Below are 144,179 nucleotides of genomic sequence, written 5' to 3' on the forward strand. Positions count from 1 at the left end.
GATTCTCAAGAAATCTAGATGATATCAGCATAGCCCGCGCGCCCAAGACAACCCCAAGAAAAAGTTCTACAAGTACAAACCTTTGTTCGTCCGATCGGATCGAAAGAGCGTGCTTGTGACCAAGCGACAAGCTTCAAAAGGTCGATCGATGAGGATCGGGCCAAGCTTGGTCGAAGTCCATACAATGACGAAGGTCGATCGGGAGGGAATCTGCGCACACAATGGTCTAGTCAGTCGGACTACAGCCTCCTTCGACTAGACTTGAAGGGGGGACTTGTGATACGGTGATGATGAGGGGCCCCACCCTGCTGCCACGGTGGAGGTTAATGGAGGTTAGAGTCAAGACGGTCAACGAACGGGCGGTCTTAGCCGGTCGGGTGGGGCATATGACGACCAGGGGTTAAGCACCGACCCACCATCTCCGACATGGAATAATTAAACCGATGCTCAAGGGGCGCGAAGAAGCTGAGTCGAGCGGCTCTCCCGCTCGGCGCTACAGTGGACGACACCGACCGAGGACTTTCAACCGAGTGGCTCCCCTGCTCGGCGCAACAATGGCCTTCCGACCGAGCGGTCGTCTCGCTCGGCCCAGCAACGGACAATACTTGGACAGAGACTTTTGGTTGAGCGGCTATCCCACTCGATGTGGCAACAAACGCAAGGATATCGGAATCTTGGCCGAGTGGCTATTCTGTTCGGCCAAACAATAGACACTGCGGGTTGTCCTTTGACATCCTTTTGGGAGCTAGTGTCACTGACGGACGACATGGTTAGATAGAGGATCGTACGGCGAAAGTTTCCACTGCCACTTCAGAGATATACTCAGCCCGTTAAGGTACTATGTCAGGGACACTTTACTGATATGTCTCTTCAGAGAAAGCTTGGGATAGCGTGTCACGGCCCAAAAGAGTCCCTGTCAGAGGAAAATCCGACATCTCCCCTGTACCGGTGATAATCTGAAGCATGTATACATCAACAACAAAATATATCAATCCACTCAGCTGGAATATACACAACCATGCAGTTATATATATATTAAACAACTCACGCGGTTGTACTAAAAATACAACGAAAAGCCCATACAAACCAAAACAACATAATGTGTGTCGGCACGGCTTAAACATAAATACAACACCAAACTTAAGAAAATACTCACATGGCTAAACACCAATACAATGCTAAAATATTAAAGAATATATAAAAGAAAGCAAAAGCGAAGTAAAATCATCTTCTGATGTGACGAGGGACCGGCAGACAAGATGCCTCTAAGCAATTGCTTAATCTTCTACCTGTAATAGGAATAACGCAACGGGGTGAGTTCAACAACTCAGCGGGTATCAATCTAACATGCATAGTAAGAAATAGCTACCAGTAATAATCATGGAGTACAGTCTCCTGACTAATTATAGGAAATGCAAAACTGAAAAAGGGGAGAAGAACTGTACTCACCAGGGCCTCCTATCCTGATATAAGGGTCGTCAGACCAAAATACATAATATATCATGTATTCATGTCAAACATATGAATCCACAAAAATGCAGCATCCAAAGTGCAGCAATCACAAACAATAAATGCAATCCATGCATATGATGCAAAAATGACATGGTCACCCCTGACGCAGTCAGCTATCTCACACACGATGGTGAGACCGAGTGGGTAGGGCTATGACAACTGTGCACTCTGCCATCACTACTCCTGAGTGACCGGGTGGACAGGATGCTATCGGAGTACACCTATCCTCCTACCCCAAACAGAGTGGGAGAGCTCAATGCTCTCATCTCCCTGAGTCAGTCCAGAGGAGGGATCCCTGTCGTGCTACCACGCTGCGTTACGCTACCCATGAGTGGACCAGCGGAACACTGACAGAGCAAACTGCCACACACCCTTCCTGATATACCACTAACTCATGAGTGGTTGTGTGTGCAGATCCATGTAACTGACGATGTGCTCAACAATAATGGAGTCGACAATCGCTCAATATGCAATCATGTAAAATTGTGCATGACACTGAGCATGTAAATCCTGAAAATACCAACCTTCCCATAATGTGTATCAAAAGGAAACCAAGTCCATAATAATGATTTAGGTACACATGCCAGGAAATAAACCTAGGTACACATGTCAAGTAATAAACCTAGGTACACATGTCAGGTAATAAAACTAGGTACATATGTCAAGTAATAAACTTAGATATACATGTCAGGTAATAAACTAATAGCTAGACCTGTATCCGGTAATACATTGTCACTACATAAGTACACATGGCAAGAAACAAGAGAACATAAGCATGAATGCACAATAGATAACAATAAGGGCAAACTACGAGTATCAAGTAGTGGCATACCAAGCAGATATAAACATAACCATTATTACTAGTTATAACCTACTATGCATATCAGAATGACAATATCTAAAGAGAAGTCAAAGGTAACCGCCTTAAAAATAGAGATCATGATAAACAAACACACGTCGAGATGCTCGTCTCGAATCCAAATCCTTCAAATCATATATTATACAATTTAGGTAATCAGATAAGCAACAAGTAATTAGATCTAAATATCCAAACCCTCGGGAAAAATCCTATTCAAATTAATCATTAATTATCCTCAATTAATGATTAGCTTTCATTACTCTTATCCATGAATCCTTAATTATAATCTATTCAAGTATAGATTAATCAACTCAACACAAACTAATCAAACTCCAACATCCCATTATTGCTTATTACCTTAATTAATCAGACATCATAAATCAAGTAAACCAAATTGACCTCAACAACATTCAATTGTCCAAGTTAACAAATGAATCCAATAATTAAACAATCCTAACCATTTTCACCATCCAATTAGGTTTATACATCAATCCAATAATCCTATTAACGATCATACTACCATCTATATCAATTAAACCAAATAATCATCCTGAATCAACTCCAAAACTCACCTAAATCCGTAGCACAACCACTTGACCCGCTGTTGGAAGAGGTTGAAGCCGGAAATAGTGAGCGAAACAAGGAGAAGTCGCTGTCCAACCAAACAAATGCCCCAAAATCAGTATCTAGCATAGACTCAATGCCCAATTCACAGTCTATACATCCTCCATCACATAGATTACATCCTCAAAACATAGAACATAGATAAACAGTATTAGAGTAAGGAAAACTGTTACCTAATTCTTCCTCTTTGATAACGTGATGCCACCCAAAGGTCTGTAGCAGTTGCACAGCGGCCAGGGGTCACCCGGTTGAGTATCCTCGACAATTGGCTGTAGTAGCCACAACATTGATCGCTGCTGTGGACGATCGGTGGTGGTTGTCGGTAGATCAACTAGGCTCAAGAAGGAGAAGATCGTGGCTGATGGAATCAGCAAAGCATGACCACGGAAGCTAGCGGCGCAAGATGGCTTCGTTGCGGGGATGCGAAGAGGGCAGCCAAAACTAGGGCAGAGTGTCGAGCAATCGACCAATCGTCGAGCAATCAGCCAATCGGGCGACTCCAAAGTCGATGAGAAGAAGCTAGCGGCACCGGGATGAAGAGGGATCGGCAGCACAGATCTCTCGGCGATAAGGCGGCATCACCGGTGATCGGGTGGAAGGCGATGTGAAGGCAAGAACAGGGTGTCGGGGGAAGAAGAGGAGATCACAAGAGGGAGAGGTTGCCCTAACTCCCTTCATCGATTCCACCCTCTCGGAGACGGCGATGATCGAGCGAGGCACCACCGTCGGCGGGATCGGGAGAGAGGCCGACGGTCGGTATCGCATGGAAGAAGGAAGGCAACACTACAGCTTCGGGGTCATGAGGGCATCACCGGCCGAGGTGGACTGCACTGACGACGATCGGCTTGAGGAAGAGGAAGAGGGGAGTCGGGGCAGAGAGGGGAGATCGAAGGGGAAGAGACGAAGAGAAAGGGGGAGAGAGGATCGGCGAGCATTTAGGGTAAAAATATATTTATATATTTAGGTTTAAGTTTAATTAAATCCTAAGTCAAATTCTCAATTAACTCTCATTTATGGATATTCCAAATAGACTTTCCGCAAGTTTATAAATACATCCTCTCCAAATAAGTCATACGAACTCTGAAAAATATCCAGAAAATTTCTAAAAATTCCATTTAGGTTATTTGTCCATTAAATTTTATTATTTAATTATTATTTTATTGTCTTATTTTATATAGTGTGCTCATTTTAAGAAGCGTGCACACACGCTACATGTGCCCTATATAAAGGGGGGTCCAGACATCGACGGATGTAGGTTTTTCTAGCGATTTCTACTGTTGCACTACAGTTATCTTTGCTTCTTGCTTCGTCGGAGACTGACTTGAGCGTCGGAGGGACATCGCCGGGGATCCCTTCCCTGGCTCGGCACTGACACTGCTTGTGTTGCAAGAGGGAGCAAAGCCCACCAGAGGTCAGTGATAGCGCCATGTCCCCAACATTCGTCTCTTCGACTTTCAGACAGGATCAGATATATTATAAACTAGAACCTACTTCCCTAGGACATTATTATACTTATTCATTCGACACTAAATTAAAGTAAATATAATAACTAACTTTACCTTTTATTAATCAATAAATATGATACAAAAATATCCTTGTCAATTATCTCATAATTGGTAGTAAGGCTAATACTAACAATCTCCCACTAGAACTAGTGTCAATCACTGAAATATCTAATACCAGTGGCCTAGTGTGACTATCATTCTTCCTCTATGCCAAAGCCTTGGTTAAAGGATTTGCAATGTTAGCATCGGTCAGTACTCTGCATATCCTCACATCTTCTCTATCGATGATCTCTCTAATGAGATGGAATCACCATAGTATGTGTTTGGATCGTTGATGAGAGCGAGATTCTTTAGCCCGTGTAATAACCCCATTGTTATCACAATAGTGGTCTATTGGGTTCAATATACTAGGAACAACATCAAGCTCTATAATAAACTCCCTAATCCAAACAATCTCTTTTGCTACAGCTGAAGTAGCAATGTACTCGGCTTCTGTTGTAGAATCAGTGACTATGTCTTGTTTTGAACTCTTTCAACTCATAGAACCACCATTTAACCAAATACATACCATGACTATGATCTAGAATCATCCTTGTTAGTTTAGAAGTTAGCATCGGTGTAACTCTTTACAACAGACTCTTCATCACCTCTAAAGATCAAGAAATAATCTTGAGTTCTTCTCAAGTGCTTAAGAATATTCTTGACTGCTATCTAGTGACCTTCACCTGGATCTGACTGGTATCTGCTCGTCATTCTTAATACATGCAAGACATCTGGGTGAGTATAAAGTATGTCATGTTAGAGTGTATACTAAAAGTCTAGCTTTTTATATAAATATTTATTTTGAAATAAGAATCACATTGGTCAGATATCTACATTTATATGCTAAGTGTAGTTGGCAGCAGATATGACAGCTTAGTCTTTTAGTATAAGTGGGAGATTGTTAGAGTGTATACTAAAAGTCAAGCTTTTGTAAACATTTATTTATGAAATAAAAGAATCACATTGGTCAAATGTTTACATTTTATTTGTTAAGTGTAGTTGTTCAATTAATTTATATTGTAGATAACATGGTGTGTGGTGTCACACACAGAAGATCATGTTATCAGTTCTTTATAAATTATAAATAATTGCTCACGACTAAGATAGAAAGGAACAAACTGTCGGTAAAGTCGTAGTGTGATTAGGGATTAGTTTATCTTGACTAATAAATTACACTAGTACACTCTAAGTGTATTGAGTATGACCATTTTAGGTAAGTTCTTTTTATACTGACTTGATAAAAGAACTAGACCTTAGTTATTATGGAAGTGTGTGCTCTTAATCCTAATATAATAACAAACACATATATTTAGTATTTATTTCTTTGACTTATCAATGGGTGAGATTTAGCTTGATAAATTAATAAGCCCGATAAGTTGGGAAATGATATTACTTATAGTGTGTGTTGTTGATTATAGAAGGAAACTGTGTCCTAGTAATTTAGGTTGAGAATGACCCCAAGAGGAGCTCATAAGGATTGTCATGTTAAACCCTGCAGGTGGACTTAGTCCGACATGACAATAAGGTTGAGTGGTACTACTCTTGGACTAAGATATTAATTAAGTGAGTTGTCAGTAACTCATTTAATTAGTGGGCATTCGACATCTTAAACACAGGGAAACTACACACTCATAATAAGAAGGAGCCCAAAATATAATTTGGGATTGGTACGGTAGTTCAATAATAATTCTTTAGTGGTATGAATTATTATTGATGAAATTAAGTTGTGTGTTCGGGGCGAACACGGGAAGCTTATTTTCATCGGGAGACCAAAACTAATCCCTCCTCTCGATCCCTATCGTAGCCTCTTGTATATAGAGAATTATACCCACCTATACCCACCTTCTTACCCACTCTTTGGTGGCCGACCAAGTTAGCTTGGAACCCAAGCTAGGGTCGACCAAGATCCAAGGATTTAGCCAAGATTAGTGGTCGGCCCTAGCTTGGAGTCCAAGCTAGGTGTGGCCGGGCACATATAATATAAAAGGGATTTTATTTATAAATTTTTATTATGTGGATAACATGTTTTTAAAAGAGAGTTTAAAATTTAAATCTTTCCTTTTATAGCTTTCTACAAAAGATTAAGAAAAGATTTAAAATCTTTCCTTATTTGTAGATTGAAAGGTAGATTTTAATTTTGAGAAAACTTTCCCTTTTTAACCATGTTAATGATTTAAAAGAGAGTTTAAAAATTAAATATTCTCTTTTATAAGTTTCTACAAAAGATTAAGAAAAGATTTGATATCTTTCCTTATTTGTAGATTGAAAAAAGATTTTAATTTTTAGAGATAATTTTCCTTTTTGGAAATCATCCACATGTTTAAAAGAAGAATTTTAATTTATATTTTTTTTTATAATCCACCATGAATGGAAAAATTATTGGAGAAATTTTTATAAATTTCCGAAAATAAATTAGGAAGTTTTAATTCTTGTGTTAATTAAAACTCTCTTTGTTTTGGAGTTTAAAATGGTCGGCCATCACAATTAAGAAAAGGATTTTAATTTTAATTAATTAATTTTTACTTTTCATGTCAAAAGAATTAAGGAAGTTTTTATTTAAATTTTCTTATTTGCCAAGACCAAGGATTATAAAAGAGGGGTTAGAGGTGCCTTCAAGAGGTGAACTCTATTCTTTTTCTTCCTCTTTTCCTCCTTGGTGTGGCCGGCCCTAGAGGTTCTCCCTCTCCTCTTCTCTTCTTCTTTAGTGGCCAGTTTCATCTTTCTTTTGGAGTTGGTGATGGTGGTCAGATCTAGCTAGGAGAAGGAGAGAAAGGAGGTTTTGTTTCTAGCATCCCTTGGAGCTTGGTGGTGGTGGTCGGACCTCTACTTCTCTTGGAGAATTGATGGTGGCCCAATCTAGCTTGGAGAAGAAGGAGCTTGGTAGTTCTCATCTCAGAAGATCATTGCCCACACAACGTCCGAGATTAGAAGAGGAATGCGGTAGAAGATCAAGAGGTTATTTGCTTACAAAGAAAGGTATAACTAGTAATTGATTTCCGCATCATTCTAGTTTTCTTTGTATAGTTATTTTTGGAAATACCAAACACAAGAGGCATATGATTCTAGAGTTTTCAGATTTGTTTCGAATTTGTATTTCTTTTGTTTTATTTTTCGAATTTGTGATTCGATTGTTCTTTTTGGTTAAACCTAGAGTTATATAAGGAAATTAAATATTAGTTATCCTTAAAAGGCTTTGTCTAGGCGGTGGTGGATGCTCCCATATCCAAGAAGGTCATGTGCCTCACCATGCAGTCCTGGAAGCCAATTTTGGAAATTAATATTTAATTAAATTTATAACATAGGTTGATTTGGATCAATAGTGTTAAGTTCCGCTTGCGATCCAAGTCTAAACCATTAAGAACAGATAAGTTAAATTTGGAATCAATAATGTTAAGTTTCGTTTGCGATGCCTAATTTAACTTCTAAAGAACATAATAGGTTGTTTAGGAAAGGTTCTATTTTGTACAGTGGAACCGGTTCAATCTTCCTAGGACCAACCAACAATTACATATAAAACAGAACTAAAATGATGTATATGCATTCGCAAGTGGCTCTGATGTCACTGTAGGGATCTTATGCATAAAATAACATGTAATGCAACGAAAAAAGGATCCTTCCAGAGATCCTTATGAATACTGTATACTACGTATTCCTATTCTACCAGATAGAATAGTTACTTTTATTGCATGAACCGGTACTCTCGACAACAACTTTGACGGATGTAGATCTCAGCGTGATCAGCACATCCTTGCCTTTACAGTATCCACACAAACACATTCTCCGTCCGTATTATGAACTCATGACTTGGAGAAGAAACAACATGTGTTGTGCTAGCAACTACACAAGGTTGTTTTTGGCCAAGAGAAGAAGAGAAAGAAGAGCAAAAATCAAGAAGATCACCAACGCCCAAAAGGTTACTTCACCTATATAAGGTTACTTCACAAAAGGATTACTTTACCAAAAGGGTTACTTCACCAAAGTTACTTTACCAAAAAGGTTACTTCACCAAAAGGTTACTTTACCAAAAAGGTTACTTCACCTAAAGGTCACTTTTACAAATGGCTTTTGTATTTATCTAATGAATACAAAAAGTTTTTATCTCTTGATCTTCCTTTTGATTAATGATGTATTAATCTCTATTAATATTCATTAATCTTAATGGGTTAGATTTATTATATTAGATTAACTATTAATACAATAAGTTATTAACCCAATAAACTAATGAGTCTAACCTATTACTCAATGAATCTAATCTGAATTCATTCGAGTCTAATTCAATGTGTTTAATTTGAATTAGACTTAACCCTATAAATCATCTTCAAATCAATATGTTCTTTGTGTATGATCTAATAGGCTCTCATAACATTGACAATCTATCTAAAATCATTTTAGATACATAGACAATGGGTGACATCTAACAATACATCATTTCTATCCAAGTAACGAGAATGTCAAGATCTGACATAACATTTCTGTGTCTATTACCTTATATGCCTCAATCATTCTATTCTTGATCAATGAGGCATAGACTATGTCATCCTCTTATCAATCTTTGTGTTTCTTGATCTCTAAGTAGACACACTCAATCAAATAAGCTCAATATCGCATATTGACTCATTTGAGCATGACTATGCATTCTTGTGTCCTACTAATCAAGGGGTCCACAGATATCGCTTCCGTCATATAGAAGAGATAGATCTCATCTACATCACTCATATCCCTCCGCATAACTTATTGCATATCTAGTGATCAACTTTATAATCCACCTTATTACAAGTGGTGTTTGCCGATATCATAGTACACAACTCCTTATGTAGAGGACTGTAGTAACTTCATGTCTAAAGATTATTCATACTAATGGTCACTATGAGAATTTTTATGAAACTCATATAATGATCCATGAAACATTCTCATGGCGGGTCATTCAATACATATTTTCTAATATATACTCATGTGTCAACCTGATATCTCATATCCATGAGTTATAAAATTAAGTCATCCATTGACCTACATACTAGTCTCAATGCATTAATATTATCTTTATATATTAATGTTTAACTATGAATAGTTTAGAGTAGCATTATATATATATATATATATATATATATATATATATATATATACACACACAATATCCCACAATCAATTCAACCAATTGATATGTTATAAACTACAATCTACTACCCTAGGATATTATTATACTTATTCATTCAACACTGAATTAAAGTAAATATAATAACTAACTTTAACTTTTATTAATTAATAAATATGATAGAAAAATATCTTTGTCAATCATCTCATAATTTGTACTATGGATAATACTAACATTTGTTGGGTCACTCCGGAGCTAGGGGTGAATAGCTTATCTTGCTCTCTTACTTGCTTAGTCAATGTTGATTTTACAATGGATAAACTCAAAGAAAACTCTCAATACTAACAAGTAAGATTTACTTAGTATCCATCTCAAGATGAGATGAATAATCCAAGGATTCACGCCCAGTACACTCTCTACTATAAAATACACTCATTCTCGAAAAAAATCCGGAGGTGGAGAAACCTCTACAACTCAAGAACAAGAAATACAACTCAAAACAAGAAGTAAATACACAAGTATAAATGAAAAACCTTCTTGCTTGATCTCTTGTTGCTTGTGAATGCCTCTTGTATGATTGGAAGTGCAACAACACTTCAACCCTAAGCTTCCAAGAACTGGCATAGAAGATGGAGTAAAGAGTTGTTATCGTTTAAACTTGTCATCGCCTTTTGTATATGTGCTTTTAGGGCTTCCAATCAATTGTATCTACTCTCAATCGATTGTCATGTCAAATCCAGTCGTCATAACCTGGCAACGATCATATCCCAATCGATTGACCAATAGATTGAAGAGGCTTCAATTAATCAACTAATCAATTCAAAGTACCTCTGTACTCTCGTAGAAGACCCAGAATCGATTGACCAATCGATTTCGATTGCCTTGCATCATCGCGAGAGAAACTTCCCCATTCGATCAACTGATTTATTGGAAATGCCTGAATCGATTGACTAATCAATTCAGGGCTTTTATGTTTCATGATAAATGACTGTGAATCAATCATCTAATCGATTGGTGTATCCCCAATTGATCAGCTAATCGATTGAGCTATCTTTGTTCGTAGCACTCTCCCAATCGATCGATCGATTGAGGCCTGGTTCAATTAATCACCTGATCGATTGATCGACCCTAACTTGTTAAACTCAAGTCTAGGATTCTCTTGCCTAACATCTGATCAACCATGACTTGTTGGGACTTTCTTGTGCCTAGCATTCAGTCAACCTTGACCTGCTTGGACTTCGTTACCAAGTGTCCGATCAATCCTTTAACCCACTTGGACTTTCTTCCTCGTGCTAAATGTCTGGTCAACCTTGGCTCACTTAGACTTGACGTCTCATACCAAGTGTTTGATTCTTCATGACCCACTTGGACTTCCGAACACCAGATGTCTGGCCAACCTTGATCCACCTGGATTTCCACATGTCTGGCTTCACTCACCAGGACTTCTGTCTGTCTAGTTTTACTTACTATGACTTTCATCTGCTTAGCTTTACTCACTAGAACTTTCCAACTGTCTGACTTCACTCACCAGGACTTCCCATTACCTAACTTCACTCGCTAGCATTTTTCACTTGGCTTCACTTACTAGAATTTTCCTTCTGCCCGACTTCACTCACCGGGACTCCCCACACCAAGTGTCTAATCCTCCATGATCCACTTGAATTTTCATCTTTTGTCAACCTTCCCGTTGGGCTTGTCCTTGCCTAACCTCCAGTTAGAACTTCTAGTCAAGTATCGGGTCAACCTTGGCAACTGGTCAAACTTTAACCATCAATCTCTATATATTGTCAAACATCAAAACTCAAACATCAAGCCTCAAGCTTGAGACAACTCAAGCTTAGTCAACCTGGTCAATCTTAACATAAGAAAATTGCACCAACAACATTGAGTGTTGTCGCTGACCTCCTTGTAAACAGTGTTGGAGGCACCTCCAACAACGTTTATTCGATCCACAGACTTCGATCTTTATTCATGCGAGGGTCCCTCCATCAAGCTCTGAGTCACCTCCAACATGCTCTGAGGCACCTCCAATCATCTCCGAGGCTTCTTCCCTCAGTAAACTTCTATCCTCAAAGTTTATCTGCATGAGGGCGCCTCCATTGAGCTCTGAGGTGCCTCCCCATAGCTCTGAGGTGTCTAAGACATTGTTTATTCGAGGTCAATTTTGTTAGTCCCTTGCGGCCGGCTAGAGGGGGGTGAATAGCCTGAAATCAAAAAATGAACACCTTTCTTAACTTATAGCTTTATCAACATAAACACTTGTATAAAAAAAGAAATAACAAGCTAAGCAAATTAACAAGAGAAATAGGCATAGAAATTTTACTTAGTTTACAATCAGAAGATTGCTAATCCAAGACGTTGAAAGCCCACTAAAGTCTCCTTTGGGCGGAGAAGCCTCTTACAATAGTTAAAGCACTCAATTACAAAGCTAAACTGAAAGTAAAACATAGAACGTTTACAAGTGTTGTATTCAACTACTGGGATCAGGGTTGTATTTATAGCCCCGATCAGGGCGTCTGGAAGGATTCTAGGCGGTTGGACGTGGATAAAGCTTTATCCACATCACAACGGATCGCGTCACAATGGATCTGGATAAAATCTCTGGTCGAGGTGCTTGAAAGGGTTCTAGGAGCCCAGACTGCTTTCGCACAGGGGCACGTCGCCAAGGTGTCTCGACGACCAAGCTGACCCGAGCGCCTGGAGTAGCACCAAGCGCCTGGACTCCAATCAACCTAAAGTTGACTTTTCGTCCAGGTCTTCCGCTCCGCCTCCGGCTCCGCTCACTTGGGCGATTTTGACCATCCAAAATAGGGCTCACCCGAACTCATTTTCCGGCCTTCTCGAGCAACCTTCCGCTCGGGCTTCTCGTCCCTCGAAAACATCGCGTGCCTCCTTCTCACCCGCTAGCGTACTCTTCCGCAGTGCCTCATCCCTCGGATGCACCGAACCCGTCGACTCTCTCCCGTGCCATCTTTCTCGCTATCTGCATCTCTCACTCGATTTCTTGTGCTCCTAAGTTCCTATACACTCAGACACAGAGCATCAAATCATAACAGGATCTAACTTGACATGGTTTATCACATCAAAACTGCCACAGGGTACTTACAATCTTCTTCTTTTTGATATGAGTAACCTTAAGTTAAGTTAGGGTAAACTAAAATCAATTAACAAAAAAATAGCAAGTACATGATTTAAAAAAAAAAAATGTACCCTCCTCCTAGAGTTAATCTCTAAATCTCCTCCTTTGATCACATTAAAAATGGGGTATGCAATGAAAATAACTTGAAATAAAATTAAAACCGAATCTAAGGGATAAAAATAAGGTGATTATCATCCAGGAAAAAAAATCATTAAGTTTAAAGTTTGAGAATCTGGATTTTTATAATTTATAGACTATTTTTGGAAAAAAAAAAAAGTTTTGAAAAACATTTTTAATTATAGAAAAATTCTAAAAAATTTTATAGCGGTAAAATAGATATAATCAAAGCTATAAAAAATTTCACTAAATTATCAAATTGATTTAAGTAGAAATAAAATATTTTCTACACAATGATGTATTTTAAAAAAAATCCTAAAAATAATTTTTAAGCTCGAAAAATCTTTAAAAAATTCTTAGTATAGAAAATAGCTTTGCAACAAAAAAAATTAAAAAAATTCTTTTTTTGAGAATTTTTAATATTAAAAATTTGCATTTGGATAAATAATTCATAGAAAATTCACCAACAATTAAAAAATTTCAAAAATATTTTTTTAGATAGAGAACATGGTAAAGTTTCACAAAAAATAAATTTCGCAAGAATAACCTAATGAAATACTTTTAAAAAATCATAGAAATATAATACAACGGTAAAAAAATTTAAAAAATTTTCTATAGATGAGTAGTGAAATCTTCTTTCTCGAAAAAATTTGGATTGAATTAATTTCTAATAGAAATTATGAAAAATAATTTATTTGATAATTCTGAGCAAGTAATTAAATCAATTAAAAGTATAACATGCATAAAGATTCAATTAAGGCATGATTTTGGAACCCAATATATGTTCCTTTCAATTGGATTAATTAAAAATTTTCTAGGGATATATTTTGGTGATAATTTTCTAACTTGGCCTGATGATATCGGAAGTACTAATTTAGTCTTTTATAGTTCCTAAAATTTTAAGCAGAAAAATTTGAACATGCAAAAGTTTTCAAATTTTGTATTTGTTCTTTAAAATTTTTATTTTCTATTTTTATTTTGTCGAAGTCTTCTAATCGACAAGATGTTGCTAAGGTTAGTTTTAGTTCCTTATTTTCTTTTTTAAGTTTTCTATTTTTAATTTCTAATTTATAGAAATTTTTTGACAATATTTTTATAAACTTAAGTAAGTGGTCAAGAGGTAGAGACCGTACCTGACTTACCTTATTGATTTCTGATGCTCCGCCTATAGAGTTGTTTTCCTCTGACGTTACTCCCCCTTTATCGATGCTTTTGATGTTCATTTCGGAAGAGTTTGTTCATCTTCTTCTTCTTGGTGACTCGTCATTAGCGCAAGTCTAGCGTGGACTTCGATTTTTGACTCTGATGAAGTTTTGTCCCATGTCACCTATAGGTTTTTGTGCTTTTTCTGGGTTGGTCTTTTATCCTTGCTCTTGTCATTATCCTTGTCCTTGCTCTTCAATTTTAAACAGTTGTCTTTCATGTGCCCTTCTTCATTGCAGTGGTAGCATCTTACATTTCTTTTCCTTCTTTTACCCTGCGATATGCACTTGGCTGAAGTTATTAGTTTTAAAGAACTTTTTGAACTTTCTTACCATGAATGCTGCTTCATCATCATCAAGGGACGTTTCAGACACTGGTTCGTCCATTTAGACCCGACCCCGGGCCGGGTCTGACCCGGACCTGGCCCGGGGTCGTAACTGGCTCGAACCGTAATCGGCTCGGCAAGTTGCTGTTGGTGCAACCTTAGGTCAAGGTTGACCTGGTTGACCCGACTCGAGTTGACGTGACTCGAGTTGTATTTTGATGTTTGACCTGGGAAGATTGTCGGTGCAACCTTAGGTCAAGGTTGACCTAGTTGTGTTGCATGTTGATGTTTGACACTCGTGAGAGAGTTCTATTCTTGATGTGGGACAAGAATAGATGTTTGGGAGATTATTGGTGCAACCGTAGGTCAAGGTTGACCTGGTTGACCTGATTCGGGAAAAGTCCAAGTATGGAGACTTGCACGGAAAAGTCCAAGCAGGAGCTTGCGAAAAGTCCAAGTATGGAGACTTGGCACGGAAAAGTCCAAGCAGGAGCTTGCATCGAAAAGTCCAAGTATGGAGACTTAGCACGGAAAAGTCCAAGCAGGAGCTTGCACGCGAAAAGTCCAAGTATGAAGACTTGAGATCGGAAAAGTCCAAGTATGGAGACTTGGCAGGAAAGTCCTAACTGGATGTTAGGCGGTTGGAAAGTCCTAAGTGGCAAGCGGGAAAGTCCTAACTGGGATGTTAGGCGGTGTGGAAAGTCCCGTGAGTGAAGCTGGGAAAGTCTGTGAGTGAAGCCGGTGAGAAAGTCCTAATCGATGTTAGGCGGTGGAAATCCGGTGAGTGAAGCGGTGAAAGTCCCGTGAGTGAAGCCGGGAAAATCCAGATGGATCGGGGATGATCGGACTTCGGTGTTGGAAAGTCCAAGTAGGTCAAAGGATTGACCGGACACTAGGAGTTCTAGCAGTCAAGGGTGACCAGATGCTAGGGATGAAGTACCAATAGGTCAAGGTTGACGGATATGGGTTGGAAGTCTTGGGACTTGGTTTGGGCAAAACCAAGCTCGGATCGATCACCGACCGATCCAGGTGATACCTGTTTGCTCGATCGGCCCGTGACCGATCGATATCAATAGTTGTCGTTCGATCGATCGGTGACCGTCGCCAGCAGAGGCGAAAGAAAGATAGCCGATCGGTCCGCATCGATCAGTTATGTCCTGATCGGTCCGGGACCGATCAGAGACGATGTCGCCGAATGAAAGCCAAGAGTAGGGATCGGTCCGTGGACCGATCCATTCTGAAACGTATCGCTAGCTACTGATCGACCTCTGATCGGTCCGGGACCGATCAGGAGGGCCTGATCGGTCCCTAGACCGATCGGGGTTCCGCTGCGACGCAACGGCTAGTTTCTTCATTGCCTTCTTCGCAGTATAAAGGGTGAGAGCCGCTTTGCCAGTTTTCTTCCTCTTCTCTTACGCTTTCTGGTGCTTGAGTTTTGTTGAGCTCTTCTTCGCAAGCTTCGCGTGAGCTTCCGGCTGGATTCCTGCTGTTGTAGGCATCACTTGAAGTTGCTGCTTCATCCAGCCGACAAGAAGGCAAGCGAGTGCTATTGTATTCATATTGTATTGCTTTTCTTGCTGTTCTTGTACTCTTTGTTTGCTGGTGCAAACGTTTGTGGCGAGGTTTCTCCACCCACAAGGAGTATATTGTATTAGCCGGTTCTCCGGGGACTCATCCACCGACGGATTGACTGGACTCGTCCACCTTACGGACACGCCGAGGAGTAGGAGCCCTAATCTCCGAACCTCGTTACATCCTCGTGTTAAAGTTTGATTTCTTCTCTTTCGTTTCTTTGTATTTTCCGCTGCGCTAACACGTTTTGTAGAAAGAAACGAGAGCGATTTGGGGCGGCTATTCACACCCCCCCTCTCTAGCCGAGTACGAAGGATCCTAACAAGTGGTATCAGAGCGAGGTTCGCTCTTCATCGGATCAACACCCGTGGGAGCAAAGCTAGAGAATGGATCTCTATGGAGAAGACGTCACCATTCCACCCTTCTACGAATGCGGCGACTTCGCGTATTGGAAGGTAAGGATGAAGTATTTTCTTATGACTAACATAATGAATTGGTTTTGTGTACGAGAAGGATTTACTCCTCCGGTGGATAAGGAAGGAAAATCACTTGAGAAGAAGGAGTGGACAAGAGAACAAATTCACAAATCCGAAATCAACGAAGAGGTAACGAAAATAATTGAATTTTCATTGCCTACTAACATCTTGTGTAAGATAGGTTACAACAATGCCAAGGAATTATGGGATAACTTGGCCAAGTACCATGAAGAGAGCTCCACTTCAAGCCATGAAGAGGAGCCTAGTGAGCCAAGTAGCTCACATCATGAAGGGAGCAAATTGGAAGTTGAGGGTTACTCAACATCTAAAGAAGAAGAGGAAGTGAGTTCTTCTTCAAGATCGGAGCACGAAGAAGAAGCTTCTACCTCCGGGAGGGATGAAGAAGAGAGCATCCATTCATCCTCAACCCTAGGTAACTCAAACACTTTAAGTTCAAGTAAATTGCATATAATGTGTTTTGAGTGTAGGGAATTTGGGTACTACAAGAGTAAGTGTCCAAAGAGGGTTAGAAAGACTCCACCGGCGCCAAAAGTCAAGGAAGCCGGAGTCCCGACACGCAAGGGCAAGGAGCACGTGGTGTGTTTCCAATGCAAGCGAAGGGGACACTATAGGAGCCAATGTCCGAGGGGGAGGCAATCTCACAAGGACAAGAGACCGAGCACATCGATAGGGGGAGCTAAGGCAAACCCTAAGGTAATCTCTAAGGTTCATTATTGCAATTCTAATAAAACTCATGCTAGTAGTTTTGTTGCAATTGTTAATAATGATAAGCATGTTAACTTTAGGAACCAATACATGTGCTTAGGAGCTAAACATGTTAGCCTAGGTAAGGATAACACTAGAAATACCAACCCTAGGATTAACGCTTCTAAAGTTAAGGAAAACCTAGGTAGAAATCCCAAGAAAACAAGACACATGCCTAGGAATATCTCAAGAGAAAATGACAAATTAAAACTTGAGGTATTAGAGAGGGAAAATCAAGTCTTGAGGTCAAGAATTGATAATTTAGAAAAGGCTCTTAAAAACATGGAGAAGTCATCTCTAGGGTTTAAGAGTCAAAAACCCAAGTCCAAGGACAAGAAAGGTTTGGGTCACAAACCTAAGTCCCAAATGGTCAAGCCCACTTATCATAATGTTCCATTCGATTATGGAACAAAACCTAGGGCTAGGAAGACCATTGCCAAGGTCACAAGGGGAGTCACCCCTAGAGTTGATCTTGATGAGTCCCAAATGGCCAAGGCTTTAAAGCCTAAGAGGGTCATTAGGAGAGTTGCTAGGGAAGTTATCCCTAGTGAATTTTTAGTGAACCCAATGAGCTCAAATAGGTATTGGGTTCCTAGGAGCATTTTCTCTACCCCATAGATGGGTTAGAGAGTGTCAACTCCAATAAGAAGGGTAGTTAACCCAACTTTGAGGAAATTGACACTCAAGGAGCATTTTTAAGGTTTTTGGGAACCTTTGAAAATGAAATGGAATAATCTTTGTCATTCACTCCTTGGAAGAGTAAGTTGTGCCAAAGTGAGAATATATTAATCTTACTTTAAATTGACACAATTTGGAAAAACCTAGAGAAATATCAAATTGGGATTTTGATATTCTCTTAGGTAATCAAGGCAATCCGGGCCTTAACTTAGAAGTGCTACTCTTGTAGAATTTTAAATGGTATAAATCAAACAAGAGATCAAGAAATGTCAATTTGGGTTTTGACATTTTCTTGGAGCACTTTGGGCAATCTAGGATTAGAATTTAAGTTAGCTAAGTGATTAAGAATACTTAGATAGGTAATCTAGGTATTTTATTTGTGTTAACTTACCATGGTTGTTTGCCATATGCCATGTCATGACATCATATTTAATTTATGATCATTTGAAATGCCATGATAATGCTTAGGTTATTATATGTCATGTGTTAGTTTAGTTTCAAACTTTATGCCATGACATCGTGACATTGGCACATGTTTTTACTTATGATATCATTATATGCCATGTCATCATCTCTTGCATTATAATCAATAAAATTGATTTAAGGACAAACATATAATTTGATATTGAGATCAAATTGATGTTTAGAAAATGCATGAGAACTTAGCCTAAGTTGACCTTAACCCATATCTCACATCAAATTGACTTGAATGTGGTTTGATAAACCTTAGATGTGTGTGAGATATTAGGATCATGAGTTAGGATCAAGGTGCATAGTTTTTGTACCTAGATGAGCCTAATTCAAGAAAAGGAGGATCATAGGGAAAGCTTGTGTACAAGTCATGTACATCTAGCCCTAAGATTATGGTCCTAAATTCAAATGATTTTAAAAGCATTTTAAAATTGATTTGAAAAACCTTGATGAAGCTTTCCTAGTGATAGCATTCATCATTGAACATTGTGATACAAAGTTGAGTTAAACTTGAACTATTTCAAAGTTTTTGAACTTTGTATCAAGATTGAAAAATGGAAACTATTTGTTGATACAGTCTGACCTGGATGTTGTTTTGATGTTGACACTGATTTAAGTTTGAATCAGATATTAAATTAACTCAAATTAATTACTAATCAAGGTTGACTTGGTTAACCTGATTGACCTGATTGGGAAAAGTCCAAGCGAGGAGCTTGGCACGGGAAAGTCCTGGTGAGTGAAGCCAGGCAGTGGGAAAGTCCTAACTGGGATGTTAGGCAGTTGGAAAGTCCTGGTGAGTGAAGCCAGGCAGTGGGAAAGTCCTAACTGGGATGTTAGGCAGTTGGAAAGTCCAGTGAAACCAGGCAATTGGGAAGTCCAAGTGTGGAAGCTTGGCATGTATGGTCGGAGAGGGTTCTCTCTGGACCGTCAGGGGTGAGGGCAGCAAGCTTGGAAGCTTGACTCGAGACTCATAGCTTTGGATCGGTGCAGATCGATCCAAAGGGCCTGATGACGATCGATCGGTCCGCATCGATCCGGCGGCGGCATCAATCTAGCTAATTTGGTCAGCTTGCGATCGAGCCGCAGATCGATCGTGCAACACCGAGCACATCGAGTGTATACCGATCGGTCCGGACCGATCAGAAAACTTCGAGCACATCGAGTGTATCGATCGGTCCGGGACCGATCGATAACACTCGAGCACATCGAGTGGATACCGATCGGTCCGGGACCGATCGATGATCTCGAGCACATCGGTGGATACCGATCGTCCGGGACCGATCGATGATCTCGATGGCGAGTGGATACCGATCGGTCTTACGGACCGATCCAGCTGAGTCCTGATCAGACCGATCAGGCTCGGTGCCGATTCGCGTGAAGGGTGGATCGGTCTTGGGACCGATCGACAGCACCTGATCGGTCACCGGATCGATCAGTGATAAATAGAAGCGTGGATCGGTCTGCTGACCGATCCACAGTATGGCTTGTTTTGCATGCGCTTTCTTATTGTTTCGATTCGCAATTGCTTTTACCTATTTCGCTTCTAACCATCTGCGAAGCTTTCAAGTTACAGTTACAGATTACTTGATGTTGGGTGAATTCAAATTAAGGATCATTAGTAGAAGGCGACGAAAAAGCTTTTGCTGTGTCTCGATGCGACAAACCAGTTTTGGTAGCAACGTCTCGTTTGGCCTTTTGGTCGAAATCAGCTTGACTTGTGCTGATAGGTTCAAGCTCAGAGGTACCAGTGGAAACGAGGATGCCATTGGTGGGAGCTGAGACAATCAGACAAGGAAGAAGCGTGATTGGCGACGTCGTGGACGGTTGCAGGGATTTGCTGCAGGTTTGGCAGAGATCCATTACAGAGCAGAGAGGCATATGAAGGTGGAGAGGAGAGGCTCTCGGGATAATGCTTCTTGTGCTCTTGCTGTGAAAAACACTGTGGAGAAAAACTCTCTGGAAGATTGAAGCAGTGTGCTTGTTCTTCGCTGATTGTGGCTGTGAGCTTCCTTTGATCATTTCACTTGAGCCACTATTGTAAGTCTTGTGCTTAATTTCTTACTGCTGTTAAAGACTTTGTGGAGAGGTTACTCCACCGAGAAGGAGAATCCTTTAGCCGGATAGCTTCCGGGGTGTGATCTACCGAAAGATCAAGAGGATTCGTCCACCTTACGGACACGCCGAGGAGTAGGGGCAAGTTATCCCCAACCTCGTAAATCTAGTTAGTGTGTGGTTTGTTTGTTTTAGTTTCTAAGTCCACTGTGCTAACAAAGTTCTTGAAGAAATTTGTGTTTAGTGTTTTTCAAAGAGGCTATTCACCCCCCTCTAGCCATCTAAGGTCCCAACAAGTGGTATCAGAGCCTGGTGCTCTTCATTTCGGCTTAACAACCCGAAGAGCAAAACAATGGCCATGAAGGAGGGATTTAGCACCAACCGTCCACCTTACTTCGAAGGAGCAGATTTTCAATATTGGAAGGGCCGCATGGAGTACTACCTCAAAACCGACATAGCCATGTGGTTCTCAGTCAAGGAAGGTTTCACACCACCAAAGGATGAAGAAGGTAAGGAACTCGAGTCATCAAAGTGGTCTACCGAACAACTCCGCAAAGCACAAGCCGATGCCAAGGCTATGGTCACCTTGCAATGTGGAATCGCCAAGGACCAACTCGTCAAGGTAGGTCCGTTCTCAAGTGCAAGAGACCTATGGAACAAACTCATCGAGCTCCAAGAGGGAACTCGAGATTCTCGGATTGCCAAGAGGGACCTATTCTTGAATCAGCTCCAAAATCTAACCATGAAGGACAATGAAACGGTGAGTGAACTTCATGGGAGATTCAAGGAGATCATCAATGGTCTCCACTCCGTGGATGAACGGGTAGAAAACCGTGACCTAGTAAGGCACGCTTAAATCTTTTCCTAGGAATGCCTTGTGGTCATCCATGGTAGATGCCTACAAGGTATCCAAGGATCTTTCCATTGTTAAACTAGATGAATTTTTCTGTGAGATGGAACTTCATGAGCTTGCTAACAAAGGTCAAAAAGAGAAGGGTATTGCTTTATTTGCAGGACCAAAGAGCAAGGATGGAAGAAGGAAGAAGGAAAAGAAGAAAGAAAAGGAGATTTCCTCATCCACCTCTTCTTCCGAATCCGATGATGAAAGTGGATCATCATCAAGCGAGATGGCGAACTTCGTAAGGAGGATTATGAGAAGAGGCCGAAGATACAAAGGAAAAGGTAAAACTAATGATCAAAATTTTGATAAATCTAATGTTACATGTTATGAGTGTAGCAAGAAAGGACACATTCGGAGCGAGTGTCCGAAACTAAAGAGGAAGGAGGAACGAGCCAAAAGGAAGGAGGAAAGAGCCAAGAAGAAGAAGGCTCTCAAGGCCACTTGGGATGAGTCCTCATCAAGCTCATCGGAGGAAGAAGAGAAGATGGAAAAGAGCACTCGGCAATTGGCACTCATGGCAAGGGAAGAGTCAGAATCCGAGAGTGATGACTCAAGCGCTTCAACCATGGCTTCATCATCTTCGGATGATGAAGAGGCATTGGTCGAGGGGGAGCATCTATCAACTTGGTTTGTTGATAGTGGATGCTCCAAGCACATGACTGGGAACAAATCACTGTTTACTACCATTCAAAACAAAAGTAGAGGTAATGTGTCTTTTGGTAATAATGGTAGCCTTAAGGTTGTAGGAATTGGAGACATTCATATATCCGAATGTCTTCATATCAAGAATGTCCTTCTAGTCAAGGGGATGACTTTTAATCTCCTAAGTGTCAGTCAATTGTGTGATACGGGTTACACAATTGAATTTCATTCAAGTCAATGTTTGGTTAAACACATTGACACACTTGACACGGTACTAGTAGGCACAAGGGTTGACAATATTTATCAAGTATCATTTAAAAGTGCTACTAATGCTTTGATTAAGTGTTTCATGTCGAAAGAAGAAGAGTCTTGGTTATGGCATAGAAGATTGGCACATGTAAACATGAAGAACATCTGGAAGTTGGCCAACCAAGGATTAGTGTGAGGCATACCAAGCATCAAGTTCCACAAGACCAAACTATGTGATGCATGTCAAAAGGGTAAGCAAACAAAAGCTGTCCATAAAGGTAAAAGCAATGTAAGTACATCTACTGCTTTAGATTTATTGCACATGGACCTATTTGATTGCAGTAGTGTAATATCATTGAATGGAAGTAGATATTGTTTGGTAATCGTTGATGATTTTACTAGATACACATGGACTTTCTTCTTGAAACATAAGGACCAAACTATAGATATTTTTATTTCCTTTTGTAGAAGAACTGAAAATGAAAATCGACAACAATTAAAACCATTAGAAGTGATCATGGTGGGAATTTCAAAATCATAGGGTTTTAGAGTTTTGTCAAGAAAAGGGATATAGGCATGAGTTCTCTACTCCAAGGACCCCACAAAAAAATGGGGTTGTGGAGAGAAAGAACCGAGTCCTACAAGAGGTTGCACGAAGCATGCTTCATGAGTATCACTACCGAGCTACTTATGGGTGAAGCTGTGAATACAACTTGCTATGTGCAAAATCGAGTTTTAATACATAGGTTTTTAGGAAAGACTCCCCATGAACTTTGGTTTGGGAAACCACCTACAATTAAACATCTTAGGGTGTTTGGTTGTAAGGTGTTTATTTTAAATACCAAGGACCATCTTGGGAAGTTCACGGCTAAGGCTGATCAAGGGATACTGGTCGGGTACTCTCTTACCAGCAAAGCCTATCGAATCTACAATGAGAGGACTAAATTGATTGAAGAGTCCTCAGACGTAGCATTTGAAGAAATCCCTAAATCAAATGATCAATCAAGGGATGTAGGAGAAATTCAATCAACTTAGAAATCTAAGTTTGAATGATCAACATTGGTAATCAAGTTGACTCGAAGATGATGAGCAAAGGCAAGAAAGGGCTCAATCTGATCTCTTGCCTGTGCCGAGTGAGACTACTCATGAGGCACCGCCAACTCCAAGGCAATCTAGGATAGTCTCTAGTTATCCACAAGACCAGATTGTGGGAGACATCCAACAAGGGGTTAGGACTAGATCATTCTTCATAAATGAGTCGAATGAGGTTGCTTTGATCTCAGAAATCGAACCTAAACTAGTTGATGAGGCATTGCATGATCCTGATTGGGTCATAGCTATGCAAGATGAGTTAGGTCAATTTGAAAGAAGCCAAGTGTGGGACTTGGTTCCTAGACCTAAGAAGACCACCATTATTGGAACTAAATGGGTCTTCAAAAATAAGTTAAACCAAAATGGAGAGGTAGTAAGAAACAAGGCAAGACTAGTAGCCAAGGGCTATAGTCAAGTTGAAGGCCTCGATTATGATAAGACCTATGCTCCCGTGGCACGATTGGAGTCCATTCGCTCAATGCTAGCTTTTGCTGCACATAGAGGTTTCAAGCTCTATCAAATGGACGTTAAATCGGCCTTCTTAAATGGTTTCATTAAAGAAGAAGTCTACGTTGAACAACCACCGGGTTTGTGAATACCAAGCTCCAAACCACGTGTTCAAGCTCAAGAAAGCTCTTTATGGGCTAAAACAAGCACCTCGAGCTTGGTACGAAAGGTTGTCGACTTATCTATTAGAAAAGGGTTTTGTAAGGGGTCAAATAGACCCAACACTATTTCTTCGTCGAGATGGTGAAAATATTTTTGTAGCCCAAGTATATGTCGATGACATAATTTGTGGCTCAAATAACAAGGGCTATTTAAATGAATTTATCACTCACATGGAAAGTGAGTTTGAAATGAGTCTTGTGGGAGAATTGACATTCTTCCTTGGACTAGAAATCAAACAAACTAGAGATGGCATTTATGTCCATCAAGCAAAATACACTCAAGAGATGCTTAAGAAATTCAAAATGAGTGATTCTAAGGAAGTATCCACTCCTATGGCGACGAGCACTCGCCTTGACAATGATGAGAGTGGAAAACCAGTTGATCTAACGCAATATAGAAGCATGATTGGTAGTCTTCTATATCTCACAGCTAGTAGGCCGGACATACTTTTTGCTGTGGGCATGTGCGCTAGATATCAAGTCTGTGCCAAGGAATCTCATTTAATTGCAGTTAAGAGAATTCTGAGATACCTGAAGGGCACAATTAGAGTAGGTCTATGGTACCCTCGTACGGAGTCTTTTGACTTGATAGGTTATACCGACTCCGATTACGCTGGGTGCAAATTGGATCGGAAAAGCACTAGTGGGGGTTGCCAATTTTTAGGTTCATCATTAGTTAGTTGGTCAAGTCGGAAGCAACATTGTGTTGCTCTCTCCACGACCGAGGCTGAATATATTGCCATGGGAGAGAGTGTATCACAGTTGTTGTGGATGATACACACCCTAGAGGATTATGGACTCTCTTATAAGGGTGTACAAGTGCTATGCGACAACATTAGCACAATCAACCTAACTAAAAATCCAGTCCATCATTCGAGGACCAAACACATTGAAGTGCGTCATCACTTCATAAGAGATCACGTAGCTAGGGGAGACATTGTGCTCACATATGTTGAGTCAAAGTCAAACCTAGCCGATATCTTCACAAAACCCTTTCCGGAGAATGAATTTAGTCATTTAAGGAGGGAGTTGGGAATGTGTTTGGCTCCTTAGGTCATTAGAACTTCACCATGATCAATAAGGACTATTAAAATGACAAGAGTAATTGGGAAACTGATTTGGGCAATTTGGGGACATCTCACACAAACGATAAGGTTTAACAAATTATTTTTGTTTGCTAGAAATGGGGTGAGATGCTAGGAACAACCAATTTATTCAAAATGTACTATGCATCCCTTGAATAAGTAGGTTGAAGAGACATAAATTGAGTATGGGGAAGGTCATTACATAATTCATGTGTATTTGACTCCTAGATCTTACTCATATATTCCAACCAAGGAATCTTGGTTGGACTTTTGTCTAGAAATTATCTAATCATGATTGATGTGTTGATTGATACTTTGGATTGGTATCTTTGATGATAAGATGAGTTGATAATGTAAGAATAGTAATTTAGGATATAGTTTGACAAATTTGAAACTAAACATGACAGGGTTGGATATTTCAGGTTTTGAAACTCTGAAATGTCTGAAACTAACTTGTAACTTAAATAAAAAAAACCTAGAATGTTAGGACTTTCAGAGCTTGCAATTAGGAAATGTTCTTGTTCGTAGATGTTTAAGTTCTGTGTTCTGAATTTGAGAAGTTCTGGATTTTCAGAATTCTCGAGAGAAACGACTGCGAAATCAGTTGCTCGAATTCAGATATCAGAAATCTGAATTATCAGACACTGATCGGTCTCACGACCGATCAGGAGGCTCACTGATCGGTCCAGGGACCGATCAGGAGGTTCTGGCACGCGACAATCACAAATGATCGGTCCAGGGACCGATCAGGAGGATCTCACGCGACGATTCACATCTGATCGGTCCAGGGACCGATCAGGAGAGTCTCAACCTCTTCAACCTCTCTGTTCGATCTCTGATCGGTCCAAGGACCGATCAGCTCTCTATCTCTATGGTTCGCAGGAAGACCCCTGATCGATCCGAGCACCGATCAGAGGGTTTCCTGATCGGTCAAGGGGACCGATCAGACCCTTTTTGTGTGCGTTAAAATCGATCCTGATCGGACAGCCGTCCGATCAGATTACACTGTGCGCTACCCCCTCATTAAATCCTCCTGACCTCCTCTCTTCCCGATCTTCTTCTTTCTCACAACCCTAGCCGACCGACGCCCCGACGCCCCTTTCTTCCTCCCGTATTCTCGACCCATCGTCTTCTAAAAGCCGAAGGTCAAAATGGCACCGAGGTAATCTCTCGATCTCTAATCTCTACTGTTATTGTCTTTGGCAGTTCACGTTATCATGTTTCTTACGGTGACTGTGGTTTGTGTTTGGTGGTTTGCCCATGGCCGGTGCTCTCTCTTTGTTTCCCATTGTCCAAATGGTTAGGAAGAAACCCACTAGTGGTGAGGGTACCTCTAAGGAACCAACCGAGAAATCCAAATCCAAGTCCAAAGCTCCTGCTACCTCCCGACCTCAACCGGCTAGTTCGGGGAGATTCCCCAACCAACAATTTGAAAAATCATTTAAGGAGAGGACTTTCAAATTACTCCCTTGTCGATCTGTTGATAAGAAGTTCATGCAGGAATCTTGTCCCTCTATTTTAGAAACCATTGCCTACTACAAGCTCGATTCTTTGGTTTTTCTAGAAAGGGACATCAACTTTGATCTAGTATCTGAATTCTATAACAACCTTCATCAGACTCCTGATGGTAGTTATAGAACAAGAGTGGCTAAGCAAAACGTTGATCTCAACATAATTGCCTTCTTTGAGTATTTAGGTTGTCGTTTGTGTTCGGGGACGGTGTTCTCCATCTATCCTGTTTTGCCTGAACCCGTACCTCATCCTCTTAATGTCTCTTCTGACTCAATCTATGAGTACTTCTTTGGTCATCCGAGACTGGATGGTTTAGATGAGTTAGATGACGACTTTCCTACATTTGCAGCCCTTAGACTCTCTGCTCCTGACTACATCCTTTTCAAAGTTGTCACACAATGTCTTCTACCTATCACCTCTAAACCGTTGGCAGAAATTCGACCATATCACTGTCTGATGCTTTATGGGTTACGTCGACGTCTAGATTTTGATATTATGTCGAGTGTCTATATGTCTATCATATCCCATAGCGAACCGAGCGGCGACAACATCTATATGCCTTTTGGGCATCTAATTACTGGTTGGCTCGAGTCCATGGGTATTGACGTCTCTAGGGGGAGGATAGTGAAGATGGTCAGGCAGGATTGTCGACTTGGGAAACGTGCGTTTTCCAAGTCCGGAATCCTAAGTCAGGATGGGCCGATTAGGTGGAAGGATGGGAGGGCACTGGGTGAGCTACCACTTCCACGACAGGTTGCTCGTCCTCCTGCTGCTGCTGCATATGGCGAGGAGGATCCAGATCTGCGCTGGCAGATCGCTGAGCTGGAGAGCCGGTTTGACCGCCACGAGGAGATGGTGGCTGCAGAGTTCGATGGCCTGCGCCTCCAGATTGATCAGCGCTTCGATACTCTACAGAGACAGCAGTTGGCGACACATCAGGCATTTCTAGGATGGATGGCCGGCCATCCACCTCCTCAGCACTCCGCGGGCGAGCTACCCTCAGGCAGCAGCATGCCTCTTCAGGATTCCACTCTTCCAGCTGATGTTGCGGATGATCCTCTTGATGAGGATGTTGGCTGACATTCTCTATGTTTTGATTGTTTTGTTGATACTATGTCTTTGATACATTTATCTGAACTGGATGTTAGCTGTGTTTCTTATATTCATGCTATTTATGATGCTTCACTATTCATGATACACTTATGATGTTTCATATGCCATTGTTTTTCATATACCGTTTTTTTTTTTTGTGGATTAAGATTGAGGCGTTATTGGTTAAAAGGGGGAGGTGCTTGTCAGTCTTATTCATTATTTTACACCTTTTCGGTGTTTGACAAAGGGGAGAGAATAATTAAGTTTAGAGACGATTTGACCTCTTTGAATCAATATAAAAAAAAAGAAAAAAAAGAGGAGAAGGTAACTGAGTTATATCCATCTTAGGGGGAGATCTTAATTTCCCTGAAATTATGGATATGAGAGTTTTTCTGATCTAAACTTAAATTGTGTTGTCAAACAACAAAAAGGGGGAGATTGTTGATACAGTCTGACCTGGATGTTGTTTTGATGTTGACACTGATTTAAGTTTGAATCAGATATTAAATTAACTCAGATTAATTACTAATCAAGGTTGACTTGGTTAACCTGATTGACCTGATTGGGAAAAGTCCAAGCGAGGAGCTTGGCACGGGAAAGTCCTGGTGAGTGAAGCCAGGCAAGGGAAAGTCCTAACTGGATGTTAGGCATGGAAAGTGAGTGAAGCCAGGCAGTGGGAAAGTCCTAACTGGGATGTTAGGCGTTGGAAAGTCCCGTGAGTGAAGCCAAGCAAAGTCCCGTGAGTGAAACCAGCAATTGGGAAGTCCAAGTGTGGAAGCTTGGCATGTATGGTCGAGAGGGTTCGCCTCGACCGCTGGGGTGAGGGCAAGCTTGAAGCTTGACTCGAGATCATAGCTTTGATCGGTCGCAGATCGATCCAGGGCATGCAGACGGCCGATCGGTCTCGCAGACCGATCCAAGGGCATGACTACCGACGGCTCAGATCGATCCAGCTGTTCGATCGATCCGCAGATCGATCGAAGCAATGGTACTGATCGACCTCTGATCGGTCCGGGACCGATCAGAAAACTCGAGCACATCGAGTGTATATCGACGGTCGGGGACCGATCGATAACACTCGCAGCACATCGAGGATACCGATCGGTCCGGGACCGATCGATGATCCTCGAGCGCTGAGTGGATACCGATCGGTTTTACGGACCGATCCAGAGTCCTGATCGGTCCACAGATCGATCGGTGCCGATTCGCGTGAAGGGTGGATCGGTCTTGGGACCGATCGGGCAGCACTGATCGGTCACCGGACCGATCAGTAAGTAATAGACGTGGATCGGTCTCGACCGATCCACAGTATGGCTTGTTTTGCATGCGCTTTCTCTTATTGTTTCTGATTCGCAATTGCTTTTACCTATTTCGTTTCTAACCATCTGCTGTAAGCTTTCTCGAAGTTACAGGTTACAGATTACAGATTACTTGATGTTGGGTGAATTCAAATTAAGGATCATTAGTAGAAGGCGACGAAAAAGCTTTTGCTGTGTCTCGCTGCGGACAAACCAGTTTTGGTAGCAACGTCTCGTTTGCGATCTGCTGGCAGCCGTTTGGTCGAAATCAGCTTGACTTGTGCTGATAGGTTCAAGCTCAGAGGTACCAGTGGAAACGAGGATGCCATTGGTGGGAGCTGAGACAATCAGACAAGGAAGAAGCGTGATTGGCGACGTCGTGGACGGTTGCAGGGATTTGCAGGGATTTGCTGCAGGTTTGGCAGAGATCCGTTACAGAGCAGAGAGGCATATGAAGGTGGAGAGGAGAGGCTCTCGGGATAATGCTTCTTGTGCTCTTGCTGTGAAAAACACTGTGGAGAAAAACTCTCTGGAAGATTGAAGCAGTGTGCTTGTTCTTCGCTGATTGTGGCTGTGAGCTTCCTTTGATCATTTCACTTGAGCCACTATTGTAAGTCTTGTGCTTAATTTCTTACTGCTGTTAAAGACTTTGTGGAGAGGTTACTCCACCGAGAAGGAGAATCCTTTAGCCGGATAGCTTCCGGGGTGTGATCTACCGAAAGATCAAGAGGATTCGTCCACCTTACGGACACGCCGAGGAGTAGGGGCAAGTTATCCCCGAACCTCGTAAATCTCTGAGTTAGTATGCTGTGCTTTCTTGTTTTAATTTTCTAATTCCGCTGTGCTAACAAAGTTCTTGAAGAAATTTGTGTTTAGTGTTTTTCAAAGAGGCTATTCACCCCCTCTAGCCATCTAAGGTCCCAACACTATTTTCATAGAAAATTATTTTTCCGTGATAGTATATGGTATGAGGAGTGTATCCTCAAAATTTTACGATTTTTGGAATTTTCTGAAATTTATTAGGAGTTTCTGAATTTCCGGGAAGGGAAATCAGAAATCTCTGATTTCAGAGTGTGGATCGGTCACCGGACCGATCCAGGGAAGTTCTGATCGGTCTGGTGACCGATCAGTGACGATCCAGTGAGATCAGTGAAGCGTGGATCGATCTGGGGGCCGATCAGTGCGTGCCAGTTTCTGATTTTCAGCTGTTGGTCTGAAATTTCAGCTGGAAGTTGGGTTTTGTGGATTTCTAAAGGTTTGAAACTCGCCAAGACATTGTTGGTGCAATGGTCAAGGGGGAGTTGACCTTTAGGGGAAGTTTTACCTAATTGTCAAGGGGGAGTTGACTTTTAGGGGGAGTTTTTACTCCAAAAGACTTTTAAGGATTAGTGATATGGGATTATCACTAAGTTGATTGTTGAGTTTAGTATCAAGGGGGAAATTAAGAGTTTCAAATGAAAGGTATGGGACTTTCATTAGAAGAAACTCTTGACCTTGATACCCTCCTTGTTCTTTTTGATGTGTGTCAAAAAGGGGAGAGTAGTCATTGGAGAATTATTGGAGAACCCAAGTTAGGTTATCGGGTTAACCTAAGCTAGGGAAGAATGTCAAGGAATGTTCAAGGAAGAACATTGGAATTCTTTTTGATGTGTGTCAAAAAGGGGAGAATTATTGGGAACCCAAGTTAGGTTATCGGGTTAACCTAAGTTTGGGGAGAAACGCTCAAGGAGAATATTGAGTTTGGAAAGAATGTTCAAGGAAGAACATTGAAAACCTGAGTTAAGGTTATCGGTTAACCTAACTTGATTATGGTTTTGTCAAACATCAAAAGGGGAGATTGTTGGCAACCTTAGGTCAAGGTCGACTGGTTGACCCGACTCGAGTGACGTGACTCGAGTTGTATTTGATGTTTGACGAGAAGAAGATTTGGTGCAACCTTAGGTCAAGGTTGACCTAGTTGTGTTGCATGTTGATGTTTGACACTGTGAGAGAGTTCTATTCTTGATGTGGGACAAGAATAGATGTTTGGGAGATTATTGGTGCAACCGTAGGTCAAGGTTGACCTGGTTGACCTGATTCGGAAAAGTCCAAGTATGGAGACTTGGCACGAAAAGTCCAAGCAGGGAGATTTCGAAAAGTCCAAGTATGGAGACTTGGCACGAAAAGTCCAAGCAGGAGCTTGGCATCGAAAAGTCCAAGTATGGAGACTTGCACGGAAAAGTCCAAGCAGGAGCTTGGCACGCGAAAAGTCCAAGTATGAAGACTTGGCATCGAAAAGTCCAAGTATGGAGACTTGACATCGAAAGTCCTAACTGGATGTTAGGCATTGGAAAGTCCTGTAAGTGAAGCCAGCTAGGAAAGTCCTAACTGGATGTTAGGCGTGGAAAGTCCCGTGAGTGAAGCTGGGAAAGTCCCGTGAGTGAAGCTGTAAAGGAGAAAGTCCTAATCTGGATGTTAGGCGGTGGAAATCTCGTGAGTGAAGCCGTGAAAGTCCCGTGAGTGAAGCTGTGCAAGGAAAATCCTGGTGAGTGAATCGGACTTCTGGTGTTGAAAGTCCAAGTAGGTCAAAGGGATTGACCGGACACTTGGCGTGGAGTTCTAGCAGTCAGGGAGTGACCAGATGTTAGGGATGAAGTACCAATAGGTCAAGGTTGACCGGATATTGGTTTGAAGTCTTGGGACTTGGTTTGGGCAAAACAAGCTCGGATCGATCACCGCATCGATCCATGATACCTGTTGGTCTCGATCGGTCCGTGACCGATCGATACGGTTTTCTGTTCGATTCGATCGGCCGGTGACCGATCGCCAGCAACAGAGGCGAAAGAAGACAGCCGATCGGTCCACGCATCGATCAAGATGTCCCGATCGGCCGGGACCGATCAGAGACGATGTCGTCGAATGAAAGCCAAGAGTAGGGATCGGCGTGGACCGATCCATTCAGGCCCGATCGGTCCACGCATCGAGTGATACACTGATTCTCACTGTGGATCACGATCGGTCCGGGACCGATCAGTAATCAACAGAATGGAGAGGTAGGAGGGATCGGTCCACTGACCGATCCACCTAGGGCGAATGCTTCTTCTTCTTCTTCCTCTTCTCTTCTGCTACATAGCCGCTGTTCTGGTGCTTGAGTTTTGTTGAGCTCTTCTTCGCAAGCTTCGCGTGAGCTTCCTACTGGATTCCTGCTGTTGTAGGCGTCACTTGAAGTTGCTGCTTCATCCAGCCGACAAGAAGGCAAGCGAGTGCTATTGTATTCATATTGTATTGCTTTTCTTGCTGTTCTTGTACTCTTTGTTTGCTGGTGCAAACGTTTGTGGCGAGGTTTCTCCACCCACAAGGAGTATATTGTATTAGCCGGTTCTCCGGGGACTCATCCACCGATGGATTGACTGGACTCGTCCACCTTACGGACACGCCGAGGAGTAGGAGCCCTAATCTCCGAACCTCGTTACATCCTCGTGTTAAGGTTTGATTTCTTCTCTTTCGTTTCTTTGTATTTTCCGCTGCGCTAACACGTTTTGTAGAAAGAAACGAGAGCGATTTGGGGCGGCTATTCACACCCCCCCCTCTCTAGCCGAGTACGAAGGATCCTAACAGTTGCCGGGCCGGTTCCGGTTCCTTTGGTGAAAACCTTGTGGCTCGTCGGTTCGGGCCGCCGGTTCAACCAATCTTTTTTTTTTTACAATTTGAACCGTCAGTTAACCAACGGTTCCTAGCCATTGGAATCGCTTGTTAACCGGCGGTTCCTAGCTATTGGGGAGGGTGGGGGTTTTTTGGGGTATTTTTTTAGTAATTAGGATCATTTGACCATTTTTTTTATCAATGACTATGATTTAGTGTCTGTTACTATCCAAACTCTATAAATAGAGAGCTCATTTCATTATTTTTACACACATCTTCTCTACTCTTAATCTCAATTTCGTATTCTTTATACGCTTTCATTTCCAATTTTCAATTACAATGGAAGGAGGTCGTGGAGGTGCATCATCTCAAGCTCGGAAGGGAAAGAAAATAATGAATCCGCTAGAGGAGGACCCCAACATTCAATCCACCGATGATGAAATCGAGCACCTTCCAAATCTGACACCCAAAACACAAGGAAGTACCGATGTAATTACTTCTAAAGTTCAGGAACTTCCTCCTCTAAAGTCTTCTATTTTTACTAAACATTTTGAGAAAGTCACTCTTCCGTCGGGAGAAATGCGTGCAAAATGTAAGCACTGCAATGCTTCCTACAAATTCCAAGCTGACGGCGGCTATGGGTCGTTGAAATGACATGTAGAAATGAAGCACCGACAGAATATGGACTCGACCGTTCTCAAACACAATTATCAAGATTTTCTTCAACTAGCGGTAGTATTGATTCTAATTTATTTTTATATTCAGATAATAAATTAAGAGAATCATTAGATAAATTTGTTTTCGTAAAATATCTTTATTTTAGTTTTGGATCTAAATGCGCATTTGAAGATTTTTGTAAAGAATATCTTAATCTATGTGCTAAACGTGTTCATAGGACTACACTTACTCGTACAATTAAAAAAATCGTAAAACAAGGGGAAAAAATTAATTGATGAATTTAGTAAATTAGATAATAAAATTTCTTTATGTTCTGATATTTAGAGTGATCATTGGCAAACACATTCGTATATGGGTGTGACTTACCATTTGATCGATAACTCTTGGAACCTCCAAAAAATATTGTTAGCTTATAGAGTTTTTGATAAATCACATAATGTTGATAACATCGCACAATTATTATGTTTAATTTTAGAAGAATATGACTTAACTTATAAAATATTTTCAATATCATTAGATAATGATAGTTCCAATACCGCTTGTGTTAGGACCGAAAATGTAGCTAGAGGGGGGTGAATAGCTCTTCGCGATCTTGTGCTTGTCGTTGCTTGCTTCTTGTGATGATGTGCAGTAGAAAATATAAGAAACAACACACTATAACGCTAACACGTAGATTTACTTAGTATCCACCTCAAGAAGAGGTAACTAGTCCAAGGATCCACACACTCACGCACCCTCCACTATGAAAACACTCTTTTTCGGTAACTACCGAAGGCGGAGAAGCCCTACAATACTCTCAATACAACAAGAAACAAAGAGAAGCAACTAAAAGGGAAAGCTTACACGGTTTACACAAGAAACCCTAACCCTAGCTTCTTCTTCTTGCTGTAGATCCGCTTCTTGACTTGGAAATGCCTCCAAGAACCTTCAAGATCTGGCGGTGAGAACTCTGTGGAGAAGCTCTGGAATCGCTGTGAAGATCGAAGCTGAACAATGCAAGCATTTTCGAAGAAAGAGCTTGACAACGACTTTAATCTACGCCAACGATCAAATCCCAATCGATCGGATTGCTCCCAATCGATTGGGGAGGCTTTGGATTGATCGACCGATCGATCCAGAGCGCCTCTGTGCTCTTGGGAATCGCCTGGATCGATTAGCTTATCGATTCAGGGCTTATCACGTAAAATCGCAGCTCTCAATCAATCAGTTGATCGATTGGAGGCTCCCAATCGATCGGTCGATCGATTGGGAGGCTTTCTGTGCGATCGGTGATTCTCCCAATCGATCCACTGATTGATTGGAAGGAGGCTTATCGCAAGGACTCGCCCAATCGATCAGCCGATCGATTGAGAATGAGCCAATCGATCGGTTGATCGATCCAGCTCTTATTTTTGCCCAAAAACAAGTCCAAAGTCCCCTAGACCAACATCCGGTCAATCATGACCTATTGGTACATCATGCCTAGCATCTGGTCACCCTTGACCTGCTAGAACTCCCTCACCAAGTGTCCGGTCAATCCCTTTGACCCACTTGGACTTATTTCCACCAGGTGTCCGATCAACCTTAATCCACCTGGATTTCCCGTGTTAAGTATCCGGTCAATCCCTTTGACCTACTTGACTCTCCTTCAAAACTTCCCACATGAACAATCGCACCTGCAATCTCCATGTGTTGTCTACATGTATTGTCAAACATTGAAACCCAAACATCAAGACTCGAGCTTGACCCTATTCAAGCTCAATCAGCCAGGTCAACCTTGACTTAGGGAATATTGCACCAACAATCTCCCCCTTTTTGATGTTTGACAATACCTCTAAGTTAGGCTAATCTCATAGCCTCAACTCTCCTTCATGCCAATGTAAGACTGATGGTTTCCTTCATTCTCCCCCTTTCCTAGAGGGCAAACTCTCTCTTTAGGTAATGAAGGCCTAACTTAACCACACAGCTTGTATAGATGATCTAAAATTTGTTTGTTAACCTATTATTGACGGTTTATTTTTTCATATTCGTTGTGTTTGTCATGTTTTAAATTTATGTGTTCAAGATGAATTAAAAATTTTAAAAAGTTATATTAAACCAATTAGAATTGCAATTTCTTATTTATGATCTTATCCATCTATAATGAAACAATGGGATAGATTTTGTAAAACTAATAGAATGAGACCTAAAAAATTTCCACGTGATATATAAACACGTTGGAATTCGACATACCAATTATAACAAGATTCATTTCAATGTAAAGAATTATTATATTTATTTTTTACACAAAATACTAATACTAATATATATTTATTTTCACAACAATATAATATTTGTAGTAGTATTTATGAAATTTTAAAAGTATTTAATGATGCAATCGAACAACTTTCTGGTGTTTATTATCCCACTGCTCAATTAGTTTTAGAAAAGTTTTCTAATATAGTATTAGTTTTAAATGAACATATTAATAATGAATCTTTATGTCCTTGCATCTTAGCTATGAAAATTAAATGGGAAAAATATTTTTATTTATTCCTTAAATTTATTTAATTGTATTTTTTTTAGATCCTAGATTTAAATTAAAAGTTTTACAAGAAATGTTAACTTTATATTATGACGCTTTAATTTCAATTAAAGATTCTTTTTCTCCTAATCCAGTTAATATTATATATAATGTTAGAATTTATTTATATGATATTTATAATCAATATATGTAAAATATGGAACATAAATTAATGTTTCTAAAATACAACAAACTACTAGTAGTAATTTAAAACTTACAAAAGCACAACTTTTATTAAAAGAATGGACAAAATGTCCACGAGGATCCTCAAGTTCCACACAGGAACTTGAGAATTATTTTATGACTCTTTTGATTTTAATGAAGCAGATAGCGAAAATTTCAATATCTTAAAGTGGTGGTCACAAAAGGCTCAAAGCTTTCCCATCCTCTCCATGATCGCCAAAGAAATTTTAGCTTATCAGTGTCAACTATTATCGTGGAGCAGATGTTCAATGCCAGCGGTAACATATTAGATGAACGACGATCAACTTTGTCTCTCGACTCATTGGAAGCCCAAGCATTACTGGACGATTGGACCAGAGCGGAGAAAAGAATCCAAGGAATGCAACTTTCAGATGACGAAGTTGAAGATTTTGATACTGAATGAACGAATACGACAGGAATGGGAAATGGAAGTGAGTGACAATGTAAAGGATAAAAATGTAAAGAACTACGTGAGCTTTGATTCCCCTATACCCTAAGGGAATACGTAGGCAACTTAAATAAGTGCAAGCCCTTTTTTTTACAATAAATTTTAATTTGTAATTTTAAATTTTTTAACATAATAATCTTGAACCGTGGTGAACCGTGAACCAACGGTTCCGAACCGTGAACCGTAATCGTCTTGGGTGGTTAAGGTTAAGGGTCAACTTACCTAGAACCGTCGAACCGGTGGTTCTGAACCGTCGAGCCGTCAGCTCCGAACCGTGGTTAGGTTTACATCCAATTTTATCCTTAAGGCAATGTTATGCTTGAGCTCCTTCTTCAGATCTGCACATTTAGTTTCATGCACTTCAAGTGTAGAAAATAATTCTTCTAATAAACTTACTTCTAAATCCTTAGAGATGTAATATGGACCTACTAAGGTTGACCATTTGGAAGTCCTAGGAAATGAATTAAGCGTGTATCTTAGCGAATCTCAGTTAGTTACCTATTTTTCGAGATTCGTGAGTCCGGTGATGAGTTCCTTGATACTTGAGTGGAGGTGTCTGACAGTTTCGCCTTCTTCTAGCCGAAGGTTGTTGATTTAGTTCCGAAGCAAGTTCCGTCTCGCGAGTTTTGCCTTCAAGATCCCTTTATGTATGTAGTTCTAAAAATTTCTCCCAGAACTCTTTGGCTGACTCATAGGCTCCGATCTAGTCGACTTCTTGTGGCGGTAAGATGCTCAGCAGATAGAACTCTGCCTTGCCGTTTGTTACGAAGTCAGCTTGATCCTTTTTCATCCATTGATATTCTTCTTTGTCCTTCGGTGCTGCAAAATCATATTTCATAATAATCAATAATTCAAAATCTCTTTTTAAAAATTTCTCCATCTTCCTTTTCCACTTCGTGAATTCCTCCTCAAACTTTGGTGGGTAGATACTCGGTCCGACCATCCCTTATGTTTCGGTCGGCAGTTAATCCTCTTGAAGCAGTTGGGCTCTGATACCACTTGTTAGTCCCTTGCGACTGGCTAGAGGGGGGTGAATAGTCTGAAGAAAAAAAAACTAACATCTTTCTCGACTTATAACTTGATTAATATAAACACATGTATAAAAAAGAAATAACATGCAAATTAACAAGAGAAAGAGGAGATTTTACATCTGAAATCAAAAAAATATTTGCATCTGAATTCCTATTTTCTTGCACTTTCATTACTATTCTTCTTCTACTTTCAAGAGAGAGGTGACTGACTTGAGTATCGGAGGGTCTAGAGGGTCTAGTCAAGGATTCTCATCTCGGTCTTAAGTCACTAACGCTTTATTGATTCGTCTGATTGTATGCAGGATCATTGAGGAGTTTCTTTAGATATCGAGAAATTCATTATCCTTTGACCAACCACCCGTCGAAGTTAGCGCACCATTTTATAGCCTTCAGATATGATCATTATACATCAATATATTTTGAGAATTATTAAATACTTATTTTATAAGGAACAAATTTAATCAGTCACTTAATTTATAAATAATAATAAATAATTAATCATGTAGTTGATATTTATATGAGTATCCGTACAAAAAAAAAAATATATATATATATATATATATATCCATCAGTATTTTACTATAAGGCCGGTACTATATTTTTTTTATCCAATAATATATAATTAAATTTACAAAGCATTGAGGGATCATTTTCTAAAAACAAAACATTTAGAGGGCGCATTTATATATATATATATATATATATATATCCATCAGTATTTTACTATAAGGCCGGTACTATATTTTTTTTATCCAATAATATATAATTAAATTTACAAAGCATTGAGGGATCATTTTCTAAAAACAAAACATTTAGAGGGCGCATTGAACTTTCACCCCAACAAAATTCCTCCTCTGTTTTCTCTTTCACGTTTGGGATCTCAGTTTGTTCCTTCGAGTTCGAATTAGGGTTCACTCTTCGTCTCGCGCTCGCGCTCGGGGCGGCGAAAAGGGATTCGATCGCCATGAAGCTGACGGTGAAGACGCTCAAGGGCACCCACTTCGAAATCCGAGTTCAGCCCAATGATACGGTAGTGTAACCCTTCCGCATGGTTTGTTTTCTCGTTGATTTTTTTTCTGGTTAATGTTTTTCAAAAAATGAAGTCATCTATTTGCCAGTTACCAGCGCTAATGCAGTTTTCTGTCGAGGAATACAGTTCCACATGCATTTGACTTTTCCATTGAGTGGTCGAATCTGGTCTTTTTTGGCTTTCCAAAATCTGGTCTTTGGGATATTAGTTGACTTGAAGTGGTATTTTAAATGCTTTTATTGCTACACTATTATCAATTGCAGCTGTTTTCTGAACTTTGAATTTCTAAAGATTCCAATCGAGTGAACATCCCATGGACAGGTTATAGCCTCTAATAATTATCAAAAGTTCGGTGAGGGCATATACAGTTGCTCATTTGTCTGCCATATTAGAAACATGAAGAATATTTATTTGAAAGTCATTTGGAGTTATGCTGAAACTAGAATAGTGGTTAAGCTTGGTTTCTATTGATTGAATAATTTTGTTTGACTACGTGTTCTAGATCCTATTTAAGGTAGCTTTAATTTTCAGCAGCTTTAATCATCTAGTTGTACTTGGATTGCATATATTAATTCAATTTTGCAGATTATAGCTGTGAAGAAGAACATCGAGCAAGTACAAGGGAAAGATAACTATCCATGGGGACAGCAGTTGCTAATTCACAATGGAAAAGTTTTGAAGGATGAAACCACACTTGAAGAGAACAAAGTTCGGGAAGATGGTTTTCTTGTTGTCATGCTTAGCAAGGTACTCACCTTAATTGTCAGTATTATTCACATGTGTCTGAGCTTCTGCTACTTAATCAGGACACTAGTTTATGCATAATTTGGACTGTAACTATATGTAGCTTGTTGCAGATTCAGAAGAATATATTATACATTTGGCATGATAACATATTACTGAAGTATTTCAAACTTGTTTATATAATTAGTAAAGTCATGCATTAAACTTTTCATGGATTATCTGTGGATATACAATTACCTCATTCATGTAATTCATAGCGGTGAAAGATAATAGCACTAGGATTGTCTGCTTGGGTCATAGTATCCCCCCTCACCTTACACTCTTTTGAGAATTGAGTTTAGTGCAAGCTAGTCCACCTCCTTTTTAGCTATTGTGAGAAAAATTTCCTTTAATAGTTTTCTAGAATCTATTGAACCTTATTAAATTTGGAAAAAAAGCGATTCAAGTCTTATCATTGTAACCATTTTTTTTTTGTTCCACTTCTAACTATGCTTACAGAGATCTAGGTTATGAAATTTGAGAGTGAGGGTCTGACATGGATGTGGAAGTCTTCGACAAGGGTGTGGATCCATGTGTTGTATGAGCATTGATAATTAACGCGGATACAAAGAGAGTAAATGAGAATTATTTCAAAATGATCCTTAATATTTGCTCTACCAGACTACCAGTTTTATTGTTTACCTTTTTAAATTGTGAATCTTGCACTTTTGCTAATTCCTGTCAGAATCTTCAACTTTCTGAGACTAATATACACCTACATAGTACACATGCATGGGTGTGAATGCCATATCATGTGAATTTTAAGTATGTTCCTAATGGCAATATAAGTATTATGCTCTGTATACTGATTCTGAACAAATTCTTATTGTTAAATTTTTGGACAAGTTAGTACATAAGAGGTCGGTAGGTTGCTCACTGTAGGATGCTTGCAAGTGTTCTTTACAAAAAGAAGTTATATAAAAATGAAGTATCCATTGCTTAAATAACTAAACTACAAGTTGTGTGATTTCTTTCTAATATTATTTTGTTTTTCAATTTTTTGTTAAATGTATTATGCTGACACTGCCCAGTTGGACTCAATTGTCTTCACTCAATCTTCATTATAAATTGAAGGATTTGCACTTATATATTCTTGTTTACTGTTCCACATTTTGTTTTTGGTTGTTGTATGGCATGCAAAATTATAGTTGCAATACTATTACCACTTTCAATGCTTTTGCTAAGAATGGTTTTGTAGCTTGGGAGCATGTTGTAGGCAATCAAATGCTTGCGAGCAGTTCTGTCTAGAAATTTCTTCCAAAAAGTTCATTCTGCAGACTAATGGATACTTCTGGTTTGCATACATCACATGTAATGAATGTAAATGGTATAGGCTTATCTCATCTACAAAGTTTGAGAAATTTACTTCTAATCCTGTACATTCTTTTTATAATTTACTGTTTTAGGATATATGTTATCTCGTTTACATGCTCCGCTGAATGTTCTTTTCTTTCCTTTTTGTTTTAAAATTATTTTTGGATGTCTAGTAACACAATTATCCAAGCATAAACTTCCATTTCTGCTGAATGGACTAATTACAATATTTCCTTCTTTTTTTTTCTTTCTTGTTTTTATTGTGTCAACCTCCACATATGTAATGGTTATGTTGATTTCTTATTGTTGTATTTAATGTACTTACTACTTCAAAATCTTTTAGAGTAAAGCTGCAAGCACCAGTGGAGCTTCCCCTGCTCAGGTTTTTTTTTTTTTTACATTACTGTCTCACCACAAAGAGTTAGTGACCACCTTAATCTGATACTTGCGTTGATAGCCATCGGCAACATCTGTAGTCCAGCACCCTGCACTTAAAGATGCTCCCTCACAAGCTCCATCACAAGTGCCATCAGAAGTTCCAGCACAACCCATGTCAGTATTCTTAATTGTACTACTATTCTTCCAATACTCTATGATAACCACCATAGTTTCTCAATTGATACTTGTGCCTTTTTACAATCTTATTTTAGCGTGGCAGATAATTCATCAAATGCACCAGCTAGATCTCAAGGCCCAAATGCAGAGTACATGTTTATTATTGTTATTACTTTTATGCTCCACCATTTGTACATACCAATTCAATTGCATTAGGCATTGAGAATCCCAGAGATAGTCACTGCAGCGTATCTATGTTTGTAATATTTTTTTCCCCTTTTACTTTGAATTCTCTAGATGCACTTAGTGCAAAGATTGTGGCTTAAAGTTGTGTTGCCAATACATGACTCAACATCAGTTTATTGTGCCCTGTCTTTATCCCTTCCTTGTTGAGTCATGTCTCTTGTGGTTTATGTGATACGATATCACTAGTAATATTCAAATAAATTAATTTAGATCTTATAATACATCTTCCATTCAACTCTTCTAATTATAAATTTTATTAATTGCCTTTAAAGACATCCATACACTCTGAACCCATTTTCTCTCTTCTTTTTTTTGTTTGTTGGAGATCTTTGAGGCAAGTATTTTCTATTTAATCTTTTCTATTGCATTTACTATTTATGGAAAATCATGTGCTTCCTTTATTATGTCAACGATGAAGTTATTTTGGTATACTAAACCAGCAAGTTTCTTATATTGTTTGTTTCATTTGGCCATTGATTTGCAAAAAAATCTTTGTTTAGGAATTCAAGTATGTTGTTTTGAATTCCAGTAATGAATTCAAAGTTCTTTAAAAGCCTCCTGATACTAGTAATCAATGTTTAGGAATTGATCTTAGTTAATCCCTTATCTGCTGCTTACCAATTGCCTTCCGCCAAAATGTTTCTTCTGGTGTGGTGATCCCGTAAACATTGTCTTACAATTTAAAGGCATTAGTCAATTAGGTCCTAAAGAGATGATAGGGTCTACACTTGGGGTCAAATAAGGCGCATATTTTCATATTATCAAATATAGTTGGAGCTATGTAATTGATTCATATTATCAATAAGGTTTTTAGAGTTCTCCTTTTCTTATTTAAATGCAAAATAGAAAGTGAACTATGTCACATAAATATACATATAAAAAATGAGGAGATATGACTTGAAATATATTTATTTGATGTGTCAATGTCAGCATAACTTTTTCCTATTGTTATTATGAATATTAGCAATAATTGTTGAATGTGGTCATCAAGTTGATAGACAATTTTGAAATGGATCTTTCTCAATTTTAAATTCTTAACAATTGCATGTTTTTAGTGTATTCTGTTGTATAAAAATCGATGAAGGGAAAAGATCTATATAGCAATCCTTGGGAGTACCATGGCTAGATGGTGCTGATGATTGATATAAAGTTCTCTTTTACGATGAAGGGTTTGAATGGACCATCAAGGCATTAACCAAGCAAATAGAGAAAGAGGGGGATTTTATTTCTTTGCTGTTTTAAAATTCATCAATAGAGCATATGTTAATACATGGTGGCAAAAGGCAATTCACTCGTCCCAGCACCTCTGCTTGCCTGTCCCAGGCCAACGAGCATATAATACATGATTCTATATATGAATGGTCAGGGTCCTGTTCATATGCCTATTTCTGAATTAGGGATCTTAGTTATCTAATTCTTTAGGTTTTCCTTGACACCACTAGTAGATTTCTTTTGTCTGTTGATGTAGAAACTATCATTCTTCAACCCTTTGCACTGCATATATGTACCAGAAAATGCTTCGTCTAATTTGTCTAGAATTCTATGATACTGGAGGTGAATCATGCATAATATTTCTTTTTTCAAATCCAATGTAAATTCCTAAATATATATCTGCAGTCTGTCTGATGCCCAAGCTGCATCAAATTTAGTTGAAGGGAGTAATATGGAACAAACGATTGACCAATTGTTGGAGATGGGCGGTGGCAATTGGGACAGAGAGACAATTTTGCGTGCACTTCGTGCTGCGTACAACAATCCTGAAAGAGCTGTGGAATACCTATATTCTGTATGTGTCGTTCACATGCCATCTGTGCATAACTCGCATTCCACCCAAACAAAACTGATGATATTAACTTATAAATATCTGATGATCCAAACTAAGATAGTCGCTGGTTACATCTTTCAATTCTTGTATAGGGCATTCCAATAACAGCTGAAATTGCACTTCCGGGTGATCATTTCCCTTCATCTGTGGTATCTTCTCAAGGTGCTGATACAGCTGATGTGGCTGCTGCAGGGCCTCTCTTTGGAGTACCAAATTCCTCTCCTTTGAACATGTTCCCTCAGGTTCAATGATCCACCTGATTACTTTTATGTGATGCTTGTTTTGACAGGTGTGGTATGTGAATAAAAGCAGTGTCATTTTTTTTGTGGCAGGGCAATACTAATTCTGAAGGTGGTGCTGGAGGTGGATCTCTTGATTTCCTCAGAAATAACCAACAAGTTTGTCAACTCCTGCTTCATGCTTTAATCATTTTTTTTACAGAGCTAATCATCCTGTACAATTGGAAACAATTTGCTAAGTTTAAATGTAAGAGAGAGGTTTATTGACAGTTCTGAATGGTATATCTCCTAATATACCTGGTTGAAAAAGAATTATAATCTGTACAGAAGTTTCTTCAAAACACATGACTACTAGGTGATAGTAGAAAAATATGAGTTTACAACCTCTGACTGGGAATTGAATGGCTAGTCCTATAACCAGTTTAATTTTTGTTGCCAAAGTATAGGGATCAGTTAGAACTTGTGTGCTTTAGCACTATTAGTTATTGAAACTTTAATTGGAATATGCAGCGTAATTGGGTCCTTAAAAAACTGATAGACTTTGCTAATTGACTAATAGGAGCTTTGTCATTGTATTTTGGAATTAGGAACTTTCCGAACATCCAATTGCTCAGAATCACCGTTTTCTTATTCTAACTTCCTTATTGTTTTTGCAGTTCTTAGAATTTAGAGCAATGGTTCATGCAAGTTTTCTTATTCTAACTTCCTTATTGTTTTTGCAGTTCTTAGAATTTAGAGCAATGGTTCATGCAAATCCACAAATATTGCAGGTTCAGTACTTTCATCTGAGGTAATTTGTTACAACATAGTATGCTTCTTACTAGATCTTTGCTTGCAGCCAATGCTTCAGGAATTAAGCAAACAAAACCCTCAACTGTTGAGATTAATACAGGAGCATCATGAAGAGTTTCTTCAGTTAATGAATGAACCTATTGAAGGTCTTGAAGGGTGAGTCAATGATTTTGCAATTCAAATTTATTGGCATGGTGTTGTTGAGACTAAGAGAAATTTCTTATTTCTAATTCGTGGTTACCTTGCATTGGATGTCATGTAGCATAATTTATAAGTATATAGTGGGTCTCTAGTACATTTAATGTAGGATCTTGGTAAAAGAAACATTAAGCCCTTAAGTGAGAAGCCCATGAATTCAGGTCACAATTTTTTATTTTTTATTTTTTAAAAAAATCAAATTGACAAAACAAGAAAATGTATATTCAGATATTTATTTATCTTTGAGAGAGATTCTATTATTTGATTTGTGCTCCATGCTCATGATCTAGTGCCAGAGAAGAAATAATATAGTAGTGTCTTTATTACATTTTTGTCTTCAGCTTCTCGGGTCTAAGGATTGGATTTTGAGGCTATTCTGAGCTTTCCTATACCTGCATGATTGTTGGTAGCTTGATTAAAATGTTCATATAGCTAGAAGTGCATGATTATAGTTGCAAGCTCATTGTTGTTTCTTTATGTCTCAAATTATTCCCGATATCTTGAAGCTTTTTGAGTCTTTTAATATAAAAAATCTTCAGGGATCTGTTTGATCAACCTGATCAAGATGAGATGCCTCACACCATAAGTGTGACGCCCGAAGAACAGGCGGCCATGGAACGAGTATGCTTTATTTTGTTGCAATTGGACTACCATATTGGCAATACATTATGCATGCTAAATCTATTGCCTAATGCACTTCACAATATTCAGCTTGAAGCATTGGGTTTTGACCGAGCACGAGTTATCGAAGCTTTCCTAGCCTGCGACAGGAATGAGGAATTGGCAGCAAACTATTTACTTGAGCATTATGGAGAAGAAGATTAAGGTACTTTGAGAGTTGTTTTCCCATTTGATCAATGGGCTAAATGATTTCATTCTCATCTGTGGACTCACATTATACACATATCGTCACTCAAAGGAAAACAACCCAAGGTAACTCTTTTGTCGTTTAAGGTAAACAATCAACGCCACCTCTGCTTATTCCAGTTAATCACAACTCAAAAACTACACAATACAACAGCCTAAACATCGTAAAGTATGAAATTAATCATTTAATTATTTCCTTATTAACATGACTACTCAGTATTAGGCGGTGTCAATACAGTTTTGTTCCTGCGGAGTTTCCCTACTATGTAGTTTTGATCTATGTTCTAACAATTGTTAACATTTTCTGATCATGGCTGGCTCTACGCGATCTCTGAGTAATTTTTTATGGGTTTTGTATTAGGGTTTTGGTATGTGCCAAGATAATGATGATCACATGGATTTTTCTGCTAATTCACTCCCATGGAATTTCAAAACAACCTCCATCTGACTATGCTCATGCCGCTTCGCTTGATGATGAATTAATTGATTGCTTGTTAGAGAAATTTGTACTTTGAAGGTGATAGAAATTGTATCAAGTAGGGTAAGTGGCCACCTTATTCATAGATATTCTTTCCAAAAAATTTAACCAGTGGCGATAAACTGATGTTCATCTTCCGCGGATAATGTAAACTTCCCTTCATTCTTCACCTGCATTTTTTCTTTTTTGAAACATGATGTTCTTCCTAAATATTGGGCTGTAATTTAATTGTGATTTAGGTCCACTTGTTTACTGAAAAATAATTCATCCAAATAATGCGCCTTGCACTTGATGAAAAAACATTGGATGAAATTTATCGTTTTACTTGTCGATCAGAATGTGCAAACCTTTCAAGATGTGGTCCGGGCTTCGGAATGTGAATCCTTTACAAGAGATGAAGGTGAGCAATGAAGTCTTCATGATCAGTGCTTCTTCAGAAGGTAAATGACTTTTTTCACTTCATGTTTCCCCATTCCTGCTCATCCTAATCTTCTTTGATCGCCCTCGTTGGTGGTTTTGAATCGTCTATTGATTCAATCGAACTAGTTGAACCAATCGGTCCCATTCTAAGAACATCGCATGTATTATTGCTTCTAGAAATTGAAGTTGACATTCCATCTTAAATTGTGAGAAAAATATTGGATCTAGCTTGTAGTGGATCACAATCATGTAGATAAACATTAGGTAGAAGATCAAATCATAGCCTAATTGCTTCAATTATTGTTATAGCTATTCTTTTCCCATTAAGTGGAATGTGATGGGAGATATTACTACTCTGAAATTTAAAATTATTTAAACACTTTAAAGATATTTTAATGATTTAAAATATGTATAATTTGGAAGGTGGTGCGAAATTTGTCCAATTTAAGTGTTCAAAGTCAATATGTGTTTGACTATTAGGCGGTGGAAAGTTTTTCTAAAGTCTACATAATTAGAAGGGTGTTTTGTTGGGCCATAGTGTGTCCTTGTTGGACGCCACAGCATATACATACACGAATACTCAGGATGGTAAAAAGTAAATATGCTCAAGTCTTAGGATCAATACGAAAGAGGTAAATTATGGACGGTTATTAACCTTTAGAATAATGATTATCACATAAGGGAGATATTTATCTCGGTTTTGTTAAGATTCGAACATCAGATCTCATGGTGGTAACACCTCATATGCTGACTATTAAATTGTCTCGAGGGGACCACACACGAGTACTCAGTCACCTACGCTGGGTGTCTATAATATATACTACAGATTTTAAGGAAGAAGAATTTAGCTATAGAAAATAGTTTTAATTTTTAAATATTATTTTTATTTTTTTAGTGGGGTAAGATTTTAATATTTTTATATTTCTCTAGGGGTACTTATAAAAAAATTCAGGTGAGACAGCTGCCCCATCAAAATTATAAGTGACTCCGTCTTTGGTTGCGCGTGTAATTTAATATATGAACGCATGTAGGTAACGAATTCTACATAAATTGGGTAACGTATAACAAGCTACTGTAATGGACTCCTCGTTATAAAAAAAAATTAATTTAATATCATATTTGATCTTAGTCAAAAAGTCAAAAAAAGTATGCTTTTTAAATTTGTCGACCCAAGGTATTTATAGAAGTTTCTATGTTCATAATGTTGTCAATTCTAAGATGTGAGACTAAAGAGAACTTTATATTTATAATTGATTAATGAGAAAAATTTTTAATAATACGCCGCAGCTGAGTTTTGAACTGTAGACTATTGACTGATTAATGAGAAAAAATTTTCATAATATATTGCAGTTGACTCTTAAACTCCAAATATATGATTGATGTGTCTGGAAAAGAAAAAAGGATATTAACATAATTTTATTTTAGGTTTTATCAAAATTAGTTAGTAAAAGGATAGATATTTAATAAAATAGTAAAATATATATGGATGATATCTTACATTACACACCTCGTGCATATTTAAATTATTTTTTGTTTTTATTTTTTTTATTTAATACTATAATTTATTTTTAAATCCTAAACGTAAAATTTAAATGACGTGCAGCAAGCTAAAATTAAAAAATAAAATAAAATAAAATAATTGCCATCTCAAGTCAGCAACGCTCCCAGGGTCAGTCTACAGGTATAACTAATCAGATTTTTTTCTTTTTTTTTTTTAACTGAGGTGCAATTGATCTAGGAACCTCACTACATGTAGAGAGATTTTTTTTATTTTTTATTTTAACTTCAGGGTTAAACTAATTAAATTTTATCTTTAGTGTTTTGAGATTGTGTTGTAGTGTTAAAGTTAAAAAAAGAATTAAGTGTTCATAGGGTATAGTATATAGTATTTATTGTGCATAGTTTTTTTTTTTATTATTTTTTTAAGCTTTAGACTTAGGATGAATTTAGGATTTGGAGTTTAGAGTTTAGTATTTAGGATATAATATTTAAGGTGCCTATTTTTTTTTAAAAAAAAAAAAAGAAATATTAGGGTTTAAGTTTTAGAATTTAAGGTATAATATTTAGGACGGTAGGATTTAAGGAATTTAGGATTTTTTAAAAAAATAAAAAAAGTTACGCTAAACAATAAAATATATAGAGAGAGAGAGAGAGGGGTTGTCTAGGTTCTCATGGCTTTACTCTTGGGCTCTCCCTAAAATGTCTCATGCCAATGGAGATATCATGCATCCTTTTTAGCCCCATGATTTTTACCAAATCTGTCCAATGTGGGATTTTGATTGAACCCCAATAATCCTCCCCTCAAACGAAGAACCACAATTACTCTTATGGTCCGGGCCTCTCCGCAAGCATCTGGTCACCCTGACCTACTCTGGGCCTCCCCGCAAGCATCCGCACCCGGTCATCTTCACCTACTCCGGATCTCCCCACGAGCATTCGATCGCTTTGACTTGCTTCGAGCCCGAGTATCCAGTCACCCTGACATACTCGTCTCCCTGCGAGCATCTGATTATCCTGACCTGCTCCAGACCTCCCCGCAAGCATCCAGTCATCCTGACCTGCTCTGGGTCTCCTGGTGAGTATCCGCTTCCGATCACTCTTGACATACTCCGGACCTCCCTATGAGCATCCGGTCACCCTGACCTACTGACCTCCCGCAAGTATCCGATCACCTGACCTGTTACAGGTCTCTCCGCAAGCATCTGGCCACCTTGACCTACTCCGGACTCCCCGCGAACATCCTGATCTATTTCGAGCCTCCCTGTGAACATTTAGTCATCCTGACCTGCTCTGGGTCTCCTCGCAAGTATCTGGTCACCCAACCTACTCTGGATCCACCCTCAACTTCGTTTAAGGCCGCCCCACATTGCATCTAGTCTGGACCATGACTTTGATACCATTTGTTGTGACCGAAAGAATATCTACATATCTCCATAATGACATGATATTATCCACTTTGGGTCTAGATCCTCATGACTTTGTTCTTGGGTTTTACCCAAAAGATCTCATATCAATGGAGGTATCATGTATCCTTTTTAACCCCATAATTTTTATCAAATCTTTCCAATGTGAGACTTTGATTGAACTCTAACTCAAGGAAATTGTAAGGGAGGTAAATCATGATCGAGCATCGTCTTTTTAGAGAGGAGGGATTTTATTTTTCAAAGGATTATTTCTCCGAGGATTTGGCCCCTACTTTCATATGACAATTTATCATCCAAGTATCAACTTGATTGACCTGTGAGAACTTTCTGAAATCTACATATTTGAGCAAAAGGTGATATCAAGCATCGTCTTTTTAGAGAGGAGGGATTTTATTCTTTAAAGGATTGTTTCTCCGATGATTTGGCCCCTACTTTCATATGACAATTTATCATCCAAGTATCAACTTGATTGATCTGTGAGGACTTTCTGAAATCTACATATTTGAGCAAAAGGTGATATTACTCACTCCAAGTGATTCAGTATTATCAGCCCCTTAGCAAGATATAGACAGATAAATTACGGGGGATATTTTACCCTAGCACAGTAACCCTTTGCATGAGGAAGTCAAGCATCCAACAGTAATCCTTTACATGGGGAAGCCAGACATTCAACAAAACATTTTGCATTCGCTGGGAGTTGATATCAAGATTTATTAGAGTAAATATCGATGCAAGTACTAACTATGCCAATCCGGGGGTCTTTCTAAAGTCTACATAAAAATGATAAACTAGGTAATACCGAGCCTAGGGTGACCAGTCTGATTCCACGGAAGTTTTCTACTAGCTGTTAGGATAAATCAGGAAGCGCTCATGACGAATAACCCATAAGCCTAATATCTCGTGATTACGTATCTCATTTGAAGAAAAATTTTCTACAAATATACCGTAACTCAGGATTGAACTATGGATGTTTGGATCATCCTTAGGGCCTTTCTAAAGGCTACATTAAAAAAAATCCCAGGGAATTTTTCTGGGGGGTGATAAATTCAGTTAGACTCATTAACTAGTCCTGGGGTGACTAGCTCGGTCTTATGAAATTTTCCTACCGACTTTCAGGATAAATCAGAAAGTACTCGCGGCAGACGGTCAAAAAACTCAGCATCCTTTGATTACACGTCTCATTTAAAGAAAAAAATTCTATAAATACGTCATAACTATGATCAAATTATAACAATTACACCATTGACCCATGGACAAATGACAATAATTGGTAGATGCCAACCTATTTTTTTATAATAAATTGAGTATGTTCCTATTATCTTTAGGGTGGTAGGATTTTGTTTTCCTCATTTATTTGGTCAATATCTATTGTCATATCAACCTTTAACACAAGGAGTTATAGGCCCGGTGCGGTCAATTTGTCGGGTTCAATGTAATGGTAAGAGATGAGATAGGCTCATGTGCAATGAGGGTTTGATTTCTCTTAAAATATATTATACCTCCCGAGAGTTTGAATCACTATTTTGAGCCCTCCGTTAGACTCTATATGCTTTTTGAATTTTTTTAATGGGATCGATCATCATCAAAATTAATTGGGTTCTAAGAGCTACATATCGGAAAGGAGATCATTTGGATCACTTTTTACAGTTCAAAAGATTTTTCCTTTTCATGTATTGATGGAAATATATGATCCCCATCTATTTTATAAATGGGGATCATATATTCCTATCAATACATGCAAAGAAAATATTCTCAGGAATGTAAAAGCGATATAGAGAATTCGGCCTGTACATACCTACCTACCTTACATTATATTTTGGACAGGGATTATTATTGCTAAAATAATATATATTTTAACGAGGGTTGTTGTGCGTTAATATATATATTTTTAGGGTCAAAATAGAATTTTGTTTAACTTTATGGACGTGTGGGGGCCATGTTCTTAAACCCCCTTGGCCAATTGTGTATTACCGAATGTGTCCCTCGATCCTCACGGATAATATGTGGCTCTTCTCCGTTCTTCTCGACGATCGCAGGAAGCCTCCGCCTGGTCTCCGGTCGGAGCTCGCCGCGGATCTGGCAATCGACCCTCGACGTCGGCGAGAAGTTTACCGTCTCCTTCCTTATTTTCCTCATCATTGAATAGGAGTTCTCATTCTTCAGGTACGTTGCCGATCCCGCCTCGAGTTGCGATCTTTCGTTTTTGTTTCGATGCTCGGTGATTTTTTTTTTCCCTAGATGATTGCGCTACTGCGGATCCATTGGGTTTTTCTTGGGAACTTTCTTTTCCGGGTTTGCTTCTTTGCGAGGCGGAAGATCTATGATGCGTTTGCTGTTTTAGAAGTGGCGAAATGAAACCTTGAATGATAGGGTTTCCACATTTCTGCTTCTGATTCTTGTGCTGTGGGATACGGATCTGTGGAAGCCTTTTTCTTCGTTTACGAAGAATTCATGAAAAGGAAGGACTTTCCTGAGCTATTTACAAGACAAATGGTTGAAACACCGGGAGTAGAATCGATTTGATTGCAAGTGGACGAGTCGGGGAAATGATTTCCGCTCATTGCAAGTGGAAATTGCTTTCCCTCAAAATGCACTTTTTTTTATTTTAAATTGTTCACGAGAAACAAACTTTCCCAAGGATACAAATTTCTCTCATGAACTCTAAACAGAACTTTGGAGATGTGATCTTACTTTGAGACACATGAATTCATGGTGGTGTTCATCTTGAGTTTTCTATGAAAGGTCATCTCCAAATTTCCCAACCTATGCATTTATAGCTTGAGATTCAGTGCCCAAACTTGTATAGACTTTAGTGCCAATTTCCATGTTCTATGAACCATTTGATCCTTATCCATACTTAACTTCAGGAAAGGAATGATGTCAGGTTAGATTCATTCAATTCTTTAACTAGTATATTGTTTGATATCTTCTATTACAATTACTCTTTGTATCATGTTTATAGATCAACCTAAATTCATGCATGGTTTGCTTTCTGCCTTCCAATCTGAAATAATATTCTCAAAATAATGATCTCAATGATGCTAAATTAAGTTTGACTAGTCTATGATGCATAATTGCAGTAATTTAAAATATATGGGATGATAAACTAGAACATTGAACGAAGGGGAGCCTTTGCACAACAGTAAAGTTATTGCCGTGTGACCTTGTGGTCACTGGTTCGAGTCGCGAAAATAACCTCTTGCAATGCTCAATAAACTAGATAACACCGAGCCTAGGGCGACCGTTCTGATTCCACGGAAGTTTTCTACTAGCTGCTAGGGTAAATCAGGAAACGCTCATGACGAATAACCCATAAGCCTAATATCTCGTGATTACGTATCCCATTTGAAGAAAAATTTTCTACAAATATACCGTAACTCAGGATTGAACTGCGGATGTCTGGATCATCCTTAGGGCATTTCTAAAGGCTACATTAAAAAAAAAGCCCACGGAATTTTTATGGGAGTGATAAATTCAGTTAGCCTCATTAATTAGTCCTGAGGGTGATCAACCCGGCCCTATGAAATTTTCCTATCGACCTTTAGGGTAAATCAGAAAGTGCTTGCCGTAAACGGCCAAAAGTTCAACATCCTTTGGTTGCACACCTCATTTGAAAAAAAAAAAATCTATAAATATATCATAATTAGGATCAAATTATAACAATTACACCATTGCCCCAGGGTAAGTAGCAATAATTGGTAGATGCCAAACTATTTTTTATAATAAATAGAGTGTGTTCCTATTATCTTTAGGGTGGTAGCATTTTGTTTTCCTCGAATAATGGTTAGTATCTATTGTCATATCGACCTTTAACACAAGGAGTTACAGGCCCGGTGCGGTCAATTTGTCGGGTTCAATGTAATGGTAAGAGATGAGATTGACTCATGTGCAATGATTTTCTCTTAAAATATATCATACGTCCGAGAGTTTGAATCACTATTTTGAGCCCTCCGTTAGACTATATATGTGCTTTTTGAATTTTTTTAATGGGATGGATCACCATTAAAATTAATTGGGTTCTAAGAGCTACATACCTACCTATCTTACATTATATTTTGGACAGGGATTATTATTGATAAAATAATATATATTTTAACCGAGGGTTGTTGTGCGATAATATATATAGTTTAGGGTCAAAATAGAATTTTGGTTAACTTTATGGATGTGTGGGCCATGTTCTTAAACCCCCTTGGCCAATTGCGTATTACCGAATTTGCCCCTCGATCCTCACGGATAATATGTGGCTCTTCTCCGTTCTCCTCGACGATCGCAGGAAGCCTCCGCCTGGTCTCCGGTCGGAGCTCGTCGCGGATCTGGCAATCGACCCTCGAAGTCGGCGAGAAGTTTACCGTCGCCTTCCTTATTTTCCTCATCGTTGAATAGGGGTTCTCATTCTTCAGGTACGTTGCCGATCCCGCCTCGAGTTGCGATCTTTCTTTTTTGTTTCGATTCTCGGTGATTTTTTTTTTCCCTAGATGATTGGGCTACTGCGGATCCATTGGGTTTTTCTTGGGAACTTGCTTTTCCGGGTTCGCTTCTTTGCGAGTCGGAAGATCTATGATGCGTTTGCTGTTTTAGAAGTGGCGAAATGAAACCTTGAATGATAGGGTTTCCACGTTTCTGCTTCTGATTCTTGTGCTGTGGGATACGGATCTGTGGAAGCCTTTTTCTTCGTTTACGAAGAATCCATGAAAAGGAAGGACTTTCCTGAGCTATTTACGAGACAAATGGTTGAAACACCGGGAGTAGAATCGATTTGATTGCAAGTGGACGAGTCGGGGAAATGATTTCCGCTCATTGCAAGTGGAAATTGCTTTCCCTCAAAATGCACTTTTTTTTTTTTAATTTTAAATTGTTCACGAGAAACAAACTTTCCCAAGTATACAAATTTCTCTCATGAACTCTAAACAGAACTTTGGAGATGTGATCTTACTTTGAGACACATTGAATTCATGGTGGTGTTCATCTTGAGTTTTCTATAAAAGGTCATCTCCAAATTTCCCAACCTATGCATTTATAGCTTGAGATGCAGTGCCCAAACTTGTATAGACTTTAGTGCCAATTTCCATGTTCTATGTACCATTTGATCCTTATCCATACTTAACTTCAGGAAAGGAATGATGTCAGCTTAGATTCATTCAATTCTTTAACTAGTATATTGTTTGATATCTTCTGTTACAATTAATCTTTGTATCATGTTTATAGATCAACCTAAATTCATGCATGGTTTGGTTTCTGCCTTCCAATATGAAATAATATTCTCAAAATAATAATCTCTGTGATGCTAAATTAAGTTTGATTAGTCTATGATGCATAATTGCAGTAATTTAAAATATATGGGATTATAAACTAGAACATTGAACGAAGGGGAGCCTTTGCACAACAATAAAGTTATTGTCGTGTGACCTTGTGGTCACTGGTTTGAGTCGCGGAAATAACCTCTTGCAATGCTCAATAAATCTAATGTGGTTCAATCCTTCCTCGGTACTTTATGCACCGAGCTGCTCTTTAAACCAGAACATTGAACACGGATGTCCTTTCCTTTTCTCAGCTCATGAGGTTTTCTGTCATACTGTTGAATGTAAACTCGATAAAATTGCATGCTTTCGTTGGTTCTAAACCTGTTCTGTGATCGGTAGGTAGATATTTTACTTTATCGAAACTGCTTGATGATATCCTCCTCCTTGATCTTTATCTTTTTCTTGGCACATGAGGTTTCCTTTTATAATGTTCGATATAAACTAGATAATGTTGAATGCTTTCTTCTGTTCTTATACCTGTTCAGTAATTGGACAAATGGAACTGTTGGATGATGTAGCTTCATTTAATATCCCATTTTTTTCCTGTGTTTGTTCAGGGCTACAACTAGTTTGCTGAAATCCAAACAGAATGGTTCTCGATACATTGTTGTCGCCTCATCGAAGGGCTCAAAACACTTTGTCTTTGACCTCTCAATCTAAGAAACAGATGTTGGGTCATTATGAGTTGGGCTCTTGGTCTACCCTTTTTGAGCGACACAGGTTCCTCCTAACAATGCTAGCTCTTCTGGCATTCCTATGCACCGTTTACCTCTACTTTGCGATCACATTGGGCGCTGCTGGCACCTGCTCAGCCTTGTCGGGAGCTGAAAAGGCACTTTGCGAAGCAAAGTCTGTGCTCAAGGGGAAACTAAAATTCTTCTGACTGCAAATTGTTTCTGCAGGATGCATTACTAGTTCATGGAGGCAAACTATAAAAACCTGGTCCCGACTCCCGATCCCTTGATTCATAAAACCTTCGAGATACAGTGATACAAGCACGATGGAGATTCGATTGTTTATTGAGATGCCATTTTACCTGTGAAGTATGGTATGATACAGTTGTTGTACCCTATTTGAGACCTGATATATTCATATGACAATTAATTATTCTTACATTACTTGTGTTGAAGAGTAGAAAATAACAAAGGGCCTTCTTCTCCTTCTTGTGGCAAAAGGTACTCGCTCAATTGTTTCTTCTGGTTCTTGCTTCATTGTTGTGGAGCACAAACTGTTTCATTATTTGCATATTGTATTATTGATAATTAGACAATAGACATTCTTTAAAAAATTAGGATATTTGTTATAATACGAAGGAATCTTGACGTAACAGTAAAATTATTAACATATGATTTGAAGGTCATAAATTTGAGTTACAAAAATAGTCTCTTGTAATGTAAGATAAGATTACGTATAATAGATCCTTCTTCAAAATTTACTTTGATGGGAGTTTCGTCCATTAGGCTGTACCATTATATAAAAAAAAAGAGGGAAACAATTCACATGCAAAGAAACATTAGAAAGTTCTTTTATGTACATCACTACCCTTAAAGTGAATCCTATGTTATGTACAATTTTGATCTTCCTTCATTTCTGCGGCGATGGGGCAAAGATCAGGAAGCTGAATGAATCGTGTCAGGTAGCATCGCAATTGTCACTATGAAGTATTCACAACCTATGGGAAGATTATAAGGGTTCAATGCAGCGGCTGGTTCAATTGACTGATGGTTACCGGTTTCGCTGTTGCGTGAAGCCTCTAGTTGATCACCGTGCTGACTTGTGGGAGACAACACTGGCAGTACGACCTGTCGTTCGATATGCACTATCTGTCCGATCATGAATATTGGATTGATGGAGTATTGTTCCTTAAAGAGGGCAACGGACTCTTCGGAGAGGTAGTAGTTGGGGCAGTTTCGGTTGATTGCCTCGTAGTGTCCAGTGAAGTTCAAAACAAATGCAGCAAGCTCGCGAATTTTGAATCGACCAAAAGTAATTCTCTCCTTGTTTGCCTGTGAGTTTACAATTGAAAGAAACATTAGATGGCATAACTAAGTTCACAAAACCAAACCACTCAGTAGTCCAAGAGCTACTAACTAGAATCGATATCGCAATCTTATCCTTGTCGATTTATGTATTCAGAAGCATTTTCGACCCACCTGTTTCTCCAGTTGAAATTTATTGTATAAGTTCGTAAGTTGCTCGTTCTTCTCTTCGAGTTCCCTAGAGAGATTCCCATGCGCAGCTTCTGCTCTTGAACAACGCTCAGAGAGCTCCGCGTGATGGCGAGACAAAAAGGTTACCTTGTCTATCAAAACCTTTATACATACTTGGAACTCCCTGGTAACATCATCTTCATCCTCACTGGCAAAATTGAAAATGGAAGAGAAGAACAAATGTTTAGAGAAGAAATTGAAGATTTCAATGCGAATTAGTAAATAAAAAGAGTTTAGTTGTCCTGAGCAAAAAAAAAATTTAAGTTTACTAATTCAGGGACCATCAAGAAGGAGAGCTTCGACCCAATAGAGTTGTCATGTGACCTTGAAGTCACGGATTTAAATCGTGAAAACAACTTCTTGCAAAAATATATGGTACGATTGTGTATAATTGACCCAATATGGTCTGACCCATCCCTAGGACTTGCACCGACAGGAACTTCGTGTACCGGGTTATCTATCCATTTAGCCAACTCCACCTAGTAGGATAAGACTTGATTTTTGTTATAATTGAGGGACCATCGAACATAGACTAAGGAAAGAATTCAAACAGCAAGGTTGTGAAGTTGAATGGACTATGGAAAATCAGTCTTGAAGATGGCAATTCGATGTGTATCAAACAAGATGTAAAATAACACCGATAAATAAACAAATCACAGACGCAACTCCAGCAAGATAGGAACAGCAAAAAGAAACATATTTCTGAAAGGTTTCTTTCAGCAATGGTAATCGAACTGTAAATTCGGGGAAAAAATGAAAAAAATAAACTCTCAGTGGATACCTGGGGAGAGACAGAGCAAAAGAATGTAATGAATCCGCAAAACTGGCAATGGCACCAGGAGCAGTAACACAGCTGCGAAATCGGTCAAACAAACTATGCATCTTAACAGCTTTTGAGCGCAAAGCGTTGTACTCCAACACCCTTCTGTCGGCGGCACAAAGGTTAGTGCGAGCATCTTCTCTAGCTTCATGCAGGCAATTGTCCAAATGCACACAGTTCATCTTGCAGCAAGTAAAATTTAAAATTTTGTGAGATGTCTCAGATCCATGAATGTACATCAAAAATAACGAACTCACTGCCACTGGATCAAGTATAAATAAAAAATGTGGAAGCATATTTCATTTTCATGAAGTTTTTGTCACAAAATTGATGAGAAACAACATGAAAAAACTAGAAGTTTCAATCTCTGATTAGAACGATACGGTTTTAGTACCTTATTATGCCATGCCAATTTACAACTCTCCTCTTCCTCCTCCACAATTTTTTTTTAACTACATCGGCTGAGTCAAAGTTTCCCTTCATATAACAGGTTCTCTTCCTCCTCTTATTCTTAGATCTAAATCTAATTTTGCCAGATCAAAAACAAAAAAATTTCTTTCCTTTTTCTATCATCTCTATGCTCCCTAACTGTCAGCCAATTTGCTTGTCTAGAAAGATTCCAACTTGAACTCTCTAGGTTGGCGAGAGACCAACTGATTTCCAACCTCCTATTTTTTTTCTTTTCGATTTTGACACAATTCCATCTTGCACAATATGTCACGAGTTCGAATTGCAGAAAAAGCCCCTTACAAAATACAAGGTAAGGGTACAATAGACCCATGTGGTCTGATCCTTCCCCGGAACCCGCACTAGTAGCAAGAGCTTCATGCACCGGGCAGCCCTTTTGAGTTTTGACACAATTCCATCAATGTCTTTCAAAATATAAGCCACTTCTAGAAGGAACTTCACCATTCCAACGACCCTTGAAAAGATGTTCAAGAAATCAGTCAAGATCAGATGAGTTGTCTATCCTGATAGCCTTGTATCCTTCATAGTATCTCGATTTACATTACTTCCTTATCAACAATTACACATAGACATTAAGTAGTTTTGGTTCTTGTAGTTTCCAAGTCAACTTTATGTTGTTTTAGAGGTGTGAGTCCTTCCGCAATATTACAATCAATTCAATGTTAAACCAAGGAGGCTTCTCTTGAAGACTAATTCAATATTGCCAGGAACTTCGAAAGGCAATGGAAAATTTACACAAAATCAGTTTAAAAAGAACCAAAAATCTATTAGAATTTTTTTTTTTTTTTTGGAAGGTAAATACATATAAAGATCCCAAAGATCACAAGACTATTACAACTCTAGATGTCTATGACATGAAAAGCATCATCAGATCTAAACATCATCACAAAACTACCAACATCTAAGAAAAGAAAGACATCATGAAAGCAACTACTTCCCGACCGAGAGCTCTATCACTTGATGTCCACAAAGCGCCAAACACGTATCTAGACCTTAATCTATTAGAATTTGTTGGATGGCTGCAATGATGAGATACTGGTCTAACAATTGTAAAAACCTACAGGGTGTGTGGAGAACTTCGAGAAGACTGATAAGAGAAGCTTATCATAGCTCTAGGATATGAATCTCTTGATATAAACATGTCTGTATATATATAATGCATATATATGCGCTAGATATTCAACAGGAACTATCAACCAATCTAGAAACTAACCTGAGATTCATCAAGTAGGCTTCGATTCATCTCCCGTTCTTTCTTGACAGAGCTGAACTCCTCCATGGTCACTTTGAGTTTGTTTTCCAATTCATCACACTGCTTTGCCTTCTCCACCAGGGCATTTCGTAGGTCCAATACAAGGGCATCTTTGTTTTTTGATTCCATACCTAGCTCGTCAGAAGTTTCACTCAGTAAAATGTTCTCAGCAATCCCAGCACCAATACTGGATGAATCCTTTGCCATGGTCAACTGGGATGTTATCATTTTCACTGTATCAGCAAGAGGATCGACCTGGCTTTCATCCTGAGGTTGCTCTAGCATTGAAGCATCCATTAAATTATGTGCAGATTTAACAGCATGCAGATTAAGCGTGCCAGAAAGATCACTCATATTCTCATCTCCACCTTCAGCTGCTTGACTCGCTTGTGCATAAACATGATCTATCTTTGGATCCAACAAACCAGATGTGCTCGACACTTCGTCCATAGGCATGGTTAACATGTAAGGTATGTGTGCATCCCCTTCTCCAAAAATATCAAACTTATGGTTATCATTCTTGATGGCTGACATATCGGAATCAGAAACGCCTTTACCTGCAAGTTTTTGCCCCTGCAGATACTGATCCGCCAATCTTTGTTCGAGCTCTTTGATCCTTTTTTCGTAAGACAAGCATTGCTCTTGCTTCATATTTAGCATAGACTTAAGATGATTGGAAAAATCATCCTTCAACCGAAGAGCCTCAGCTGTCTTCTCCTTCAGATTATTCAACAAATCATCCTTTGTCAATGCATCTGAATCGTGTCCAGTATCAGCTTTGAGCACACAAATCATAGCGATCACTGAAGCAAGTTCAGCTTTCAATTGTGCGTTCTCCACTTCCATCTTACTAGTTCCAGCAATGCCCACAGATTCACAACCATCAAGAAAATCAACTTTATCCCCACTTTGTAATGAACTTTCTTCAGATTTAGTGATACTGCTGCTGCAACATGTAGCAGATAAACCTTTCTCTGGAGCATGTTTCTGGGGCATAGAGATCAATCCTACTAAGGTCACTGGTGCGAAACGATCTACATCTACCATGTCGATCTCCAGCAAGTTTCCATCAAAAGGTGTTATATGCACGTCACACTGAGTTGGCAAATCGAGCAATCCCATAGTGTTTAATAGATCATTAGGTATGTATTTGCTCCAAGTTTTCAAGAAGGACTCTCGTCGTCTGATCTCGGTTTCCCTCTCTGCTGCGAGCTTTTCTGCCAGCTGTCCAGCCAGGCCCATGTACAACTTCAAGCAAGATTTCCTTCTTACAATCTCGGCAAGGCATGCTCGATAAGCTTGCCCTACACCATTGACAAATTTTACATTTTCAAACTCCCTGTTTTGATGGCCCATTACCTCTTGAAACACATGAAGTTCATTGATCGTGTCTCTGATATCGAACTGAACTGACTTGACCTTCTGCATACTGAGATGAACCAACAAATTCATGTCGTTTTTCTTCGACTTGCACTTATCTAGCAACATTGACACAACATTATCACAATTTTGCATATTTGGAAGGTGATTTCTTTCGTGCACATCATAAATTCGGCCAAGCACTGACACAGCATCGTGCGGGAGAAGCGAGGGAGAAAGCGAGAGGTCTGAATCATCCACAAGTTTCATAGCAATTTCGACATCCTTACTGCACAAGAAGCATACATACAGCCCAACATTATAATTGATTCAACTCAATCTACAATGACATAGGAATAGAAATCTAACCTCAGTGCTTGCATTACGATTTTCTGATCATTGATAATCTTTTGATGATTTCTGATAGCATTCTCCAATTCTCCCCAACTAGCTGAGATCATAGATGAGATTAAGCTCTCAAACCTTCTCTTCAGCTCCACGAAACCCGTCTTCAACTCTGAAACTTTAGTTTCAAAGAGCCGGTGAGAACTAGAGCAACTATCCACACACTTTCTCTGGTCATTCTCCTTCACGAGATCGAGCAAGTGCTTGCGGTTCTTGGATTGCAATCTTGGGTGGAGCCTCAAGGACCTGAGCTTTTCGACATCGCTCTCGAAGTTCGCGAGGAGCTCAGAGTGGCTCTTGTGCTGCTGGGCAAAGCACCTGACGAATTCCGTGTACCGCAATTGCAGCTTCTTGAATGTGTGTTCAAGATTGCCTCGAGCAGTGTCCAATGCCCTCCCCTGCACCTGCTGCTCCCTCAGAAGCCTTCGGCACAGCTCCAACTTCACCTGAGAGCGTCCGAACAAGGCGTTGGCGACCTGGAAGTGGTGCCGGAAGTGGCGCTCGTACGAAACCAACGCCTTCAGGGCGGGGTCCGGCGCATTGTCCAAAGGGTGGGGGTCGTTGGCCGGAGAAGGCGGCGGGGGGACGGCCGGCATGGGGACATCGATAGCTTCCAGGGGAGGCCTGGGGGAGTCGGCGTGGAGCCTGGCCTTGTTGTAGAGAAAGACCTCGCGGTCGTCCTGGGGGAGCTTGTAGTAGGACAAGGTCTGCTGTGCGTCCAGCGAGGTGTTGCGGCAGAGCAGGAGCTGGTCGACCAAGGCGATGCCGCAGAGGGCCTCGATCGAGCGCTGGATGGCCTCGACGGGAGTGGACCCGCCGCACTGGAACTCCAAGCTGTGCCCGTTCTCAGCGACGTGGACCAGGAGCTTCTTCCCGAGGACCACGTCCTCGGCGGCGGCGGCGGTCGACGTTACCATCGACCCGGAGCTCATCTTCCCCGCCCCCAAATCGAAGCCCTAGTCGCCAAAAATCCACTCTTCACCCAAAAAAACAGCCAAAAAAAACCCTTTCCCCCTCAAATCCCCAAGCTCAACACAATCCCCGCCCCAAATTCAAGCAAAGAACCCACAAAATAGCACGAATTGTACCAATCCATAAGATGAACAGGCGCGAATTCGCCGGCGACAACTCGTAACGATCGGAGGCGACCGAGTAAACGAATTTAAAGCGATTTTTACGAGATCACGATAGATTCCCAACAACAGCTGCGGAATTGGATGAAATCAAAACAGCCAATGCAATGATTGCGATCCCTCTCTCCGCGAGGATTTGCTTGCGAAGTTGGATAAAGATTGAGACAGTCTCCGAAGAAATTGTCCGGTTGTTTATAAATAATTGAACGAAACAGCGACGAGACCTTCAGGCGCGATAAAATCATCCACATTAACAATTAACAATTAATGTTATGAAAAGAAATATTAAAATATTAACTTCTTAAAAATATATATATTTATTTTGTATTAAATTATTAAAATATTTTTCCAATCGGAACCTTTACTAAGTAACTCCCGAAATTAAATTAATGCTCTTTTTAAGAATTTCCCTTATAAGTTTTTTATTCTCTAAAAAAAAAACTAAATACTCTTATTTTAAATACTCTTATTAAGTTTTTTCTTACCATTTCTCTAAAAATTTTATAAATACTTTAGACTGATAATATTAAAAAAAATATTTTTCTTGACTTTTTAATTATGATTTGAGCATGGATTTAACATACTCTTATTTTAATTAAATATAATATTTATTTTTAGTAATTTAATTTGTGATATAAAAAATTAAATTAATTTTTTTTATATAGAAAAGTAAGTAGTAGGGATCCTCTGGTCCGCAATTTACGGACCAGAGGATGGTTCACTGTATGAGGACTATTAATTTGGATGGAGTCCACTTTTAAATTAATAGGGTACATCCAAATCAAGGGTCTATAATAGTGGACCATCCCCTATTCCATAAATTACGGACCAGAAAATCTATCCTGGTGAGAATAAATTTATTATTTAATTATTTTTTTAAAAAATAATTATATGTATTTATGTATTATATTAGCTATACGAAGCGCGCAATAACTAGTTTATATTAAAAATTACAATTTATATATGATTTTGAATACATTACTGCAATTTATGAAAAATTTTACTTGATTTTTTTAAAAAAAATACTCAAAATGTATGGGTTAAAGGACGTATTTGTGTTTAAAATATCCCTTCGTCCATTATAATTTCAAATTAAATCGAATTAATTTTTTTTACCCTAATCAACTAAACGATCACAAATCCTTTTATGGTTGTAGGAGTCATAGTCACCCCTCAAACATTCATTCATTATGAATCACTAGGGCCTTAAAGGAGTCAAATCGAACAATTTTTATGAATTTTTAAATTTTATATTTAATAGCATAATTGAGTCAAGTCAAACATAAAATAATTAAGTTGTTAAAATAATTTAAGTGTATTTGATTGTTGCAAAATTTTATAATTTAAAGATTATTAAGTTTAATAATATAAATTTATTTCTTTAATTATCTATTGATGAAAATTTTATTAATGAATATGATTCATATGTGAATATTGTTCACAAACTTTGTTAGAAATATTATTTACGAATATTTTTTAATCATTGTTCATGAATATTAAGAAGCTAAATACATATGTTCTAACTTGTTCATTTAATTTAACGAATTATTCAAACTCATTCATTAATTAATTTCATACTTATCAAATCAGACTTATCTATAAATGTTTGTTCATTTATAGCTTTAAAGATCACAATGAGACTCACGACTGTGAGATCATGATGTGGCTCATAGCCACAAAATCATAACAAAGCTCACGGGTGCAAAATCGTAGGCAAGCTTATACTAAAAAATAAATCACTACGATAGATCTAATGGTGGAGCCAACCCCAATGATCTATCCAGATTGTGGGTCATAAGCGTTGATACTAATGTTGTCATCTCAGATTAGGCCCCTCTTTCAAATGTTATCATACCGAACTAGCCTCTTCCTTCTGTTGTTGATGTCGATATCACCATCCCAGCCTAGCTTTCTCTTTTACTTATTTTTTTTTTCCTTCCTCACTCATAAATCTCCTTCTCATCCTCATTGGGGTCCCGGGCGAGTAGCCATAAATATGATTCCACCCTTGGATGGAGCATATTTTGGCCCCGAGTCTCCACCTGTCACATGCGAATGATTTCATCGTTTATCACATATTTTGACCCCGAGTTTGTGGTCACAAAATCACTTTGCACTGAGCTTATGGTTGTCTCAAATTCATGATAATTTTAAAATATTTTTTTAATTAATTTTTAGCCAAGCAAGTCATGGCCGACATGAGTATGTATGCAGAGGAGAGAAGAGTGTGACTTAATTTTTTTAAAGTTACCATCAGATATTCAATTTAATTAAGTAGAAAGTATTTGAAACAGACTATTTATCAACTCAACATTTTAAAATCAACAATTTATTATGAAAATTTTAATTCGTTGAAACTGATCTAAATTATAAGACAACTAAGAATTTGAGAAGATTCTACCATTTCAACATTAACCCGGGACCACCAGGTGATGTGATTGATTGTGTTCAACTCAAGCCACGACAACGTGAATAAATTGCATTCCGCATATTTCAAGGAACATTTTTCACATGTTTTTCAATAAAGCCGAAGCCGTAACTAACGAAGATAAGAACCTCTGTTTTCATTTTTTTTTTCTATCCCCGTATTTTATTATCGATCGAATAAATCAGATTAAATTTTAAGGATACTTTACACATCATGAAAATATTACACATATATTAAAAATGTCATGATACCTTAAGATTTAATCTGATCCGTCTGATCAATAATGAGATACGAAGATAGAGATAAATGAAAACAGAGGATCTAAACTATAAGTAACAAGAGCATATCATCTGTAAAATACGATTTAGAAGATATATATTAATTAATTGATTTAAATAAATCTTACTTATTTAATAGATGAGATACTTCTAAATCAACTAATCAATTTCTATAATTCATCTTCTAATTTGTAAAGTGCAGACCAAAAACTTCCACCTAGAAAATACCATTCGCCAACTAGACGTGTTGCAATTGACAGTGAGAATGATAATTATTAAAGTACATAATTATTTACTTTAATATTTTTAAATTTATTTATTTATTATTATTATTGATTTTGTTATTTTCGTAGATGTAGATGCATTGTTTTGATTTGATTGATAAATTTGAATTCTGATAAAAATATATATATATATATATTTAAACGGTCAATAAACATATAATTAGACTATATAAAATTATAATAAATACGTATACTAAATAAAAAAAATTAAAAAAATATTTAAATATAAATAATAATACAATAGAAAATAAAATTCAAGGACATAAAATCTTTTATATAATCAACCACTAGGTTAAAAATTAATTATTATTATTATTATTTAAACATTTTATTACAACTCACGTGCTCCTCGATTGTCCTTGTCTATAGTTTAAGGAGAACAAATTTTCTCATCCCTTATTTTTTTTTTTTTGAACTAGGGGATGGATAATTTATAATTACGATCGAATCGTAATCATAATCTGGTCGCAATTGATTGTAATCCCTTTCTGAGTTTACTATCCCTTTCGGAGTATAGTTTGGCTCGATACGGACGGCCGAAGGTCACCCCCACTTGGCGCCGAATAACTTGAACACTTATTCACCACTGGTAGCCTTCGGCCGCCCGCTCCAAACCAAATTATAATCTGGAAAGGACGATGAAATCAAAAAAAGATCATAACTAATTACGACCGGATTACAATCACAATCCAAGTACGAATGATCCATCTGTTAAAAGAAAAATCAGAAGATCTACTCTCCCATTTAAGCCAATCAAGGAATGCACAAACACCGTGCAAGGACCACGCTATGGAGCCCGATACACACAAGTTTTTGAGGTTTGATAAAGGCAGATAAAGACTTGACAAATGCCCTAAAATTCAATTTGTTTTTTTTTCTTCTCCTATAATTTATTTTTCCATGCAATCAGTTATTTGTCAATGTTGTTACATTATTGTCTTGTCATGTTTTACAAAATTAATTTTATTAGATAATGAATAATCACCCATGGTTCAAATTCCACAGAAGATTCAAACTCTCGCAGCATAAGAAAGAGTCGCGCCCTTTAAGAATAACTGTTTTTGAATAATAGTCACTAAAATGAAATCTCACATATTAGAGGATTATTTGTTAAATCCAATCGCCCAACCTGTCAAGTCTAGCTGCCCAAAAACATATGGACTCACCCAATTCAGCTGACCTGATCAGTCAAGCACAAAGTTAGTTGAGCGAATTAAGCGCATCGGACAACCATTCTTGGTAGGCAAAGAATGAATACAAATTCTATCAAACTTGAAATTTCAAAAACATAATTGCGACTAAATAGAGGAATATTATTCTATACAAGATTCATAACAATAATGTTTCAAACGTGCCAACTGACAATAGAATACTTCAACTAGATCGAAGAAACAAGTTTATACTTGAACAAGATCATCAAATCCTCTGCAATCATAGCAAGAATATTTACAGAGAAATCACTTCAAAAGTTCAAAGACGTTATATTTAGCATGATTGATAAAGAACACAACAAGGTCAATTGGAGAACTCTTATGTAGAGACAGATTGAACGCAATCAATACTGGTGTTCTTTGTGGAATACGTTTAACAAAGGTCCAGATAGATTGATTGATTGATTGCTTGCTTGAAATAACTTCAACAACAGTTGCACATGCCACAAATTTAGCTACATCCTGTCCATTCTCGACATACAAATATGTTATCCCAGTAAAGGTCTAAACTCGAAAACTTACAGGTAATGACGGGAGTAATCCTCCTAGAATCTCTAATATCGATCCAGCTAATGTTCGAAGAAACAAAAAAGCCTGCTCCACCTCCTGTGCCCCAACATATCTGCATCCCTGGAACATAAGTTTCAACAAACAGATATTTTTTTTCTCTTTCCATCACAATATTGCAAGTGAGAAGAGAACAATCAGTCATCCGGAAATCAACTGCTGCATGAGAGCCAATCACTTATCATTTCTCCTCCTATCTTTCTCCCTCTCCCTTGTCTTATCACGGTTGTGATGATCATCCCTCTCTTTACCTCCGTTCTTCTCGCGTGGACCTTCTCTCCCAATCTCACTTCCAAATGACCTGTCTTTTTCACGATGCCTTTCTCGGGTTCTATCTTTCCTTTCGGGACTGATACTCCGGCTGCGACGTCGTTTCCTACTTGAATCATAGACATCATCTGATTTCTCTCTCCTTTCAGAGGATCTCCTTTCTGCAGAAAGAATAGTTTTACAGTTACTAGTGTACAAGATAAAACAAGGTAAAACTGTGTAAAAGTTGCAGAACTATTAGATGCACTATACCCTTCAGGAAAATTTTAGTGTTCTGTAAAAGTTTGATGCTACTCTCAATTTGGCTAAAGCGCTTGTGATCTTCTCAAGATGCTCATTATTTTCCAGCTTAAGTTTATCCCTTTACTCTCAAAATCACTAAAATTGAAAATTCTTGGTGAAACCGATAGATTGATATTCTCAATTTTTTTCCTACCAATTAGAGACATGCAGGCATTTTGATTTGACAATGCACAAAGAGGTGGAGGGTTAATCAGAGGTGATGGAACATTAGTCAAAAGAAAGTTTGGTAGTCGAACAAAGAATTTACCTTTTCATAACTGAATAAATATTTAAAATTAAATGACTTTCTAGATAAATTGCTCTAGCACTAAAATATATATACTGTTAAATGTTGGTTACAAGGTATCACACTACAATGATCAACAAAGATCAATAGTATAAACTAGAGAAAAAAAGGTCTACTGTTAGCAAGGAAAAAAGAGAAAAAGACAATTGCTCTCTCCATTGTACACTAAACAAATGGACAAAATGAGTTTAGAGTAAAATTTACAATTCAAAAAGAAAAAAAAATGGAATGAACAATGGAATTTTGTTATCACTTCTGTCCAGGAAAATGATGTAGAAATTAATGGTCCTATTAACCACTCACCGGCGTAAGTTCATATCAAACTAAAGAGCTTAATAGTTTACAGAAAACATTCAGAAAAATATGATCTAGAAGAAAATACAATTTCTTAACCAGCTTACCTGATGAACTTTTCTTGCTTCCTTGATCATCTGTAGTATCAGATAAACCAAATTCGAACTCAAGTTGCCTACGATAAACTGCTACCTTCCTATCTATTTCTTCAGCACTACGGAGACCTCGTTCCTCAAGAGATTCACGGTATTCCACAACGGCAACTTCTAGACGTCGCAATTTCTGTCTGCAAGAAGAAAAAAGAAAGGATGCTATATCATTGGCAATAACATTAATTAATGATTTTAAGATCATTTTTTCTTAACAGAAGCATATACAACAGACCTCTTCTCTTCATTCAAAGAATTGTCAGGGTGAATATGGACCGCCTTGTCTGTGTCCACTTCAGCACCAGACTTGAGAAAATCCCCAGCATTCTCACTCTCAGATGAATAGCCTAAACCCAAATCAGGAGAACTCTTGTCCTCATCGCTACCCCCATCTTCTCGATTCCACTTGGAAGCGAGAACAGGATCAGATTTTGCTTTATGGTCCAGAGCTACTGCTGACTCAGTTGAACCAGAGCCTCTGTCGTGCCGTGTAGTCACTTCCCTGGCAAACGGAAGGATTGTGGGGCTCATTTCTCTATCACTATTAGTTTCTCTTGACCCAGCATTAACATTCCGAATACTTTCATCTCGTATGTTTTTGTAGAACTGGTTTTGCCCATACTTTGTATGATCATCTTGTTCTAAGCCCCTCTCTCTTTCGGCCTCTTCTAAATTCAGCAATCTTGCAACCATCATCTCTCTTCCTCCACATAGAGATAAACCATTATGTCTGCAACGCCTCTCGAGCTCAGGAAGAGGAAGTCCCATTAGTTCTTTCGTTGCTGCTCCCTTCCCCACAGCCAAGGCAGCATCCTGGTTAGACTTACTTCCCTCATATCCTTCTTCCTGATTACCTTGGTTTTCAATCTCTGGTGCATCGCCACATAAAGAGTGAAATGGGAAAACACCTGAATTCCCAGAACGAAGAAAAGTTGCTCTCAATCCATTCAAATACGCATCGGAAAAGAGAAACCAATCAGCCCATACTTGAAGAACCTTCAGAACTCGTTCCTGTTCAGCAAAAGAAAAATGCATGACAATGCAAATAAAAGTTAAGAGGCATAAGTCAGATGGAAAATTATATAGGCATGTATCCAACCCACATCAGCAACAATAACTCGTATGAATCCCAACTACATGGATTCTGCTGTATGGATATTGTTCCTTCATTGAACATGATGCAAAGCTAGATCTCTTATTTAGTAATATTCAAATCTCTCAGCTCACCCTTTTTACATTAACTGGGTTTGCTTTGATCTCCCTTAAGCCCATACAAGTTCAACGCTAATCAATGTATTAAGCCTAACAATAGAATCTATTAACTGTTGAACAGGTTTGTACCATTTTAAGTTATTTTCTCTCATTTACATCTGAGCTTACACCTAATTTTTTAAGGATATTAGTATCTGTGATTGGGGAAAAGCCCAATCAAGACCTTTGTTGTTCAGAAACACCCAAGCATGACTCTCCATTTTAAAAATTCTATAATATGGCTCCAACACAATAAAATGTTTCCAGACCAAGATTCCAACTGAAAATTTGGTGTACATGATTTCCATATAAAAATGTTTTGGTTCATGTACAAGAATTTTTTTTATCCGCACATTTTTCTTGTGTGTGAAATTGGAATTATCTTTTTCATGGCCTTTATGAGCTTTTCAAAGACGAGGCCTTGTTGAATATATTCACATAGTAATATCTGTAGTAGCTTTTTCCCTTTGATTTTTTTTTTCATTTCTAGTAAATCCACACATCCATTTTAGTATTCTAACCCCTTTGTTACATAACTTTTTTTTGTTTTTATTAACGGCCCAGGGCTTGAATCCATAGAGTATGCTGAATCCTACCACATATGCTAAATTATTCGCACCTGTGACACCATGCATAGAGACTAATGTCACATAGGCATCCATGGGCAACTAAAGCATCATGATAAGCATATGTAAACCCACATTATATATTGCTTTGATTAAAAGAAATATTATCACCTTCAAAGCTTCAGCAGTGATTCTTCCAGTAATGCTGCGATATAAGTCATTAAAGCTCTCCATTATATCAGGAAGGTTAGCTTCAAACTTTGTACGATATGCAGAAGCATTCTTAATTGGAGCGCTGCTGTTGTGGAGAATATCAGACACCAGCATAAGCCTTGCAACTTTTGTTGGTACAGGTGTTTCTTTTAAAGTCAATGATTCTGTGAGAACTTCAACTACCTGTGTTTATATACAATATATGTTAATAATTTGGTGCTTTTGATTGCTTATTAAGATATGTATTAGAGAGGATATGTTACCTCTCCAGCAGCATCAGCATTATCCAATGCAAATCCCATAGCTTCTCTAATCTGACTTCTCTCTAAGGTCAAGGCCCGCAGCATATCTTCAAACTCATCTCTTTGAGGATCTGTCAATGCCCGCTCCAAATCGACTCGCTATAAAACAAAAAAAATATTTTATTTCATAGTCCTCACAACATTAATTAAAGGAACACCTGATGAAGCTATCTTCAAACTATGCCACATAGGACTACATAAAAAAATGGAAATTGATTTTATTCCCTTCAAACAAAAAATCTCACTTACCCTGCTTCTTCCAGCTGCAAAAGTTGAAGCAGATTCTTTATCATGTTCAGGACTTCGATTAGCTGGCAAAGAAGGGGGAACCCATCTATGGTAAACAAGCAGCAATTTGTTATGACAGAATGTTAATCCAGACAACTTGGAAAAAGTTGTGAAACTACATAGAACTCAAAAGTAATAAGTAATAGAAATTGGCAAAACAAAGCTCCTCATATGCTCACCTCCCACTGCCAGTAATCATGATAAATGGTTCTGTTCGCCACCGCTGAAGAGTGTCACCCTGCAGTTCCGTAATAGTAGATTGCATTAGACTGAAGTCAATAGGAGTATAGGCCCCATTTTTATTCATGGGTTTGAGACAGTAGGCTCAGGTTTTACGGCTTTCACATATCTAAACAATCTTTTCCAGATAATCACTATCCACTTACAACAGATATTCCACTAATATTGCTTAATATTCACTATCAACATTACAATTTCATATTGTACTACTTTATTTGAAAATGATATTTATACAATAATTTTACAAAGGTTGAATAAATGATTAATGAGGGGCTTTCTTTATCAAGTTGAAGATATTAAAATCCTTAGAAGTTGGAACCACATAAATTTATACAGAATTGGAACAAGATAACACTTTCCCTAATAATTTATTAGTAGTTTTGATTAGGTTACCTCCTCCCAAAGCAAAAAACTGTAGGATAGAACCTAATCTATACACTCTATATCTATACCAAGTAAACATAGAGCAACTTATCTTAGGGTATATTTCTTTACATTATTTTACACTGGCCAACTTCAGCATCATTTTTTGAATAGGATAGCACTTACCACTGAAATTGAAATTATTGGGATATGAACCCATCTATACTTTATCATTCAAGAAAAAAAATATGAATTCACTTTCATATGAAAACAAATGGGGGAAAGTGAATATGTCAAGGAAATGAAAAGAATTCCAGAGGTTGAGGGGTTTTTTTCAGCAAATCTAGTTGAGGATTTGAGAATAATCTACAAGAACACCACCAAGCTAGAAGACTAGTGCAATAATACATTTCCAAATTATTCCATATGCCAAATAGTAAGTTCTCAGGTCTCAGTATGTTTCAGTAATAGTATCAAGCCAGAATGATACATTAAAGTATTGACTAGTTGGTGAACCCTGAGATACTTCAGTGTTACCAACAGTATTGCTTGACACTGAATAAGTGGAGGATAAGAGGAAGGAAATAAATAATAAATAAAACAATGGTCATTAATAAAATCATATATACTAACATAGAATTGCTAAGATTATTAAAAGTCCTGAATAAAATAAGATTATTGATTATATTAATGTTATAGGGTTTATTTGGATTCTCAACTACATCCAAATCAATTTTATCTGAAGGAAGTAGGGGTTGCAATCCCGGCTGATCAAGAAAGGATTTTTGTCTTCCCACTTGATGAGAATGAGAGAAAGAGAGAGGTGGCTCAAGGGAGTGGCAAATTGGGAGTGATAGCAAGGATAAGAGCAAGCTGCAGCGAGGATGAGCAATTCAAACTTGGATTCAAGCAAATGACGACGACTCTCTATCATGCGTATTTACTAGAATTCAAGCTAGAACTTGATAAAAGTATGGTAGATTGGCTGGGTTTTCTAAAAGTAGACAGTCTAAACATTTCAACAGATTCCATCAATTTTCTAATGATATATAAAACAAGAATAAACGCCCTTTGCCAATATGGGTCCAGTCAGTCAATTAGTTTTGATGGCGATGGATGTATGAGTTCCTATGAGTGGTCAAAATGCTAGCGCATGTGAGAAATTAAGCATAGCCTTGAAAGGCGATGAAGACAAGAAAACATCAAGTTAAACCAAAATGGGTATGTTCAAATATCATTGACAAGTTTCATAATTAGACAAATTCAACAAAGACATATATAACCTGACCCAATTAAGCAGTCTGCAGCTTGTTGATATTGCAGCAAAGGGGTGATAACCCTCACCCCAAGACCCCTTCAGTACTGTCCCACGCGATCTGAAAGGGAGGTAAATCACAGGGGCTTTGCCCAGCATAGTGGTCGTTTGCATGAGAGGGGTGTCAAGTGACCAACGAGGCATTACGCGCGCGCGCTAGGGATCAACCCATGACCTATTGCGGCAGCTTGTTGATATTGATTACATTTCAGGTAGAGGACTCACACCAAAGCAATTTTACAAATGGATTCTACCAGATTTTGTTAATCAAGAAAAGAGGACTTCAAAGAAAGTTGTAGAGCAAGTTACTGAAGGATCTCTTATTCCACCAAAAACATACTCATCCAACTACTATGTCGGGATAATTTAGCTAAGTAACATAATCAAAATCTGGGTAGCCAAAGAGTAGGGAAAATATAAACCTGAGCAAAGGAGTAAAGTCTCCAGACATAGTATGTGTGTTCCTTTAATCGAAGATCAAAGAGAAAGTCAAAAAGTGCATTTCCACGGCCCCGCTCCATTACAGCTTGTTCAAAAGCACATCCACCATCAAGAACATACAATGCCATTGTGTCGATCACATGACGAAGGTGATCATCCTCAGGAGTCACAACCACAATGTCTGGAATATTTGGGGTAAGAACCTAGAATGAAAAAAAATATATATATATAATTAACATGGTTTCTTTATGAAGGGAAAACTGATAGTTTTAAGTAAGATAAGCATACTTTGATCCAACAAAAAATATTGCCAGAAAAATAATATTATCTACACATGAAGTGCTAAAACAGACACAGCAGTAATTGGATAAAACAATCTGGAATATAATAGAAATATATCCAGAGGCTGTGAACCTACAAATTAGTATGTGTAAAAACCTTCAAAAGAAGGGCATTTGCCTCCTAGTAAACTACATTTCATCATTTTCATTTATCTGCAGGTCATTCTCCATCATCAATAGTATAATTGTACACTTTCACATCCTTTAAGAATTTAATATGTTTCATCAGAAAGGTAACATAGAGAGTATAGATGGATATGGATATTTTGTTTTACAAAATTTTATTTTTTAAGTAACTTCAAGGCAGATATATGTTCCACCAACCCTGATCAGTCCTTACCTTCTACTTCTATCATAGTGATCTTGGAACAATTAAGAATACTTGAAAACAACAGTCCTGAGTACTTAAGTTGTTTTTTTCTTTTTGACAAGAAGATTATATAGAACCTTCAACTCAAAAACATCTATTAGCATTGAGTTAGATGAGGACAATAAGTCAAAATTTCACACCCATCAGGATCAGAAAATAGCCAGAAATAGTGTTGAAATTAACTGCTATTGCTGTGAAACGATCAAAGTACTTAAAAAACTTCTCAACGATATATTGGTGAAATTTAACTTCTAGAGATCGTGGTTGTATCTGCAGGCTGACTTTTATTGGATGAAAATGGCAGAAGATGATAAGAAGTAATATGAAAATATCAAAGGAAAAAAACTCCACAATGTGAAAGTGAATTTTTTCAAGATATTGTGATTGTAACAGTAAGAAGCCTTGTTGCATGAAAATGACAAAGAAGATGCGTTAGAAGTTTTGCCAGTTAGTCTTTGGGTCTAGATGCAATTAGAATGGATTGCATAGGAAAAGAATTTATGGTGTGTCCTACAAGAATAAGTAATCTCACAGAGATCAGTGTTGCACAGAGAACAAACCTCACAAAGAGGAAATTTATTAAGCAGAGATGAGATAAAATGATGAAATTGAATCTTTTTAAAAATTCAAACCCAAAAAGCCATGAAATAGATCAAATTACATAAGAAAAGAAATCCAATCAGATTAATCTTCTACCAAAATTACCCTACACTTCAAAACAAACCAATTACCAATTTAAGAATTACCTCAAATAGCATAACCTCCTAAACAAGAGAAAGTACCAAACCATTACACATCAAAAACTCAATAAATACATTAAATTCCTTAATTTGCATTACTGAAGATTTAGAAGACTTTCACAATTTAGTGTTAATTTTAATAAACAGAATAAGGGATTGTTTTTAAAATGGAAATTTTATGGCTTGGTTGATCAGTAAGGAACTTTTACAAGCATCTTTAGAGCATTCACGTCAATTTCTCTATAATATCTCTAGAATTTAGGGTAAATCACCCACTTTATTAAATTTAGACAACTATTTTTCACTGCATACTACATCAGGTACCCTAAAATTTCCATTATCTCTATTGTTTTATTGTTTTCTTCTCTCTCTTTCACTTATTTATTATTTTTTCTCTCTCCCTATGTAATATCTACTTTTCATCGCTCAATCCATTCCCTTTATTTTCTCTCTCTCCCAAATTAAATGATATTTTAATATTTAGGGAATGAATTTCATTCCCTAAATTTAGAGAAGTACTATTCATGAAATCTAAATTTAGGGAATGGATGAGGTAGCTTATGCAAAGACTTTTTTTATGTAAAATGTAAAATTTAAGGTAAATTCGAAGCTGATGTGGATGCTCTTAAAAAGTTCAGCTTGAGTAGGAAATGAAGATCCAAATCTAGATTACTCCAGAAATCAAAATTCAGTTAACTCCTGCATTAACTGCAACCATAGTGTTCATAAAGCACTTAAATGACAATGAAAGCAGGATCTGAAACTAAGTTCCTAAAAAAGTGAAATTGTCAGGATAAAGTAATAGGGTAGGTTACCTACCAACTCGGAGCTTTGACTAGTAACTGGTGCACCATCAGGTCCAGATATTATAACAGTGTTGCCCTGACAACGACATAGTTAATGATCAAGAAAGCTGATGCCAGCACAAGATGCAGCTTCCTAACTGGAAGCATTATATATAAATCTTTAAGTAAAACAACCTCCTTATTTCTGATAGCCATGTGACCAGGTGGAGGAGCAGGCAGTGCCTGCGCTGGAAGAGCTACTGATTTACCCCAGCCAATCTTCAATTCATATTCATAAACCACCACTCCTGAATCACATAATTAAAAGAAATGTGAAGGAGAACAAGAAAAAATGTCTTCTACTAATTAAATTTCAGTTTTGTTATGATGAGAATAGGGCATAAATGAGTTCTAATTTTTTTTAAAAAAAAAATCATTATGCAAAATGTCTCAGTTGTAAAAAAAAAATACAATACAAAAAGACCATTACAAAACTGCATTTTCTAATTCAGACTATTTGATATCATATTTTTTAAAAATATTAGTGAAAAAGAATTTTACAATACATTAAGTTTGAAAGAAAGTCGAGTGTCAAAACATGCAGCAGATAAACATGGAAACAACTAGGAACGAAATTTTATTGTTAATGATTAAAGATAGTAAAACCTTGCATTTCATCTTTGGCAGCTTGTCCATCAGCTCTATTCATGAAAGCAACAAAGCCACAATTTCTCTGCCGTCTCCGTTCTTCTTCTGTTCGTGGCCACATTATTTTCACACTGGCAATGGGTCCAAACCTCCCAAATGTTCTCAAAAGAAAGTTCTCGTCCACCTAACAACATAAGCAGAGTGACAACTCTAAAACTCATGAAAATATATGTAATATTACTATTTGAAGACAGAAAAAAGATACCAACCTTGGGAGAGAGATTCCCAACATATAAATTTGTTGTTTGTGGATCTCCATCATCAAATGAACCTGGAAACTTGCCGCTAGGATCAAAATCATCTGGCAACTCATCAAAATGGCTAACAGGCTGCAGAAAATAGTCAACCCAATCAAGCATGATCCCCATATACACAACACAATGTAACATGTAATATGAACTATACAAATATATGTCCAATATTCATAATGAATCCTCCACTAGACCAACGCGCCCTGTAATTATTGCTTTCTTTATATTAATCTTGACCTACACATGTTTGTGATAAATATAGAGGAAAATAGACTGTGCTAGAGTTCTTTTAGCATGAAGCCTGCAGTTAACAGTGGAACAGACCCCTTTCCCTTATTACATTCTTTAAAGCAAATAAGAGAAATTTGGCTGCTTTCCTCTGCCTCCATTTTTCATTCCTCCCACTTCGCATCTCATCATTGCAAATACAGTGTAGAAGACAATTTATGATTCTATAAATAATTCACAAGAAACACAAGAGAATAATTCTCTAGATATTTATCAAAATTCAATAAAATGTTTACAAGATATACTGTTATATATCAAACAACATTATCCAATTTGGCAGACACATGACTACATGAGGGAGTTCCAAAAGGATTTATATTTGGCACGAGTCAGAAAGTTAAGAGAAATTTTTTGGCATAAATAAGCATTGGAATCATTTTGGAATGAGTTTGGTAGGAATTGGATTTGGCTTGTTAGAATTAAGATGAGCAGGTGCCTTCAAACTCGTAGTATTGTGGGAATTCCATTTTCTTTCCATGATGTATTGTGGAGCTAAGTCTCCTGCCATAGTCTCAATCAAGTGTAATGCATCTCCTTGTTGGAGAAGGATGTTGAAGATTAGAACTATTGCAGAAACACAGGTTGGTTGGATCCTGGGCAGAGGGCAATCAAAATTTTGGTATGATGGTTGGTTGGACAGTGGGTCTCTATGGCAGAGTTGTGCTGTGACTGGTTATCCAGACATATTGGTTTCAAATTTTTTGGATGATAAGGAATGGAATTGTGTTAAGCTACAGGGTGTATTGCCTACTGCGATGGTAGAAGAGATTTCTGCAGTTGCAATACAACCTGGTAGCCCAGATAGACTTGTTTGAAAATTATCGCTTGCTGGTAAATTCTCTCTGAAGTCTGCTTGGAATTACATTAGACATGTCCAACAGCCAGCCCCGATTTGGTGTGTGTGCGTTGGAGTAGTCTTTTGATTCCCAAAATTTCAATTGTTGTGTGGCGATTTTTGCAGCGTCGAATTCCTATAGATGTTATTATACAGAAACGAGGTGTTTATTTAGCTTCTGAATGCCAATGTTGTGATTCGGAGGAGTCTTGGGATCATTTATTTTGGAGCAATTGCTAAATTCTCCTTTGGAAAATTAGATGGTGGGTGTCGCATGGTCTCATGGTGGACATATTAGAGAAGTTGTACCTTTGTTAATTATTTGGTTTTTGTGGGTAGCCTGAAATGATGCTAAACATTGTGGTATTAAGCAGGCTGTCCCAAAAATTATCAGGAGCATAATCCAGTATATTTTTTATGGGATGACAACTGGTATCATTAAAAATCAGCATTGGAAAGGATGGGGGTCTGTAGCAGTTTCTTTGGGAATTCCATTACGCTTAGAGACTATTACTACAGTGTCTGTGGTTCATTGGAAAAAGCCAGCCGTTGGGTGGTATAAACTTAACACGAATGGATGTTCTAAAGGAAACCTGGGTTCTTCTTCATTTGGTTTTATCATCCGAGATCATGATGGACATGTTATTAGGGCTAAACATGGAATTATTGGAGTGAGAGCTCAGTTGGTTTTGATTGTTAAAGGTCTGGAGTTATGTGTGGAGAACAACTTCTTTCCTATTTGGTTGGAGTCAGATTCTCTGGTGGCTTTGAATATTATTCAGTCTCCCTTCGTGTGTTGGGAGTTGAGGAATCTGGTTCTTAAAATCAAATATATCATCAGAATTATCAAGTTCGCTACTCACACATTTATAGAGAAGCAAATGCTGTTGCGGACTATCTGCTAATCAGGTGTTTGAATTCTCTGAGGACAGAATTTTGTTTGAGGAGGACATTGATTGTATTCTGTTTGGAATTTGTAAGGTAGATAGCATTTCTCCCACATCAGCAGAATTTTGTTTAGATTGTGTTGCAAATCAGTTTAATTTGGGTACTGGTTTTGAAAAACCATGTAATTGCAATTTGGAATTCTGGTTTACAGTATTCAAGCTGGGAGGTGTGATTTAATTAGTGTTTAGATTGTTTTGTGTGGATTTTTTCTTATCAGTGTATCCCTAATGTAAGTGTTTTGTTTTGAGAATGGATTTGTAGTTTATTTGTTGGTGGAGAGTAGCAACTCCAGATTTGGCAGGGGGAGCTGGTGGATTTATTGCATCACATATTGCTAGGCTTTTGAAGAGTGAAGGTCACAATATATTGCTTCTGATTGGAAGAAGAATGAGCACAGGTCTGAGGATATGTTCTGTTATGGATTCCATCTTGTTGATTTGAGGGTCATGGATAATTGTTGAAGGTCACAAGTGCAGACCATGTTTTATTTTGCTGCTGATGTGGGAGGAATGGGCTTCTTTGTATTGTGTACTGGCTGCTGGAATTTTTGTAAAAGACTGGTTGGTGGCTACTGGATAAGTGTTTTTCTGTGCTGAGATTTCAAATTTTCCATTTGACAACTGTGCATATTGGTTTGGGATTGGTGGACTTATTTTGGAATGAGTTGTTTGCAATTGTGTATACTGACTGGGATTTCAAGTGCCTTGTTTGGTAGTTCTTGAATGGTTTTGAAGATTAGAGGAGGTCTGGTGGTTATCTTGGTTTTGGTTGTGGATGATTATGTGTTGGTGGTTTTATTGTGTGCTATGGTTTTATTGTGTGCTTTCGTCAAATTGAGACTTTGCTGGTGGTGCATTTTTATTGCATTATTCATAGTTTTCTCCATGGAAAAGGTTTTTGGGAAGTCTACTGGATTTCAATTTCTTTTGGTGTTATTGGTATTTCAATGTTCTGGTGGAGCAACTTTTTCCTGGGAATGTTTGTAATTAAGAGCATTGATTTGATGTACAGGATGAGAGCAGAGGAAATATTTTGAGGATGGTGTTTGCTTTGGTTTGGTGGTGCTTTGGTGTTGTGAAGTTTGTGCAAGACATTTGCAGATTTTTTGGGAGCTTGGATCAATTGTGGAGGTTCTTTTGAGGTTTTTGTGTTCCATATGTTAGAATTCTTTTTTGTACCAGGATAGTGGTCTTGTAAATCTTTTGAGTCTTTTTATTTTGACATCTTGGAATGTAAGTATGGAGAGGAGTTGTCTTAGTTTGAATATTCATGTAAATCTTTGGAGTCTTTGTAAAATTGTAGTATGAGGTTAGGTTTGACCCCCCTCATACTATGATTCTCTTTTCATATATGAAATTTCCTTTTGAATTAAAATAAAAAAAAAAACTCATAGTGGCACATCATAATCTTTGAAATTAGGAAAAAAATGCAGTATGTAAAATTTAGTGTCGCTTGAACTTTTAAATAGAATGCTCTTTGATGTAATTCAAATTGAATAAAGGAGAATAAGACCATCAAGTTATCAGCTTATTTCAACTTTGTATGCCCTTTTCCACACTACTATGTAATGATTACCCATCACTCATTTTTGTGGTTCTCTACTCAAACAAACTATCTTTAGGACACTTCGATCTTCTAATTTTCAGTATGTCTGCTTCATCTTTCCCTATTATCCTATGTTGTGCTCTTATTTTTCCCTATTCTATCTCCTCCAGCCTAGCCTTGCTTTTGTCTCTCTGCTTGACCTATACCTAGATTACTGCTTTCTAGAATTACTATTAGCTCAAGAAAAAAATGAGGAAAAAAAAGCTTCTAACGTACAAATGTTTTCCCCCAACTTTTTCTCATTTTACCACAAAGAAAAATGCCAGTGTATTCACTTTGCACTTTCTAGAGAAATATTTCTCATAAGTACTTACAGCAGTAGTATCTGTATGCCGCCCTTCACGCTCTTGATTCCGCTTCTCCCTTAGTTCTTGCTCAAACTTCAGCTCCTCCAAAAACTTATCAATATGACGCGTTTTCCCCTTCTCTTTCTCCCTAGGTTTCTCATCATCCTTCAGAAAATAACAAAGACGACATCAGAGAAACAATAGGCAAATATCAAAATACAACTTGCAAAAGCTAATAAAGCATTGAAGACTAAAGCAACTGCTCAGTTTGGACACCTGGCTCTGGAATGCTAAGTGGAGAGACCAATAATCAAATACTCAATTTGCTACCGTATGAAACTAAAACAGCATGATAACTAATGTCAAAGACTAATTCATAGTGGCATAGAATTAAGATAACACAGAACAAGTTAGTCACATGATTATCTATCTACTTCAGAAAGGAAAGAAAAAGGAGTAAAGCTAGATTATCAATTTAATTGTCCAGCAAAAGAAAACAAGGAATAAAGTTAACTAAATCAGATCAATTTAGCCTGAAAACTTTAACAATGATGCATCAAAATCGCAAGCTAAGCCAATACAAGCATCAAAAATATCTTGTTATCCTTTATTCACCAGCTTTTCTAGAAAAAAAAACATCAAGATTTAAGCAGGAGTATGTCTGTCGCTGAAGAACTAAGTCCGCACAAGCAGTCTATCAATAAGTGAAAGTTTGACATCGCCATTATGCTACTCCACAAATAAAAATATTTGTGATATCCCACTAAAAAATCTTTTTCTTTGTTCAGAACTCCACACATGATGGAATCCAATGAACTAAATGGCAAAATCCAACATGTTAAACATTAAAATTTCCAGTATAATCTCTCTAACCACTTGTTTTTAAGATAATAAGTGAAAGATATGATGTTCCTCACAGAAGCTACAATCTTATCGGTAAAACCAGCATTGTAAAAACTGTCATTATGAAATGGCAAAAGAATTTGGAGATTCATTGTCCTGAAACTATGTCTGCCAACTCATACTAACCTTTTTCTCAAGTTCTCTTCCATGAGATGGAGGTGGCAGAAAAGATGGCACATACCTGTCAAAGAATAATGACATCAAGAATACACTTGATACACAACTATAGGTCACCTTGTACAATGTGATGACAAGAACTTAGCAATGCCACACAATAAACATACATACAATGTCATCCTTTAAAGTTGTAAACACTATAGAACGTAGATAATCATTAGTTTAGAAAGGTTTGTGGCCATGCTCAATTAGTGTTGTATTCATATATTTCTGATATGTCATGAAAAGGAAGCAGTTGAAATCAAAGAGAGGGAGACAAAGTGATGATGGATACCTTTTTCTCTTGTATCTTCTGACGTAACTTTTCACTTATGCTTTTATATTTCTATAAACCTATCTTATTTTTGAATCTTAATGGGATGCTGTTCCCAAAGAACTAAATTATCCTACCTCAAAAACCCACTTAAGATCCTATCAGTAGGATGAGGGCAACCAAGACCAAGACCCAATTGGATAAGTCGCTTACTGTATGTCCAAGGTGGTCCAGTACAACCATATCCATCTGCCATCCTAGACTTGATGCAAAATCGGGTTATGGCCACGTGAATGCAATTAAAGGTCAATGAATGATAACTAAATGAAGACATCAAAGGGTTGAGATGCAAAAGCTAAATGTATTGATTTGAATGCATTATTTGATAATTCTAATATTAGAAAAAGAAAAAAAAATCATTTTAATTTGATTCAGTATAGAAGCTGGACCTACCCTTATTTCCACACAACTAAGGGGCAACAACTCTGACCTTTCTTCCTCTTTTGTACATTTCTTACTCTCTCTCTTTGTCTTCCCCACTTCCTCATCTAGTTTAGTTTCTCAAGCAGATTCAGCATTCAGCAATTCATCTCAGCTTAGTTTTAACTCTCTTCTGTTTGTTGATTACTTTGGTATACATGTTTCAGATGGTTCCACCAAGCTAATGTCTAGTATAGTAGTATGCATGAACATAAACAATTTAGAAGTAAACAATTCTACCTATAACACTGGTGAGTATTTGTGCTTTATGACAGCGACTTTTTTGAGTCCATTGTTGTTGATTGTGAGCCATACCATCTAGGATAAAATTTGATCTAATATATGTTGAATGTAACTCCGCCCATGATGAGGCCGGTCACAAGCCCGGATAAAGGAAGAGAGTTGCGTTAGATTGTTGGCCAATGTTAAAACTATGACAAATGTTTAATGAATGGATCCATTAAACTATTGTGCTAATACTAGATTGTTCCTCGGAAAGAACGCGTTGCAGAATCCAATTGTAATGTCTCGACAAGGACCGTTACATCTCGAGAACTCGGGTGCAGTGCTAAATATGTAAGAGTTCGCGTTGCAAGATCCGACTGTAACGCATCAACAAGGACCGCTACATCTCCATAAGAACTTGAGTGTAGTGTTAAATAAGCAAGAATTCTCACACCATAGGTTGCATAAAAACAAATATGATAGGAAAACTAATAATCTAAAATTTGGAATATGGAATGTAAGAACCCTCACTGGTATATTAATGGAGATAGTAGATACGATGATTAGAAGAAGAATTAGTATTTTGTGTGTACAAGAGACAAAATAGGTAAGTGAGAAAATAAAGGTGATAGATTACTCGGATTTTAAGATATGGTATACAGAAAAGAATAAAATAAGAAATTGAGTGGGTATTGTTGTAGATAGTTCGTTAAAGGATAAAGTTATAGTAGTAGTTAGAAAAAGAGATCAAATTATAACCCTTATAGTGGCGAAAGAAACAATGAATATAATTAGCGTATATGCACTGTAAGTATGATTAGATGAAGCTATCAAATTAAGGTTTTGGGAAGACTTAGATGAAGTATTACAAAACATTTCGCCAAATAAAACGATTTTAATAGAGGTGATCTAAATAGACATGTCGGAGTGAAAAATAAGAAATATGAGAGGGTAATGGATTTGGAACGAGAAATAAAAGGAAACCTATATTAGATTTTACGATAGCACCTTATATTAGCTAATACATTTTTTAAGAAAAGAGAAGAATACTTAGTCACGTTCAAAAGCGAGAATAATAAAACGCAAATTGACTTTCTTATGATTAGGAAGAATGATAAAAAGATTTGTAAAGATTACCTCGCATAAGTTAATAGTATTGGATATACACCTCAAGCATAATATCAATCAAAAAAGAAAATATATACGATTGATAGAATTAAATAGTGAAAATTAAAGGATGAGAAGTAAAATATATTTAAATAGAAGGTAAGAGGTGAATGTTGGGTTGCAAGGTTGCAAACATAGTCCCACATTAAAAACACATAGGAAAGATCATGGGTTTATAAGAGAAAAAGATATCTCCATTGGGATGAGGCCTTTTGAGTAGAGCCCAAAAGCAAAACCATGAGAGCTTAGGCCCAAAGTAAACAATATCATACTATTGTGGAGATATCTAAATTCTTTTCGATCTGTGAAATATATGGTGACTTTAATACGACATGGGATAAGATGCTATCAAAGTTAAAAATAATAGCTAAGAGTATGCTCGATGAGTCAAATAGACATGCACCATTAAATAAGGAATCTTGGTGGTGGAATAAGAAAATACACAAGCAAGTGAAGAACAAACAAACAGCTTATAAGGAATATATATTTATAAGAACGAGAAAAAAATTTAAAAAAAATATACAATAGTGAATAAAGAGACTAAAAAAATAATGAATGAAGCAAACAATAAAACTTTTGAACGATTACATCAAAAATTGAATACAAAAGAAGAGAAAAGAGATTTATAAAATAGTTAAAATGAGAGAAAGGAAGACAAGAAATTTTATCCAAATAAAATATACTAAAGATGAATATAATAAAATACTAGTAAGCAATGGAGAAATAAAAGAACGGTGGGAGAGGTATTTTCATCAACTTTTTAATAAAAATTTAGGTGACCAACTTAACTTAGGTAATTTAAATAGGTTAATAAGTATAGAAATTTAAATTTTTATCGTGGAATTCAAACTTCCGAAGTAGAACAAGTTTTAAATAGAATACGCAATGGAAAAGTCATTGGCCTAGATGATATTCCGATAGAGATATGGAAGTGCATAGGGAAATAAGGTATTAAATGACTTACAAAATTATTTAACATGATATTGAAAATGGAAAAAATATCTAAGGGTAAGTGCTCTAGTTCCCTTATATAAGAATAAGGGGAGACATACAAAATTGTACAAATTATAGGGATATTAAAAATGAGTCATACCATGAAACTTTGGGAAAAAGTAATAAAAAAAATTAAGGAGGCCGCAGTGATCGAAAATCAATTTAGGTTCATGTCTGGAAGGTTAACAATAGAAATTATACATCTTCTTAGACAAAAATATCGGAAGCAAAAATAAGATCTACATATAGTATTAGAAAAAACTTATGATAGAGTCCGAGAAACTATATGGAAAATTCTAGAAAAGAGAGGTGTTAGTATAAAGTACAGAGTAAAGGCTTCAAGTGGACTAACTGAAATATTTCTAATAAAGATAGAGTTACATCAAGAACGTCGAGTGTTTTATGTGATCTAAAATACCTCTAAAACTTAAAGGAAAATTTAACAAAATCGTAGTTAGACCTGCTATGTTATATGGAACTAAATGTTGGGTTATGAAGCACATGAGCAGAAGATGAGAGTTGCAGAGATGAGGATGTTAAGGTGGATATGTGGACATACAAGAACGGACAAAATAAGAAATGAGAGCACGAGAGGGAAAGTCGAAGTTACAGCTATTAAAGGAAAACTGAGACACGTTTAAGATAGTACAGCCATGTACTTAGACGACCAATTAATTATCCAGTTAGGCGATTCTCATAGCCCATGACTAAATTTTATATATGTAGATTGAATGACTATACTAAGATACAATCTTTGTTGAATATCCAGTTTTGATATTTTTTCTAGTATTGAATGCCAAAGAAAACATCAGTGATACACTTTGTTAGTCATAATATCATAAAACGCTAGCACACATATGATTTTAAGTTATTTTTAATATGGATAACATGTGCACCTGCCAACCAAATTTGTAAAGTAAGGCAACAGATAGTGCGCATATGAAAATTTACCAAGTTGATAAATTGACATGTAATCTGGCCAAAACCACCATAACATCCAATGTTAGGTTTTTGACAATCAACAACATTGCGACATAAAAGCATTTTGATTGACATAGCAGCCATGAAATTTGAATAAATGTCAGTTATTAATCATCTAATAATCTATATTTGATCCAATAACATGGACTCAAATCTAGAAATTTGTATCAGGCATTGCAAGTTAAAGCTAGAGCCAACTACTCAAAATATTAAACATTTGCATAGTCGTAGAAATTGGAATTGATACTGGAATTGGGATCAGATGGTCAAAGATTCTAAGTATTTGTTGCATAGGATAGGTAGTATCAGCCAAATCGGATGGAAAAAAAAACTTTTTTTAAAAAAAAATTGAGAAATATAATAAAATTATTTCTTATGCAAGATTATAATAGATGTTCAAAAATTTTAAGACGCATGCATATTATATCTCATTACATTTGCAACTATTAAAATATATGTTTATCAATAGAAATTATTAAATAAAGTTATGTTATGATAAATAATAAAATCATATTTTTGGTATAGAATATAAGTTACTCAATCACACTAGATTGTTAAAATATTCGTGACTAAAATTGTTGTTATATAATATTACCTTTGGTTGGGTGACTTGGGTCCTTAACACAGTAGCATCAATTTTTAGTTGAACATCAATTTTAGGATCATTATTAATTGAAAAGGATTATTGCACTCTCATGATCAACAATACCCTCTCTTGATCCACAATAGTGTCGATCATAAAGTAAACAAGAGAAAGATGAGTGAAGCATTGAGTAAAAAATGATGGCAAGGTTGAATGGGTTATCCTTAATCTTATGTTGAATCTCGAGTTGTGGCAACACTTGGCAACTTGCAAGGTGATGATAATTCAATCTCCTTCCAGTGCGAGTTAAACAAGCAATGATTGAAGGGAAGGCTAGATCACTTAGGCTTTTCAAAATCATATCAATTTTATATTCATTGTCCTTGTCAATTTGTCAAATTTCAATGAATTCCATCAATTTATAACATAATCTAAATCATTTTTTGCTATGTTCCATGAATTTTTTTTTTACACTTCTCCACTATTTTTGTAGATTGGTTTATTCATGGCCATTTACTTCTTGGCCATGTCAAAGTTCATATGTCATATAACAGTTCTCTTTTTCTTCTCGACATGGTATCAGAATGGGATATTCTTAGGTTAAATTTGAAAAAAAAAAAAAAAAAGGACTATCAAGGATTTCATGTTACAATGTGGTCTACAATGTTTTGACCCTCTCAACTAGTTCAAAACAAAAATTTTAAACTATAATATAATGGTTCTATTATTGTAACACATCAATGACTATATGTCCAACAAAATTGTAACTCAAAAAAATAAATCAATAAATAATATTCTTCATACCAAAAAATTGTTTTTAAAAGGAATTACAGAATAGGAATTGAAATATAACAGTGTGCAAAGTTTATTGGAAGGTAGAGAATTATAATTCAAAGTGATAATGTAAATTAGTCTATTCCGTCATTAACTATAAAATATAGCCAGAGAGTTGATGACTGCCATATTTTATAGAAACCTAAAGTCAATTAACCAGAAACCAATTGGGAAGATTTACTCAAAGATCATCTAGCTACATAGAGCCAACTGATGTGGAGGATTAAAAACCAGATCAATATGGAGATAGAGGCAAGTAGATCAGCTCTAAAAGAGCATCTTCGTATCAAACCACAAATAATCAGAGTCTATAACTAGAGAGAGTTTGAGCTACAAAAAGAAACAACCATGTCCACATAGGATGTTTAAGAATCACAAAGGTAATAACCTCAGGAGCAGTTTACTTTTAGAAACAATATGTTAAATAGATGATAGAAATTCAAGCACCAAATATCTTTAACTCCACATGGTAGTCTTACTGAAAAGTGGCACATAGTCAGCTTCCAATGGTGGACTGATCAAATTATGAGTATTTTTTATTATAAGGATGGAATATGGCTAACACCAAGATTCCATCTTTTGAAAATCAAATACATTCGTTTACCTACTTCCCTTCTTTGGAACAGATACCCCATCTTTGGACTTTCCACCTGCGATTGCCGAACGCATCAAAAGGCCAACCCTTTTATTAATTTGCACTTTAATAATAAGAAAATGCATGCATCCAAAAACTATGAGAAGGTGGGCGTTTAAAGATCACAAGAGAAAAATATCACCCTCTGAAAACTAACCTTCTGAATTGGCCTTAAGCCTGTCATTGGGATCAATGACTCCTCCTCTGACAAAAGTCTTCGAACCTGGAGCATTATCACCCTTAAAGGACTCTACGAATTCGGCATAAACACGTGCAGCTTCATCGTCTTCTCTCTTTATTATCCCCGCACAATTAAGAAAGTGAAATCATGATTAAGGAGCTTTTCACCCTCTCGCTGCCTAACAAATACGACTGTAAAATAAATGAAGCACTGCTTACCTTCTTCCTTGCTTCCTCAGCTTCCCTGTGTCTATGGAACGGGATTTTCTTCTGGGAAGATCCCATATTCTCGTCAAATCTAACGGTGAAAATGGTAAGCAAGATCAAGATTTTATATTGCCGCGTCGAACAACAATTAACAAATGAAAACAAAAATAAACATTGTGGTTTCTCAAGGAAAAAGTGCCAGAAAAACAGTCGACGATTAACAAAGGTTTAGTGCCGCTACTACCCTAGAGAAGAACCCTAAAGCAAGAAGGAAGAGGTGGGATCACCTGAGAAGGAATATCCGATTCGGGTGGACCCAAATCCGAAGATTACGTTCGCCAAGCACGGTTACGGCGACGGTGGCGACGGAGACGGCCGCCGAAGGGGAAAGGGAAGCGGAATCAGGCAAGGGCTTTGGGGTCGCGAACGAAGTCCTTATTTAGCTTTGGAGTGTAAATGAGAAATTTTTAATTAGCCCCTTGAATTATTAACGTTTTATTTTACCCCTTAAAATATTACATTTCATTTTAAAGTATTATATTTACCTTCGTAATTTATAAAATAGAAGTAATAGTAATTTTAAAGTCATTCTTCACTTGACAATAAGCAAGTTAATTGTATATTTAAATATGATATTTAATAATCAATCTTTTAATTAATTTTTAAAATATGTATTATATGAGGTGTTCTTTTAAAAAATTGCTATATATTTTTAAATAAAGTATTTTATAACATTTTTATTTAACAAAATTGAGTTGAAAGGTCAATCAATTATATTAATTATATTGATGGGCAAAATAAATAAAAATCTCATAATTTTTGTTTTTTCTATATCATCGGAGAATCAAAGGGCATTTTAGCCACTAACCCCTATGAAATGAGATAATTACTTTGGAGCTCTATCCACGCATATTAAATCCTTATTTATTGAATGTGTTATAATAGTTTTTTATATTTGTTATAATATGAATTATAAGTGAACATATTGATCTGTGTTATGATAGTTATGAAACTATAATGGTTATAATACGAATAGTAAATAAAAATGATTTAATTTGTATTGTAACAGTACATTGTATCTCCTATAACATAAATATTTTTTTTAATACATTAAGTATACATTATAATAACTACGGAACTATAGTTGTTATAAAGTGATCGACGAATTCAGAATTTAATATATGTACGATAAAAAATAATATTGAATAATATACTTAGAGTAGTTGTGTCATTTTACACTAGAGGTGAGTAAAGTGGAATGCCTTTTTCATAAAAAAAAAAAAAAAAAAAAAAAAAAACTTTATTATGATTAAAAAAACTAAAGGTGTTCTTTTTTATTTTTTACCCTCTATCATTTTACTTAAAACTCAATAATTTTTCATTGTCCCAGGTCATGATGCGATGATAAAAATAAGACGGACTCCCATATAACAAGGGTTTAAAATTTCTCACAAGACATATTATACACTTACAATATTAAACTAGGGTATTATTAAAATCTTCAAACAAATAAGTTTTTGTTGCATTACCTAAGTTGAATCAAACAACATTTGGTTATATTTTATTCCTCATAACCTTAGTTATGTGATTACTTGGTAATCATATAATAAAAATTATACATAATGACTTAAACCAAATACACGCTTAGAATTATTCATGATATTGGGTTGTCCATCAAAATACATCAGTACTTATCAAATTTATTCTGATACTAATAATAAACTTCCATAAAATAGTCTAGATCATATTTAGAATTAGTCGGACAGCTAAACACCTAAATTATAAAAATATATATACAATACATATCATTACTATCATTTCTGTTATCATTTGACTATTCAATATCTTCATAGCATGCATCGCATAATGAATATTTTAATAAAGAGTTGCTTGCTAACCAATAACATATTCGACTTTGTACTCAATTTTATTATAAATGATCAATTAAAAAAACACTTATGTAATTTTATAATCATTAGAATATTTTTCATATTTTTGAGAATTTGTAATTTTCCACTGATCCCAAAACCTATTATGATTTTAAAACTTACCACTATAAAATGATGATTTCATTCATCCCAAACCTAATATCATGTCTCCATAGTAAAATGGAGACAGATACATTAGACATACAATATGCCCACATCACAAATCAAACTCATGTCCAAAGAAACAATTCGATCTGCGCTACACCATAAGGAATTCTTTCTATTCAGCTTCTTTTATTTTCATTCATTAGCGATGTGCTATCTTAATTGTAAGAGGGATCACATTGGCTGGCATGTTAACGTACAGGTGAATGCCTGTTCTCATTTATGATAATTAAGGGTGAGTAAAAGTTCAATTAAATCAAATTAACTGACTCAACTAATCAAAATTAAAAGTTTAATTTGATTAATTTATTTTTTTTGTCTTGAAATATTGGTTTAATCTTATAATTTAACTTAACCAATTAAATCATTATTAAGAATGGAACCAAATTAAATTAGAACTAAATTAAATCAAATCTAACTGATATTGTAAGTTGAACCAAACCAAACTATAATTAAATTGGAACCAAATAGAATCAATGAGTTAAACTAAAATAAATAAAATTTTTTAATTATTTCAATAAAAAATTAAATTAATCGATATTTTATCGATTCAATCAATTTAATTTTTTTTAAGAAAATTTGATCGATTTAATTTACTGAGAAAAAATTTAGTCAATTCAATTTTCGATTTAATCAGTTTTAAACGGGTTGCTCACGGGTCTCACCGTCCACAAAATATATAATATAGCTTCACTTAATTAATGTTAGAAAAATTTAGAATTGAAGGGGCATTTTAGAAAATAGTCGTTGTTAACTAGTAAATTCCAAAATCCCATTTAATTTCGGAGGCTGAGTTAATCGTGACCTCGCCGATTCATTCCGTTCATGTGCCCCCGTTGAAGGCGAACCAGCAGATCAAGCCGTCTCCGGCGATCGCGTCGTGATCCGTCTCCTCCAATGGCCGCCACCTCGAGGTACTGGATCGTCTCGCTTCCCGTCCACGCCTCCGCCACCACCGTCTGGAACCGCCTCCGCGAATCCATCTCCAAGCACTCCTTCGACACTCCGCTCTATCGCGTAATCGACGCCACCCTACGTCTTGTTTTTCTTGTTGCTTCCCTCCTTTATAATCGTTTCAGTGATCTTGCGGGACGCAGTTCAACGTGCCGGATTTGCGAGTCGGAACCCTAGATTCGCTGCTCGCGCTCAGCGATGACCTCGCGAAGGTAACTGTTTTGTATCAGTGGATTGCTTTGCCGATTGGCCTTTATGCGACGTTGAATTGTGATTTCGGTTACCCAGTCGAATGCATTCATCGAAGGGGTGACGCACAAAATCCGTCGTCAGATCGAGGAATTAGAGAAGGTGTCTGGCGTCCAAGTTGGTTCTTTGACCGTGGACGGGGTTCCCGTCGATTCATATCTTACGAGGTAGGTGCCTGGAGAGCAATGATGAATCCTACAATTTTTTTTATTCTTCCCTTTTATCATGTTTTCTGGAAGTACGGTCATTATAATCTCCCTGAATGACAGGTTTGTTTGGGATGAAGGCAAGTATCCCACAATGTCACCTCTGAGGGAGATCGTTGACAGCATTCATGTTCAAGTGGCTAAAATTGAGGACGATATGAAGGTCAGTGTATAAACCCCCGTTATTTCGTTTAGTTGATGATGTGACCTTTTGCTTTAACAGATTGGATTCTAGAAATGAGTCTCTTCAAGATTTAATTATTGAAATTAGCTTATGATTCCTGGCTTATCTCATACAATTATGCAGAATTGATTTAATTTCTATCCGGACGTCCTTTAGCATGAATACATGTTTTTCTGATAATGTAAAGTTCCATGCAATATCAACATTTTCTAACAATTTTGTTGTCATGGATGGATTGCTCCTTTAACACAAACCTCATAAGAACTTGATGGGTTATCATGTTGGTTTTTGTTGGTGTGGTGGAAGTGGCTTGAATCGCTAAAGGGGAAGGGTGAATAGCGTACCTGCAATTATGAAAACGCTTTTTCTCTTGCTAACGAACTAGCAAGGGCACACACATTAATATGAAAAATAACTTAACATAAAAGAAAAGAGGCATAAATTTACTTGGTTACAACTCTTAGGTTCTTAGTCCAAAATTATGAAGAACACTATGGAAAATCTCCTTCTTTGAACACAAGTTGGAGGTGGGGAAGCCCCTTACTACAGTTGAGCACTAGATGAAAGTAAAGACTGAATACAGAGATTAAAACGAGCGTGTTGTGCTGAACTTTGAGCATCAATCCTCCTTTTATAGCCTTCATCTTCGATCTGACTGTTTGTTGGCGTGACACCTTCCGAGTACCTAGAAGTAATCCGGGCACTTGGATTAGGTCGATGTCGATCCACTTGGCAACGGTCTCCACAATGGCTCTTGACATCCCAGGCTCTCAGAAGTGATCCAGGCGCCTGGATTCTGCTGACGTCGACACCGACTTGATTCATTTTGACAACGGGCTTCTGACGTGGCCACTTAATCCAGGCACTTGGAGTCCGGGTACCTGGAAACAATCCAAGCACTTGGAGTCCGTGCACCTAGAAACGATCCAGGCGCCTGGAATGGTCAACTTGTGGAGTTGATCGTTCTCTTCTCCTATGCACTCGGTGATGGTTCGACTGTCCGGAGTTGAGCTCATCCGAATCCAACTCTGGCCTTCTTCCTCGAGCATACTTCCTCCCGACTTTTCATCTCTCGAACCGCGTCCTTCTCGTTCAACCGCAGTACTCTTCCGTGCCATCCTTCTTGCTTGCTTGTGTCTTTTGCCGTCTCTGATGCTCCTTAGCCATCAGGTTCCTATATGTTCTTCTAAGTCCCTGCACACTTAGACATACAAATTAGATCTACATGTCTAACTTAATCTGTGTTAAACTCACATCAGAATTGTGGCTCGACCACTTGGAGTACTAACAATCTTCCCCTTTTTGACGTAAATCAACACAAATTAAGTTAGAGATAAAATAAATACACTGCAATGAATAATAATAATAAAAAAGTATTGCATTTTTTCCTCAATATTTTCTCCCCCTTTGAACACATCAAAAACTTGGAGGTACTTTAAACAATTTGGTAAAGATTATTTGAATAATGAAAAAATCTAAAATATTTACCAGATTTAGAGCACAGATTTATTTATCATAGAAAATTAATTTCCACCGAAAATTAGTTTAAGTTAATTATCTATTTGCATTAAACCCAATCTAACTTAAAAATTATCGAAAATTTTCTCTATGTAAAAAATTTTAAATTTTTTCTTAGTACGTGAAAACATTGATATATGTTCAAAAAAAAAAAATTATGAAAAAATGCTTTCTAGAAATTTTCTATTATTCTAAATGTGATTTTGCTTAGAAAATGTATTTAAAAATTTCAATAATTGGAAAAAAAAATCTAAGATTTCAAATTGATTTGGTATCCAAAATAAATTTTTACCTTGGTAGGGATTGAAAATCTTAATATTTTTCTGGCCCTTATTATTTCTCAAATATCAACGTGGTCTCCCATATTCTAAACTTTGTTGAAAAGAACTTGTGGGTAATAAATTCATATTTGAACCAATAGAAAATTTTTCTAGTATTAATTTCAAGGAATTTACTTGTTCCCTTAACTTTAGATTCTCATTTGATAAATTTTCAAGTTCTTCTATTGGCCATAAATTTTCTAATTTATTTTCTAAGTCAATTTTGAACTTTTTCAGTATTTCAGTTCAATATACTTGGTTCTTAGTTTACATAACGAACTAGAGAGCATCTTAATTGCATTATAAAGTTGATTGGAGGGAAGGTTATGTACCTCACCGTGTCGGATTCGTAGGTCGAGTAGTCATCTTCTTCCTGATCAACCACCATTATTGCAAGTGCTGCTATTTGTTTTGACTCCGAATCTTTTGAAGAGTCATCCCAAGTTGCTTTTAGATTCTTGTACGTGTCTTGTGTAGTCTTTTCATCCTTGCCATATTCTTTGTTCTTTTTCTTGAGCTTGGGCAGTTGTCTTTGATGTGACCATCACAGTTGAAGAATTTTACTCTTATTTTCTTCTTTCCTCTTAGTAGTTTTGATGCTTGCCTCTAGTCAAAATTGTTAGATTTAAATAATTTTTTCATTTTTCTTACCAAGTAAACTTCTTCATCTCCGTTTAAGGATGTGTCAAAATCTGAATCGCTCTTCTTGGCTTGTAGAGCTATGTTGTGGTTCGTTGTTCCTGTTTCTTTCATACATGCACATCTAGCTTCGTGTAATTCTATAGTTGAAAAGAGTTCTTCTAAACATCTTACCTCAAGATTTTTTGAAATATAGTAGGAATCTACTATTGGTACCCATTCTTGAGTTCTTGGAAATGCATTGAGTGCAGATCTGAGCATGTCTCTATTTGTGATTGCTTCTCCGAGGTTGCTGAGGCCGGTGAGGATTTCTTTCAACTTCGCATGCAATTGCGCAACCTTTTCACCGTTTTCTAGTTGGAGGTTGCTAAGTTGATTTTTGAGCAAATCTCATCTTGCCAACTTCGCTTCTGAGGTGCGTTCATGGAGTTCTAAGAAATTTTCCAAGAGATCTTTAGCGGAGTCCTAGTTGCCAATTCGGTTGAGTTCTTGTGTTGGTAGTACACTCAGCAAGTGGAACTCAATCTTACCATGTGTCGTGTACTCGTCTCGTTGCTTTTTGGTCCATCGTCGATCTTCAATTTCTTCACCATCCCTGTTCCTTGGCACTTCGAAACCATGTTTTATACAAAGCATAATATCAAAATCAGTTTTAAAGAATACTTCCATTTCCTTTTCCATATGGTGAATTCGCCCTCGAATTAGGTAAGTGCATGTTTGATACGACCATTCCTCCCGATCTAGTTGCTTAGTTGGCGGTTAGTTTTTTTGAGCGGTCTAGCTCTGATACAAATTGTTTGTGCGGTGGAAGTGGGTTGAATTGCTAGAGGGGAGGGGTGCATGGCGTACCTGCAATTATGAAAACATTATTTCTCTTCTAACAAACTAGCAAGGACACACTAACATTAATATGAAAAACAACTTAACATAAAAGAAAAGAGACACAAATTTACTTGGTTACAACCCTAAGGTTATTAGTCTAAGACTATGAAGAACACTATGAAAAATCGCTTTCTTCAAACACAAGTCGGAGGCGGAGAAACCCCTTTGAGCACTAGATGAAAGTAAAGACTGAATATAGAGATTAAAATGAGTGTGTTGTTCTGAACTTTGAGCATCAATCCTCCTTTTATAGCCTTCGTCTTTGATTTGACCATTTGTTGACATGGCACCTTCCAGGTGTTTGGAAGCAATTCGGACGCTTGAATTGTGTCGATGTTGATCCACTTGGCAATGGTCTACTCTACAGCTCTGCCCGAGCGCCTAGAAGCGATCCAGGTGCTTGGATTTTGCTAACATGGATGCTGCCTTGATCCATTTCGACAACAGGCATTTGACGTGACCACACGATTCGGGTGCTTGGAATGGATTCAGGCGCATGGAGTCTTGGCGCTCGGAATCCAGGAGCCCGGAAACGGTTAACTTGCGAAATTGACCATTCTCTTCTCGTGTGATGGTTCGGTCGTCCATACCCAACTCCGGCCTTCTTCCTCGAGCAGACTTTCTCCCGGCTTTCATCCCTCTGATCGCGCCTTTCTTGTTCCACCGGAGTACTCTTCCGCAACTCCTTATACCTCGGATGCACTGAGTTCGTCGACTCTCTTCCGTGTCATCCTTCTCACTCGTTTGCGTCTTCTGCCATCTCCGATGCTCCTTAACCATCGGGTCCCTCTATGTTTTCCTAAATCTCTGCACACTTAGACATACAAATTAGATCTATAGGTCTAACTTAATTTGTGTTGAACTCTCGCTCGCTTGTGTTTTCTTGCGTCTCCGATGCTCCTTAACCATCAGGTCCTGTATGTTTTTCCAAGTCCCTGCACACTTAGACATACAAATTAGATCTATAGGTCTAACTTAATCGGTGTTGAACTCACATTAGAATTGTGGCTCAACCACTTGGGGTACTTATAGTTTTAACCAAATTGCTTATCAGTTTTCCAAAAATTTGATCTATCAACAGGAATATTAAAAATACTAAATATTCTTGAGATACAAAAAAGCATATTTTACCATTTATGGTGTCTTAGTTCAAAGTTTGTGTTGCTTAATAAGGTCTATCGTATCTTAGAGGCCATGTGCTTACTCTTAATATAGGGATTTCAACGAATTTGCATATTTTATGGTCATAGCTCTAAGGTTGCAATATGTTATGTGTACATATTTTATAGGTTGTAATTAACCACAAATAATTTTTGAGATTAAAGAATAGTTTATGGTTTTTTGTCCCTAGTTAGAGTATGTTTCCACCCATTGTTTCTCCTGTCCAACACATTCAATTAGCTTATTATTTCTATGAAGTTCTCTAGCCTCTCTCTATTTGAATAATCTTGCTTTAGCATCTGGTCAAAAAAGATCTTAAAAAGTGTGTTGCATATTTGTTGGGGGCGGGCATATATAAAATAAAACTACTAAACCAAACCAATTCAAATCAAGCAGATTCGAACTAAAAAAAAAAAAATCAGTTTCCTGGTTTATGAGTTTGATTTATTTTTTTTAGTAGGTGAAGTTATGGGTTTGAAGCATATAAATAGCACTAAAACTGAACTGAATCATTAGCATATACATGCATAAATTCCTAAACCACCCTAATTTCTCCATCGTGAATATGTGATGTAATGTTTTGATTAGGTTTTCCTTTAAATACATGCATCTCCTTTTGACAACTTATATTTTGATTGAGTTTTCCTTTCCATAAGCAGTACAAAATCTTTTTGAAATAGCTTCAGGGTTAAATTTAAATACATGCATCTCCTTTTGACAACTTATATTTTGATTGAGTTTTCCTTTCCATAAGCAGTACAAAATCTTTTTGAAATAGCTTCAGGGTTAAATTTTCTCAGTAAACCCAATTTTGCATGCCCTTAATAAATAAATATTTGGTATACAAGTAAAGGAAGAGGTTAAAGTTGAACACCTCTAAACTATAATATGTATTGCTGACATTTGACACTTCTTGTGATGTTTACAATTTAAGCAAGGGTTTAGAAAGTTCATAGATGCAAATCCAGTTGTAAGATCATTTTCATGTTCCAATTGGTTTCCATTTGTGTATGGTCAATGATTAAAATAAGATGAACATTATTCTTTTTACCAAACATGTATGTATCAAAATGTTATTTTGATTTTGTATTAAGAGCAAGAAATAATTCTTGATCAATCCTTCTGCCCCATATGTTTTCAAGAATTAGAAAGATTCTTTTTGAGTTCAATATCACCTAACTGGGGATGTCTAGCCTATTTTATTTATTTTTAACAGTCACACAATGGCTACAAATATAAATGTTCTACCATAAATTTCAACATTTACACCTTGTTCAACTCTTCACTTCAATTCTGCTTGTCTAAAAAGAATATTTGCCTCTTACAATCCATCTCCATGCACCAAAATTACCAGAAATTTTCCAAAAAAAAGGGAGCAGACAACTTAAAAAATGCTGAAGCCCGTGTTTGTTTCTAAAGGCGGGGTTCCCTAATGGTTAAACATTTTGTTGGGTCGTTCAGTTCCTATTCATTGAGCTTGGCTCTAATGCAATCAAATGAAGGTTTGAAAACTGGAGTGCACTATTTTGGAGCTCATAACAATAGCAAACTCAGTTTATAAATGTGATTATAATCTTTTACACGCGAATGAAGCTACAAACTCATCTAGACTGTTGGTAGAGTTTAAAGACCATTTCTGATGGATCATCTGGTTGCCTTTCATGTTTATGCGTAATTGTTTGAAGAATCCAGACTATTTTCATCTTTTGCAGATTCGTGTCGCAGAGTACAGCAATATCCGTAGTCAACTTAATGCAATAAACAGAAAGCAAAGTGGAAGGTATAGACTCTGATTTTCTAAGATTTCTCCCTTGGAGATTGTGATATAAGTAAAATTTTCCTTTTTTGCCAATCACAGCTTAGCAGTACGTGACCTTTCCAATTTGGTAAATCCAGAAGATATTGTCACATCAGAACATTTGGTGACACTTCTTGCTATAGTTCCAAAATATTCTCAAAAGGATTGGCTTTCAAGCTATGAAACATTAACTTCCTATGTGGTAAAACATTTTATTATCTGTTGCTTTAGCTGATATTTCTGGTAAAATCATACTGACAAAATATCTTTGTCAGAATTTTATAAACTGAAGTTTAATCATTGGGATATGGTGTCACTGCTAACTGTATTAAGCAAACCATGCCAATTATTTTGAAGTGATGAACAGAACATTGACTAACAGTAACCTCAGCAGCATTACCACTTCCCTATTGAGCTATACATTATTCATTATATGGACCGTGGTACAAGACTGCTACTCTTGAAACTGAAAGCAGATGACCTTGTCAAAATCGAAGTATACCAATAAATTGTCCATTTTCCATGTGGACTCAGTGCTGGAGGAGTTTGGTGTCTGCATCCGAATATATTGAACTATATCTGTGGCTTTTTTATTCTGGAATTTTGTCAGATTTAGTGTCGGTTTGTTTATAGAGTAACTTGTTTATGAAATATATTTTCTAGGATTGATTGACTGACATGACTGGCTCACGCTGATTGGTTGGGTGATCTGGACCAATTGTCTCACTCAAACTGATTGGATTGATCGATCTGATCATACTGTCCAGCCTGATCAACTCATGTGGTTTGACCACTCCTTAGCTTGATTGGATCAATTGAATTGATTGTCACCTTACCCTCTAGCTTGATTGAATCAACTAAATCAATTGGCCCATGATGTGACCCTCTAGCTAACTTAACTCAGATGCCCAATCCAGCTGAATGATTGAGTCACTCAGCCTAGCTGACCCAATTATATCACCCAACTCGATCGACCCTTTCTGCCTACTTAGATTGCCTATCCAAGTAGACCACTCAACCCACCCAAACTAAGCAAATTGCTTTGCCTTCTCAGTTTGTCTGGTTGGATTAATCTTCTTTCCAAATCAATCGGCCTACATGATTGAGGTTGAAAACTGGAGAACTAAGACGAAGTTATTAATAGAACTAATGACTTGTGGATGAGTAAGAAAAATATATTCTTCTCTTTCAAAAGAATTTAATCAAAAAATGTCTATTACAAAGCCATTTTTTTTAGTTGACCATGTCTTTTTATTGATCAAACATTAAAAAAATCTATTAAAAAAATCCATAAAACAAACAAAGCCTTGTAGAAGCCAACTATTTGATGTGATGCTTTAATCAAGCGACTACATAGGATATGATTCTGTGATGCTTGATTCAATGCTACTCAAAAGGATATGTTTCTTTTGATGTCTTGCATGTCTGTTCAAACATTCTTGTTACAACATCTGGTTGATAGTCACCTCAAAATTATTGAGAAACTATAAAGACAAACAAAAGTTTAGTTCTAAGACATAGGATATGAAAGAAGACAGGAGGGAGGTGACATCTCTGAGTTTCTCTTCTCCCTCCTATTTTCTATCCATCGCATTTCATTAATTTTCTGGTCTGCATGCTGAATAGCATGTGGAATAAGATGACATGTTTCAAGCATTGTTTCTTGATTCTAGAGTATAAGTTTCTATAGATGAAGAATAATGTTCATGAAATTTGTGCTTCTTTTTTTTTAGTATCATGAAGTCTAACAAACAGCTTAAGATTCGTACTTGATAGATTGGTAGTTGGATTCGAGATGCATTTACTTTTTATAGTTTACTACTCCATAATACCATCAATGTAAGCAGGTTCCTAGGTCAACAAAAAAGTTGCACGAGGATAATGAGTATGCTCTATACACAGTGACCCTCTTTCAGAAGGTTGCTGATAACTTCCGTAATAATGCACGTGAAAAAGGTTTTCAGGTAAGTTTTTTTATTTATTTATTTATGGATATATAAAATCCCAATTATGCTGGACTTTAATATGAGTCACCAGAAACTCACTTATGTGCATCTCTTTTCTGTTGAGTTCCAGATGGTCCAATGTATTCTGGAGCTTTGTTTATCATAGAACTTAGCTTTGTGTTTCTTGTGTGGTTTAGATTCGTGAATTTGAGTATAGTCCTGAAGCACAAGATAGTAGAAAACAAGAACTTGAGAAACTTGTGCAAGATCAGGACACCAAAAGGAGTTCACTTTTACAATGGTGCTATGCCAGTTATGGAGAGGTGAAATTTCAGATTTTAGTTTAATATGCTTATTTATCTTTATTTTGACATGCTGCCATATTCCTATATATTATTTTTGAAATTCATAGAAAGAAATGATCTCTTATGGAAAGAAACAACTCAAGAAACCTAATTTGTTAAGTTTCAGTAGTGAGTTCAAAGAACTAAAAAGTCTCTTGCTACTGGCTAACAGAAGCTCCTAGCGAATTAGGGACCATGCAAGGCCCCCCCCTAAGAACTAAAATGTCTCCTGCTACTGCGTTTGCCAAATACAGTTTTCTGAGAAAAATTAAGGCAAAAGAAACCATTATCAAAATATATGTGAACATTTGATATTAATTTATCCTATGGAGCGTAGATTTGGTCAGATCAAGAGGGAGCTTTACCGCCCCCGGGGCAATGATGCAGCGATAGGGCGCCTTCTCAGTTTCCCAAACATCTAAGGAACGAGTCTCAGATTTGGTGAATTAACGGATGAATTTTTTTTAATGGACGGTTGACCTAAGAACGTTGGGCTGATGGGCCGTCCGCTGCGAGTGCTTCCTAATTTATTCTGGTGGCCGGTGGAAATTTCTATGGGACCAGGCTAGTCACCTCAGGATTAGCCGGCATAAGTGCCAACTAAATTAAAAAGAGAGAGAGAGAGAGAGAGAGAGAGAGAGGGAGCTTTACCAAAACAACTATTTAAGAAAATGTGAATTATGAGCTTTCTGGTAATCTGAGGAAGAAAATGCTCCAACCTTTTTGCGATTTAGTAATGATAAAAAAAAGTGATTATATGATGAACAATGATTGTGACAAACATATGAATTTCACATATTTCTTGCTTATTTTGCCAGTGAGAATTTGTTAAACAGTTGAATGTAAAAGAGATTTCATATTTCAACAAGGCTCTGTTTTAGTTGCGTCTAATTTTCTGTATCCATCTGCTTCAGGTTTTCAGTTCGTGGATGCACTTTTGTGCTGTACGATTGTTTGCTGAGAGCATTCTCCGATACGGTTTGCCGCCATCGTTCTTGGTACTGCAGACTTTTCTACATTGCTTCTGTTTCGAAGTCATCATAGATAAGTCTTGATTGCTGACTTAACCTTCCTCATTTCTTAAAGTCTGCAGTCTTAGCGCCTTCTGGGAAAAGTGAGAAGAAAGTTCGCAGCATTCTGGAAGAACTATGTGGGAATGTTAATAGGTGAATGTCTATGCTTTATTATCGATAAGTTCAACTCGGACTACAAGTCTGTCCGATCATTTTTCCTTCTTTTGTTTTCTCAGTTCCTACTGGAAATCCGAAGATGAAGTCAGCGTTGCAGGACTTGGCGGTGAAGCAGAGGCTTTTCCCTACGTCTCCTTCACTCTAAACCTTGTGTGATACTCGGAAAAAGTTGAAGCTGTGAGTTTGATACTACTCATAACATAGTAAATTTATGCCATTTACTAGGGCTGCATCCCTCATGTATTATATGTTTGTGATTTGCCTTTTCCATATCCCATATTTTCATGTATGTGAAAATTTCAGAATTTTGTTCTAAATTTTCATGCCCGTCAATAATGTAATGTAATCGTCGCGAGGTTGATTCTTCGCTCGTGAGATCATGGAACCATTCCAATCAAAATAAATGCCCTTTTTTGATTTGCTTAATGACTATAATGTTTGTGGTAGCTCCTTTGGAAGGAACAATACATGGTCTGGAGTTTAAAGAAATGTTTTGTGGGAATGGGTTCCTTCTCTTTAAAAAAATATGGTACCGCCACGTTAACGGTTCCCTTGTGACTTTTCTATTTCATTGAAAGGGAGTTCAGCAATGGTGATGAAGGAAGTTCAACATAAACTTAAATTGGTAAGTGTTTTGGTGGGATCTGTAGCGGTTCTTGACAATTATAATTATTATTCTATTTACCAACTGAGTCATGCCTAGGCTGGTTCATTCTCTTTAAGATTCTGTTTCAGTGTTTGAATAAACATTTTAGGACAAAATTTTATGATTCTCTTTAATCTCGACTCTCATACGATAACATGAAAAAAAAAAAAAAATTACAACATACACAAATTAAAATTATACAAGCCTGAAATTTATCATTAAAAAAATTAAATTAATCAATATTTAAAATATTATTATCTTTTAGTTTTATCTAGCGTGTAATGTTGTCAACTTTACTCATCAATCTAAACAATTGACAATCATCCTAAATCCAATATATATTACTTTTTTGAGTAATAAAATTCTCTATTGCAATCTTAGACATAAAAACTCAAGAGAGCCACAAATTTATCTTTATTTATACTTTCTCTTGTCTTTTCGATTGTCATGAAATTATTTTTTTTTCTCAGATGATGCTGGTCGATCGGTAGACGTGTCTGCAACAACCGAGTGGTAAATACAACGTCCCTTTCATCCAGAGAAATCTATTTGTTTTTAAAAAATAATATAAGGTATCCAATCCGATCAATTAATTTTCAAAATGATCAACTCAATTTCATAGGAAAGTGAAAAATACTCATTACGGAATACGGATGACCTAATAATTTAACATTTTAAATTTATTATTTCAGAAAAAAAAAAACCTTATAATGACTGTATATCTTATAGTGTAACTAACTGAAAATCAAACCTAAATATTTAAGTAATTATATAAACACGAGCTATTTGTTTTTAAAAACTCATATAAGGTATCCAATCTGACCAATTAAAATTTCGACAATCAAAGTAAATTTAAAAATATTCGTAATGGATGATCTCCGTTGTACCATAGCCCATGGGACGAGAGCTATTTGTGCCCCCATGGAATATGATATGATGGTAAGAGATAAAAATATCATAGCGCGAGAAGCAAGAGAGCTATTTGTCCCCCATGGCGTATGATATAATGATAAGAGATAAAAATAATTCTCGAGAATTCAAATTTCACATGAGACGTTTCCAAACACATACGAATTTTGAATCATGAGACATTTCTAAACACTTGCGAAGTTTGAACCACCAATCATATCGGCTCCATCTACACTTTTCAAATTCACATGATGACCGATTTGTGAGACAGAACCGTCAACCTTCAAGATTAGCTGTACAACACCCACAAACAAATATTAAAAATAATAATCATTAATATTATTATTCTTGTGAAAATAACACAAGCAGCAGGATTGTTAGAATAATGCAAAATATCCGGATGATACAAACAAGAAGCCTATAGTTATCAACATATAAACACTCATACTACACAAACACACTAAGGCTCCTCCCTCATATTATGATGTTTTTTTTAAAGAACAAACTGTGGATCCACCGAAGTAAACTCACTGACCAGATGAAGAACTCTTTATGCTTCGATAAGGTCAAGCAATCGCATCCAAGAACTCTCTGTATTTAGCGAAGAGGCTGGCACGGCTTGGGAATTTATGCTTCTTCAGTATTCTTCTCCGCGTGTTGCTTGCCCTGCACCATGATAATTCCCAACATTACTGATAACCCAATGAAAACTTAAACGCCTGAGGAACTATCATTCGCACGCAAAGTGAACCCACCAGTATTGGTTGTGAAGTACAAAGCGGTCGGCCGGCACATGTTTGCCATCGTCGTTTCTGTTCCAATGATATAGAGCATGAGTTCTGTTCTTAAGTTCCAAGGTCGAATGCCCGTAACTCGCTTCCCGGAATGCAGAGTAATCAGGTTGCACCTCAAAAAATCTACACGAATTATAAGAAGCATCATAAGAAAGGAAAAAAGAAAACATCCGAGAATCCTATATAATGTTTCTTGAGCTACCTTCCAGCCAGGCCTTCCTGATTTCCTCCATCGCCAATGGTAATGTATACTGGAGCTGATGGATCAGGTATAGGATATCGGTTGCCCGATGTTATGTTGTAGTCTATATTGGAAATGCGATACTACATCGAAACAAGATCTATTGTTAGAAGGGTCTGCAAAGACTAAATAATACCACATGAAATAAATATTATGGTTGACAAGATCAGAGAAATCGAGAATAGAACATACGGATCTCTCGTAGGCATGCACATGACCAGCAAAGATCATATCGACTTTATATTTTACAAACCACTCCTCGAAAACAGCTCTCATGGCCTCGCCCTCCATATAATGTGCTGTATTACTGTTGTACAGGGGAACATGCATGAGGACAATCAGCCATGGCGTTTTTTCTCTGTCGACTCGCTTCAGCTCTGCTCGGAGCCAATGCCATTGTGGAGTATATTTGACTGAGAAAAGATAAAGAACAAATATCCATGAAGAATCCACTCTCAACAACTAATAATAGAAAGCTAAGAAAACAGTAGAAGATGTCGGAAAGAGCAGAGACATTCATAAATTTGTAAAAATGTCTAATCTTGTTACATGCATGGCTTTCTAAATGAAAAATGCAAATGGATATCTAGAGCACTTTCACTACACGAGTAGAAAATTGCAAATGCTGGATCATCACTTTGAAATTCTAGGAATGATTAAATCTTGTCGCCTGATGGTCAAGATACCAAAAAGGAGAATTGTCATTCAAGTGGCAAAAAGGCGATTTGCTCTCCCCAGCGCCCCCGTCAACCCATCCCTAGGCCAATACCGAGGAGGTAAATCATGGGTGGCTACTAACCATTAGTGCAGGTAGCAAGGCATGGGGGGAGGCATGCTCGGACACGCCGAGTTTTGACCCTGCGGCAACACGGAGAATTGTCATTAAAAAAAAAAAATGATAATCCCAATTAGCCTTATTGACTATCTCTGGGGTGACCGGCCCGGTCCCACGGAAGTTTCCCACCGGCCACCAAGGTAAATCGGGAAGTGCACACAGCGGCCAACCCAGCATCCTTTGATTACGCCCCCCATTTGGAGGAAAAATTCTTCCAAATACGCCGTAGTTGGGGTTCGAACCACGAGTGCCTGGGAGACAACCTGGATGTCCTACCGCGGCACCATGACCCCGGGGACAGGAGAATTGTTATTCAAGAACTTTAGGAAGGAATTATGGATTTATAATGCAACATAATAACTTTTTTGTTAAGGCTGTTCACATGGATATGTAAAAGATAAATATAGGCATTGCAATTCAAGTTATTTTGTATTAATCCAGTTATTTGTGACAAAATAAAAGTATACAAAATAATATAAATTTATTATTTTTTTTTGAAAGAAATATGCAAGATTCAAAATAATATAATTGAAGTTTTGATTTTGACTGAAACGCTAGTGTTTCGGTATTGTGCACAATTAGTCATCGAGACCCTACATTGGAGCATCTATACGATAATAGAACATCTTTTCAGTCAAGGACTGAAACTATAACATGACTCCAGATTTTGAACATTGGTGCCGAGTGGTATTGAATTTCGGTGATTTACCGGAACGATAAGTTTCGACCATTTTACTCGGCACAATATGAGATTTCAAACCATGAAAATATGCATGATCTAAGATTAATTAACATTCAAATTACATAGCCTGAAGAGTTACTAAAGTTATTAAAATTAATATAATTTGCTAAACATGTCACCCATTTATATACTCAAATTTAATAAACCAATAAGTTGAAACATATTAAGTGTATAATTTTATCAGGTGTCATTCAATATTGCGAGGACTGCACTAATGCATCTAGAAAGGGAGGAAAACAGGTTAGATACCACTAGCCAATCAGTAACCAACAAACCTAGCATGGTTGATAAAAATTTTGATGGTTTCTCCTGTCCTATAGTCCACATCTACTATATCAGAAATTTAATGAGGCACAGGAGCTTTTATCTTGTTACAATAAGATGCAATCAAGGACAAAGAAACATACCGAAGGGAGAGTAGCTTGAAAGCACAATAATATGAGCAGATGCACGCCTGATTGCATACCAAAGGGGTGAACTGCTTTGGGAAGCCTTATAAGGTGTCGAATATCTATGCAGAAAAGCTTTGAACATAGTGGTCTCTCCCTAACCAAAGAAAAGAAAAGAATGGCTATCATCATAAGCGTATAAGCTTCTTTCTTAGACTCTCTCCTGTCATAGTATAAATTGTCATACATTCTTATCATCAAACTCCATAAACATTTTCAAGGAATAAAAAGCCAATTAGCTAATATTTATATAAAAGTAAATTGCTGATCAGATGAGAAAATACATACTCTTTCGAATATTCATGTTTTGAATTCTAACAACCTTTATGAATTAAACAATTGATCACTTCTTTTTAATAAATTCATTCTTGTAGAGGAGTGACTTTTAATATGCTGAATTTCACATGATATCAACAGAAAAATGCTCCAATACTGAATGTTTTTGTGAGAGTAGTACACAAAGCCGATGACAGAAAGTATTAGCCAATAGAATCGTCTATGACAAAAAAGTACCAATTCAGGTTGATACTCAATTTCATGGTTTCCGGTTGTCCAAATCCACGGTTGATATGCAGCATTCTTTTCCACAAGGCGGCCCCATGAATCCCAGCGGTTGCCATCATTATATTTATATCTATCAGCATAAGAAAGATCTCCGACAAACAATACAGTCTGTCCGTCACTTTTCATGTAATGGTCGAGAGTGGAAAGAGAGTTATATGTTTGCCCCAGATCACCTAATGGTAAAAAAGCATGCTATTAGAAATCACTTTAAGAATTTGAGACCACATTTGTATACAGAGTACCACAAGTTGGAAAACCATAATTCAACTTAGAAGAAAAAAATGATTCTCAAAGTTAATTACTCATCTTCTTTTCACATACAGCGGTTGTACCACTGCTAGTTGCATTACATGTTCTACAGATGGAAGGCAAGTGTTGTCCTTACAGCTAGCATATTCAAGTTAATGATTCATGTATTTACCACCATCCATTCAAACGAAAGCATAGTGATTCTCTACTTTCTTTTTCCATCTTTTACAATAACTACATGTAGTCGAAAGAAGTTCCCTTGTTTCACTTACAGGGTCCTTAGAGAGCTAGCACCTTCACATTAATTAACCATGTGTCTACTACAATTCATTTGGAACAGAAGCAAAGAAGAGTGCTCCTCTAGTTTTCTATCCATCATTTACGATAATCTAGATAGTCAAAAGAAGTTGCCTTCTTTTGTTGCTCATGTTCAAGTGAACAATCACCATTCAAGCCGTCTTTGATCACAAAATATCTGAAAGGAAGATCTTATCCCCATGCTCTACTTCATTTTCTTAACAATTTAACAAAGTATGTTTTGACCATTTAAACAAGATGACTAGATCTAGCATGGCTTATGGAAACATCCAAAACCTGGATGACATTTGAAAACTAGCCATGCTGTTTACAGAAATAATGGATAAGTAATACCAACCAATTATGCCAAATGTGTATGCAGAATCTGGATGGACCTCTGGAGGTGTTTGGAACCAAAATTCTCGAGCAGAGGAACCAGTACCAATTTTATAATAATATTTTGTGTTATACTGCAACAACACCAGCAAAAATGTCAGGTTTAAAATTATACCATTCATCTAATGCTTCTTCTTTGATATTAAAAAAAAAGGAGAGAGAATAATACATCATCCTAAATGAATAACTATTTTTAAAAAAAAAAACACTAACGCTGTGTCAAATCCTAATAAATCTCAGTTTAATTAAGAGCTACTAGATTGCATTATAAGGAACTGGAAAATTCAATCAATGATCTGGCTGTTACTCATCACCTTAAGAGCATCCACCATGAGCTCAAATATTTCTCCTAAATATTTGTGGATCCCAAGTCCACATCATCAATCAAATATCCCACTCCTCAAATATCCCACTCAAATATTTATGAACCCCACCTATCAAATATCCCACTCCCATATGTCTCAAATTCCACAATCAAATATCTCACCAACCAAATATTTATGGTCCCATTATCATTTTATTAAATTACATAATTTTACCTTTAAATAAAGTTAATTATATTTATCAAATTTTCAATTTAATATATTCCGTCTAAATTTCCATAAATATTTTTTATTTAATATTTATTTACATATTTTGATAATTATTAAATATAATTGATTTAATAACAATAATTTATTTAAACAAAAGTAGTACAATATAAGACATACAAAATTTTAAAAATAGTACAACATAAAGAAATATAAATGTTTCACAAATTCGAAATTGAAATAACTAAATATTTTATAGATGATAAATTAGTCAACTTATCATAGCGACATGTTTCTCATATGTGTTCAACCAAAGCATGACGAAGCTGATGATGCACCTGAATATCACGTAACTCGGAATTTCTTTGAATGTATTCAGCAACTTCTGTGGTTGAGTCATGATTCGTTGAAATAGTATCTTGTTGTTCGCGATTCCAAATCGATATTGCATGCCATTCGCCCTCCACAATCATGTTGTGTAAAGTAATGCGCATATACATGATTTCTTTGCATTTATCCATAAACCAATGTCACCTTGGACCTCTTATAATTGCCCAACGAGCTTGGAGCACCCCAAATGCCAACTCGACATTTCTTGTAGCCTTGTCTTTCCTTAAATTTCATTCTTTTCGAATCCTGGGCAGAAAAACTCTTGACGAAAGTGGCCCATTTCGGATATATACCTCATTTGTTAGGTAATAACCCTTTTGTATATTGTGTATCGTTCACAGTAAAATTAACCTCCGGAGCATTTCCTTTCAAGACATCATTAGACACATTGATGTCATTACAAGACCCAACTCCAACAAAGGAATGTCATATCCACAAATCAGCATATGTGACCGCTTCAAGTACGATTGTTGGTTAGCCATGATCGTCTCGTGTACTGTGCTCTCCACGTGACTGGATAATTTTTCCAGGCCCAATCCATGCAATCACGACTTCCTAACATCCCAAGGAAATCGTGCCTTTGTTCATGCATTCCAAGCAAACGAGCGATGCCAGTCGCATTGGGTTTTCTTAAGTACTCACTTCCATATATTTGCATCACACATTGGCAAAAGTTGGACAAGCATTCGAGGGTAGTTGTTTCACCCATTTGCTCATCCAATTGGTCGGAAGAACCTCCATAAGCTAGTTCGTGGAAAGCTGCCATGCATTTCTAAAGCGGCGACATGTCTTTTCTCCTCACTACATCTTCTCTCAATTTAAAATATCCACTAGGATAATTTTCTAAATTAGTGACTATGAGCAAAAACAACTCTTTTTTCATTTGGAATCGCCGTCGCAACATGTCATTGGTATATACTGGCTCAGCAGAAAAATAATCATTGACAAGTTGAGTGTGTCCAGCTACATGTTCTCTGTTAATTGACCTCCTTTGTGTTCTCCCATAATAATCTTGCACGAATTCAACCACTCTAAGTTGATTGTGTACTACCATCATGAATAGCCCTTTACCGGGATCTGATATTGTATGGCTCGTTGTGTCTTTGGAAATATTTTCGGTGGCAATTTGGTTAGGATTTTGAGACATTTTGGTATGTAGTGGTTTTTTTTTGGTGAAAGATAGATGAAAAAATGATGTATATATAGGAAATAAAAATGAACATTGCCCAACATTTCAAAAATTGAACGTTGACAACGTTCTCAATCAAATTAATCATTGCCAAACGTTCAAATTTAAAAAAAAAAATAACAAAGAAATATCCTCTCCAATTAACCATTGTCCACATTCTAGCACTAATGGGCCCTGCTGCAGCCGATAGGCCATCCACGTAGGGGTGTAATCGAGCCGAGCCGAGCCGAACTCTTGAATGTTTGAGCTTGACTCGTTTATAATCGAGCCGAGCTCGAGCTTTATTTAACGAATATAGTCATGACTCACAAGCTTATTCGACCTTTTATCGAACCTAAACGAGCTTAATAAGTATAAATTATAAATTCAAATATTCATTAAAAATTAAATTATATATTTAGAGAAAATTATAATATTCTTATTAAAATTTATAATTTTATTCTAATAAATAAATTTAATATATTTGTCTATATTTTTCATAAGTAGAGTGTAAAATCTATAAATTTAATATCAAAACTATTATTTTTTAATTTAAAAGTTGATTTATGAGCTTAACGAATGTGTTCACGAGCTAACGAGCCGAGTATTGCGAAGCTTGAGCTTGGTTTGTTTGTCTTAACGAGCCTCGTTAAACGAGCTCAAACGAGCTTTTATCGAATCGAGCTTCGAATAGCTCACGAGCGGCTTGGTTCATTTACACCCCTACACCCACGCTGTTTTTTGTACTTTTTTTTGTGCTTTTTTAAAATAGAAATCACCCTTTTACCCGGTGATTTCTAACATCTCTATCATCTCCCCTTCCAATGGGGGATATTTGAGATATGGAGATATTTGGAGAAATATCCTCTCCAAATATCCTCCATCGTGGATGCCCTAATGTACACAATACATTAGAAAGTATCAATATTAGGTGATATCTGGCAGGCTAATCACATCAGGAATCTATTGTCACATTTTAAACAGTAGATATTTTTTCTCAGAGGGAAGGTCAATCAAAGAATTGCACCAAACCAGTAAACTGAATGGATCATATCACCTAAATTGCCATACTACTAAACGCAAGAGAAACTCATTATCATCAACGAAAAACATTAGTCATAATCTTCTGTTTGTCTACCTATAATGTGTTTGCTACAAAATTTAAAGTAAATTTCCCAAAATGTCTATAAGAGAAAAACACAGAATGTCTTGCATAAGGAAAATGAACATGAAAACTCAAACCATGGATGCCTTTTTTTTCTTCCCTGAATAATGTGTGAATTTACGCGGACTAAAATAAGAAAACCACAAGATCAGTTCAAATAAAGAGCATACCCATCAAAATTTACAGTGAACATTGAGGTTGAATAATTCCTAATTGTAGTGAAATTTCAAGAAGCTAATTCTCATTATCCACAACATGTTAGTAATTTATTAAGATGGTTTTCACTATGAAAAATAGTAGACAGGCTAACTGACAAAAGAAGTCACTGTTTAATGAATTATGGAATTGTTACAATATATACAATAAAGGGAACAACACAATATTAATTCGGACATCTTGATTAAGCAAGCTTAATATTTTCCAAAAGGATACATCAGTACCTCAAGTCCATCAATAAGGCAGTGATGAATAAATCCAGAGTTGTAATCATAAAATGTATAGTTTGTTTTTTCTCCTTCAGCTTTTAGCTCATATTTATTGTCCTCTATTCCATACCAGACTTCACTTGAACCAGGTTCAGAAGCTGTCACCCAGGAGATTATAACGGCTTTCGCATCATAGTCACCTTGAGTAATATGCACCTGAACCGCAATTTATATCAGATAACTGAAAATGATTCAATTGATGTAGAATAGCAACTGAAACCAAAAGCTTATTTTCTTCTTGGTTCAATTATACAGATTGTTCAGCCAAAAGGCGGAAAAACATCTAAAGCAAGGTCACATATCTATGTAAACAAGTCAAATTCCAATTCTATGTTTGTTAGTTTACAAGTCACATAATATGAAGGAGTGGAGGTAAATTATACATTTCCCCTAAAACATATTAGCTCATCAAAGAACTACTTTTGTCTTCAATCAACCATAACCTCAGAGTGATTTTCACTTTGAAGACCTAGTAAATATTGCTCCTGTCAATCTATGCTGCTAATTTTTATTGGAGAGAAAATCCCTTGAACATACTACAGAAGACCAGCTTAACATACTGCTCGTCACTTATCACATGTGAATGACTGGATTAAGCTTGGGATGTATAAGAAGACCTCATAAATCAACATGATGATGATAAGGTGGTTATGTTCATATTGTCTGACTGTTATTATGATTTCCCAGCGCAAACCTTTTCGCCTTAGCTCTACCATACACAAGAATGATAATATTAGATAGAACATAGATATATCCCGTAAGTTGAAAACCAGAAGGGCGTACCAAAATAGAGATATGTGCACAAAATGCTCTTAGAAGGCAAATAAGTAGATTAAGCATCGGAAACGTGAGAAGATCTCAGAAAAGGAAAAGGATAATCAAAAAAATGTCCGCTGATTAACTTGATTATTAATGTAAGTAATCCATCCATGGATAAATACACAACAAATACGCTTGTCATACCTGCTGCGGAGCGTTAAAGCCTTCAGGAAGAACAAAAGCTTCATTATCTAGAGGGATATCGGTTGATGGATATTCTGAACGTACGTACAGACTTGTACTCCCAGACAAAGCATAATCCGCAAAGCAAAGAAGAACCAGATGTAATAAGAGGAGCTGCAAGCTCAAATGGCCCATAAGCTTCAATGAACCGATTCCAATTTTGCCCTGGAAACACGAGACGATGTATCAGTTATGATATATTCATTGCCCATGTATATGGCCCATTCCCTGGTCATCACTTCAAAATAAAGCAACAAATGTATATAATAATCTCCCAACCAAAACACTCCAACAAACAAGGATAATGAATTTAGAGTAACGCAACCACGAATCATAAACACGCCAACACGAAAAACACAAAATTTCCAACAGTTTATCAAATGGTTTCAAGACAATTTCCGAACACGAAACTGAACCAATTGCAAATTTTTTTCCCTGGAAGCACGAGACGACGTTATCAGTTAGACTACCTAAATGATAGATCACTTCTAAATAAATAAATTATAATATACCGATCTCCACATCAAAAACACTCTAGGAAGCAGCGAATTAGTTTACCACGAATCATGAACACTCCAAATCGAAAGCACAAAACACCCGTACGATTCGTTCCCGGATTAAACACCAATCTTACAAAATAAACATAGATTAAAAGGACAAAATCACGTTCTTACACGGATGATATAGCAAGAGCGTCGATCCATCAAAAACGACCCATAAAATCGAAGGGAAACGAAGAATTAATTGAGAAAAATAAGAAATCACTTACAGGAGTGAATCCAGGAGCGGGAATGCAGAATGAAAAGGGATCGGAGAAGACAGCGCCACCGAACTGCCACCCAAATCGCCTTCCTCCTCCCTCTCTCGTCCACTGGCTTCACGCAGATGAAGATGGTTCCAGAATCCAGCGGCGGATCAATAAAAGGAAACCTGAGTTTACATTTTACCCCTATAAGTTTCATTATTTACGAATTTGGTACGCGTTGCAGCCTGTTCGGATATGGGTAGTTTGGTCATTTTATACAATAATAATTAGGAATGAGCCACGTGGACGGATATGGTCGTTTCAGTAGCTTGCGCGTGTGGAATTTGGTTGGTGCGTACGCAACAATATCTGACATGTTACTAACCAAAGTGGGGCCGAGAGATGCTCCAGTGTTGGAGCAGGTAATTTTGTGAGTTATTCAGGATGGGAGTCATTTACTCCGGTGCCATTTTCACATGGTCAGATGCTTCGCGAGGGCACCTGGATTAACGTGATCCCAAAACAGTGGCGACTCCCACTCCCGCTCCGGCTCCCTATATAAATGACTCAGCCAGGCCCCGGCCCTCGTGTGAGGCAGTCGAGGGAGGCGCAGCTCGGAACCCCCTCGAAGCCGCTACTGCCTTCGTTTCGGCCGATTACCCAGCGCATTTGACGGCGGAGTCACACCGGAGACTGGTTTGGTGCAGATCTGGGAAAAGGGTCGGCGATTCTTTCCGATCGTCTCAACTAGCTTCTGGTCCCGGCGACGCCCGTCATCCGGATCGCGTCCGAGCCTCTCGCCGGAGGCAGCCAACGGGAAGAACGCCTGCTCCGAGTACTTGATCGACGAGGCGGTCAAGTGTGTCGAGATCCAGAGCGCCATTTTGGAAGGTGAGTTCCATTTGCAGATCTGGTTCTTCCTGTTTTGGGTTTTCAAAATTTGGATCGATTTTATTGATGCATATTTCAAATCTATCAAACCTGCCAATAATTTTCAACTTTTTTTTTTTGCTAAATTTAATGCAACTGTGCAAAGGAATTGCATACCTTGTTGCAACCATTTATTAGTCTTTTATCTCTCTTACAGAAAAAATCCTCTAATTGATGAGTACAATTGATAGAGGATTGTAATCTATTTCGCAATGGCTTGGAACATGATTTTAATTTTTCTATAATTTAAAAATAAAATTTTATTTGTATTTATTATTACTATTGGTCTTTTACCACAAGGTTTTTCCATTTAATAATAATTGTATTTATTATTATCATTTTGAAATAAATTTACTAGCTATAGCAGAACAAATATAAGCAACCTGAAGGCCAAAACCATCTCAATCAACACCGCACTAATTTGACTACTTTCTAGTTTATTATTATTATTTTTAATTGACATTAAATATTAAATTCTTCAAATTAATTAATCCTAAAACTGACTGATAAAATTTTCCATTTGCCACTGGGTGGTAAAATTTTCCATTTGCCTCTGGGTAACTAGAAAACATTTTTAGATTTAATTGTGAATATTTAAAGATTAAACATTTGCATGAACTTTTATTGAGAATAATTAGTATGATTTATATTTTATATTTTATATTTTATATTTGATTAATGAATAAATAATAAAAAATCATGTTATATATATATATATATATATTTGTAATAACTATAAACTCCTATTACCATGTAATTAAATAAATCACAATTATGTTATAACAAATTTAATGTTGTAGTGGGTGTACATTCCCGTGGACGTCCTATATGGACGTATGAGTGCACGGGTATACTTATTGATCCTGTCCAAGTGCTGAGTCGATAAACGTTGGGGGTGTGGCGCTCTCGGTGATGACGTATAAACCTTCGACTACTGTGAACCTCCGACGAGAACCTACAAGCACAAAACCGAGCCGGGAAGGGGTTCCTGGCGACGACCCTCCAACGTTCAAGTCAACTCCGGCGTGAAGATATTAAGGCAGAATGACGAGAATGAAAACTGTAGCTACATTGATCTAGAATGCATACATCCGTCTAAGCCTGGGGGTCCTTATATAGGACTCCCGGGAGGATGCGTGCACGCGTCCCAAAGCGTGCACACTCCTCCAAGCATACCTGAAATAGCCGTGTCAGAAAAGCATGTCTAGTGTCATGCCGCAATCGTCCGAGCATATCTCTGACGTGACAGTGGAAAATTCCATCGTACAATTCTCTGTCCGGTCCAGCCGCCAACCATGTTGTCTGTCGACGACACACATCTCGAGAAGGATATCCTCAGTTGCTTCCTTTGTCTCCCTCTGCGCCTTGTCCGTTTTGGGTCGAGCGGGAGAGTCGCTCGGCACTATAGGGCTCGGGCCTGAAGGCATGCCAGACCGAGCGAGAACGCTTTTTTGGTTGAGCTGCAGTTCAGCCGAGCGGACAAGCCGCTCGGCTCGGCAATTTCTCTGTACTTGGCAACTTATGAGTGTTGGAAGCCCGACCCGTGGTCGAGCTGTCTTCGCACCAGTCCTGGCGCGATCCTGGCCGAGCGGCCATAAGACTTCTCTTGGCCGGGCGGTCATGAGACCTCTCCGATCGGCCAAACCCGTAGGTTGACCCCTCTGATCTTGACCTCCACGTGTCGTTGACCCTTATCCATGCGGGTCCATCTATGCTTACCGCCGGATCACGTGTCTCCCCCTCAAGTCTAGTCGAAGAAGACCTCAAGTCCGACTGACTGGACTATTAGCTTGGTGATCTGACAGCCGCTCTGCTGAAAATGGTTAACCGCTTGGGAACCCTGGAGGCGAACTTTGCTGCTCGGCAGCACATTCCCTGGAACTTGAGAGTTTTGGGATCCAACGACGGTCAATGCTGGCGTCTTTAGGATTTCCCTGGGATTCGTGTAAATCCTCACCGTTGAGGGCGAGCATGCGGCCATGCCTTAGTAATGGAGCCTATTAAATGTGCCCCTATGAGCGAGTGACGCGTGGCGCTGCCGTCGACACCACGCGATCAGGCTGTCAAGGCTAACGCGACCCCTGGCCTTTTGAATTCCACGGCAGGATCCGGTCCTCGGGCCCTATGACCTGAATCCAACGGCTCGGAGTAATCGAGCCCAACCTTTATAATGCTCTTATCGCCTTCCTTCGCCGCTGCTTGCGTTCGTGTTTTCGGGTTCCTGCTCACGTTTGGTGCTCCGGCGGCTTCGTTCTTCAGCATTCCGGCGACCCCTCGTCTCCTTCTTCGATCACCTTCTTCTCTGTAAGGCTTCTTTGCCCTTCGCCTTTCCGTTCTTTTGCGTTTTTCTTCGCACTCTCGCAGTGTTTGCCCCCTTTTGGCACTGTTCCAGTCATCTTTCCTGTTGACCCTGTTGTCTCTCCTTTGCTTCGCCCCTTGTCTCGGTAATGGCCAGTTCCTCTCGCCAATCCGACCCCACCCCCGGCCTTTGGTATGCTACCATGGAGAGCCGGTTTGATGAAGGGGACGCGCTGAGCCTCTTCCGAACCTTCGAACTTCATTCTAACCACGAACTAATATTAGCTACCCCATCCCATCGGCCACATGACCCGTCGATCAGCACCATTTATTTTTTTCAGGACCAGTTTGTAGCCGGTCTGCGCTTTCCCCTACATCTGTTCATCCGTGAAGTGTGTAATTACTTCCGCTTCCCGCTCGACCAGCTCGTCCCAAACTCCTTCAGGCTGTTGTACGGAGTAGTTGTCCTATTTAGGCTACACGGCATCCCCTTAGTCCCCAAGATCTTCCATTATTTCTACTACCCCAAACAGTCCGAGTGGGGCACCTTCCTCTTCCAGTCGGGGATCGGCCTTGTTTTCTTCGACAAAATGCCGACCTCGAACAAACACTGGAAAGAGTACTTCTTTTACTTGCGTCTTCCCGAGCTGCCATCTTTCCAAACCAAGTGGCAGACCGTCGTACCGCTTCCACCAGATCTCGGAAAATATAGGAGCCAGCCGGACTACCTTCACGCAGCCAACATGCTGGCCGACCAAAAGTTCAACATCCACAAGCTGCTTTGTGAAGGCGTGTTGTACGTGTTCGGGCTGAGTCCAATCTGCTCAAAGCTTCCGAGCAGCATGGGTAAGAGCATTCTTGATCATTCTTTCCTTTTAATCTAACTGATTTGTTTTCATTTTCTACAGCTGACATCATGATGCGTGCTCGCGCTACCGAGCGGATGAGGTTGAGGGCGGCTGAGATCAAAGCGGCGACTGCTAAGGAGATGGCCGACCTTGGCATTGCGCCGGTCGGCTCCCACGAAGGTGAGAGCGGCGAAGCACCTTTTGCTACTGGCGGATCGGCCGCTCGAATTTCTACAACCGAAGCTGTGGCCGATGCTACTTCGTCCGCTGGACTCCCTTCTGTTCAAGCCGAGGATGCAGAGCCCTCAGCCGAGGATGCTCCTTTGATAATCCGTAAACGGCGTCGGACGGAGATACCCGCCCGGTCGGCCACACCCGCAGAACAAGTGTCTGATCGAGCCGGCGTTCCTTCCGCAGGGGGTTAACCTGGCTCCGGCCTTGGTCGAAGCAATTTCCTCGGATCAGACTCCTTCACAGCTCGATCTACCGGTAGATCCGATTGACGCGCAACCGGTAAGCTCTCTGCCCCGGCCCGTCGACGTATTCGTCGCTCCGGTATTGCCTCTGCTCCGCTCGGCCAGTCCTCCGGTCCTTCGGGTTCAGCTCAGTCTGCTCCGAGCGTCCGCCGAGTGATCAAGGCTGTTCTACACCTACCAACAGAAGAGTTCCTCCTGGCAGCGGACCGACCTACAGTTCCTGAACATCAGATCACCATTCGGGGGCCGCTCGCCAAAATATGGGAGGATGTGAAGGCCCGTGTTGCCCTGATGACTCTCGGTCAGCTCGGCGATAGCCATCTGCAGCTGGCCACTGGCGTATGCCTTCCAACCTCCTTTTACATTGTTATTTTGCTTGACTCCTAAATGTCATTTTTTCTAAGTGCAGAACTGGGTGGAGAGCATCGCAGTCAGCAACCGTTTGGCGATGCTAGAGGAAGAGCTAAAGAAGCTTAAGATCTCCGGGGGAGGCACGGTCCAGGGGCCTTCTCCTGCTGAGCTGAAGGCTGAGCTGGCTAAAACAAAGAGGCTCCTGGAAGATGAGCGGCATAAATCCTCCGAGCTGGGAACTGCGGCGACTCGGCTTGAAGCCATGGTCAAGACACATGACCAGGAGATCAACCTAGCGACTTCGAGGAAGGACAAGGCCATTGCTGATCTAGACGCAAAAAATATTGAGGCCCGGGCGCTGGAGCAACGTGTTCAGGAATTAGCTGACCTGCTGTCTGCTGAACGGAAAGGCCGATCGGTGGAGAAGACTGAACTCCAAGGAGAACTGAAGAATCTCCTAGACGCCCTTGAAGCTTCCTGAGTGACACTTCATGGTTATTTAGGCGGGGTATTTACAGTTGCCGCACCCACTCTAGAGTTTAACGTCGCCGCTCGACGGTTTTCGGGCCGGGGGGTTTATAGTCGTCGGCCCAACTCTGGGATTTAACGTCACCGCCCGACGATTTTCGGGCCGGGGGGTTTATAGTCGCCGGTCCGACTCTGGGATTTAATGTCGCCGCTCGACGGTCTTCGGGTTGGAGGGTTTATAGTCACCGGTCCGACTCTAGGATTTAACGTCGCTGCTCGACGGTTTGGGAAGACTAGCCGCTCGACTGTGATTTTGCAAAAACCCTTCTATTTTTACTTCCTGCGGTTGAAGGAGACAAAGAGTGACAAATATATGTCGTGTATTACATTGGCGCACCTTTTATCCAGTTCGGTACGGCTGGAGGTGGCTTGCACTCCAGGGTCGCTCTAGCTTCCGTCCGTCTTCATCCTCGAGGTACTAGGCGCCCAAACGAAGCTTTTCTACAATCTTGAACGGTCTAGCCCAAGGAGCTCCCAGCTTGGTCACATCGCCGACCGACTTGACTTTCTTCCAGACGAGGTCGCCGACCTGAAAAGATCTGGGAATTACCCGTCTGTTGTAGTTTTGCTTCATCCTCTGCCGGTACGCCATCAACTGGACGGCCGCCTTGGCTCGTGTCTCGTCCACCAGGTCCAGCTCCAAATGCCTCCGCACAGCATTGTTCTCGTCGTAGACTCGGATCCGATCGGATTCTACCCCGACTTCTACTGGGACGATGACCTCTCCCCCATACACCAGGTGGAAGGGGGTCGCTCCTGTTCCTTCCTTGGGCATCGTTCGGAGTGCCCATAATATCCCAGGCAGCTCGTCTACCCAACTCCCACCTTCATGGTTGAGTCGAGCCCGAAGAATTCGTAGGATCTCCCGATTGGTGACTTCAGCTTGCCCGTTACTCTGGGGATACGCTACGGAGGTGAAGGTTTGCTGGATGTCGTACCCCTCGCACCATTCCCTGAGTTGCTGACCCGAGAACTGCCTCCCATTATCAGAGATGAGCCACCGCGGAATGCCGAACCGACAGATGATATGATGCCATATAATTTTTTTGACCATCTCTTCGGTTATTTTAGCTAGCGGCTCGACTTCAATTCACTTAGAAAAATAGTCCACTGCTACTAGCAAGAACTTTCGCTGTCCGGTCGCCATTGGAAATGGTCCCACAATGTCCAGGCCACATTTGTCTAACGGGCAGGATACTGTGGACGTCTTTAGCTCCTCCGCAGGGTGATGTGAGAAGTTATGTTATTTCTGGCAAGATAGGCACATGGCGACAATCCAAGCGACGTCTTCTTGTAGAGTTGGCCAAAAATAACCGGCCAAAAGAATCTTCCTTGCTAACGAGCGGGCGCCCGGATGCCCACCACACGAGCCATGGTGCACCTCTTGTAGGATATAGTCTACGTCATCCGGACCGACGCACTTGAGCAGGGGCCTGGAAAATGCTTTTTTGTAGAGCTGGTCGCTAATAAGGACGAACCGACCAGCTCTCCTCCTGAGCAGATGCGCTTCCTCCCGACCAGACGGTGTTGCTCCTAACTTTAGGAACTCCGCTATGGCTGTCCGCCAGTAGCTGCTTGATGACGATCGGTGATATCGAGCTGGCTAGCTTAGCCAGCTCATCTGCAGCCTGATTCTCCGCTTGGGGGATCTTCTGTATCAGCACATCTCGGAAACCGACTTTCAGTTTTGCGAAGGCTTCTGTATAAAGCTTGAGCCTGATGTTGCTTATCTCAAATGCTCCCGAAAGTTGCTGAGCAGCCAACTGTGAATCTGAATGAATCAAAACATTGCTAGCTCCCACATGCCGAGCGGCCTGCAACCCTGCTATTAGTGCCTCATACTCTGCTTCATTGTTGATTGCCCAATAGTCCAGCCGTACGGACAGGTGCATCCGTTCTCCTTGGGGGGAAACCAGCAGCACGACAACCCCACTTCCCTGCCGAGTGGACGATCCGTCTACGTACACCTTCCAGGTGGCTTCGAGCTCGGGATTTTGTACCTCAGTGACGAAGTCTGCCAACGACTGCGCCTTGATAGCCGTCCGAGGCTAATACTGTATGTCGAACTCGCTGAGCTCCGTAGTCCATTTGATCAGTCGTCCGGATGCCTCGGGGTTCAGGAGAACTCGACCTAAGGGACTATTTGTCATGACAATGATCGTATGCCCCAGGAAATAGGGTCGGAGCCTCCGAGCGGCGAGAACAAGTGCGAAGGCAAGCTTCTCAAGACCAGTGTAGCGAGACTCAACATCCTTTAGAATGTGGCTAAGGAAATACACTGGCTGTTCTTCACCGTTCTGCCGGACTAGCGCCGAACCGACCGCGTGCTCGGTTGAAGACAAATAAATGCGGAGAGGCTCGCCGACAGATGACTTAGCTAATACAGGTAATGAGTTTAGGTAGTCCTTCAATTCTTCTAATGCTCGGTCACATTCCTCATCCCATTGGAATTTGGTTGCTCGGCGCAGGATCTTGAAGAAGGGCATGCTCCGATCGACCGTCCTGGAGATGAACCGGGATAGTGCTGTTATGCGACCCGTAAGGCGTTGGACTTCCTTCAAGTTTCTGGGCGCCGACATATCCTGTAGCGCTTTGACCTTGCTAGGGTTGACTTTAATGCCTCGCTCGATGACTATGTAGCCTAGGAAACAACCAATTTTTGCTCCGAACAGACACTTTTGCGGGTTTAACTTGACCCCGTACGTCCGCAGTGTCCGGAAGGTTTCTTCTATATCTGCACGGAGGTCGGCCGCTCGGAGTGATTTAATGAGTATATCATCAACATATACCTCTAGGTTTCGCCCGATCTGCTTTCGGAACACCTTGTTCATGAGTCGCTGGTATGTAGCCCCTGCGTTCTTCAGTCCGAACGACATTACGTTGTAGCAATAGGTGTCGTCCGCCGTAATGAAGCTCACTTTCTCTTGGTCTTCCCGGGCGAGCGGCACTTGGTGGTACCCCTGATAAGCATCCAGCATGCATATCAGCTCGCATCCAGCGGTCGAGTCCACCATTTGGTCAATTCAGGGCAGAGGGTAGAAGTCCTTTGAGCATGCCTTGTTTAGATCACGGAAATCGATGCAGACCCGTCATTTGTTGCCAGGCTTGGAGACCAGTACCACATTCGCTAACCAACTCAGGAACTGTACCTCGCGTATGTGGTCGGCCTCCAGGAGCTTCTCGACTTCCGCCCGTATGATGACGTTCTACTCGGCACTGTAGTCTCGCTTCCTCTGCTTGACGGGACGAGCGTCCGGCCGGATGTGGAGCTCGTGTTGCGCGACGTTTGGCGAGATCCCTGGCAGCTCGTGCGTTGACCACGCGAAGACGTCGTGATTCTGCTGGAGGCATCTGACCAACTCTTCCTTCCGTTCTTCTTCCAGATCGGATGCAATGAATGTGGTGGCCTCCGGTCAGCCTTCCCGAATCTGTACTTCCTCCTTTTCTTCATAAACCAAAGTAGGGGCTTTTCAGTTATAGCGTTTACCTCAAGGCGCGGTGCTTTCCGAGCGGACTTTGCTTCGGCTCGGACCATCTCCACATAGCATCGCCGGGGCGCCAGCTGATCTCCCCGGACTTCTCCCACTCGATCTTCCACGGAGAATTTGATTTTTTGGCAAAAGGTTGAGACGACCGCCCGGAACTCATTGAGGGCTGGTCGTCCTAATATCACATTGTAGGCGTTGGGGGCATCGACCACGATGAAGTTAGTGGTCCGCATCCTCCGAAGTGGCTCTTCTCCTAGCGAGATAGCCAACCTGGTCTGCCCAATCGGAAGGACTTCATTGCCAGTGAATCCATATAACGGGGTTGTCATTGGCAATAGCTCGGCTCAGTCAATTTGAAGCTGCTCAAACACCTTCTTGAAAATAATATTGCCCGAGATGCCTGTATCAATAAATATGCGGTGAATAGTATAGTTAGCTATTACCACTCGGATAATGAGGGCGTCATCGTGGGGTACTTCAACTCCCTCAAGGTCCTCGGGACCAAAGCTGATCTCGGGTCCGGATGCACGTTTTTGACTGCAGCCACCCGCGTGAATCCTGAGTTGCCGGGCGTGTGACTTTCTGGCCCGATTCGAGTCACCGTCCGTCGGTCCACTGGCGATGATGTTGATTTCGCTCCGCGCTGCGTTGCTTCTATTTTCCTCCTCTCGAGCGGATGGTCTCGCTCGCTCCTGTGAGGCTCGGGGGTTGGCCCTTGGCTGGTGATGATGTTGCTGATGGTGATGTTGCTCGGGTGAACGCTTGGCCATTCGTCATTCGGTATTTTGATGATGAGGCCGCTGGTCCAGTGAAGGTGATCGGCGGCGATAATTCCTTGGCTCAGGTTGGCTGACCGGGGGGAGACTCCGACAGTCTCAAGTGTTGTGAGTGGCTGATTGATGGATTCTACAAAACATGGGTGTCAATACCTTGTCTTTTTACCTAGGCCGTTCGACCGCAATGTGCTGAACGACGGGCGACCTGGAGTCTTGATGTGGCCTTATCCCCTCGGTACGTGGTCCTCTTGGCGGTTGCTGGCTGGTGTGTGGTCTCCGCTCGGTCGGGACCAAAGGCTCGGCTTGTGCTTCCTTCTTTCGGGTCGTCTGCGCTTCCTCCACGTTAATATACTCATTTGCTTTTTTTAGCATATGGTCGTAGTCACGCGGCGGCTTCCTAATGAGCGAGTGAAAGAAGTCCCTGTCAGCTAAGCCCTGCGTGAAAGCATACATCATTGTCTTGGACGAGATCGTGGGGATGTCCATAGCTGCTTGGTTGAAGCGTTGGATGTAGGCTCGGAGAGTTTCTCTTGGCCCTTGCTTCATGGAGAAGAGGCTGACACTGGTCTTCTGGTAACGTCGGCTGCTGCCAAAGTAATGAAGGAATGCCGCTCGGAAGTCTCTGAAGCTTTGAATGGATCCGTCCGGCAACCTTCGAAACCAGCATTGTGCCGAACCGGACAGTGTAGTGAGGAAGACTCTGCATTTGACTCCGTCGGTGTATTGATGGAGAGTAGCGGCATTATCGAACTTACTGAGGTGGTCGTCCGGGTCGGTTGTACCGTTATACTCTCCGATCGATATGGGAGCGTAATGCTTTGGGAGAGGGTCTTGTAAGATCGCCCCAGAGAACTGGCAATTGACCCGCTGGGGGGATGACTCAACCCGCGGCGCCTTCTCCTTCCTAGCGTCCCGCATGGGCGCTTCATCGGATGATCCCTGGTTGGCTAGGGCTAGCTCCGATGGAGTTTGGAACAGTGCCCGATGAAACGGAATAGGGGCGGGCGGCGCATCTCCTGGTGTGCCGGTCTGCCCCTTGTTCTGTGCCCAAGTAGAGTACTGCTCCGGTCGGTCCTCCATCGCCACTCGGCCACCTGAAACCGAGATGACCTGCTGCGCTATCCGCTCGGCTTGGGCCTTCTGCTATTGCTCGACCATCTTCGCAGCTCGCGCTTGGATGAGTGTGTCGAGCTACTCGGGAGAGAGCGTCACCATGAGTTGGCGTCCAGCTTCTTCCATCTTCTCGGCTCGGATTCAGGTGCATTCCCATAGACGGCGCCAATTTGATCCTGTCCGAGTGCTGAGTCGATGAACGCTGGGGACGTGGCGCTCCCGGTGATGACGTATAGACCTTCGACTGCTGTGAACCTTCGGCGAGAACCTACAAGCACAAAACCGAGCCGGGAAGAGGTTCCCGACGACGGCCCTCCGACGCTCAAGTCAACTCCGGTGGGAAGAGATTGAGGCAGAATGTCGAGAATGAAAACTGTAGCTATAGTGATCTAGAATGCATATCTCCGTCGAAGCCTGGGGGTCCTTATATAGGACTCCCGGGAGGATGTGTGCACGCGTCCCAAAGCGTGCACGCTCCTCAAAGCATAACTTGAAATGGTCGTGTCAGAAAAGCATGTCTGTCGCCATGCCGCAATCGTCCGGGCATATCTCTGACATGACAGTGGAAACTTTCACCGTACGATTCTCTGTCCGGTCCTGCCGCCAACCATGCTGTCTGTCGGCGACACACATCTCGAGAAGGATATCCTCAGCTGCTTCCTTTGTCTCCCTCTGCGCCTTGTCTGTTTTGGGCCGAGCGGGAGAGCCGCTCGGCACCATAGGGCTCGGGCTTGAAGGCATGCCAGATCGAGCGAGAACACTTTCTTGGTTGAGCTGCAGTTCAGCCGAGCGGACAAGCCGCTCGGCTCGGCAATTTCTCTGTACTTGACAACTTATGAGCGTCGGAAGCCCGACCCGTGGTCGAGCTGTCTTCCGCACCAGTCCTGGCGCGATCCTGGCCGAGCGACCATGAGACTTCTCTTGGCGGGGCGGTCATGAGACCTCTCCGATCGGCCAAACCCGTAGGTTGACCCCTCTGACCTTGACATCCACGTGTCGTTGACTCTTGTCCATACGGGTCCTTCTATGTTTACCGCCGGATCACTTGTGATAAAATTGGGCTTTGTATGATTTTATTAGCATAATTCTCAAATTAAAACAATTATTTTACCAACAAATTAAAATCAAACTGATAATTATTTTCTTTTAACTTAAAATTTAAATTAATTTGATTCAATTTTACTATTGCCTTCGGATTATAGATATCACTCGGGATCGGACTCAATTATTAGTAATTAGAGGGGGTAAAAAGAAAAGAAAATTCTCGGGATGAAATACTCATTAAAGAAAATATGAGGGGTTAGAAGCGTAGTCCAGTGTGCCCCGGTCTTCGCCATCTCCGTGTCGATCTTTCTCGCTCAAAACCCAAATCTATAAAAGAGATCTTTCTCCCCTCTTTCTTCCTTCGCGTTCTTCGGGTAGCAGTCGACAAATTGGGTTGATTCTTCGTCTTGGAGTTGGCGACTCCAATGTCATCGGAGATCGAAGTGGTGGAGGAGGGGGCAGAGGTCACGGGAGGGGCAGCGGCGTCGGGAATGGCCGAGGAGCCCTTGAAGAACGATGTGTACACGGCGGCCGCGTACGGTGATCTGGAGAAGCTCCAGAGGCTGGTGGAGGTGGAGGGATGCTCCGTCTCGGAGCCGGATGGGGCCGGGTATTACGCCCTCCAGTGGGCAGCCCTCAATAACCGCACCGCCGTCATCCAGTACATCATCGAGGTAATTCTATCATTCTGGTTGTGAATTAGGATCTTTAGGACCTTCTGTTTAGATCCGCTGTTGCCTGTTGCTTCTTCTAGTAGTTCTTATTTCCATGGCATGCGCTCTTCTTCCGCTTCTACGACTACCATGCATTAGGGACGTTTTGGCCTTTGAGTTTCTAGTGATTTGAGAGTCAAATTTTGTGGTTTGGGTCAGCATGGAGGAGATGTAAATGCTACTGACAACACGGGGCAAACAGCCCTCCATTGGAGTTCAGTGCGGGGGCACATCCAAGCTGCCGAGATACTGCTCAAGGAAGGTGCTCGTGTTGATGCGTCAGACTTGTATGGATATCAGGTCGGGTTTCTGTTTCCAATTATTGCCAACAAATTGTCCTTTTCAAGTTCTTATGAATATGCATGCATCATATTGATATGTATGAAAATGTAGGCATGTTTATGGATCAATTACTACAGCGATAGCAATCACTCTTTACTAGTGTAGCCAACGATTAAATTTGAAAATGTCTGTATCAAACTAACCTAGATAGGAATGTGGAAGAAAATCAACTTTGCAGGCATACCTCTCTATTCTGTTGTTCTTTCATGGATTTCATTTGTAGTTTGAGGTTTTGCAGTCTCCATGTATGTTTATTGATCTATTCTACTGAGATAGCAACCAATCCGTACTAGGGTGTGACCTACAATTCAACTTCGAGATCTTTGTGTCAAATTAATCTAGATTGTTGGGTTACAAACTAGATAAGAATGTGGAAGACATTCAATTTTGGAAACATCAACTCTCTTCTGTTGTTCTTTTATAGATTCCATCTGGGGTTTGATATTTGTACAATCTTAAACTGGTCTGCATGCATGAACTTTTGTTTAAATTGAGCATCCCTTGTACATTTTTTTCTCGATCGTGTTACTCGTACTTTAATCTTAATATATGGGATCTTAATTTATGAGATGACAATTTGCATATACGAGCTGAAGATACCTCAATAAATGGGATCGTAACCTCTTTTATAGACTCAATTTTGATACCAATTAATGCAGAAGAAACTAATCATGCCTGTAAAAAAACTCCAACTCACAACTTACAAAAAGTTACGAAATATTATTAAGCCGAAGATACCTCAATATATGGGATCTTAACCCCTTTTATAGACTTGATGGAGTTAAAATTTTCTTTGTGGTGGAGAATGATGTAGTCTAGGGTTTTATTTTATTTCTTTTATTTTTAAATAAACATGGCTTATAATTATTTAGGCAGTGTTAGAATTTTGTAAGACAACCAAGTCATATTTTTACAGGCTCTTATTTTGAATCTGTAAACTGTTTTAGGATCACATGTATTTGGGAATCTTCAGCTTAATAATACTTCCCTATTTGTGAGTTGGGAGTTTGATCCTACCTAGTGGGATAAAGCTTGGTTGTTGTTGTGAGTTGGGAGTTCAAGTTTTTTTAGAGGTGGCATGTTAGTTGGTGTTGCTCCATTTATACATTAGCAAACCGGTTTAGTATGAGATGTAAGATATAAAAATATGATTTTATAATTACTCATAAACTGTAAAATATTCTCTGTGGCAAATTTTTATCAAGTTTTAGACCCATGATTGTTTTTTTTCTTGTTGAAAGTTGAAACAGGTAGATGTTTTTAGTTCCGTTTGAACAGAATGCTATCCTTTGAGCTGTAAAACCTGGTTTAACTGAACTTGCCAATACAAATACGGTTCTGTTTTTGTATTTCCAGTATGAACCTTGGATATGATCTCATTATCAATTTCCACCTGATTGCAGACCACTCATGTTGCAGCACAGTATGGTCAGACATCATTTATCTATCAAATCATTATAAAATGGAATGCTGATCCTGATATCCCTGACAATGATGGACGGAGTGCTTTACACTGGTACCTGATATATTCTCCTACTTCACTGTAGACATCACATCTTAATTTTCTTTTCTTCATTAAGGCCTACTAGCATATTAAATTCATAGCTTGATTTCACTGTTCCAATTTTAGGTTCCCCTCGCAAATTAACTAAAACCTCTAAGTCTATGTTCCATTGGATAGGAACCGTTTGTGCTAACTAAGAGTTTATGTTTTTGCACTTCATTTTAGGGCTGCTTATAAGGGATTTGCTGATTCCATTCGCCTTCTTTTATTTCTAGATGCCTACAGGGGGCGGCAGGATAAAGAGGGTATACCCATTTTTTTGCTAATGTTTTCTCTTCCTGCGTCTGTAATTTTTTTTTTTTAAAAAAATTGGCTATTCTGAGTTTTTCATTCTCCTAATAGATTGCACTCCCCTTCATTGGGCTGCTATCAGAGGAAATCTAGAGGCATGCACAGTTCTAGTTCAAGCAGGGAAGAAAGAGGACTTGATGATTACAGATAGGGCTGGTTTAACTCCTGCTCAACTTGCTTCAGATAAGGGACATCATCAAGTTGCTTTTTTCCTTGTAGGTAGCATGCATCTCAAATATTCTCTCTCAAGATAGTGTCAAATTGTTTGCTCACTGCAAGTTATTGCTATCTGATGGTAGGAATTCCTATTACCTAGCATCTTGATTTACTTGGTGTCGGAGTAGAAAGTTTTTAAGTCTAATGTTTCCAGAATAGAGCAACTATGCAAATTTTGAACGTAATCAGTGTCTTAGCTGATCATCATCCTCATGACATGCATTAAGAAATTTTCCCAAGTTGACTTCCATACCGTATTGAGTGTGTTTAGAAGTGCATAGTTCTATCCAGTATCCACTCTAAAATAATAGGCATTTGAGAAGTGTGTTGAGAACCTCCATTTGATTTCTTGCGATTGTGCATAAACTCAAAATCTTAATAATCATATAGTTGTAGCTTCTTTATTTGATGGCATACTAATTATTAATGGTGTGAACATTGTTTATAAAAAAAGTCCTTTTGGTATATATTTATATATAACTCACTGAATATTCAAAAGTTTTAAAATTATTTCTAAAATTTTTATTTTAAATTTTCAGAAAAATTTATTCATCACACACACAACGGATTTATGATAGACACGGCCCAAGGCGACCTTGCCTAATTCTTTTATCCAATGCTAGGTCGGAATGAACAGAGCACAGCCATTTGCATGCTATGAGTGCTAATAAATTTTTCACTCCAAGTTCTGTTTTCTTTATTCAGACAAGTTGACTGCTATATGACTGACTCAACAATTTAGTTCACCAATTGAACTCGTTCAGTTTCTCTTTGAAACTGTAATTTTCAGGGCATAATAGCTGAATTCGATTATCACTACAATTGGGCACCTTACTCTTGAACTTTATGTGTAATTATTTTCTCTCTTTTGGTTTGTGGTTTATTCTTGTTTTGTTAGTGTTTCTTTTTCCATTCAGCTGTTTGCCAATACCTATTTGATATTTTGCAGGGCAATGCTAGAAGGGTGTTTGACAGGCGATGTGATGGGAATAGCAATTTCGGCAGGTTATCAAAGTTAGGACTTGCACCTGTTCTTTGGTGTGTCATAGTTGCTATGCTGTTTACGTACATACACTCAGTCATTGCAGGTATGCCACTGTAAATCACCAAGAACATATACATTAATTTAGTAAATTCAATATATATAACTTATTTTTAATCTTTTGTTTTTTCGATGTAGGTTCTTATGTCTTGAGATTAACCATTGTCTTTGGGCTTTTTGCCTGGTTAGGAGTCTTCCTGGCAGTTACAGGATTAGTTATGTTTTATAGGTGTAGCAGGTATGCTCTAATTTATTGTTAGAGTACTTTTTCTTGGAGAACTGCAAATTTGAATAGATTATGATTTGAATACCATAATTAGTTGTGTAATAGTTTGCTATTGAATGATGATTCCTGGGAATCACACCTCTGCTAGTTGTTTCATTATTATATGGAGGCTTAGAGTGGTTGTTCGCCATATATATTGGGATGTTGGACAATTTTCTTTCGACTTGCATGATGCTAAAATTAATTAGAAAAATGATAAATATTTTTGATGCTATATTAGATATCAGAATCCGGTTATCTCACAGTTGCTATATTATTCACACGATTGTCTTGTCCATTCCTGTACAGCATGGCTAGCACCTGGTGCACCAAAAAAAAAAAGAAGGAAAAATACTAACTTGATGATGTTCTTGTCATGTTATCTTTGTTGAGTTGATTACTTTATAAAGAGACTGGTATGATAGGTTGAAAGTTAATTGCAAATTAGTTTCTCCTCTGGAATCTCAGTTCTTTTATTTTGTAAGGTCCATTAGTTCATTAGTTGGAAGACTTATCTTTGTTTGTAAGGACGCAATTATAATTATAAATTGGAATCAATTATGTACCATCACACCTGACTTATCTCGGACTGTGTGCCTCTGTAGCTACTACATGAGTTAGGAGTTAGGACTCTACATTTTTAGTAGGTATATTGCATATCTGTAAATGCATAAGATTCATTTTTTGTTTGGAACAGGAAAGATCCTGGTTTCATCAATAGGAGCACAAGGGATTTACAAAGCATCAGAGATGATGTAAGTTATAAAATTGCCATACAGACTAGCTACTGTATGTCAATACCAATGTGACTTGCCGAAATATTTTTAATGAATGCCAAAAACTATCTGTTCATTTATCTTTCCTTTATCGAATATGATAAACTATTCATCAATAACTCTACATTATGCTCTATGTGCACCATAATTAGATTTGATTTGGACTTGCATGCCTACAGAGCACATACTTTTTCGTTAGTAACTATAGAAGGCTTTCCAACTGTTCTTTTTCTTTTATGCATTTAGGGGCCTTAATCCTCGTTCTTCTATTGTGTAATTTTTAAAGCAGTTTTGTGCCAGTCAACACACGCAAAACTTATTATTTCGCTTGCCGATTGGCATATGTAACAAGTTCAAGACCCTTGATGCTAAGAGGGGCTGAGCTTCAAGCAACCTCAAGGGCCAAGTTTCCACAAGAATGATAGAGCTTCTGAGAGTTGTCACTAGGGCTAGGTTCCCATGAGTGCAAGACTAGGATTCGTTTTTTTTTTTATGTCGTTATACAGAATTCTTAACCAGATTTTTTAGGATATGTTCTTCATTCTTTCTTAGACCAATCATTTACTATCATTTGCATATATAGGAACCTTTGCTAAAATCGGAGTTAAATCATCCTGCACTGATGGCCGGGAATTGGTCTCAGCTGTGTGCAACATGCAAGGTACAGTTTTCTTGTTCATCAAAGGGGTCAGATTGCCTTTATCATTTTTCACTAGGAGTATTTGAAATAAATTTTACTGAATTGATGCTCAGATTGTCAGGCCACTACGTGCAAAGCATTGCTCCACTTGTGACCGATGCGTAGAACAGTTTGATCATCACTGTCCTTGGGTATCTAACTGTATTGGCAAGGTCCTCTACCCTTGTTCCTTTTTTCTTTCCTCATGTCGTGAATATTTTTTCATGCACAATAATTGCTTTGCTGCTTCATTAATCATTAATTCACAGAGAAATAAATGGCACTTCTTGATGTTTCTCGTTCTTGAAGTCTCTGCTATGATTGTCACTGGTTTAGTCGCCATTACGAGTATGTCTCTTGAAGTTGTCTTTCGTTTAAGCTTTGTCTGAGTTTATGATTGCACCTCACATGGAGTATAAACTACTAATCCTGCAGGAATCGTGAGAGATCCTTCTCCGCCATCTTTCGGTGGATGGTTGAGTCATAATGTTGCTGAGCATCCTGGAGTCGTTTCATTTCTAGTTATGGATTTTTTCCTCTTCTTTGGTGTTGCTGCATTGACATTTATCCAAGCATCACAGGTATGCCATTAAATTAGAAAAATCCAATTGTCTTTGGATTCTGCTACTCCATTCTTTTCAAGTATGCAAATCTTAATAATTTATAACTTCCATCGATCATGTGATGTTTCTTTTTTACTGAACCTAATGGAGACTGACATTCTAACCCCATTTACTAAATATTTTACAGGCTTTTCCCTTACTGATTTCACTTCAGAATAGGTTTTCAATTCACGAACATATTTATATTAATATGAAAATCTCCAATATTATATATGCAAATAAATTTATTGATATTGTAAAGATATTTAAGCTCAATAAATTCTTAAAGTATTACATATATAATGTAGCAACTTTTAAAATGTATGATAATTATAGGATGATGACAATAATAAAAATTAAAAAGAAAAAGAATCTTATATAATTCAAAACATTTTCAAATGATATGATAAAAAAAAAATTGCTACAAATGTGATTTTTGTTGAATATAAAATATCCCATTCAAGGGCATATGGGATTGAGATTGGAAGAAGAAATAGTATGCTTACTAGGGATCATATTGACGCCAATATTGTTTCATTCGGGCAGAGATCCTAACTTCAACTCATAATGAAATTTAAGATCTTGCTTTGCATAGAATTTTTTTATTAAGGTTTGTGGAGTTTGCAGACTACAATTTTGTGATTCTCTTTGATCCATTGATTTTGATAATCCAAACATAATGGCAATGTCTTTAAGTGTTTCTCTGTTTGCCTTTCTTATTTGCTAAACCTTTCTGTTTTGTCTTCCAGATTGCACGAAACATAACAACAAATGAAATGTCAAATGCCATGCGATACAGCTACCTCAGAGGTCCGGGCGGACGATTTCAGAACCCCTACGACCATGGTACTCGCAAGAACTGCTCGGATTTCTTGTTCAAGGGGTACAACGAGGATGTGGAGCTTCCAGATCAAACACCTGCCTCTCAAGAGCTGGGGATGATTCAAATGACCCGAAGCCCAAATGCGCAAAACGGGGAGAACCATTCGCATCAAGTGAACAACGGCCATGTCTGTGCTGATGTTCAGGCCAAAGATACCAAACATGTTAATCATTCAAAATGTTGCAACGGCAACAACAACAGTAAGAGCAATGGTGTGCCACTCGGACTAGGCTTAGGCTTTGGCCTTGGTCGAAGCAACCGGCACAACACGAGGATTCTTCCATTGTGATACTTCATTTTACACCTTCGGCTTGTTCGCCATGTATCATAATTACCGAAAATATTCTCCAATATTTGTGATTGACATCTAGATCTTGTGTTAAGTTATTGTATCATCTTGAAGCAGTTTTTGCCCGATGAATTATTCTACACTCATTAGTATTGTATATTTTCTGACATGAATATTTATATAATTGTAAGGAGGGGAAAAAAATTACTAATTGATTACAATTCAAAACATTTCTGTCTCATTATATGAGTTATGATCAAGAGAGATAATTTATGTGAATTTTAAATGAGATGAATATTTTAGAATTTGACATCTCAGTGTGCATAAGTTGGTCTTCATATACTTTTTATTAATATATATATTTTTTAATAAAAATGTATGGTTTTAGAAAGTAGAGAAAAATCTTTAATCACAACTTAATTTTAAATGTAATCTTCACTCATAAAAAATTTTATTTCCACTCCTTGCATGTAAAATTTTATTTACTTCAACTCTCTCATGCAAATATTGTTATCTAATTGAGTAATTGCCCCTCAAATTTTTTAGATACAAAAGGTCCAAAAATGAGTATAATTTCTCTTAAATCAACACTTTACAGAATTGAGTATATTTAATATTAAATTGAACATGATTTTTTTTCCTATTTTAATATAATTCCTCCTAAATTTAATACTATTTAAAAAAATCTAATATATTTTCTATCCAATTAAATATCATTTAAATAAAATCTAGTATATTTTCTATCCAATTGAGTATCATTTAAAGAAAATTTAGTATATTCGAGTATATTTTCTATTAAAATCACTTTTCATATTTTTTAGGTATAAATAGTCTAAAAATGAGTATAATTCATATTAAATTCAGCACTTTAAAATAGAATCAAGTATATTTTCTATTAAATTGAGTATGACTTTTTTCCTACTTAATATAATTCCTCCTAAATTCAACACCATTTAAAGAGAAATCTAGTATATTTTTAGTATCATTTAAAGAAAATATAGTATATTTTTCATCAAATTGAGGTGAAAAAAGAATCATGCTCAATTTGATAGAAAATATACTAGATTCTAGTTTACTGTACTGAATTTAAAAGGAATTATACTTATTTTTAGATTTTTTATACTTAAAATATCAGGGGCAATTAGGTAAATATATTTGACTAGGGAGTGGAAACAAAGATTTATTCCAATGAAGACTGCATGTAAAATTGTGTTTGTCAATAGGAACTGCATGCAAATTTTTACTTAATTTAATTTGATAAATTGGTCAATTTATTTTTTCTGAAAAATATCATTAAATCCCAGGATTTCTTAGCAAATCCCATTAATGGGCCTGTTGTATTAGTGGGCCAGTCCGTCAATTGATTGGAAGTTTAAAAGGTGGAAAATAAGAGGACAATTCGAGCAAATAGATGTTTAATTATTAAAAGGTTAGTCCGTGTACAAAACTACAACCTGAATGTATAAACACAAAGTTACGGATAATAATTCTCTCCTTCATAGATAGTTAATGATTAAGTACTAATAATATAATATTTTTGTATGATGAATATTGTTCCGGTTTGTTGGAAGATTGATGGATTTATCTTAATGCAAGTGAAAATAATTACAGTCTGACGCTGAAAGCAACAAAGTCAAGTTCAAGTAGCTAAACAATGACTTTATCATTGGAATAATAAAAAAAAATTAATTAAAGAAACAGTGATGATGGAGTATTATAAGCTTTTTAGCAAATTTCATGAGGAACTACCGTAAGAACAACCAAGAAAGGGAAATATCGCCCCACGGGGTTGGATCAGCTGATAAGTTGTCTAATTGTTTGCTCAAATGGCCAAAGGTCGAGGGTCATCAGTTGCACACGGGAATAATATTTCTGGTCTGTTGGTCAAAAACTCCTAAGATCTCAGTCAACTTTCCAGCCCAGCACTCACCGTGATTTACTTTCTCTGAAATTCTGCGGGGCCAGGCTAAGGGGGCGCTGGGGTGACGGTTCCACCTTTTTGCTCGAAGAAAGGGAAATCTCAAATGGATGTTCAAAAAGGACAGTGAAGATTCAAATTTTGATGTGATGAACATAAGCAAAAATTGGAATGATAGTCATCCATATTCCTAAATCTAGAAAATAGTACTTTATGGATAGGAATCAAAGCACAAAGGTGCCAACATCCCCAATTCGATCAGAAGAACAAAGGAACAGCGAGAATCCAAGTTCCCAGCATCCCCAGTTCGATCAAAAGAACAAAAGACGAGCTTTTAGCGAGAAGCCACCGGAAACTCACCCAAAACAATTCAATTCGGCCAAAATCGACCACAAAATGAGGCCATTTCTGACAGAACGTGAAGGAAACAAAACACAGGCAGGAACTCACAGGGGAATCGGCGAAGCTGGAGGCTTTCCCCTCCGGCTCCGAGGCGGCGCGAGACCCCAACTTTTGGATCTCCTCGGGGGCCTCCCCCTCGCCGATCTCGTACTTGACGCACATGGCAGCTCCGGTTCGACACAATGGAACGGGAACTACGAGGGAGGAGAGCAAGATTCCGGGAAGAACAGGGAGGATTTGGAGAGTCCAAATGGGTCACACGGAAAAGGAGGAAGAAAGGAAGCTTCTAGATGATTTGGCAGAGAAGGTCTTTTCAATGTGATCCAGACTAGATGTCATGTGGGACGGCTTTGAACGAATTGAGGGTGGGATCGAAACAGGTCAGGATGACTGAATGTTTGAGGGGAGGCCTGGAGCTGGTCAAGGTGACCAGATGCTCGTAGGAAGGTCTGAAGTAGGTCAAGGTGATCAGATAGGCCCAAAGCAGGTCAAGATTAACCGGATCAAGCTGCTTACGAGGAGACTCGGAATATGTTAGGATGACTGGATACTTGCGGGGAGGTCCGGAGCAAGTCAGGATGACCGGATGCTTGCGGGGATACCTGGAGCAGGTCAGGGTGACCAGATGCTCGCGGGGAGGTGAGTAGGTTAGGGTGACTGAATGCTTGCAGGGAGACCCGAAGCATGTCAAGACGATCAAATGCTCACGGGGAGGCCCGAATTAGGTCAAGGTGACCGGATGCGGATGCTTGCGGGGATGCCCAGAGCATGTCAGTGTGACCAGATGCTCGTCGGGAAGCCCGAACCATGAGAGTAACTGTGGTCCTTCGTTTGAGGGGAGAATTGTTGGAGTTCAATCAAAGTCCTAATTGGAAAGATTTGGTAAAAGTCATGAGGTTAAAAGGATATATGATATCTCCATTGGCATGAGGCCTTTTGGGGAGAACCCAAGAGCAAAGCCATGAGGGTCTACGCCCAAAGTGGACAATATCATGCTATTGTGGAGAAATGTGGATATCCTTTGGGCACAACAAATGACATTAGAGTCATGGTCCGGACCAGATGCCATGTGGGGTGGCCTTGAACGAAGTTGAGGGTGGGCCCGGAGCAAGTCAGGATGACTTGATGCTTGCGGGGAGGCCTGGAGCTGGTCAAGGTGACCGGATACTTGCAAGGAGATGAGTAGGTCAGGGTGACCAGATGCTCGCAGGGAGGCCCGAAGCAGGTCAAGGTTTGGCCGGATATTCATGGATAAATCCGAAGTAGGTTAAGATTGACTGGATCAAGCTGCTCGCGGGGAAGCCCGGAACATGTCAGGATGACCGGATGCTTGTGGGAAAGGCCCCGAAGCAAGTCAGGGTGACCGGATACTCACGGGGAGGCCCGGAACAGGTTAGGATGACTAGATGCTTGCGGGGAGGTCTGAAGCAGGTCAGGATAACCAGATGCTCGCGGGGAGGCGAGTAGGTTAGGGTGACCGGATGCTTGCAGGGAGGTCCGAAGCAGGTCAAAGTGATCGAATGCTCACGAGGGGACTCGGAGTAGGTCAAGGTGACCGAATGCGGATGCTTGCGGAGAGGCCCAGAGCAGGTCAGAGTGACCAGATGCTCGCGAGGAGGCCCGGACCATGAGAGTAATTGTGATCCTTCGTTTGAGGGGAGGATTGTTAGGATTCAATCAAAATCCCACATTGGAAAGATTTGGTAAAGATCATAGGGTTAAAATGATGCATGATATCTCCATTGATATGAGACCTTTTGAGGAGAGCCCAAGAGTAAAGTCATGATAACCTAGGTTCAAAATGGATAATATCATATCATTATAAAAATATATGGATATTTTTTAGACACAATACTCTGGTTGTGATTGTCTACCTTCTTCTTCCATTCAAATCTCGATAAAATAGAAAAGGTAAATCGAGTCTACAAGGTGGATGTACAACATGCCTTGAGGTCAATACCAATCACTCTAGTTGAAGAAAAGATTAAGTTTCTAGTTGGAAATTCATCTTCGATTTACAAACTAGTATAATCGTTTCTTAAACCCCCATCTTTGATGATTATGGTAACAATTTTAAAGACGTGCCACACTTCACTGGAATTCTAGTTGTACGTGACATCACAAAGGTATTATTACATATTTATTTAATGGATACGAAAATCATTATTTTCCAAACAATTCCTTTGTCTTTACTAATGAGAAAGATATCTTCAATGGAAAGCATGTACATAAGCTATTGGGGGGCATTGTCTGTTAGGAACTCTCATTTCAATGGGGCTACATGATGAACCCCTTCTTTGTGATAAATTCTAATATTCTATATTCAAATTTTATTGTTCTTTAGTATTTTATATTTGGAGATATATGTCAAATCTTAAAATTCACATGTTATTATTGATTTTAAAAATATCAAAGGTGTTAAATTAATACAAATAGGCTTTTTAATATATGCGAATGATTAGATAATAATTAAATTATAGTTTGTGAATTTAATATTATAAAGTTCTGTTATTTTGTTTATGAAAAATATTTTTGTATTTTCTTAAAATGATATAAACCGTAATTGGATGTGACGTCAAAAATATGATAATGAATATCTTCTCAACAAGTTTATTGAAGGGGTCAAAGGATTATTGAACTTTGCCTATGAATATTCGACTTGTGTTCTATGATAACAAAATAAGATGTCCATGCAGCAAGTGTCGCAATAGAAAATTTTTAATGGAAAAGGATGTGCGTTATCACCTCGTCAAAAATGGATTTACTCGTGGCTACGAGCAATGACATGCACATGGTGAACCATTAAAGAAAACTAATCATTCTGAAATACTTCATAATGAAGAAGGATCTCATTATAGAATTATGGTGATTGAGCGTATTGATCAAGGTTTTGATTGGACTTCACTAAGTAATGAACAACCATCAAATTATGATGCATAGAAATTGTTTGACTTATTAAAGAATGCTGATGAACAACTATGGAATGATTACAAAAATCACACTAAACTTTCAACTGTGGCACAATTGTTAAATATTAATTCTAAGTATAATCTACTTGAGACATGCTACGATAGATTTATGTCAATAATAAAAAAACATGCTACCACAAAGTGATAATTTACTATCAAATTTATATAAAACAAAGAAGCAACTTGCTAATCTTGGACTTGGTTATAAGAAAATTGATGCGTGTATGAATAATTGTATTCTATATTATGAAGAATATAAAGACTACAAAGAATGCCCAATTTTCTTTCATTCTATATACAAGCCTAGGAAGCCTGGAGTGCGGAAAGAAGTGTCTTTTCATGTATTATGGTACTTGCCATTAATACCAAGACTTAAGAGGCTTTATGCATCTACATATACTTGTGAGCACATGACTTAACATGCAAAAAATTATTGTGTAGATGGAAAAATGGCACACCCATCTCATGGTGAAGCTTGGAAGCATTTTGATCGCACTTATCCTTCATTTTCCTCATATCCTCGCAATGTGCGGCTTGGATTATGTACAAATGGATTCAACCCATTTGGTCATCAAAGTACCCCTTCTTCATGTTTGCCAGTGATCATTACAGCTTATAATCTTCCTTCATGGATGCGCATGCAAAAACCTTTCATGTTCCTTAACATGGTTATTTCAGGACCAAAGAGTCTAGGAAAAAATATTGATATTTTTTACATCCTTTAATAGATGAGTTAAAAGAATTATGGACCACTGAGGTCGAAACCTATGATGTGCGCTCTAAACAAAACTTTCAAATGAAGGCTACACTTTTATGGACAATTAATGATTTTCCAACATATGCAATGTTGTCTGGTTAGAGTACTCATGGTTGGTTGGCATGCCCTTACTGTATGGAACATACAAAATCATTCCAACTTCAGTGTGGGAGAAAGGTTTCTTGGTTTGACTACAATCGACAGTTCTTACCTCATGATCATCCTTTTAGAAGACAAGAATACAAGTTTTGAAAGGGTATGGTTGAAAAAGATTCTCCGCCTCTTCGTTTATCTAGAGAAGACATTTATCAAAGAGTAAATAAACTTCCACATGTAACATTTGGGAAACCACCAAGTGTCACCCAACCTATTGATGGATTTGGAAAAATACATAATTGGGTTAAAAGAAGTATATTTTGTGAGCTACCTTATTGGCAAACAAATCTTATTCGATACAATTTAGATATGATTCATATTGAGAAAAATGTCTTTGATAATGTTTTCAACACTATCATGGATGTAAAAGATAATACAAAGGATAATGCTAAAGCTAGAAAAGACTTAGAGCAGCTTTGTAGCCATCCTGAGTTGCATTTGATTGAGCACGCAAATGGTAAAGTTTATAAACCAAAAGCACCATACACTCTAAGCTACTTACAAATAAAAGAGATATGTTTTTGGGCTAAATGTTTAAAACTCTCAGATGGATATTCGTTGAACATATCTCATTGCGTAAATGAGAGCAAATGCAAGTTTATTGGGATGAAGAGCCATGATTGTCATGTATTTATGCAAAGATTTTGCCTATTGCATTTCGTGATCTTCTTCCAAGATCAATTTGGGAAGTATTAATAGAATTAAGTAATTATTTTAGGGATTTATGTGTAACTATGTTACAAGTAGAGCACATGGAACAAATTGAACAAAATATTATTGAGATACTGTGCAAACTTGAAAGGATTTCCCCCCAGCTTTCTTTGATTCCATGGAGCATTTACCACTTCATCTTGCATATGAAGCTAAAGTTGGTGGACCTGTACACTATAGATGGATGTATCCTTTTGAGAGGTATTTTTTAAATAAATTTACTAATTCATGTCGATGCTAGTTATATATATCTAATCAAAATGTAAAATTATTTCAGATTTTTATACCATTTGAAGAAAAAAGTGGGTAATAGAGCTCGAGTTGAAGCTTCTATTATTGAAGCTTATATGATAGAGGAAGTCTCAAAATTTTGTTCATCATACTTTGAACCAAACATATAATCACCATTAAATCAAATTCCACGAAATGATGATGGAGGAGTAGTAGATTCTTCTAGCGGGTTGTCAATTTTTACTCATCTAGAACGAGCACTTAGCTTTCGAGTTACAATACAAGATAAGTATATATATTTAATTCTTATTAATGGTTTACAATTTGAAGAAACTATTGAGTTACATAATATTTACTTTAATGATGATAAATGTAGGCAACATACCAAATGAAATATAGGTGCGTAATAATTTTATCTTCATAATGTATTTATTAAATTACATTAATTATATATATTTATTGGTAATAGGATGAGGAGGAAAGACAAATATCATAAAATGATGTGACCAATGATTCTCGATATGAAGAAGGTAGTTCATCAGTAGTTCAATGAAGAAGACCTAATCAAGGATCTCAGATTCCATCAAATATTGATGAACAAACTAAAATAAATGTGGCTATGAATAAGTAAGTTATATAACCTTTAAATTTAATAAGTTTTGTGCCTATTTTGTAATAAATTATTTGTCATATTATAATATTTTTAATTTTGTTGTCTTTAGATTTGTTGAAATTGAGGTTCCTCGTGAAATTACAAATGATATCAAAGGAATGATTAAAGGAACGTGACCAACGTGGAAAAAGGTGCCTAATGATATTAAGGATTTGCTTTGGGAAAATTTTAAGGTAAGTAATATATTTTAAATCCTAAAAACATAAATCTCATTTTGTATGAATTAATTCACTATTGATATTATTTATAACCATTGATTGTGTATTGGATTTGGTGTAGTTGAGATATAAATGGGATAATTTTATAGATAGAGAAATGAAAAAGATATGGAATGAAAATGCAAGTAAGAGATACAGGGCAACAATTCATTTGGCTAAGAAAGGAGCATTATCATCCGCACGAGAAGATTTAGGAAGGAAACCAAATATATTAGATACGATAAGTAGAGGACCTGAATGGATAGAGGCTAATATCTGGAATGACCTAGTTAAAAATCATTGGAATAAAGAAGATTGCAAGATCAAATGTGATGTTGCTCGTAAGAATAAAATGATAATGAAGGATGGATCTATTACCAAACATACTGGGGGTTCAATTTCTTTTGGAGCACACCATGAGAGGATGGTAAACCTCTTTTTAATGTGTTTATTTCAATAATTTACACATCTTATTTATTACATTTTTACATTTAGATTTAAATTCAATGTATCTTATATGATTTGTTATATGTTGACATAATATGATTGTAGAAAAAAGATTTGGGATGAGAAGTGGATGAATTTGAGGTTTTTGAACAAATGCATAAAAGGAAGCGAGGTACTGGAGAGTTTGTGGACAACAAATCGGCCCGAGTTAGTGTAAGTTAACATAGTTAATTATTCATTAATTTTTATTATAATATATTGACATCTCACTTGTTTATTTTTATATTTATTAAACTAATATAAGTTATTGTAATATGGATAGGAATAATATAGAGAGAGACAAATTGTTGTTGATTACTCTATTCATCCTTCATTCAATCTCAAATCATGATGTGATATGGTGGGTGACCAATGTAAGAGGAGGGTGTATGGATTTGGTTGCAATCAACACTTTGGGAGATCATACAATGGAAGCTCCAATGAAATGCACACCAATGAGAAGAACAAAGAACTATCACAAGAAATTGAAGACATGCTTGCTACTAGCAAGAGGATGGAGAAAGAAATTATTGAAAGCCAAAAAAAATTGGAACTTGTTATCACAAAAAATAGGCAGAGGGAAGAAAAACTTATCGAGGAAGGTAGACAAAGGGAAGAAAAATTTATTGAGGAAGGTATACAAAGAGAAGAAAATCTTAAGGAGATGGTTCGTAAGATAGTTCAAGAGGTGAGATATACAAATTATTTGTATCCAGGAGAGGATATGGTCCTCGTGAGTGTCGTGATAAACGAAATAAAGATTAGAATTAGTTAGATAATATGAATAATTGTATGATGTGAATATTTGGATGATGTGAGTATTTAATTATATGATACTTTTGGATGTTTTAAATATTTTAAATTTATTTGAAATGTGTGATTGTTTCTTGTAAAATAATATTTGAAATGACAGATTTAAAATAAAATTAGAGATAAAATTTGTAACGAATTTATACACATGATTATAAACAGATTAAAATTATATTTTTTATATAATTTGAAACAAACTAATGACATATTTAAAACAAAATTTATATATGGAATTATAAACAAGATTGTAAACAGATTAAAATTTTATTTGTTATGTAATTTGAGACGAACTAATAAAGGATTTAAAACAAAATTAGAGACAAAATTTGTATTCCAAATTAATTTCATTTGGTTCAATTTAAAACAGATTTATAAATGATTTTCCAATCTATTTATGAAATTAGAGATGAAATAGTTCCGTCTCAAAATTAGCAACGAGGTTTTCAATAACGGAATTTTGAGACAGAATATTCCGTTTCAAGCATATTTTACAGACAGAAAAATGGCTTTCCGAAATGAAATATTTCGTCTTCAAAACCCTGTTTTCTAGTAGAATAACATATATTTTGATCTACATGAATATACTGTCATGCACCAGAGGAGTCCCTGCCCGGTAAACGGACAACATCTCCCATGTAACTGTGACAATATGAAGCATATATACATTGCCACATGGTTACTCACAAGCAAATAATAGCCCACATGGATAGATATAAACACAACCACGTAGTTTATAAGCAGCCCACACGACTGCAAGTAAACACAACCATGCAGTTGTTAAACAGCCCACACGGCTAGAACATAACATAGCGAAAGTCACAAAATAACGAATGTGAAACCAACAAAATAACTAACGATGAGTCAACCCGGCTTAACACGATAACATCAAATCAAATACAAGAAAACACAAACCTGAATTCCATACAAAGATACATATTCATGAATAAGTCCAAAACCAATAAAGCGAACGGAAGCAATAACGGAAGAAGTCGCCCGATGTGACATGAGACTGATGGACAGGATCTCCAAGCGGCTTTAACCTGAAATAGGAATAAATCAACGGAGTGAGTTCAAGAACTCAGCGGGTATCGATCAGACACACATATTAAGATATAACTATCAGTAATAATCATACAGTACAATCTCTTGAACAATAACAAGTAATGCAAAACTGAACAACAGAAGAAACTATACTCACCAGGACCTCCTATCCGAACATAAGGGTGTGAACCATACCAACAGGTGCAGGGTCGTCAGACCAAATACATAATGTCTCTTGTATGCATGTCAATCATATGTAACCACCAAAATACAGCAATCACAAGCAATAAATGCAATCCATACATATGATGCAAATGACATGGTCACCCCTGACGCCAGTCAACCACCTCACACGTGATGGTGAGGTCGAGTGGGTAGAGCTATGACAACTGTGCACTCTTCCATCACTACTCCTGAGTGACCGAGTGGACAGGATGTTATCAGAGTACACCTATCATCCTACTCTAAACATAGTGGGGGAGCCTAAGCTCTCATCTCCTTATGTCATAATCAAGAGGAGGGATCCTTGCCCACTACCACACTGCAGTCACACTACCCATGAGCGGACCAGCGGAGCCCTGACAGAGCAAACTGCACACACCTTGCCTGATGTACCACTAACCCATGAGTGATTGTGTGTGCATATCATGTAATTGATGATGTACTTAACTATAAAGGAGCCGGCAATCACTCAGCATGTAATCATGCAAAATGGTTCATGACACTAAAGTATGTAACTCCTAAAAATATCAACCTCCATATAATATGTACTAAAAGGAAAATCGAGTCCATAACAAGGATCTAGGTATACATGCCAGGTAATAAATCTAGGTACACATGCCAGATAAGAAAACTAGGTACACATGCCAGATAATAAATCTAGATACACATGCCACATATATCTAGTAGCTAGGCTTATACCCGGTAATGCATTGTATGTCACTACTTCTATGAACATAAGTACACATGACAAGAATCAAGTGGCATAAACATAAATGCATAACAGATAACAATTTGGACATACTACGGGTATCAAGTAGTGGCATACTAAGTAAATATAAACATAACCATTACTACTAGCTATAACCTATTACGCATATCAGAATGACAATATCAAAAGAGATAACTCAACGGTACCCACCTTTATCTGTCGAACATGCTAAGCAATCCCACGTCGAGATGCTCGTCTCAAATCAAAGTCCTTCCAAATCATATAATATATAGTTTTAGCTAATCTCATATAGACTAGTTAGCTAAACGCAAAACCTAATCCTAATTCGATTAGG

The 144,179-nt window shown here is 38.2% G+C and overlaps 6 protein-coding genes and 2 long non-coding RNA genes across 16 annotated transcripts in view; 3 read left to right on the forward strand and 5 right to left on the reverse strand.

Annotated features, from left to right (window-relative positions):
- Window positions 1-1,009: 1,009 nt before the first annotated feature.
- On the reverse strand, window positions 1,010-3,919 carry LOC122026109. The gene is made up of 3 exons (XR_006124022.1): window positions 3,169-3,919; window positions 2,944-3,023; window positions 1,010-1,289 (listed from the first exon to the last, which is right to left on the reverse strand). It is a non-coding gene; the product is annotated as an uncharacterized LOC122026109 (long non-coding RNA).
- A 34,424-nt stretch (window positions 3,920-38,343) lies between these two features.
- Window positions 38,344-46,440, forward strand: LOC122027975 (ubiquitin receptor RAD23b-like). Of its 5 annotated transcripts, none has more exons than XR_006124595.1 (13): window positions 38,344-38,525; window positions 39,111-39,272; window positions 40,966-41,004; window positions 41,080-41,174; window positions 41,273-41,326; window positions 43,041-43,209; window positions 43,341-43,490; window positions 43,581-43,646; window positions 44,210-44,257; window positions 44,326-44,435; window positions 45,017-45,098; window positions 45,189-45,410; window positions 45,706-45,997. XR_006124595.1 is itself a non-coding variant. In XM_042586986.1 (13 exons), the coding sequence occupies exons 1-12, from the start codon at window positions 38,460-38,462 to the stop codon at window positions 45,300-45,302; spliced, it is 1,155 nt and encodes a 384-aa protein (XP_042442920.1). In that variant the 5' UTR covers window positions 38,344-38,459; the 3' UTR covers window position 45,303; window positions 46,159-46,440. The 5 variants fall into 5 exon arrangements, 4 of the variants coding, with proteins under 4 accessions (XP_042442920.1, XP_042442922.1, XP_042442921.1 ...); XM_042586986.1 differs by lacking the exon at window positions 45,706-45,997 and adding an exon at window positions 46,159-46,440 and having other exon boundaries at window positions 45,189-45,303; XM_042586988.1 differs by lacking the exon at window positions 45,706-45,997 and adding an exon at window positions 46,159-46,440 and having other exon boundaries at window positions 44,338-44,435; window positions 45,189-45,303.
- A 9,481-nt stretch (window positions 46,441-55,921) lies between these two features.
- Window positions 55,922-62,293, reverse strand: LOC122027057 (autophagy-related protein 11-like). Its single transcript, XM_042585862.1, has 5 exons — window positions 60,945-62,293; window positions 59,178-60,864; window positions 57,458-57,678; window positions 56,620-56,824; window positions 55,922-56,472 (listed from the first exon to the last, which is right to left on the reverse strand). The coding sequence occupies exons 1-5, from the start codon at window positions 61,910-61,912 to the stop codon at window positions 56,077-56,079; spliced, it is 3,477 nt and encodes a 1,158-aa protein (XP_042441796.1). The 5' UTR covers window positions 61,913-62,293; the 3' UTR covers window positions 55,922-56,076.
- Window positions 62,294-66,686: 4,393 nt separating this feature from the next.
- Window positions 66,687-88,355, reverse strand: LOC122027264 (protein RRC1-like). Its single transcript, XM_042586188.1, has 18 exons — window positions 88,225-88,355; window positions 87,950-88,028; window positions 87,708-87,843; window positions 87,521-87,566; window positions 81,350-81,404; window positions 80,348-80,485; window positions 76,316-76,435; window positions 76,065-76,230; window positions 75,594-75,706; window positions 75,433-75,495; window positions 73,144-73,365; window positions 70,983-71,041; window positions 70,765-70,849; window positions 70,477-70,614; window positions 70,172-70,396; window positions 68,419-69,194; window positions 68,142-68,320; window positions 66,687-67,312 (listed from the first exon to the last, which is right to left on the reverse strand). Exons 2-18 carry the CDS (start codon window positions 88,013-88,015, stop codon window positions 67,056-67,058), a joined length of 2,844 nt encoding a protein of 947 aa, XP_042442122.1. The 5' UTR covers window positions 88,016-88,028; window positions 88,225-88,355; the 3' UTR covers window positions 66,687-67,055.
- Window positions 88,356-90,810: 2,455 nt separating this feature from the next.
- LOC122027920 (V-type proton ATPase subunit C-like) lies at window positions 90,811-101,847 on the forward strand. The gene is made up of 11 exons (XM_042586935.1): window positions 90,811-91,047; window positions 91,128-91,196; window positions 91,273-91,400; window positions 91,503-91,602; window positions 97,856-97,923; window positions 98,002-98,143; window positions 99,789-99,905; window positions 100,085-100,210; window positions 101,146-101,229; window positions 101,318-101,397; window positions 101,481-101,847. Exons 1-11 carry the CDS (start codon window positions 90,928-90,930, stop codon window positions 101,575-101,577), a joined length of 1,131 nt encoding a protein of 376 aa, XP_042442869.1. The 5' UTR covers window positions 90,811-90,927; the 3' UTR covers window positions 101,578-101,847.
- A 1,267-nt stretch (window positions 101,848-103,114) lies between these two features.
- On the reverse strand, window positions 103,115-113,184 carry LOC122027919 (phosphoenolpyruvate phosphatase-like). 2 transcript variants are annotated; one of them, XM_042586933.1, is made up of 10 exons: window positions 112,245-112,448; window positions 111,237-111,437; window positions 107,506-107,617; window positions 106,551-106,774; window positions 105,996-106,134; window positions 104,204-104,424; window positions 103,973-104,094; window positions 103,732-103,893; window positions 103,512-103,642; window positions 103,115-103,269 (listed from the first exon to the last, which is right to left on the reverse strand). In XM_042586933.1, the coding sequence occupies exons 1-9, from the start codon at window positions 112,416-112,418 to the stop codon at window positions 103,543-103,545; spliced, it is 1,455 nt and encodes a 484-aa protein (XP_042442867.1). In that variant the 5' UTR covers window positions 112,419-112,448; the 3' UTR covers window positions 103,115-103,269; window positions 103,512-103,542. The 2 variants fall into 2 exon arrangements, with proteins under 2 accessions (XP_042442867.1, XP_042442868.1); XM_042586934.1 differs by lacking the exon at window positions 103,115-103,269 and adding an exon at window positions 113,053-113,184 and having other exon boundaries at window positions 103,294-103,642.
- Window positions 113,185-125,157: 11,973 nt separating this feature from the next.
- LOC122027108 (protein S-acyltransferase 24-like) lies at window positions 125,158-132,783 on the forward strand. Of its 3 annotated transcripts, XM_042585953.1 has the most exons (13): window positions 125,161-125,554; window positions 125,753-125,893; window positions 127,339-127,451; window positions 127,665-127,744; window positions 127,842-128,005; window positions 128,956-129,094; window positions 129,187-129,286; window positions 130,011-130,068; window positions 130,673-130,750; window positions 130,843-130,941; window positions 131,038-131,116; window positions 131,204-131,349; window positions 132,120-132,783. In XM_042585953.1, the coding sequence occupies exons 1-13, from the start codon at window positions 125,306-125,308 to the stop codon at window positions 132,540-132,542; spliced, it is 1,869 nt and encodes a 622-aa protein (XP_042441887.1). In that variant the 5' UTR covers window positions 125,161-125,305; the 3' UTR covers window positions 132,543-132,783. The 3 variants fall into 3 exon arrangements, with proteins under 3 accessions (XP_042441888.1, XP_042441886.1, XP_042441887.1); XM_042585952.1 differs by having other exon boundaries at window positions 125,159-125,554; window positions 130,843-131,116; XM_042585954.1 differs by lacking the exon at window positions 129,187-129,286 and having other exon boundaries at window positions 125,158-125,554; window positions 128,956-129,020; window positions 130,843-131,116.
- Window positions 132,784-142,681: 9,898 nt separating this feature from the next.
- Window positions 142,682-144,179, reverse strand: part of LOC122027471 — a 2,657-nt gene continuing 1,159 nt past the window's right edge. For both annotated transcript variants that reach the window (XR_006124420.1, XR_006124421.1), the window contains exon 3: window positions 142,682-142,892. This is a non-coding gene — a long non-coding RNA (uncharacterized LOC122027471). The remainder of the gene's footprint in view (window positions 142,893-144,179) is intronic.

This window comes from Zingiber officinale, chromosome 10A (genome assembly GCF_018446385.1).
Source record: "Zingiber officinale cultivar Zhangliang chromosome 10A, Zo_v1.1, whole genome shotgun sequence".
Taxonomy (NCBI): domain Eukaryota; kingdom Viridiplantae; phylum Streptophyta; class Magnoliopsida; order Zingiberales; family Zingiberaceae; genus Zingiber; species Zingiber officinale.

What these genes read in the sequence shown, in the direction of transcription:
- LOC122027975 (XM_042586986.1), top strand. Translation starts at nt 38,460, where the DNA reads ATGAAGCTGACGGTGAAGACGCTCAAGGGCACCCACTTCGAAATCCGA. An exon ending in GAGTTCAGCCCAATGATACG is followed by an intron (nt 38,526 to 39,110) that starts GTAGTGTAACCC and finishes TCAATTTTGCAG; the next exon opens with ATTATAGCTGTGAAGAAGAA. An exon ending in AACAGGCGGCCATGGAACGA is followed by an intron (nt 45,099 to 45,188) that starts GTATGCTTTATT and finishes CACAATATTCAG; the next exon opens with CTTGAAGCATTGGGTTTTGA.
- LOC122027920 (XM_042586935.1), top strand. Translation starts at nt 90,928, where the DNA reads ATGGCCGCCACCTCGAGGTACTGGATCGTCTCGCTTCCCGTCCACGCC. An exon ending in TCAGCGATGACCTCGCGAAG is followed by an intron (nt 91,197 to 91,272) that starts GTAACTGTTTTG and finishes TCGGTTACCCAG; the next exon opens with TCGAATGCATTCATCGAAGG. An exon ending in GCTATGCCAGTTATGGAGAG is followed by an intron (nt 100,211 to 101,145) that starts GTGAAATTTCAG and finishes CATCTGCTTCAG; the next exon opens with GTTTTCAGTTCGTGGATGCA.
- LOC122027919 (XM_042586933.1), bottom strand. Translation starts at nt 112,418, where the DNA reads ATGGGCCATTTGAGCTTGCAGCTCCTCTTATTACATCTGGTTCTTCTT. An exon ending in TTGAGTATCAACCTGAATTG is followed by an intron (nt 106,135 to 106,550) that starts GTACTTTTTTGT and finishes TTCTTTGGTTAG; the next exon opens with GGAGAGACCACTATGTTCAA. An exon ending in GTACTTCACAACCAATACTG is followed by an intron (nt 103,643 to 103,731) that starts GTGGGTTCACTT and finishes ATCATGGTGCAG; the next exon opens with GGCAAGCAACACGCGGAGAA.
- LOC122027264 (XM_042586188.1), bottom strand. Translation starts at nt 88,015, where the DNA reads ATGGGATCTTCCCAGAAGAAAATCCCGTTCCATAGACACAGGGAAGCT. An exon ending in CTAGTCAAAGCTCCGAGTTG is followed by an intron (nt 73,366 to 75,432) that starts GTAGGTAACCTA and finishes TTTTCATTCTAG; the next exon opens with GTTCTTACCCCAAATATTCC. An exon ending in ATGCTGATGCTGCTGGAGAG is followed by an intron (nt 70,397 to 70,476) that starts GTAACATATCCT and finishes ATATAAACACAG; the next exon opens with GTAGTTGAAGTTCTCACAGA.
- LOC122027108 (XM_042585952.1), top strand. Translation starts at nt 125,306, where the DNA reads ATGTCATCGGAGATCGAAGTGGTGGAGGAGGGGGCAGAGGTCACGGGA. An exon ending in ATGTTTTATAGGTGTAGCAG is followed by an intron (nt 129,287 to 130,010) that starts GTATGCTCTAAT and finishes TGTTTGGAACAG; the next exon opens with GAAAGATCCTGGTTTCATCA. An exon ending in CATTTATCCAAGCATCACAG is followed by an intron (nt 131,350 to 132,119) that starts GTATGCCATTAA and finishes TTTGTCTTCCAG; the next exon opens with ATTGCACGAAACATAACAAC.
- LOC122027057 (XM_042585862.1), bottom strand. Translation starts at nt 61,912, where the DNA reads ATGAGCTCCGGGTCGATGGTAACGTCGACCGCCGCCGCCGCCGAGGAC. An exon ending in GCCTACTTGATGAATCTCAG is followed by an intron (nt 57,679 to 59,177) that starts GTTAGTTTCTAG and finishes ACTTGCTGCAAG; the next exon opens with ATGAACTGTGTGCATTTGGA. An exon ending in AATTTCAACTGGAGAAACAG is followed by an intron (nt 56,473 to 56,619) that starts GTGGGTCGAAAA and finishes GTAAACTCACAG; the next exon opens with GCAAACAAGGAGAGAATTAC.